At 46.5% G+C, this 132175-nt stretch overlaps 1 protein-coding gene across 1 annotated transcript; it reads left to right on the forward strand.

Moving 5' to 3' along the window:
- Positions 1-9063: 9063 nt before the first annotated feature.
- Positions 9064-81396, forward strand: B4GALT5 (beta-1,4-galactosyltransferase 5). The gene is made up of 9 exons (XM_032879001.1): positions 9064-9178; positions 63987-64121; positions 73768-73881; positions 74795-74919; positions 75889-76005; positions 76624-76811; positions 77514-77636; positions 79769-79870; positions 80769-81396. Exons 1-9 carry the CDS (start codon positions 9064-9066, stop codon positions 80914-80916), a joined length of 1167 nt encoding a protein of 388 aa, XP_032734892.1. The 3' UTR covers positions 80917-81396.
- The last annotated feature ends 50779 nt before the right edge of the window (positions 81397-132175 follow it).

Consider the following 132175-nt stretch of genomic DNA (forward strand, 5'->3'; position numbering starts at 1 on the left):
GATAAATAGATAAAATCTTAAAAAAAAAAAAAAAGGAATAATTTTTTAAACCAGAGGTGCCTGGGTGGCTGCCTTTGGCTTGGGTCATGATCTCAGGGCCTGGGATGGAGCCCCACATCCAGATCCCTGCTAGGCGGGGTGTCCACTCGCCCTCTGCCCCTCCCCTACTTTATGCGCATGGCCTTTTCTCTTCTCTCCCTCTCTCAAATAAACAAATAATAGTCTTTAAAACAAAGCAAAAATTAAGGTACTGATTGATTTTACTAACTGCAATTATCTGTAGTAAATACTCTGATAAAAATAAAGACTCATTCTCTACTGCAGGAATTAGCAAACTACAGCCCAGAGGCCAAATCTGGCCCGTTACCTGTCTTTGAAAATGAACTTTAATTGGAATACAGCCACATGAGCTGTTGTACAATCGCAGAGTTAAGTGGTTGTGACAGAGCCTGCAAAACCAAAAACATCTGGCCCTTTACAAAAGAAGTTTGTTTTTCTGTGCTTTAGTGGGAGGAGAAACACCCTGACTTTTTTTTTTTTTTTAATATTTGGATTTTTGAGGTTTTTAAAAATTTTCTCACAGCCAACTCGTTGAATTCATAAAGTTTCATTTACTCATCCTTTCAAAGATCTACATTGTGCCAGGCCTTAATTTAGGCACTGGGCAGCGGGGGTGAGGGGGGCAAAGGTAGAAAAGAGACAACCCTTCCTTGCCCTCAAAGAAATGTATAATCTAGCCAGAGCTGTCACATAATTTATAAGATGCCAGCTGTGTGACCTTGGACCTTTTAAGATTTCAGTTTCCTCATCTGCAGTTGAGGACGATGATAGTACCTGCCTGGAGATGTTTTTGTAAGGGTTGAGTGAGTTACTGTGCATTAAGTGCTTAGAACAGTGCCTGACACTGAGTAAGTACTATTTAAGTGCTTCCTCAAATACGTGCACGCCCTTGAACAGATGTCCTTGTGTATACATACATGTAAAACAGTGTGACTAGTGCTGTGATAGAGCTGTGTAGAGTCACTCTACACAGGAGAGCTGTTCACTTGTGATATGTGTATGTCTGTATTTATGTTATACTTCAGTTCTAAACAAAACACAACAGGGGTGCCAGGTACTCAGTGAGTTAAGCATCTGACTCTTGACTTTGGCTCAGATCATGATCTCAGGGTCATGCACTGGTGTGGAGCCTGTTTAGGAGTCTCTCCCTTCTCCCACTACCCCTCTCCCCTGCTCATGCATTCTCTCTCTAAAACAAAACAAAAAAGGAAAATCTCAGCAAGTACAAAACCTGGGGGGTAAAATGATGGCCACCAGGGCTAACTGGATTCAGGATTCAAATTATGTCATCAGGATTCAATTTCTTGTTGTTTGCATCAGTCTCTTTCCATATGCCAGCTTCATTGCCAGGTTCCACATGTTGATAAAATGGCTGCCATTGCTCTAGCCTCACAACCTTTCATATTTAAGTCTAGCATGAAAGAGAAAGTTGGTTTCTCCAAATGCACACGTTTAAATATCTGGGAGTTGAATCTCATTGGCTCTGACCAGTCTGTCCAACCCCCAACTGATCACTATTACCAGAGGAATACAATGTTCTGACTGACCTAGCTGGCTCGTTATCATAACAAGTCTGAAGGTGGAAATGGAGTCAGCAACCCCAGAGAACCACAAGCAAAAGAAGGTTGTTCTTTTGTGGATAACAAAAGCTGTTGTGGAAGGTGAATGAACATTAAGTAGCTAAAAACGTTTAACAAATGCCTGGTACCTAGCCCTCGTCCTCATCATTTCTGGTAGCATTAATAAAAATGCCTGGCACATAGTTTGGTACTTGATAAACATTTGCTGAATGGGAAAATTACTTTTTGGCACACCTGGGTGGCTCAGTATGTTGAACATTTGAGTCTTCATCTTGGCTCAGGTCTTGTTCTCAGGGTTGTAAGTTCAAGCCCCTCACTGGGCTCCACACTGGGCATGGAGCCTACTTCAAAACAAAACAAAACAAAGCAAAGCAAAACAAAACAAAAAAAGAAAATTAGTTCTATCAGCTAATACTTCCCAGGAGCAACCTTATGCCTTAGGCCTTCCTGTCCAGGACAGAAAAGACAGTGGCAGAATTTTTAAAAGGGGTATAAATCAGTCTTTGATGGCAAAGACATAGCCCTTTCTAGAATCAGCATTCTTGGAAGACTTTTGCTGACTCTTTTATACCAGTTCCTCATATCTTTCTCTCTACAGAGGAGTTTCACGGCAGAAGAACAGAGCCTTGGAAAAGTCAGATCATAGCAACTGTGGGTGAGGCAGGAAGTCACAGGAACCGACATTCACTGCTGCGAGGAGTGTAAATTGGTACACCCATTTTGAAAACCAATTTGGAAATAGTTTAGCAGAAGATGTGCAAACCCTATTGCTCAGCAAATCCACTCTCATATGTACGTGCTCTGGAGAAACTCTTGTCCACATGCACAGGATATGTATAGAAGGATAATATCACTGTAGAGCAAACCACTCTAAGCTTAGTGTGTAAACAAGAACTATTTTATTATGCTCATGGATGTGGAAAGGGCACAGTGGGGACAGCATGTCTGAGGCTTCAGCTGGGAAGACGGGTCTAGGGTGACTTCACAGCTAGGGCCTGGAATATCTAAAGAGTCGTTCTCTCTCGTGTCTTGGGATTGATGCTGACTATTGATCAGAGCACCCATCTGTGGCCATTCCATGTGGCTTCCTCATAGCGTGGTGGCTAAAGGTTCCAAAGGTGTGTGTCCCAACCAACAAGTCAGAAGCTGTGTAGTATCATTTCCACGTCTTTTTATTGGCTTGTAAGTGATTCATAATCCCACCCAGATTCAAAGAAAGGGGAATTAAAGAAAGTTCTAGAAGCGCATGGAGATGGGAAATACTGCTGAGACCATCTTTGGAAAACACACCCCACCACAGAGGCCCATAGCAGCAGTGTTTGCATTAGGCCACAGGCCCTTATCCAAACCCCAGGGGGCCAGATGTGCTTTGAAATTGTGAAGGTCACAGAATTTTGAAAGGTTATACAGTACATACACTGAATATTTATATAACACCCCTTGAGAGGGATAGGTCAGTCTGTAAACAAAAAATCTACGTATTTCCTCAGTGGAATGTATGAATATTCACAGTGAGATAAAGATTATAGATAACTTTCTGTCTATTGAGGTCAAGTTTCACCACTGAAGATGTTTAAGCTGGGTCAGGTCTGGCTGCCGAATAAATTATGAAAAGTCTTTTAGGTCTTAGGTTTTTTTGGATTTTGAATTTTAGCAAAGGACTGATGGGCCCATAATAGTAAAAAAGGAAACAACCTGAACAGATATCATCATGGAAGAAGACTTGAAAAGTGTGGCCTTGTTATGCAGTGAAACGCCACATACTAGTGCAAATGAGTAAAGTCAAGCTACCTGCTTCACTGTGGTTATAGCTCATAAAAATAATGTTGAGAGAATGCATGTTGCAGAGAAGTATATTCATGATCAGTTAGGGTAAGCCACGATAAGCCGCAGTAGTAAACAGCCCCTGTATCTCAGAGGCTTAAAACAAAGCTTTATGTCTTGATCATGATGGGGTTGGGGTGTTTCCTCCTCACCCTGGAACTCAGCTGGTGGGGCATCAGCTCTGCAGATCATTGGTGGTTACTGTGGTAGAGGGAAAAGAGTGGCAAAGGAAGTACTGCCTGGCTGAAGCTTACCAGGGTGAGCCCCCCAGTCAACGCTCAGTCAACGGGCATTCCTGGTGCAGGAAGCGTTCAGTGCCAGGGTTCTCGGACACAGAGAGCAGTTACACACATGTCAATGATCTTTATCTGCTCATGCCTCTGGGAGTTTGAACTGAGATAGTCATTGCTCTATGATGTTATCCTACTACTGGTGATTAGTGTCAGTGGATTGAGCAATGGCTTCCTCAGGGTGGATTCCTGGGACCTCCAGTAGAGTCAGAGAGGGTAGGAAGGGCATGGATTCACTTGTGACCTTACTTTATGCTGTGGGTCCTTTTCTTCATGTGTTTGATTTGGGCAAGCCTGTTTACTGGGTGCTGACAAGCACACATGAGACCCAACTTGTACTCTCTGGGGTTTCTCCAGGGATCTCCCCTTTCTTTAGGTTACTCCCCTCCTCCAGAACCTTCAAGGGCTCCCTATGGCCCACAGGAAAGAGTGTGAGAACAGCAACAGTGACTGAGTACCTGTTGTGTGCCAGACGCTTTATAGATACTATTGCAAATCTTCCTCGTAGAAACCTCTGGAGGAAGGAATGTGGAAACGGAGGCTCAGAGAGGTGGAATGACTTGTCCAGATCACAGGGTGAGAACAAGGAAGGGGCAGGACTGGCTGGTCTCCAGATCTTTCTGACTCAGGGCCCCCTGCTGAGCCACAGGGGTCAAGTCACCTCCAGCCTCACCCCTTTTCTTTCCCTTGTCCTGGGGCTGACAGGCTGCTCCAACCAGGCACGCCTCCTCTCACTGCCCCTTGAGCCAGCCTGTCTCAACTCCCCTTCAAAGACCATCTGGAATCTCACGGAACGCCTCCCCCTGACTGTTGGCATGAGTCCTGTCCCTACCACCTTGTACCACAGTTACCCACTCTCCTGTCGGTCCTGAATTCTGAGAACCTCCTCTTGGGTCCCTATGGACCCACCAAGGCCAACATGCTCAGAGCACACCCGTGATTTCTTCATTCCTCCAGCAATTATTGAGCACCTACTAAGTGCCTGGCACTAGGTGCTAGATGCAAGGATATAGCACAAAAGGAAACAAAATCCCTCACATCATGGAGCTTATATTCTGATACAGGACACAGAAAACAAATAAATAAACAGATACATGTATAATATCATGTCAGGGATGAAAAGTACTATGAAGATTAAAAAAAAAAAAAAAAGCTAGGTAAGGGGAGAGAGAGTTCCGGCGTGGAAAGGTATTTTAGAAGAAAGGTCTCTTAGGGGGCTACCACCTGAGCAGAGACCTGAATGCAGTGAACTTGTTTGACCGATGGCTGAATGGTAGAGGAGGGATGAAGGAATGGACGCATGTTTGAACAAGCTGGAAACCTAACATGAGATGAAAAGGTAGAAAAAAAATCCCAATCTTTTTCAGTACCGTGTTATTTCTGATAGGACAGGAGTGGAGATTGGTCATCATCAGTACCTAGTCCAGATGTAGGAAGGCTTCTCTGTCTCTTTTTATAGGGGAACAGCAGAATTCCATGCCCGCCTAGGCTAGGCTGGAGGCCAATGGTGAGGACATTTGCTTTGAGTCGGCTGCATCTCCACAACCCCCCTTCCTAACTGGAGCCCATTTTGTGAACTCCAGAGGGGCCAGACCCTCTTTTTCCTTGTGGGGTCAGAAGTGTAGAAGTCTCTGAAATATTTCCAGACCCCACCCCCCAGCCCCCATGCACCGAAGAAGGCGATCCTAGGAGTGCCATTATTTTATAGATGGGGAAAGATGGAGTGCTGGATTCCAACAGAGCCATTCGGAGTCAGGTCAGCCTGCTCTCAAGGACGGAAGTACCTCTTCCCTTGGCTTCCACAGCACTCAGTCTCCCAGCTTTGCCTCCTGCCTCTCCACCTGCTTGGCAGAGTCACACTTTCCTACTACTGTGCCGTTCAAAGAGGGACTTCCTTAAACCTTGGGGGCAGCTCTCCCTCTCTTCCTCAGAAACATGTTCCACAGATGGTATCAAGGTGTGCTTTTCCTTTGCATTTTCAGAAGATTGAAGCAGCTTTTCATTGGCTTATTGGCCATTTAGATACCTTTTATGAAATGCCTGGTCAAGTCTTTTTTTTTTTTTTTAACTTATTTGGTTGTCAGTCTTGTTGTCTCTGTAAGTCGGTGGGTTTTTAAAAAAAATTCTGTATGAGTTCTTATAAGCTATGTATTTCTATTTCTTTTTACAGTGCTGCCTGTCATTTTCCTTACTGGTGCCTTTTGATGATGAGAAATTCTTATTTTAAACAGCCCTTTTTATCAAAATTTCCCCTCTGTTTGGTGTTTGTTCCTCTGACAAATCTCTGCCCACCCCAAAGACATGAAGATATTCTTCATCTAAAAGCTTTTTTGTGATCTTTCACATTCAGATTTACAATCCATCTTGAATTGATTTTGTGGATAGTATAAGGTAGGAGTGAACAGTCTCTTTTTTTTCCCCCCACGTGGAAATCTAATTGATCCAGCACTGGTTCAGTTAAACAAAACATTGCATGGTGGTGTACAGCTGTTCATTGTATCATTTGTTCAACTTCTCCATAGGTTAAAAAAATGTTTTAAATAAAATGTTGGGAGAAATTATTTAAAAAAGGTACAGACACTGTTGTAGGTAAATAAATACTATGGAAATAAGTCCAAATGCAATGGATAAGTCTTAATTTGATATTGTTGAGAAAACAGCTATAAAAGACATCCTTAAGGCAATTGGGGAAATTTGGGAATGCACTGGCTATTATGGCATATTATAGTGTGATTGTTCATTCTCGTAGGTGTGATATTATTATTGTGGTTATGTAGGAGAACGTAATTTTTCTTAGGATTTTTGCTGAAGGATTTCTTCATGAAATACCACCAGTAAGGCATCAACTTACTTTTTAAAGGATTTTTTTTTTAAGATTTTATTTATTTATTTGACAGAGATCACAAGTAGGCAGAGAGGCAGGCAGAGAGAGAGGAGGAAGCAGGCTCCCTGCTGAGCAGAGAACCCAGCACCCTGGGATCATGACCTGAGCCGAAGGCAGAGGCTTTAACCCACTGAGCCACCCAGCGCCCCTTGGCAGCAACTTACTTTTAAATAATTTGGGGGTGGGGTGGGATCTGGACTTAGGAATATAGAAAGATAAATCTGGAAAAATGATAACACTTGTTGAATCCAGGTGGAGAGTGTACAGGTGCTCCTTGTACCGTTCTTTGAACTTTTCTGTATGTTTGAAAATGATTACTACAGACATGGCGGGGTGGGGGGCGTGCCATGGTGTGGGTCCAACAAGAAGTAGTTGCTGGTCAGATTATTCCAGCTACTTCGACACTTCTGGTCGAGGGCCTCAGCTCAGCTATCTCATTTACTCTAAATCATATGCCTGCGGCTGTGGGCAGCACTGGGTCCATTTTACAACTAATGAATAGGATCTGAGGGGTAAGTGACTTAGCCTAAGGTCACACAGCCAGCTGAGACCAAGCAAAGATTTGAACCCCAATTTGAGTCAAAATTCTCTGCTTTTATTTTTTGTTGTTTATGCTTCTTCTGGCCCATCCCACTTCCTAAGGGTGTTGGTCAGGTGAGAGCCATGTGCATTTACCATGTGCTTGACTCTGTGTGTATTACGCAAATCCTCACAACGACCCCATGCAGTTATTACTAATAATAACCCCCACCTTACTGAGAGGCACAGAGAGGTTAAGTAACTTGTCTAAAGTCACTCAGCTAAAAATGGAAGAGCTAGGAGTCGGGGAACCTAGAAGGCTTGGTTCTAGAGACCTTGCTTGAAGGGTCAAATACCGTAAAAAGTAGAAATCACTTAGGAATAGAAAGCAGGATTATTGTTGGTTCTCAGAGAATGCTGCAAAGTCCTCTCTCCTCCTGACAGCTTCTGCCATTCCAAGGCAGCCTCTCCAGGTTTGAGATGTGCCTACACAGGGAATACTTTCCTCCCCAATTCAGCTGGGAGCTTCCTGAAGCTGGGGCTAGTTTTTCTGGCCCTGTGAGTTTGTAGTGACTGCCTACTGTCTCTGGAGGTCTTATGGCCTGGGGCTGATGTTAAAGCATTGTTTTGATTGTGCTCGAACACTATTCTATGGAGTAGGATGCCAATTTACCTGCAGGATGAGAATTAGGAGGCCCAGGGAATGCTGAACTAAGTTACCACCTAGTGGTCGCAGGTCGGGCAGCCTTGGGAGACAGCTCAGTTTGGATGTGAGCCCTTACTGCTTCTCTAGAACAGGAATAAGAAGAGCACACATTTTAGGGCTGCTGGGGCAGTTTAATGAGATAACAAGACCCGCGCCTTTCAACCCAAGCCTTCACGTTGATAACTGTTATCATTACACTTCTTACGGTTCTGCGGGGTGGACCTTGCCTTGCCTAGAGGTCTAATCTCATTCGCGCTGCTCTACTTTGCCTCACTAGATTTTATCTGTGCTGGCCTTGGATAAACTGGGGACAGAGGAAGCTCTTTAACCTCAGGGTCTTTGTGCCCACCGTTCGCCCTTTTGCGTCTCACCTGCTCATCGAGGACTTCCTTGACCACGCTAGCCTGCCTCCAAGACATTCTCCTGTTTTATTGTGTTCATATCATTTATCAGTTCCCGATACTATGATTTGTCTCCTTTTCTCCTCCCATTTGAGTGTAAGTTCACGAGGACAGATTTTGTCTGTTTTTTCTTTGTAGCATCCCCAGCACCAAGAACAGTGTCTAGTCTATGTCTGGCCTTCAATAAATGGTGAAATGAATGAATGAATGAATGAATGAATGAGTGAAGATGCATGCCGAGCCCCTATGCCTACAATCTCCGCTCCACTGTCGCAGCTGGCTACCAGCCGCGTCCGACAATGCAGACGGCCCCTTGGCTCTGGGGCTGGGGGCGCCCACGAGCGGAGCCGATTGGCATTTGAGCGACGCTCCCCGAAAGCCTGGGCGGTGGCTGCGCCAGAAGAGGGGCTGTCGCCATTTAGCGACGTTCCCTGAGGGCCGCCGCTCCGCCGCGGGAGCCGGACCGGGGGGTCGGGCCGGCAGCGCGCGCGCGCCGGTCTTTTGCGACGGTGCCCGGCGGCGCTGGTCCCGCCCCCGCCCCGCCTCCCGCGCCGTGCGCCCCGCCCCGTCTCTGCCGCTGTGCTCGCTCCGGGCCGCTCAGGCCCCCCGCCCGCTTCATGTGGCCCGGCCCGCGGCGGCCGGCGGCAGGGAGCGGTGAGGCGGCGGCTGGGAGCGGCGGCCGAAGAGGCCCGGGAGGTGGTGGCCGAGGCCCAGGCAGCGGCGGCCGCCCAGGAGGCGGCGGACGGGGAGCGGCGGGAGCAGGCCCGGCCCGGCTCGCCAGCGGCTGCCCGGCTGCAGCATGCGCGTCCGCCGGGGGCTGCTGCGGCTGCCGCGCCGCTCGCTGCTCGCCGCGCTCTTCTTCTTCTCGCTGTCGTCCTCGCTGCTCTACTTCGTTTATGTGGCGCCCGGCATAGGTAGGAAGGGGGCCTGGAGTCCTGGGAGGGGGCTGCCACTCCGGCCTCGGGGGGGATTCCGGGAGCCCCCCCGCCCAACCCTGACGGAACTCCCGCCCGAGCCTGGCCTTCAGAATACTGCGGGGACCCCGGCCCGACCCTCGGGAGACCCCACGCCCGACCCTCGGGGGACGCCGGGACATTCCCGCTCTCTGCACCCCGACCGGCCCTGGAACCCACACCCGCCCCCGGCTAGCCTCCCACGCACCCCCGGTCCTCCTAACCCCATCCCCTGGCGAACCCGACTGTACCTCCACCCCCGCCCCCCGAGCCGGGACGCCCCCTTTCCCGCCCTTGCCTCGCTCGAGCCCCCCTTCCCGCTGCTAGGCTCGAGAACTCCCGTTCATCCTCCCTCGGGGTCTCCCGACGCCCCGGTTCCCGGCATTCGGCTGACCCTGAACCCCCTCGGCCCGCCTGCTAATCCTGGCCGAGCCCAGGGGCTCGGGTCTCGAGGTGCCCCACCTCCCCGGTTCCCATCCATCCTTCCCCTCTTTCCTCCCGGTTGAGTTCACCGTTTCCTGCTCCCCCTCCCTATCCTTTCTTCCCTCCACTTTCCTGTTACATCCACCTCCAGGTCCTCCTCCCCAGCATACACATTCCTCTCTTCTTGGCGGCCCCTTTCCTCACTGGGTGACACCCCCCCACCTTATGGAGGTCCACCCCATTCAATCTAACCCTTGAGCGACCCAGGCCGTCTCCCCTGCTCTGTCTCCTCCCCCCTCCCCCAAGGGCACACCCTTGTTGTTACCTCCGCCCCTGTACCTCTTTTCCTTCCCCAAATTCTCTGCGCCCCTATCCCCCCCCCCCCCCCCCCCCCCCCACCCCCCCCCCCCCCCCCCGTTCCAGTCCTCCGTCACAGTTTCCTCCTTGAACGAAGACTTGGGGAAAGGTTTGTCTGGATGTTTCCACGCTTTTGCTGCTGCCCTCCCCTAGTCTCAAGGTAGAAGGTGGCCCTTTAGTATCCTAAGGCTCCTGCTCAGGGACCGAAAGGACATGTAAATTGGCCCTAGAGGAGAATTTGTGATAAGAGCCTTGGGGAAATGGTGCCAGGTGGGAGGGAGGAGCATGGAGAAAAAATGGAATGGGAACTCATTCTTCTCGAAGGCATGTCCTTTAAAGGCGAGGCAGTCTCTGGGGAAACTGAACACTGCCCACAGATTTTGTAAGACCACCGAGCGGACATTTAGGACATGAAGAAAGAGATTGGAAGGAAATACAGCATGAGGGTTAAGGTCAGAGGACAGTGAGGTCAGACTAGGATTCAAATCCCTGTCCTTTATGACCTTGGGCAAGTTAACAGGCCTCAGCTTTTCTCCTCTATAAAATGGGAGTATTAATCTTAACCTTATGGGGTTTTAAGGAAGGAAATAAATTCCCTTTTAAAGCACTTACAGTGCATAGGGAGTGTTTGTGTGTGTGTGTGTGTGTGTGTGTGTGTGTGTTTTAAAGCAGTTATATGTAACTTTTCAGAAAGACAGGAGTAGATGGAAGGTTTAAAGAAGGTATTTGTCTGACATGGTGTCACCACTGGCTCTAGAGAAAACTTCAGTTCAGGGTGAGGAATGACCAGAAGATGCTGTTGGAGCTGGGGCAAGGAGAGTGAATTCTGCTCTAAAAGGTCTGGGTCGTTTGGATGTTAGGAAAGGGTTGATGGTTTAACTATAGGGGAATGCCCTTTAGGATTGTAGTAATGCCCAGTGCCATTCTCTGTTGACCTGTCAACACTGAACTAGCTGAATAGAGAAATTTCCAGATAGAGCAGGAGATTGTCTCCTGATTTTTTTTTTTTTTAAGAGCATATTTCACCTAATGGTGAATATTGATGATCTGTACTGTAAACTAGATCTGGGAAGGTAGAAAAGGCAACATCAGATTGTCCTAACAGTTCATGAAGTATCTAAGGAAAAAGCATCCCTCTGGGAGAGTACAGTATGTGGTCTGACGGATCAGATGAGGAGATAGGAATTTTGGCAGAACAATAACAGGTGCATAATTAGTGGAACTAATTGAGAAAAGAGGTCATTAACATATTGGATCTCAGACTCAATAACAATGGGTGTGAAATGATAGATTTGGACCTCGATGCAGTCAGTCTTGCAGCCATAACCACTTCCAGTGATGGGGGTTATTTCTGTTGTTTGTACATAAATCAGCCATATCTACATGCAGCATAATCCCACTGGGATGGTGGTCACTTTAGATTAGAGAGGTTAGAAGCCAGATTCTCCAGCAGAAACGGAACTTACCAATTTACTTAAAATTCCTCAAGGATAGATTTTTAGGTCAGTGGAACCCCAGTGTAAAGTAATGGGCACCTACTGTGCTTAGATTCTTGTATCACTGATAAGTGAAAAAGTTGCAAAGTACTTAAATTTTCACTAGTTTCTACTTAAACGGAAGTCTTCCAAAGGGCAGATCTACTTAAGATTCAAATTTTGTTAGTGGGAAAGGCAAGCCATAAAAAAGATGTGGAATGGCTTTAGGGCTCCTGCAAGCACAGTTACATTCAATGGTTTGGTGTTTTTTTTTGTGTGTGTTTTTTTTTTTTTTTTAAATCTTGGCTTCTTGCTAATAGGCTTAATTTTTCAAACGACCAGCTTTGGACAGTGGGGTGGCAAATCTTTCCAAAGGTTAAGGCAATCTAGAGAAATACAAGGTTTTATGTGCCTTGGGTTGTGAAGACCTTAATTTGAGACAATTATTAAAATAAGCTTAGAAAATAGTATTAGGTTTAACCATATGAAATTTCCGTTTTTGCAGGTCAAAAATGGTTTGTATAGTGGCAGCGTGATAGTAGTTCAACCTAATTCATTTCAAGAGTATGACAGTTCTGACTTCTGGCATAATGGAAAGTGTTAGACTTACATTTCCTTCTGGGTTTAATTTTTTCCAGTCCTGCTTCTGATTTACTTTATATACCTTTTGACCGTGTTTTTTGCTCAAGGGTCTAAAGAGAAATAGTCCAAAGAGCGTGTTACAGTTGTGTTCGGAAATAGGTAGACTTGAATTGAATTTGAGATAAGAGAAAAATCATGTCAGTTATAAATGTGTTTTTTTTTTTTAAAGATTTTATTTATTTATTTGACAGACAGAGATCAAAAGTAGGCAGAGAGGCAGGCAGAGAGAGGAGGAAGCAGGCTCCCTGCTGAGCAGAGAGCCTGATGCGGGACTCGATCCTAGGACCCTGGGATCGTGACCTGAGCCGAAGGCAGAGGCTTTAACCCACTGAGCCACCCAGGCGCCCAGTTATAAATGTTTTAAAGTTGTTCATATATGATACAATCCAGTCCCAATGTCAGCCTACTCATTAACTTAGTATTTTTCGGATCTAATGCCAGCTTTTAATATTGGTGACCTATAGTCTGAGAGCAAAGGGAAATTTTCCTGGATTTGAGGGTCATCTGAAATGGGGCTAATGGTGCCATTTGACTTAGAAAATTGGATGTGAGGAGTGTTAACTAAATCTAACTGTAGTGTGTTCGTAACAGAGTGCTCTCAATTAACTTTAATATCCCTATCCAAATCCAGTTAGGGATTTCAAAGTACAGCTTCACTGGACATTACATTTTTGTTATGAATTCAGAAGTAGTGTCTTACATCAGTAGTTTGAAAGTAGGAATGAAAAGGATGGGACAGAAATGTGGTGTGGGGTGCCTGGGTGGCTCCGTCAGTTAAGCACCTGACTCTCCATCTCAGTTCAGGAATTGATCTCGGTGGTGAGTGCAAGCCCCAGATTGGGCTCCGTGCCCACTTTAAAGAAGAAAAAGAAAAAGAAGGAAAGAAAGAGAGATGGAGATGGTGGATAAGAGGAAGCTGAGGTGGTGATGAAGATGCGTTCACGCCTCCTCTCTTGCTCTCTCCCAGCCACACAGCCTGATTGATTCTCATTTACTGAGTCACTGTTTCACCTGTCCTGGTGAAATATCCCTATGCATTTCAGAGTTCTGAAGAAAACTTTGAACATACTTATATGATGCTTTAACTTAAAAAAAAAAGAGAGAAAAAGAGATCTAACAGCTCAGAGTATACCCATATTCCCATCTGACCAGGTCTTTTAGAAGATAAGTGAACTATTTATAGACATACATATGAAGTGCTGATTGGAAAACATCTAATAAGTTTATGGTGCCCTCAGATGGGAAGGCTGTAGAGAGGTTATTGACCTTCGCGAGTAGAGAGGTTATTGACCTTCGCGAGTTGGTAAAATAGTTAACCAGTTTTGGGAGAGGTGCCTGTTCCTGGTTAGAGGTACTAGTCTATTGATGAAATTTCATTAATTGAAGTTCTGCTACTTAAACTGATTTTCCTTTGCCCTTTGATTATTGAGGAAAGGAAATAGGGAATGATTTTTCCCTTTTGGTCTGCTTGGTTCCAAGAAAAGTTTGATTTATAGCTGGCTTTTGTAGAGCAGGAACCAGTAATTCTAATTCTACCTGATTTGGCCAAATGACCTTGAGCAGGTCACTTGATTCTCCGATCTTACAATTGGGAAAAGCCCAAAACTGTTTGAAAAACTAGAAGTGCATCTTAGCCAAACTTTTTTTTGAAAGACTTACTTGAGATGGCGGGAGAGAGAGGGAGAGAGCATGTGAGTGCACAAGGTCAGGGGGAGGGGATGGAGGGAGAGGAAGAAGCCGGCACTCTGCTGAGCAGGGAGCCTGACGGGGGGCTCAGTCCCAGAGCAGATGCTTAACTGACTGAGCCACCTAGGCACCCCTTAACCAAACTTTTATTTTTACTTATTTATTTATTTATTTTTTATTTTTTTAATTTATTTTATTTTTTAAAGATTTTATTTATTATTTATTTGACAGAGAGATCACAAGCAGGCAGAGAGGCAGGCAGAGAGAGAGGAGGAAGCAGGCTCCCCGCCGAGCAGAGAGCCCGATGCGGGGCTCGATCCCAGGACTCCGAGATCATGACCTGAGCCGAAGGCAGCGGCTTAACCCACTGAGCCACCCAGGCGCCCCCATTTATTTTATTTTTTTTTAAGATTTTATTTATTTATTTGAGAGAGAGAGCATGAGAGGAGAGAGGTCAGCGAGAGAAGCAGACTCCCCGCAGAGCAGGGAGCCCGATGTAGGACTCGATCCCGGACTCTATCCCGGGACTCCAGGATCATGACCTGAGTGGAAGACAGTCGCTCAACCAACTGAGCCACACAGGCGCCCCTTAACTAAACTTTTAATGAGATGTTTTTATATACAGAAAGTTGATAATTCATTCATATTCTGTATAAATATTAGACCTAAGATTTTAGATAAGATACACGTTTTATGCGGTGCCTGGGTGGCTCAGTGCTTTAAGCCACTGTCTTGGGCTTAAGTCATGATCTCAGGGTCCTGGGATCGGGCCCCCGCATCGGGCTCTCTGCTCAGCCGGTGGGAGCCTGCTTCCCTCTCTCTCTCTGCCTGCCTCTCTGCCTGCTTGTGATCTCTCTCTGTCAAATAAATAAAATCTTAAAAAAAAGATACATGTTTTATGTAATCAAATGCAACCTTTTCTTTTTTTTAGGATTTTATTTATTTACTTGAGAAAGACAGAGATGGCTAGAAAGCGGGGAGGAGAGGGAGAAGCAGGCTCCCCACCATGCAGGGCTCAGTCCCAGAACCCTGGGACCATGACCCCGACTGAAGGGACCAGCTGAGCTACCTGGGTGCCCTCGAATGCAACTTTCTCTAATAACCACAGGAAAATTTCAGATTCCCCACAGTTTAGTATGAGAACGGCCTTTTTTCTTTTTTCTTCTCACATGAAAATGTCCTCTAAATGCTAGTGCACATAGTTCTTGAGCTTTTGTGGAAGGATATACATGTGGTGGAATGTGTGTTATGGTAAAAAAGTAAGAAACCTCGTCCTGTTAAAGAACCCCACCTCCCACATGCCCATGAGCACTCACTCTCTCAAATATTTTTTGAGTTGTGTCATTCTAGAAGGAAACCATATTTAGGGAACAGGTTGAAGTTTTAAAACCTAACCGCACACTTTTGACCAGGACTTTGGTGATGTTTTACGGCTTCCTTGCAGAATTTTGTTACATTGGAAACAAGGTCTGAGTTTGGAGTCGAAATTTCTTTAGCAGTGAAAGTATGCTAATCTTGGACAGTCTTTAGAAGCAGTATCAGTTCCAGTTCCAGACTGTCAGTGGTGTAGCCAGTAGATGATTCTGCTCTAATTCTGACATTTCTCCCCACCCCCAACAGCTTGGCAGGCCAGTGGGAGCAGCATATATTAAATTACCAGGAAGAAGGGTCTCTGTGTTGCTATGATTCTTTAGAACTCTTCAGGAGAGAAGAAATTCCAAAGCTGTAAAAACCAAAATGCTCTCGACTTGCCCAGTTTTGCAACTTTTTTGATCATGGAAGATCTGTCGGACACATCTAGCCACGTAAAGCAAGCAGAACTTGCAGAAGCAAGAAATAAGGGATGTGATGCTGCTGAGACCTGTCAAAGAAATAGAGAAAACGGGGGGTTAACACTGGCCAAGATAAAGGATAATCAGAAGCAAACAGATTGGGTGTGGCTTGGAAGAGGTTAATGGAGAGGTTTCGAGAGGAGAGGCAGGCCAGCATACGACTAGCATAAGGCCCTTACTCTTTAAGTTTCTAATAACACTAGCTGAGTAAGTGTGTGCCTGCCCTTGCACAATAGGTGCATTTTTGTAGAAAATTGTGAGAAAATGAATGTGAGATCTATGGGTCAATAATTAGTATTTGAATGTCTGCCTATTATGTTACCAGCTATGGGAGGGAAATGCATGAATTCTAGACTTCTGACTGCTTCTTTTGTTTATAGATGATCACATAAGCCCACGTGGAGTCATTAACTCACCCAAAATGGAGAATGATAAGATATCCCTGAGGTATACAAAAAAATATGGTTGAAAAGACAAAATTAATCACAAGAACAACTAGGGAAAAATAGGAGATAGTTTGTAGTTAGTTGCTAAATTATATGACACTCGTTCTTAATGAGGTGGGAGTTCAGGCAGGCATTCATTCCTTTATTCAACCCGTCGTTCTTTTGAGTGTCTCCTCTTGTCTAATACGCTTTTGTGTATGGAGCAGTCTAGAAATGAATAAAGCAGAATGTTTCTGCAATCATGGTGGCTTTTACATCAGCGAGAGGGTTTTGCCCTTATAGTGCTTTTATTCTAATGTGAGGCGCAGCCAGTGCAGAGGACAGTTTCGGATAGTGGTGGGAGTGACTGAGTGTGTTTTAGATTGAGTGGTTAGGGAAAGCCTTGTTGAAGAGGTGATACTTGCCTTGACTGTCGCTGACACGTCTTGGGGTGGTGGGCAAGGTAGGGGTGGGGGGTACCCCACACATGTAAAAGATGGACAAGGATGAGTTTGAGTGAAGGTTGACTGGATATTTTCAATGATGGGAAGAGTGGTAAAAGATGAATTTGGAAAGGTGGGAGGGCTCAGGTCATGTAGGACTCTGGAGCCATGGGAAGGACTTGTAGGAGAGGGATAAACATTAGCTTTGAAATCAGCCATACCTAGGTTTAAATCAACCCACTGAATGGGCAGATTTTTTAAAAAAATATTTTACTTCTTTTTAAGTAGGCTCTACACCCAGAGTGGGGCTAGAACTCACCACGCTGAGATTAAGAATCACCTGCTCTACTGCCTACCGCCAGGTCCCTCAGGCAAATTATTTTCAGTTTTCTTACCTACCAGGTAGAAGATACTATCTTCCACAAGGGCTGTTGTGAGAAACGAGTATACATGTAAAGGGGTTTACGCAGAGCTTGAAGCCCCACATTACAGTGATTATTTGTAAATGGGAGAAATCCTCTCTGGCCTCATGCTAGTGTGACACAGAGCTGGAAGGACCCGGGCTCCAGTCCGGCTAACTAGATGGGAAGTGTTACCTCAGTGTTTTCTCCTCTGTAAACGGAGGACTTGGGTGACAGGACAGATTCTAGGGTCCCTTTCAGGTCTGAGGTTACATGAGTCTAAGCAAGTGTGGGTTGAATCTTCAAGTAGAAGAAGGTGTGACAACTTAGGTCAAGTTAAAGCACCCCATTTTTAAAAATGCAGGTTCCCCCTCACTTGGTTTCCCATCTTTGATGAAGTGCTGAGCCGTGGCTTCTGTGGCACTGCTGGAGTGATGAGGTGTTTGTGTGAGTCTGCACATGGCCCGGTTTCACCCTTTAGGGTGATGGAAAAGTTTACACCCTGCAGTCTCTTGTTTTCGGACACTTGGCCCTACAAAGAATTTTTGCACTGAAGCCTATATGTTTGAAATCACTATGACAAAAATTTGCATTGTCTTGGTCAAGGGAAAAACTAAAAAGAATTTTATGGCAATATCTTCAGGATGTTAAGACCGTTTTTCCCTTTTTTCTTTTCTTTCCTTTCCTTTCCTTTCCTTTCTTCTTCTTTTTTTTTTTCCCCCTTTCTTTTTTTTTTTCTTTGTCCTTGGGGAAATCCTTTTAAGTTTTCATCTGCTAAATCTGTCCTTTCCCTAGTTTCACACTTTTGCTTTTAAGCATGAGAGAGAGCCCTGGACTCGTTAGCTCCTGGCCCATCCTCCCTCTCCTAGGTAATTGATGTTAAGTGAAAATGAATATTACATTTTGACCCAGTAAATTCTTTTTTATATTGTGGCTTCATACAAAGAACACTCATGCCTCCCGCTGATCCCCTGAATGCAGCGTTTTCCCAGGCACAGGAGTCCCACGGAATCTTTTAGAGTCCTGTCCCCCCTCCTTTGCTGGTTTGAGTAAGCAGTTACTAGACTCAGGTGTTGTTCTTCCTCCTCCCCAGATTACAGATACCAGGTATTCTGCAGCGACTAGAAGGGAAGCTGGTCATTGTTTCTGAGTTGCCTTAGTTACTGTCATCAATTATGAACAGTTCTCGGAGGTGATTCCTGGCCTAATTATGGTGATGAAAATGCTGTGGGGTGTCAGGTACAGGCAGGCGTGGATTGTAGGGAAGCTCAGTGTTGTGTTTTAAAACTTAAATTAATCTAGGCTGTGCTAGTGAGCATGACTGTTTATTATTTTTATTAAAGAGCTGTAAAACACATAGATATAAAGAGGGAACTGTGTTCTTCACCCTCCACATGGTGCTAAAAGTATGATTAATAGACATTTAAACCTTTAGCTCAGTTCTCATTGTTGAACAACTGTGCGCTCAGAAAGATGGGAAAACAGGAATTTTTTTTTTCCTCGTAAAACTGCTCATTATCCCATTTTGAGGAGTTCTCCTTCTAGGCACCGTGTCTAAATTGTACTCAGGCTTGTGATGTTTATATTTTCTTTTCTCTCTTTTTAATATTTTATGTATTTATCTGAGAGTGAAAGCGTGTGCGGGAGGAAGGGCAGAAGGGGAGGGAGAGTGAGAATCCAAAGCTGAGTCCCCGCAGAGCATCAGGCCTTATGCAGGGGCTTGATCCCACCACCCTGAGATCATGACCTGAACCTAAACCAACCAGCCCAACTACAACTAAGCCCAACCAGCTGAGCTACCCAGACACCACTATGTTTTCTGATTGGTAGACCATTGTCCTCTGAAGCCAGAAAATAGTATTTTCCTAATTGCTGAGATGTGGTCACATTTGTGTATTTAAAAAAAAAAAAATCCTTTATTCCAGTTTAGAAAATGACAAATTGGCAACTTAAGTAAGTTAAACCATGTGGACCAAAGATGGTAGTAGACTGGCGTTAGGATTTTTCATGTACTTTACATAAAAGCATTTAATCTTTTAACTTAAGATTAACACTCACTTTATCTGTATCCTCATAACCTATAGAGAGAGTAGTGATAGGAAAGTTTTCTGGGTTGTGATTGTGATTGTGATTTTTCTTGTGCCAGGATAGCGCCTAGCACATTGTACGCACTTAAAATATTTAATGAAATGAATGAGGATAACTGTTGTCTGGTCAGCCAGCCTCTTCATTGTTGGGATTATATTTACTCTGGGGGAAGGATCACTGCTTCTGTTAATCCTGATTTTGAAGTGACTTTGATTCCGTTTTGCCCCATGCTACTTTGGACTTGTTTTCCTTGCTGTTTCTTTGGGGTGAATACATATAATATGATGTTTGTTATATATTTTGGTAATTTAAATGTGTAATTCTGTGGCTTTAATTATATTCACAGTGTTATGCAACCATTGCTGATGTTCCCCAAAATTTCATCACCCCAAGCAGAAACTCTGTTCCCACTAAGCAATAATTCCTCATTCCCCTTTCCTCAGCCCCTGTTACCATCTGATCTAATGTCTGTCAATATGAATTTGCCTTTTTCTAGGTGCTTCACATAAGTGGAATCATCATACAGTCCTTTTGTATCTAGCTTATTTCACTTTGCGTCATGTTTTCAAGTCTCATCCATGTGAAAGCATGTATCAGAACTTCGTTCTTTTTATGGCTGTGTAATACTCCCGTGTATGTGTCTGCCACCACACTTTGTTTATTCATCTGTTGATGAGCACATGAATGGTTTTCACCTTTTGGGTATGTGAGTAAGTTCTGCTCTGAACTTTGGTGTTCAAATGTCTATTTGAGTCCCTGTTTTTAATTCTTTTGGGTATATATTTAGGATTGCAATTGCTAGGTAACATAATTCTAGTTAATTTTTTGAGGAACTGCCCAACTTTTCTACAGGGACTGCACACCATTTTACATTCCCACCAGCAGAGGATGAGGGTTCCAGTTTCCCACATCCTGGGCACACTTGTTATTTTCCTTTTTTTTTTTGGTTTTGTGTCTTTGTTTTGTTTTTGTTTTTAAAAGCATAGGCATCTTAGTAGGTGTGAAGTGATTGCTCATTGTGGTTTTGCTTTGCATTTCCTTAATGACAGATGATCAGCATCTTTTCATGTGTTTATTGGCCATTTGTGTATCTTATTTGGAGAAATGTCTGTTCTGGTCCTTTGCCCATTTTTTAAATTCGATTGTCTGTTGTTGAATTGTGAGAAGCTCTCTATATTTTCTGAATATTAAACCGTTACCACATGTATGGTTTGCAGATAACTCCTCCCATTCTGTGGGTTGTCTCTTCATTCTCTCCACAGTGTCCTTTGATGTGCAAAAATTTTTAATTTTAATGAGGTTCAGTTTATCTCTCTTTTTCTTTTGTTTGTACTTTTAAAAATGTACTAGTCTCTAAATATCACTTAACTTTTGCTCCCTACAGCTTCTGCCTGTGAAGGTCTTACAGACACTTCTAAATGCTTTAAGTTACCAAAAGGCATTTCCTGCACAAGCTACTACTGATCTGATTTATTGAGGAAGCAGGTGTCAAGGTTTTGGGGTTTATCTTGCTCTTAACCTCTTTAAGTTGGATGCTGGTTGCTTGATTTCTCTTTGTCTTTAAAATGGTCACTCTTCGGGGCACCTGGGGTGGCTCAGTCAGTTAAGTTGGGTTTCAGCTCAGGTCATGATCTCAGGGCTGTGAGGGCTCTTTCTCAGGCCTCTCTCTGCCTGCCTCTCTGCCTACTTGTGATCTCTGCCTGTCAGATAAATAAATAAAATCTTAAAAAAATAAAAAATAAATAAACATACCCTGTAGAAGAGAAATTTGGAAAATATTATAGATTGGTGAACATAGTTAGTGAAACACTGGACTCATCATACAGAAATGAAAGGGGCTGCTGACTTTTAAGATAGGGAAAAGTAAGTTTTTCTTGGCTTTTTTTAAAACCCAAATCTCCATTAACCAGCCAGCACCTTTGTATTTTGTTATTTAGGAATGATGACATGTAGGTATGACTTCCTATTTGGTATCAAGCATGGGGTTTTGTTTGTTTGTTTTCTGTCTTCTGATTTGGTGAAAATCAGTTAATTCCTTATTCACCAGAATAAGGATGGGCATTGTTTCCCCATGCCTCCCAGTCATCGGCACAGGCACAGGGTGGCAGGTGGAGGTGAGGAACGGGCTGCCGGGACAGGCCCTGCATGACTGGGAGGTGTGTGATGCAAACCACAGGATTCCCCGCCGACCCCCCGTTTCCTTCATAAACATCAGAAAATGAACAGAGTGCTAAAGAATGAGGAGTATGGAAGAAACTAATTTGTAAAACCTGCTGAACTCCTATAACTCAAGGTAAAATACAGCAATTTTATTTTATTTTTTTATTTTTTTAAGATTTTATTTATTTATTTGACAGAGAGAGATCACAAGTAGACAGAGAGGCAGGCAGAGAGAGAGAGAGAAGCAGGCCCCCTGCCGAGCAGAGAGCCCGATGCGGGACTCAATCCCAAGAGCCTGAGATCATGACCTGAGCCAAAGGCAGCGGCTTAACCCACTGAGCCACCCAGGCGCCCCGCAATTTTATTTTTTTGTCCTGGGTACCAGCTGAATTGCAAATGTATTTACCTAAATGTGAATGATAATGGTAGCGATTAAAGACAGGTGGGTACTCAGAAAGGTTTATGCTGTGAGGCCTGTAATGAAAGAAAAAATATATAAACTTGGCTTTTCATTTGCCTGATTTGGCTATTAGAGCTAACTTCATTAGCTTAATCTTTATGATGTACTACATCGCTACAGTGTGCTGGGGTTGGGGGTTCAGTGAGGAATGAAGCAGACACCATAGCTGTGTTACATTTTAAGTATTCAGCTAGGGAGTACAGCTTCCCCATAGTAAGAAATACTCAGTTTTGAGTGGTTTTCTACTAGATGGGTGTGTTTAATTGAAGGTCGGTTCAGTCCAGTTCAACTACTGTTCAGTTGGTGTTAACATTCCTTAATTGCTAGACATACTAGTCAGTATGATTTAACTATAGGTATTTAAGACAGCAAAAAAGCTTTTAAGAAATTCTTTTTTCTTTTTAAGGTTTTATTTATTTATTTATTTATTTACTTATTTCACAGAGATCACAAGTAGGCAGAGAGGCAGGCAGAGAGAGCAGGGGAAGCAGGCTTCCCACTCTGCAGAGAGCCTGATTCGGGGCTCAATCCCAGGACCCTGGGATCTTGACCTGAGCTGAAGGCAGAGGCTTTAACCCACTGAGCCACCCAGGCATCCCGCTTTTAAGAAATTCTTGAAAACACATTTAATTTCCTACCCCATTGGCTCATTGGTTGTGCCAGTTTTTGGTGGTGGTCGTATTTACAAGGAATGTGTCTGCTGTTTATCTCTTGAGTGACCTGAAGTTTCTTTATAACACTAGTGCGCTCTGGACCAGTGGAGGACGCATGAATTTACATGCCAAGGCCTCTTCCCTTCTTCCTTGAAGAGTGTCGGTTTTAGAATACAAGTCTGGCACTGAGTAGGTGCTCAGGAGGGATTTGTCAGACATGATGAATTTGTCTCCTACCCTTCAGTGACTTTCATTACTCTTGGGATAGAGTTCAGACTCCTTGTTGTAACTTATAAGGCCTTTCATGATGTAGCTTCAGCCTACCTCTCCAGCTTCATTTATGCCACTCCTCTCCTATCCCTCCAGCATGGACGAGGTAGCTCTTTTCCTTTATCTTTTCAGTGGCCAACTCGTGTACTCCTGCCCATCCTCAGACCTCTAAGTCAGTGTTCAATGAGCAGGACTTAGCTTTCTCGATCACTGTTGTATTCCTGTCTAGAACACTGTTTTGGCACACAGTAGGTGTTTAATCAACGTTTATTTGTTAAGTCAGGGAAGTGAAGTAGAGGTGGACAGATCTGAGGTGCTGAAAAGTACAGTTAGCCAGTTCTCTCATTGTTCGGGTATGTTAACCAGGGCTGTGCTAACCGCTGAGATTTCAGGGTGAGGAACTAAAAGGATCAAATAAAAACACAATGATTTGTAGATATGTTCATTATAATTGAAAATGTGATTCATAGCATACTTGTAGATTAATTATGCCCCAGTGCAGTCAGATGTTTGGTGATGGGGAGGCCTGGTTTGTGGGCAGATGACAAGTAGAAGTTTCAAGTTTTGCCGGTTTTGTATTCAGCAAGGATTTGAACCCTTCCAAGTGCTTTGTGTCCTACATACTGTGTGTATGGTAATGCTTTGCAATTGGAAGTCACAGATAAATTTATCAATGGTTTATCTTGTACCTAAACTTGACATTTAGATGAAAAAAAGGATAAACATAGGAAAACAGTGAGTCCAAATTTAGGATGAGACAGCTAAAGTAATTTTCTTACATTGCTGGGGACATTGTTTCTAATTTTTAATGAGAAAGATATTTAGGTTAATGGCTTTGGTATTTTCAAATTTATAAAAGTATACGTTTATGCTGTGAATATGCTTGCCAGTCTTTAATTTGAGAGGTAGTTTTTGCCTAGGACACGAGAAATTGTTTTATATTTTACTTCATCCAGGGAGAGATGAAGATAAAACACTTTTCTGAAATTGGAAGTCCATGTGAATGGCTTGGAAAGTAAGACCGTTGTTCATAAGTAGTCTCTTGTGCTTCATGCTGCTGGATGGAAGATGGAAATGACCTTGCCTCGGTCACTAAGATTATATTTTCAATAAAAGCTTGAGCTGATTAGTGCTAGACCAACACCCATCAGTTTCTCTGTCTGGAAGGCACAACGAGAACCCTCCGTTGTGCTCTGTGTGTGTGTGTGTGTGTGTGTGTGTGAGAGAGAGAGAGAGAGAGAGAGAGGAAAGCGAATGTATATGAGAGGGGAAGTGAAATGTTTTGCTTTTGGTTTAATTGCCTATTTCATCATTGACTTGGTTTGTCTGGCTTTTTCATTCTGGTTTTAAATATTGAGAAATCTTAAGATTTGCGTGAGTTAGAAAATTTGGATTTATTTGAACTCCATTGAGAATTAACCTTAAGTAAGAGAGCTACTTTTTTGGTTGGCTTTATGTTTGAGATAACTTTTTTCCTTAATTATTTTATTTTACTACAGAAAATTTCAAACTTATGCAAAAGCAGAGTGAATAGTGAATACGAACAAAGGTAATTTTTTGATGTGGCCTTTGTATTTATGAAAGATATAAAGGTAAAAGGGCCCAAAGATTCCCCCTTCTAAAACAAAACAAAACAAAACAAAACATAAAGATAGGCTTACACTAATTAGTAACTGGATTTTTAAAGTTTTTAGGTAATTTGATAATTTGATTTCATTTTTGTTCAGAAAATAAGCAGTATATAAATGCAAGATTATTGCAACCATAAAGGAGAGAAATTATCACATGTTTGCACGTCTTGATACTAGTTAGGTATTCAGCAGTCCCCGTCCCCTCTCCCTTCCCCAGCCCCTTGATCACAGTGCTCAGTTGGAGGAGGGACAGGAAGGGAAAGTGGGAAATTTCCTGCTGGGAATACCAGCTCCCCTGAACGGGTGCATAGTAGACCAGAGCTGAAGCAGTTGATTGCAGCGAAGTTTCTGGAGGATTTAATTTTTTCTGTTACCCTGTTCTTCATTTGAAACCTCAGAATTCAGTGCAAGAACAAAGGTCAGCATGTTTGCAAAGGATAAGTCTTTCCATGCTGTGGTGTTACCTGGAAGGTTCTGCTGAGCTTGAGGAGCAGATGCTGGGGCTAAGGATGCTGAAGCCTCAGGGGCCCTTGGGAGCAGACCATTACTGCTACTGTGTCTACACAGGTGGTAACCTGTGTTCTTTTGGTTTCCATGACCTTTTTTTCTGAGACTGTATTGCTAATTTCTATAGCTGTTGATGTCAGCCTTGACCAAAGCCAAGTACAAAGTTTGCAAAGGAAAGTGGAAAAAATACCTCTTTTAGGAATCGTTTTGGCATAGATTTTGTGGTGTGTGTTTAGTAACATCCCCCGAGATCCACAAATTAAACATTACCACCGATTTGATTTTAGTATTATTTGGTTAAGAGTTCTAAAATTAAAATAGTTAAACAGCATAGATTGAGGCTATAGTTTTAAATTGTATTGTATGTGTGAAAAATTGACTCTCTTCATTGTGCTATCCAAACAAACTTACCAGTAGATTATTTATGTAAGTTGGTGTCACCAGAAACATTTCGGAATGAATCATGTTTAATTATAATCTCACAAATGTTACCACCCTTGTTCTGTTGAACAATATTGCTAAACTATTAAATCAGCTTCAACAATGATAAAATTACAATAATTATTCATAATCATGTTTTCCTCAAGTGTTTTCATTTCTTGGTTTCCTTCTGATCTTTATACACACTCAGATACTTGAAAATTTTGCACCTTAGGAATTGTTAGTCTGAGAGAGTTGATTTTGCAAGAGTGGTAGCGAGTTTTGTGCTGGAATAACCTTTTGGAGTTTCTCTGCTGTAACATCTTTTCCTGGTTGGTTCTGTGTTTCCCTTACTATAACTAACCATAATGTCTTGCTAGAAGATTATTTCTGGCACAGGAATTCTTGAAAGCTGTAAAGAAAACATACTTGTTCTGTTTACTGATATGCAAAAAACCTAATAGGAAATTGTAGTCCCTTTGGTGTCAAGTTGGTTTAATCTCATTTCTAAAGATGATTAGTAAAATTAAGTGTAAGAATTTAAAATTTCATGAAATCCTATACCAGTGTGACTAATTTAATGCGAAAGTATAATATTTGACCTAGTTCCTCCTTTGATTGGATTCAGCAAAGTAGAAATAAACACTTTCTCAGAAATCTTGTTGTACTTCATGATTATTTTTCTCTAGTCTGGTATTTTTTCTCTAGTTTGTCGGAAGTAACTAAACTTTGACAGAGGAGTTTCTCAAAGGTAAGTCAGAGCAGATAAAACAAAGAGGGTCAGTTGGGCTGCTCTGGCCACTGCTGTTATTTCCCTGGTGTTTTCAAATGTAGCTGTGCGATACAGTGTGCCTTCTAAATCTGTAATTAAAGGAATTAAATACGTAGTTAATTTGTGTGGCCTGCTCTAGGTTTTCTGGGCTTTTCTAGACTGTTGGAAGATATCTGGAACTATGAGACAGGATGAGAATTCAGGATATTCCCTTTGCTTCTGAGTTGCTGGAAATTTAGGTTGCAACTAAATGTTGTATTTTCTTTTTCCACCTCTTTTCTATAGCTAATACATACAGAATAGGGACATCATTGATAGCACGCAGGTTATTCTTTGTAAAGGTGGTTATACTAAATACAATTAGTTCTGCTATAACATGACTGGAGCATTCCTAAAAATCCGCATGCTCCACACAGTTGTTGAACAAAAGCCATAGAGCTTATGGGAAAAATGAGTTTAGGTACACGACACTTAAGAACTTTATTAGTGACTCATTTTTTAAAAAGAGACCTAATGAAAAAGGAAACTAATTAAAACAGAGCACAGGTTTACACCTATTAAATGGTTGAGAAATACCATAAAATAGAACAGCTGACTTTGAAAAGACCAGAAGTTTGCTCACGGATGTGGGCATCAGGCCAACCAATCCGTGAGTTATTACCTGGTGGTGGAAGGATTATCTGATGCAGAACCAAATGTCACGTCGGACGTGTATAGGACACCTGCTTGGTGAAGTCAGGTAGCTGGTAGATATTTGGGGTGTGTGAGTGCTATTCAGCTGGGGATAGTTAGCTGGGTGTTCCTTATGGGTGAGATTACACATAAGCAAATGTGAAGTATTTAGTTTTGCTCATTGTTGTCAAATATATCAGTTACCGTGGAACAAATGTGCACTCTCAAAATAAGCATCCTAGGGGAACTGTCTATAAGACAAAATGTGATGTAATTTGGATAAATGTGTGAGACTATTTAAAAATGATTTTTAAAAAAATATTTTATTTATTTATTTGACAGAGAGAGATCACAAGAAGGCAGAGAGAGAGGCGGGGGGGGGGGTGCGGGTGGGGAGCAGGCTCCCTGCTGAGCAGAGCGCCAGATGCGGTGCTCAGTCCCAAGAAACTGAGATCATGACCTGAGCTGAAGGCAGAGGCTTAACCCACTGAGCCATCCAGGAGCCCGTAAAAATAATTTTTTTTTTTAAAGTTTGAAATCAGGATTCTTGGGTGGCTCAGTTGTTAAGCATCTGCCTTTGGCTCAGCTCATGGATCCCAGGGTCCTGGGATCAAGCCCAGCATGGGGCTCCCTACTCTGCAGGGAACCTGCTTCTCCCTCTCCCACTCCCCCTGCTCTGTTCTCTCTCTCCCTGTGTCTCTCTCTGTCAAATAAAATCTTAAAAAAAAAGTTTGAAATCACAAACTGAACAGAAAAGGTGCAATTACAGTACATCAACTTTTTCTTGAACCATTTGGTGACGTGATTTCCTATCACCCCCAAATACTAGACTGTTTGTTTGTTTTTTTTTTTTCCAACAAACAAGGATATTCCAGCAAAGGACCATCCAACCATTGAAGTTAAGAAATTGACATTGATACGTTATGGTCTTCTAATCATTCAACCCCCATGAGAGTGCTGCCAGTTGCCCCAGTAATGTCTTCTATATCAAAAATAATTCGGGTCAGCATCACTGTTTTACTTTCTGCCGTAACAACATGTTCTAGGCACTTTGTGCCTTCCTTATCCCAAACCTGGAATCAGTTATTTCTCCAAAGAACTCTTGAGTCTTTCTAGTGGAGAATGGATATTTAGAAGCCAAGATCCAGGTGTTGGGGGCACTCATTGCTGTTGGAGTGTTAAGGCTTCTTGCCTCTATGTATAAAGCTATGGGATACATATATGTATGTGTACATACATACGCACATTGACATCTATATTTTAACATGCGTGTGAATGGAAAATTGTGGAGTTCACATTAGTACCTGCAGTTTAAATCTAGCGCTTCAGGGTTCATGCTAGTTTTCTCCCTTTCCATATTTATAACTCCGTTCTCTGATGGTGGAATCCTAGCTCCCATTTTTGTTAATATATTCCCTTAGTTGATGAATCCTTTGTATGTATCATGCTGCTTCATCCCCAATCCCTGTTTATATATCCTTTTCACCTGGAACAGTTCAGTTCCCTTTTATGGGCTTTCCTCCCTCTTCACCACCCCCCCCGCCCCGCCCTTAAGCTCCCATACCCTGCACCAGCCCATCTGCCAGCATGGGTGTCCTCTGCACCCCACTTGGGCTCTGACACACTGGACCAGGCTGCCCTATCTCCCGCGGTAGACACTCCTCTCACCCCTGCTCGGCCTGTGGCACCCCACCCTGGCATTCCGCTCTTCCCTGGTGGGTGCCCTCCTCACCCTTCCAGGCTCTGACACTGCAGGGAGGGCAGCCCGCTCCTGCTGTGCTCAGGCCTCCCTCTGTGGCCCTTTGTGTCTTCTCTTGACCCCTCAGCACAGACACCTCCCTAGGTGCGGCCCCATCTAATGGCTTTAGGACTGAATTGTTTTAGAAAAGAGGAAAGAGCCCATATAAAACTTTCTGATAAGTAAATTCACATTTTGGGGGGAAGAATTGCCTGGGCCACGTCACCTAGTTTTGCATTCTGAAAATATAGTCCCCATACCTTTCTGAAATTATTTTTAGGTTATTTTCTATGTCTCTCAATACACAGGATATTCTTGATTACTTCCTGTAAGGCTGTACATCTTTAGCTAACCAGAGTAGGTGACAAAGTGAAACATTTAACCCACATAATCCTTATGAGTCTTTTCCCCCCTTCTTCCATCTTTCCTGTGGCATGGATAGGGGCTGTAATGTCTGAGATAGCCTCCTTCCCAGAAGTGACTGTCTTGGTCAGTAGATGGCATTTCTGTCTCTCCCCTTCTAGCTCGGTGGGTGCCATTGTCCTGTGACCCAGCATGGCAGTGGCAGCAGACACGGTTTCCATTAGCTCAGTCTTTTCTGTAGGTGTTTTGCATGTATTATCCTATTAAAACACCCTACCTCTGTGAGACGTTGGTCTTTTACGTCGGTCTTTTACGGATGAGGAAACCAAGGCTGGGAGGGGTTAAAAATTTGTTCAAGGTCACATAACTTGTAGGAGGTTTGGAGATGTAATTTTAATCCAAGCTACTCCCTCCTACCCCCGGCCGAGAGCCTATCCTCTTGACTATGTCTATGCTGCCTCTGTATGATTAGGATAAATTTGATGATACTGAGTTTTTTAGTTAACAGTTTTTGTTTCCTTTTGATTTAGGAAAAGGAAACATAAGCTGTAGCATTGGGAGAAGAATAGATGCTATTAGCTGTCTGGAAACAGGGCCACTTAGGCATTCCTGGAATGGGCCCACAGGAGTGGTCGGCAGAGAGGCTGAATAAGCCCGTTTCTCCCTGTGATCTGAGCACAATTCCACTTCATACAGAAAGGGCACTTTGAAGTACAAGGATCAAAACTTCTGCCTGGAAGCTAATGTGAATCCGGAGGTCTTCCATGAACTACATTTAAGCTGTCTGATGTTCCTCAAGGAAGAGCAGTTTTGCAGTTTTGAGTTGACTCAGTTTATCAGCCCATCTCAGTCTTGTTTTTTCTCAGAATGGAATGATGTGGCTAATTGCTGTGTTGAAAGTGGGTACCCGTCATGTGGTTTTGAGTTATTTTCGAGGTGCAGAGATGAATTGTTTTGTGCCTCTGCCCCCCTTCACGACAGCTCTCCCTAGTGACTAGTGTCTGGCTTCTGCGAGGTGGCGGAGGGGCACTAGGGAGCTTCCCCCAGGCGACTCCTGATGCCAAAAGCATCTTTATGCAGAGCTGCAGGCCTGCCCTGGAGTGGAGCTGGCACCGTGACCTCATTTGCGCAGCTCTCTGACCATGGAGCTGAGCTAATCATATCTGAGAAGAAGCGTACTGTCAGCCAGGCTTTTGGAAAGTGGCTGAGGAAAGCAAGCTTGTTTCTTAATGATGTATAACCGTGAGAATAGTAAGGATATTTGTACTCAGGCCCTAGACTCCTCAAAACAGGTGTAGCAAGCTAGCTAGCTTGCTTTCTCTCTCTTCACTCTTCCAGTCTGTCTGTCACTCATCTGCCTTACAGACCTTTAGAAATACCCAAGTTAGACGTGTACCGCATTTGCTTTTTTGTTCGGGACAGAGGAAGTGTGCCTGCCCAGAGGAGGGAAAATACCGCATTGGGCTATGGAGCCACACCTTCTGAGCTCATGTCCCAGCACTCCAGTTTGTTGGTTTTGTGACTTGGGGCAAATTACTGAACCATTCCGTTCCTGCTTCAGCTTTCTCATGGGGTGATAAAGTTCCTGCTTCCTAGTGAAGTGCTTAGCGAGCCTCCTGGCAACGGTAAGCATGCTCAGTGAATGCTAGCTGCCCCTGTGACTGATACTCTGCCCTCTGGGAGATTATAATCTTGGATGTGTTTTCAGGACCTGGTTATGTAGACAGAATAGAACAGGCTCGAAGAATTACAGCATAAAAGAGTGGGAGAGGATATTCAAGAGTACTGGAACAACCTCTGTATTTCACAGGTGGGGAAATGGAATTTTAGAGATGGTGAAGGATTTACTCCGTCTTCGGGGCAGTGCCAAGAGCAGAGCTTACGCTCAGTCTAGTTGTTAAATCAAGGGTTTTCATAAACTTACCTTTGGATGATGATGATGATATGATGATACTAGGATTTTTTGTGGGAGGTGGTGAGGCGGAGAGAGGCTTGTGTATAAATAGAAAAAGCACACTCAACATACCTATTGTTTTTATAATGCAGACTACAGTGAATAAGTTAAAAAAAAAACTTGGCAGATGGGAGTATATTGAAGGTAGTGAGAAAGCATGATTGTGGGGGCGTAGGTTTGAAACAGTTCAAGTACAGTCTCCTGTCCTTACAGGCGTGCGCTGAGTGGGAAAACCAGGTTATATGCATCTTTTGGGTGAGCAGCAAGGATAAAACAGGTACAAAGGGCATTGTAGCTCCATAATCATAGTGGGATAAGGATCATTACAAGTCAGTCACTGCTGGGGTTTTGGTTTTTTCCCCCAGTAGTTAATATTTATTTTGGATTATAAAAGTAATACATTAAAAGTATAAAATTTGGAAAATAACCAATAATGACCAATAAGCTAAGCATAAAGAAAATAAAGGCAGCATATAATCTCATAACCCAAAGATCATTTACTGTTAACATTTTGGTTTTTTTGTTTGTTTGTATTTTAGTATGTGTGTAATTTTTCAGAAACATAATTAAGCCCATTTTGTATGTGTGGTTTTATATAGTAACTTAAAATGTACAGTCTAGAGCCAGTGTCAGGTTTTCAGTCCTCTGTGAAAGTGTGGACTTTATCATAGGCCATAGAAGCACATTCTTTGGAATGTGTTTTATATAGTACAAATGTCTAAATCAGGCTGATAGTGCTGTCCCTTTGTTTTTATCAGGATGACTCATATTTCCCTGTCTGTAGGCCATCTCAGAAATTAAAATAATAAATTAATCCTCGAGGAAGTTTTGCCTGACTCAACAAGCGCTGTTTTGATCATTTACAGCTCTTATCTGTTGTTAAGTAATATTCTAGGAGCACAGCTCAGGCAGTCTGCTAATCTAACATTAAACCAGTTGCCCGATAAAGTGAGGTAACTATAGTTCACAGCAGACAGAACAATCCATTCTTGCCAAGAAAGATTCGGTTTGGTCATACGCAGAAAGGAAATGTAAGTATTCAAGGAATTTAAATTATGGATAAAATGGAAATCCGTGGCTGAGGATTCGTCCTTCCCTAGAGTGTTTTATGCTTCCATGAATTAATAAAAATAGAATTTCAGCAAACAAGAATAGTTGTTAAATATAGGATTCATATGTTGGGCATACCAATCAGTGTGCCTTCTGTGGGGCTGAATATTATGACATTAAAAGGTACTGGTAGCAAATTAACTGTTAGATTAATATCACTTAAAGGGGAATTTAAAGGAATTGTAGGAATTTAAAGGAATTGTAGGAATTTAGAGGTGTCACTTTTTCCCAACTTCACATATATAAGTATATAAATTTAACTTCAGGAATGTGCTTTCATTTGATATATTATAATTAAAATGATCTCTTTAAACATTGCTTTTCTAAGATTGATTCCTCACACCGTAGACTCGAATATTATTCAAAATGCGTTTCTGAAAAAGAGTGGGTTGGAAATGACACTTGTTCTGGGAGGGAGAAATGAGTGTTGGGATTGACCAGAAAGAGGCTGAGGAAACGTTAATATGGTAATGTTTCATGTCTTCATAGGGATTTGGGTCATGCAGGTGTGTAGTCATCAAAACTCAGCAAACGCATACTTTCATTTTATGAAACTTTATATCCGAAGGGGAAGAATTATGCAAATATTGAACTCTTACTAATGATACGCTGAAGTATTTAGAGAGCAGTTTACTGATCTCTACAATTTACTTGGAAATGCATGAAAAAAATGAGATGAATGGGTGGATGGCTAGATGGATTATTTGTGATAGGAAAGTTAAGAATAGAATCAAGATAGTGAGTATATGGGTTTTCACTGCAAATTTCCTTTTTTTTTTTTTTTTTTTAAAGATTTTATTTATTTGACACAGATCACAAGTAGGCAGAGAGTCAGGCCGGGCAGGGCTGGGGGTGGGGGGGAGATGGGGGGATAGGCAGGCTCCCTGCTGAGCAGAGAGCCAGATGCGGGACTCAATCCCAGGACCCTGAGACCCTGACCTGAGTCGAAGGCAGAGGCTTAACCCACTGAGCCACTCAGGTCCCCCTTCACTGCAAAATTCTTCCAACTTTGCTGTATGTTTGCAATTTTTCATAATTTTAACTTTAAATTGATAGAAAACTAAGAATTGTTGGATTCTTGATCTTTACTATGTTAAGACTCTCGGGGCACGTGGGTGGTGCAGTCAGTTAAGCATCCAACTCTTGGTTTCAGCTCGGATCTGCTCTCAGGGTCATGAGATCGAGCCCCATGTTGGGCTTCATGCTCAGCAGCTCAGAGCAGAGTCTGCTTGAGTTTCTCTCTCCCTTTGTCTCTGCCCCTGCCCCAAACTCTGCGCATATGCCTCCTCTCTCTCTCTCAAATAAATAAATCTTTTTTAAAAAGAGAAGAATCTCTCAGTGTCTTTCTCACTGAGTCCTAGGATTATTCTGATTATTTTACTTTTCCAGAAATGACCAAGTAACATAAACCCTGTATAATGGTCAAAGAGGTAGCACCTGTGTTCATTTCCACATACGATATCCAGTGGACACACAAACACTCTTTGCCAAGACACTTTCTAAGGCTGATGCTCATCAGCCTTACAAATACAAATCTGTATTTTTCTGTTCTTCTCTCTGGACTTCAATGTGGATATTTTTTTATTGCCCTGACATCAAGTTCCACTAATTCTCCTTTTTTGCTGTATCTAACCAGTGTTAAACCCATCAATTAACTTCTTAATTTCAGTTACTGTATTTCTTGGTTCTACAGTGTTTACTTGGTACTTTTCTATAGTTTCCACTTTTATGATGAAATTCTCCATTTTTTCCTCATCTTTACTCTTTTTTTTAAATCAGTAAACACAGATTTTAAAAGGCACACTTTCATAGAGTTTCTTCACAGTGCATCTTAGGAGTGAAGCAAATTTTGACTCACTAGTACACAGTGATATTAATGTATTACAGTATGAATGTATTAAATGAATGTATTAATTTTATTAAATATATTAATACATTAATGTATCACTGTGGGTCTTTTCCTGTTGTCTGGTTTTTCTTTTTGATATTCAGTCCTTTGGACCAGTCTCTTGGCATGCTTGGCAGTTTTGACTGAAAACTGAATGTTGTGTAAAAAAAGAAAAAATTACAGCGATCCTGTAGGATTTCATCCTCATCTGGAGTGGGCTTACTCCCTTTGCCAGGCAAATAGGGTGGGGACCTATCTATTCATCCTATCAGGGAGGGAGCCACCGAAGGAAGGGTGTGGCTATGGTGAGGCTCCTTTGACCTCTGGTGGCCTGTACTCTTAGGGAGTAGCCCTGTGGGAGTTCTGAGAACCTGGGGTGTTCAGCAGGATGTGTCCTGGACTTCAGTCCTTGTCTCCTTAGCAAATGGAATGGATGAACTCTTCTCTGTACTTCAGAGGCTTTCTGTTTGGTGTCTTGGCCTCCTAACCTGTGCGGCTGTGGGGTTCTGCAGATCTCCTGGGGGGAAAACTGACTCAATTCTTTTCACTAGGATTCTGGTCCATTAAGTCTCTATTTTTGTTTCTCCAGACAAGGAGGTGTTGCCAAAGTTCTGCTGGTTTCTCTGCCTCTTAGTAGTGGCTCCAGTCCTGTGCCCGGACTGCCTGCTCCCTCAGCCTTATTCTTGGTACCCGTAATTGGCAAGTGCCCTGAATGATAAAACCCACTGCAGTAAGCTGGCTCACTTCTGAGGGCTTCGCCCTACTCCAGGATCTGGTGCCCTAAAGTCCTGGTTGCCTCAGCAGCTCTCCTCAGTCGTCATACCCTTTTTTTTTTTTTTTTTAAAATCTGGCTTTTCTAGTTGTTCTCTGCGGGATCCCTGGTTTATAGCAAGCTACTCAGTCATAGTAAGAAGCAGAAGTTACTTTATATAATTCTTGTTCATGTGTTTTGTTTCTTATGTTGCAGAAAAGATTAGTCTGTGTTCCATTTATTTTTTATTTTTTAAAGATTTTTTTATTTATTCATTTGACAGACAGAGATCACAAGTAGGCAGAGAGGCAGGCAGAGAGAGAGGGGGGAAGCAGGCTTCCAGCTGAGCAGAGAGCCCTATGTGGGGTTCGATCCCAGGACCCTGAGATCACGACCTGAGCTGAAGACAGAGGCTTAACCCACTGAGCCACACAGGCACCCCCTGTGTTCCATTTATTAAAGAAGGCACATTTAGTTCAAAGGGAATTGAAAGAAATATGTTTATTAATTTAAAATGAACCACCATTATAAACTTATTTATACATTACTACTCTGGTTTTTGTGTAACAGTTTAACAGCTAACTTAAAAGTAAGTTTTAACACAAAGTAAATGCAGAGTTTCTCAGTAACGGCACTAGTGACTTTTTGGGCTGGATAATGCTTTGCTCTTGGAGGCACACTGCAGAATTCTAACGGCGTCCCTGGCCTTTTACCCACTAGATCCAGTAGCACCCTTCTCTCTGAGCTACAACAACCCACAACATCTCCAGGTGTTGCAGCATGTCTCCTGGGAAGCAAAATCACCTCTGGTTGAGAACCACTAGTCTAGGAGTAGGCTTAGTTTTCCTAATCTGGCCTGGTGCCAGAGACGTGGAATGAAGTCTGTGTTAATGAGCAGGTCCTTGTCTTCCATCATTGAGTGGCTTTCCAGCTTCATTCTTGCCTGATCTTTTGATGGTAGATACCGTTAAGAGTACATGGATTCGTTCACCGTTCACTTGCCTGCTGTGAATGGGCAGTTGAAGTCACCTGTTCACTTGCCCTAGAGTTGAGAGGACAGATTTGATTTCTAGGTGATGGGAACTGTTGCCACCTGTGGGGTATCCCCTTGGGCAGAGCAGTGTTGTGCCAGTCTGTTCTCACTGTGATCTGACTCATGTACAGCCCTTAAGCTGACGGGAGCAAATGAACACAGAGAAATCCTCTCGGAGAATGTAAATAATAACCATTTGGAATTTCAGGTAGGAAGGACATAAAGAGACCCAAATTAGGCCCAAAACTAAGGGCTAAAAGAGAAAAAGACTGCTTAAGAAGAGAAATGACTTCAAGTGGACGTTTCTGAATGGTGTGACACTGCCAAAAGTGATTTAAGCTGCTTGTTCCTCTTTTTCTTACTCTGCAGAGATTTTCCTGTTTTCCAAATCATTCTGCTTTGATGCCAAGGCTCTTATTACTAATGCATGGCTTTTTTATGGTCCTCCCTTTTCCCATCGTGCCTTTTGGGTGCTGAGTCAGAGTAGATTGCAGAACAGGATCCCAGCACTGGCGAAGAGGAGAGCTCCCTCTGTGGTGCCCAGATGCTGCTGGTTTTCTTGCACAGGCATCTTGTAACAAGCGTTCCACATGAGTTACTCTGATGCCTCGATTCACATGATGCTTTCTTCCTACTCTTAAAAAGTAAGGCTTTATAGGTAACCTGGCTAGCTCAGTCTGTTGAGCCTCCGACTCTTGATTTCAGCTTAGGTCATGATCTCAGGGTTGTGAGATCAAGCCCCACATTGGGCTCTGTGCTCAGCCAGGAGTTTGCTTAAGATTCTCTCTCACCCTCTGCCCCTCCCCTTGCTTGCCCTCTCGTCTTCTCTGTCTCCCAGATAAATTAATTAAAAAAAAAAAAAAAAAAAACTTAAAAAGAATGAGGCTTTAAAAACTTCCCAGAAATGTCGATGACAGGAGGTTTTTAGAGTTCTTCAAAATGAGCCTGAAATAAGAAAAATGTTGGTCCAAATGTTAATGTGAATCATACTTAATTTCTGGAACGGTAACTTATTTTCCTGCTTTTCTAGCTGTTGTCTGGACATGTGTCTTCTGAGTCTCTAATTTCTATTTTGTAAAATGTAAAATGATATTTTTACATTGCCTTTATGATGGGCAGCTGCTAGGAGTAAAACAGATACTAAGGAATGGGACTAATTGTTCAGTGTGTGCTCAGATACCGGCTCACATCCCCCATTTCCCCCCCATACTTTTGCCAGCCCACAGTGTTCTGGGGGACCACTCATACATAGCCTGACCTTTGAGAGCCCAGCAGCTGTTATCCCTGCTGCTTTCAAATGCAGGCCTGTCTGGGCCACAGACTGTTTCATTTTCTGGTAGGTTAGGAAATACTGTGTTGTGATGGGCCCTGCGGGGCGTACGCGGTGTTTTTGAAGCCTGGAGGAGTTGCCTGCTGAAGCTTGTGTCAGAGATGGTAATGTGGAGAGGATGTTGCTACGTCTGTGATGAGCATTGTAGCCTCCTCCTCACATCTGCCTTTAAACATACTGTACGAGACATCTAAACAGATCTGTTAAATTGCTTCTGCTGATGTGGTCTGGTGTGTTTCAGTGCTTCAAGTAGGATTTTCCCAGAGTGACTGTCTTTACCATTGTCCTGGGTTTTAAAAGTAGCTTAGAAAAAAGAAAGGAAAAAAAATAGCTTAGAAATCATTCCTCTGTCTTCACGACCTGAATAACGATGTGGGTAAAAGTCATAATGGTATGAGAACTCTTTGTAATATAGCCACCATTTTTCTGTAAATCTAAAATTATTCTAAAATCAAAGGCACATACGAAGAGTAGAGTATAACTGTGACTTGCTAAAGGCCCACTCTATTCTAATCACTAACTCAGGGGTTTGACATTTGTTATTTCTAAGCCACACAGGACTGAGAAGTTTAGTCATGAGCTCAGGACCACAGGATCCTGACTCAGACCTTCATCTGAGCCGAAGGAAAGACAAATCGCACCCCATTCGGCTCCCTCTGTGCTTGCTGGGGAGTGGGGGTAGAAGTCTTGGCTCTTCAGCGTGTGATTTAAGCTTGCATGTATGCCTCGGTTTCTTTCTATTATAGCACCAGTAACAGCGCGTGGCACTTAAGGGTGTGTACACTCCGGTCCCTGCCTTGTGGCCTCCGTCAGCTCAGGGACCAACTTTTTCTCTCTCTTTCTTTTTCCATTAATTTTTAAAAGAGTGTTTATTTAAATTCCAGTTAGTTAAAATACAGTGTAATGCTAGTTCAGGTGTACAATTTTAGTGATTTCTTTCAATAAATTTTGAACTAACACATGAGTGTCAGCCACATACAAGGCCCTGATCTTTGAACTTTGCATGTGTTGCTTATCTTCCGAACCCGCTGAGATAGGTGTTGTTATTTGCTTCATGTTCTAGGTGAGGAAAGTGAGGTTCAGAGAGGCTAAGTAACATGGCCAAGTCTACGCAGTCAGTGTATGGCAAAGCTTATGTTCAGGCCCAGGGCCTGCTCTTAACCACTAAGCTGTAGTCCCATTTTAGTGTCTCTGGGTCATCATTGTTTCATAGTAGACACTTCCAGGTTGAAGGATGGTTAGTGGGGTGCCTCTCTGATTGGATGGGGGCCTGCAAATGCAGGGTGACTCGATCGGGGATCCCAGTGGCACAGGGGGTGAAAGGATTCGCCTGAGGCAGACTGAATTTTATCGAATACATAGCAAGGAAGCAGCTGTCTGGCCATATTTAAAGGGGGCAGGTGAGGAAGTATGGGGACATAGGGACTTTTCCCTTTTTTGGGAACTTGTGCCGAGGTGTAAGTAGCCCATTGGTCAGTTAGGGCCTGTGGCTTTTTGGAGGTGGGTCACGTAACGAGCTGGTTTGTACTCAGCCCAGTGGTCAATGTGGGGCCCTTCTGGTTTGATGATATTTCCATTGCTCAAACACGTTGTCTAAAAGAGGCCTCTCTAGTTAGATTGATAATATAAAAGTAACTCCTTAGAGTGTAGAAAACAATGAAATTCTGATTTTATAAAAATATTTTCCTTCTTCAGCTTAGATCAGAGGGCATAAATGAGGGTTTAGGGTCAACTAAAAAGATTGTATTCTGTTAAAAGGAGATGGCCACTGGGCTACTCAACACCTGATGATTCCATCAAGGTGGCAAGGTGGAAATCTTAGGCTCGTTTTTGCTGGATCTTCCAATACTTTGAGAGACTCTAGAACCTGAATTTTTATATGAATGATGATAACAAGCATTTAAATAAATGTCCTTATTATGTTCTAGGCTTTCTTCTTGATGTTTTACAAATATTAACTCATTTAATCCTAAAGGAAGTACAAATATTGTTGTTCCTATTTTATGGATGAAGAAACTGAGGCACAGAATGGTTAAGTACTTTGCCTAAGATCATTCAGCCAACTATGATTTAACCTCAGGTAGTTTACCTCCGAAGTTGATAATTTTTTAAAAAAATATTTTTTTACTTTTCTTTATTTGAGAGAGAGAGAGCATGGAGCATGAGTGAGGGGAGAGGGAGATAAAGAAGCAGACTCCCCCCACCCCCCAACCCCACCCCAAGCAGGGAGCCTGACGTGGCTCGATTCCAGAACTCTGGGATGATGACCTGAGACGAAGGCAGGTGCTTAACCACTTAACTGACCAAGCCACCTAGATGCCCCCAAAATTGATGCTTTTAACTACCAAACTATTTACCTGGTAGTTAAGTCACAGTTTAAAGATAAAAGGGCCACCTGGGTGGCTCAGATGGTTAAGCATCTGCCTTCAGCTCAGGTCATGATCTCTAGGTGCTGGGATCGAGTCCCATGTTCAGGCTTCTGGCTCAGCGAGGAGTCTGCTTCTTCCTCTCCCTCTGCTTCTCCCCCTCCTTCTGCTTCTCCCTCTGCTTCTCTGCATTCCTCTGCTTCTCCCCCTGCTATTCTCTCTGTTTCAAATGAATAAATAAAATATTAAAAAAATAAAGATAGAAGGAAACCAGAAGACACCTACTAGGCCAAACAAAACAACCTTTGTGACTAGATACTTGGCAAATTCTCATCTGAGCATTAACTATTTGTGAGATCAAAACAGTTTATTTCTAACATAACTGCTTCATTAATCATTAGTTGGGAATTTTTATCTGCTGTATCTAAGCTTATTTCACTCTTCTGTATCATTTCTGTATTTTTCCTTTACAAAGGAATATGGAGTTATAGAAGATGAAAATGTTACGGAAATGTATAATCATAGAAGGTTAATAAAAGCCCTGCATAACCCCACCATTCCTCCAAGTAACTGCTGTTTAAGCAGCCTGGTACATATGTCTCTAAGCTTTTTTCTAAACATTAATAATAGTTTTTGAGTTCATTTCAGGTATATTATTCTTGTTAAATGTCAAAGTTGTATTTATTAAGCTGTCCCCCCTTAAGGCCAGTTTGTTACAAATTTCCTTGATGTTCTTGATTGTGGGGCAAAGAATTTACTACCATTTGTCCATCTTTGACTTTCTTGCATAATACATTTTTCTTCTTTTAAATATTGCTTATAGAAACTAGAGTTACTGGGTGCCTGGGTGGCTCAGAGTCAGTTAAGTGTCTGCATTTGGCTCACGTCATGATCATGGGGTCCTGGGATTGAGCCCAGAGCAGGCTCCCTGCTTAGTGGGGTCTCCTTCTCCCTCTGCCCCTCCCCCTTCTTGTGCTTGTGCGCTCTCTCTCTCTCTCTCTCTTTCAAAGATAAATAAAATCTTGAAAACAAACTAGAGTTATCCATTTTCTCAGCTCCGGGTTGGTGTGGTTTTTTTTGCTAACAAACCTTTTCTTTAGCCTTCTTCGAAGCAAGAAGGGTTTTTCCCCCTAGTTCTGGTCCTTTCGGCTAAGAAGGTGGAATGAAAAGCTGTATTAATGGAAAACTGGAATGGAATGATAGGTTATATATAAATTAAGATGTTGACTTTGAAGATTAAAAATAAATTCAGTAGAATATGAATAAATTGGAAAGCTAGAGCTTGAAACAGGTTTCAGATTATAAGCACAGATGGTATTTATTACTTAATTACAACTCTAGACCCGTGTTTGATTTTTTTAATTGAAAAATTTATCTTTAATTTTAGAGGTATTTGTCTATACTTGGAATGTGCCATAAGCCAAAATTGTATTTTCAGATCTTTTTAAGTATGGATCCTAATTTTTTCCATCTCTTCTGTTAATCATTTAACCCTTCCCCCCATTAGAATAGAAATCTTGAATTTTTGCCTTAGGCTCGCTAGCCATACCACACATTCTCTTTCAGCTCTAGGTAACATTTATTTATTGGGCTGCTACTGTATGCTAGCTACTGTACACTGGGCACTGGGATCAATGAATAGAAATCACGACAGTCTGTCCTCTGGAGCTAATTTTCTATTAAGTGATTAGCACTTTGGAGAAGGATAAACAGGAGAATGGAAGGTGTGGGTATGTGTTTCTTTTGCTGGGCTAGGCTTGTAATGTTAAATACAGTGTGGTTAGGGAAGGTCTCACTGAAGGGACAACTGAATACTTTTCAGGAGTTGAGCTGCCTTGCAGGCGCGAGGAGGAGGGAGCCCCTTGGGCGGTGGCTGTGAGGTGGGAACTTGCTTAGGGTGTCCCGGAACAGCAGGAAGGCCATTGTGGCTGCTGCTGAGAGAGTGAGACTGAGAGAAGTTGTTGCTGCCATTAGAGGGGGTGAGGACAAAGCACAGATCTTTCGGAGCTGCGGCAGACTGTGTGTGCAAAGGGCCAGCTGCACCTGTTGCCAGCGGTGCAGTCTCTGCCAGCAGCCCGTAGCCCCGAGCTGGAAGCAGCCATAGACAACACATGGGGCTGTGGCAGGGTTCCAATAATATTTTGTTTACAAAAACGGGGTGGGCAGGATTTGCGCCCCCCCCCCCAGGTTTGCTGACTCCTGATTTAGGCGACAGCCATGGTCCAGAGTTTGACTTTTACTCCGAGGGAAATGAGAATTCGTTGGAAGTTTTTGAAAAGAGTGGACTGAGATCATCTGACTTCTGTTTTAAAGAATGCCTCGCAGTTCCTGGTTGAGAATTGCTGTTAAGGGGTGAGGTGACAGGGTAGGGTTGCACTTAAACCAATACAGGAAGGCTGTAGGCGGGGCAGGTGGTGGGTGAGGACAGTGTTTTGGTTTAGACAAGGTGGCTGTGAAGAGAGTGTTAGACGTCCAAGTGGGGATGTCAAGGATGCAGTTGGCCTGCAGACCAGTGCATAGGCGAAGTTAAGGCAGGACTCAGTCGGGAGCCTTCAGTGTGCTGGTGACATTCAAGGTCATGAGACAGGATGAAGAAGAGTGGGAGCGACTGTAGCTTTGTCTGGACTGATTCTATACTTTGGGAGTGTCGATTCTTTTCATTCTTTTTTTTTTTTTAAGTGGGGGAGAGGCAGAGAGAGAGAGAATCTTAGGCAGGCTCCATGCCCAGCATGGAGCAGGACTCAGGGCCTCGATCTCATGACCCTGAGATCATGACCTGAGCTGAAATCAAGAGTCAGACACTTAACTGACTGAATCATCCAGCTGCCCTGATTCTTTTCACTCTTAAATGGATTTGAAGTACAAGAACCTTCACGCCCCTTGGGTTAGGCTTATTATTTATCACCTCTAATTTTACTGATTCTAACTCTTACATACAGCCTTTTTAAAATTGTGGTAAAACTTTGGAAAACTGTGTGGAGGTTCCTTAAGAAATTAAAAATAGGGGCACCTGAGTGGCTCAGTGGGTTAAAGCCTCTGCCTTCAGCTCAGGTCATGATCTCAGGGTCCTGGGATCGAGCCCCGCGTTGGGCTCTCTGCTCTGCAGGAAGCCTGCTTCCTCCTCTCTCTCTGCCTGCCTCTCTGCCTACTTGTGGTCTCTGTCTGTCAAAGAAAGAAAGAAAGAAATTAAAAATAGAGCTACCCTTTGACCCTGCAATTGCACTGCTGGGTATTTACCCCAAAGACACAGATGTAGTGAAAAGAAGGGCCACCTGTACCCCAGTGTTCATAGCAGCAATGACCACAGTCGCCAAACTGGAAAGAGCCAAGATGCCCTTCAGCAGATGAATGGATAAAGAAGATGTGGTCCATATACACAATGGAATGTTATTCCTCCATGAGAAAGGACGAACACCCAACTTCTGTATCAACATGGATGGGGCCGGAGGAGATTATGCTGAGTGAAATAAATCAGGCAGAGAGAGTCAGTTATCATATGATTTCACTTACTTGAGCATAAGGAGAAGGAAAGGAAAAGTGAATTGGGGGAAATCGAAGGGGGAGACAAACCAGGAGAGACTGGATTCTGAGAAACAAAGTGAGGGTTTGGGAGGGGAGGGGGTGGGGGAGGGGTGAGCCTGTGGTGGGTATTAAGGAGGGCACGGATTACATGGAGCACGGGGTGTGATGCATAAACAGTGAATCTTGGAACACCGAAAAAATAAAGTTTAAAAAAATTGTGGTAAAATACACATAACACATAACATGAAAATGATCATTGTACACATAAGTGTGCAGTGAAGCGGCATTAAGTTCACTGAGAATACTGTGCCGCCGTCACATCACTCCTGAGCATTCCTGCAACTTCTGCTCATGCCAGACACAAACTCTGCACCTGTTAAACCACAACTCCCCAGTCCTGCTTTTTCCTGCTCCTTGGTAATCACACTTCTACTTTGTCTATATGGATGTCTGTATGAATGTGCCTGTTACAGGTCATGTGGGATCATGTGGTATTTGTAGGTCTGTTTCTGGCTTATTTCACTTAGCATAACATCCTCAAGGTTCGTCCATGTTGTAGCCTGTCAGTGCTTTCATTATTCTTTTTTAAACCTCTTTGAATAATTAATACAAACCGCTTATATTGAGGCCTGTTTCGAAGAGGAGGTCCTTGCTTCTGAGAGGTGTCAATGACTCAGCCTTGTGTTCCAGAACGTTCCTGGTCTGTGGATCTGAGAAGCTGTAAGAGCTTGAGGAACTGCTCCTTCAGCCCATGCAGCCCCCTTCTTTTTGTGTGACTAGTAAAATAGTGACAGTGATAATAAGTAGCCGGACGATTGCTTCTCTGACGTGATCTGATGGATTTTCTGCTGTTACATGGCATTTTTAAATCAGGACAAGGTGGTCTCATTTGAAATCAATAGAAAACCTGAAACAGGGACAGCTTATAGGTGGCAGGTGTGTCAGAATAGATCCTTCTGGAAATGGGATGAGAGGTATTTCTGGAGAGCATAATGTTACAGCTTGCTCGTTTGACAAATTGCTAAGGTTGGGAACAAGTCCTACAATGTTTGCCTGTTGCTTCAAGGCATTTATTCGCCCTATCTCCTTGACTCTGTGCTAGATATCAGCAGTATTTATGGCAGGGAGTGCATTGAGGGAGAACCTGGCCCTCCTTTCGAGTTCAGGAGTTAAGTTCACTGAAAGCTCAGTTGACATGTGAACAAGGCGTTGTTTGTTTAACCAACATTCAGCCTCCTAGGCAAGGCTCAGTAATGTTCTTTACTGTGGTGGCAGAGAATGGTGGAGAGTAGAACAAAAACGAATTTTTAGTTTCACTTGAAGACTGGCACTTGCAAAAAAAAAGTAGTTAAAAAAATTTCATTATTTTTTGAGAAGAAAATTAGAGGCAAGAAGTTGTTTTCAGGACGCAGCCCTGGGGTGGTGGCTTCCGGTGGAGCTTTCAGGTCACTTCCCAGAGCTCATTGAGTCGTCCCAGCAGTGCTAAAAACCGTCCACCGCAAAGAGTTGACAAGAAGGATCAAAGTATCCATTGTTTTCTCCTTTTCAACTGTGGTTAGTTTGGGGTCTGGCTCTAGGTTTTAAAATTTTTCTTTTTTTCTCTTTTTACGTAACCACCTAGTGGGCAAGGGATGGAATGCACATATCTGGGAGATTGGAGGGGACTTTGCTTCGGGCTCCACGAACGCTGAGAACTTTTCCCTTTTGTGCATTAGCTGTAAGAGCAGTGGCAGCCTGTACTGAGTGAGGTACTTCCGCAGGCCAAGGCTCGCCAAGGTCTTAGTAGCAAGCTTGGTGAGAGCTTGTAGGCCACATCAAAGCAAGTGTTTGACTCTCCACTTGTTTTTCTATAAAATGGAAATAATGATACTTCATTGAAATTAAATGAAGCCCCTTAATCTTCTTCTTGATTAAGGTTTGTGCAAGGAGGAAGTTTGAAAAGAATGTGGCCTTGTTATCTGTCAGCGTCACTTTGTCCCCCCAAAGGCCCTGTGAGCCCCTGGATGGCTTCCAGGGCTCGTGGCTGGTGCCTGGCCCATGGCTAAATAGGAAGGCATCTACATTCTTTGAACAGTAGGGAAATCAGCTCAGGAAAGGGCCTAAACTCTTGTCCAGCCAAATTACTATCTACTTGTCGGGACTATAAATAATGCTGTGACATGCATTTTATCCTATTTGAATTCCAGGGTTGGTTCTGCTTTTCTATCTTGATTCCCTTGGGCTGTCTCTGGGAAATTAGTAACCAAGTTGACCTTCATCTTTTAATTTGGCTCAGGAGCCTTAGGCTGTATCTGATTGGTGTATCAGGAGGGGTGAGATCTAGGCTCCCTTCCAATGTCCTCTGATTCTCTACCTTGCCATTTTCCTGTGCTCTGAAGAAATAAAATTTATTTACTCTGTGTCTTAAGGTGGAAAAAGCTCTTTTTAAAAAACTTATGTTTTAAAATTGTGTTTTTTTTTAAAGTGCTCTACGTCCAGTGTGTGGCTTGAATTCACAACCCCAGCAGTAAGAATCGCATGCTCTTCCAACTGAGCCAACCAGGTGCCCCAAGATGGAAAATATCTTCTAGAACATGTGCTAACATATGACTTAAAAGATATTTCACCTATCACGTTAGCCAAATCTTTGTGTAATTTTGTAGGACATGACTCTAATTTTGTATTGCATTCTGGTTACATTTAAATTTTGTCGTATCCATTCAGCTGGGTAATAAAGAAGCAGTTTCTCCCATTTCCCTACAGAGACAGTTTACTTCAGAAATCAGAAATGGATCAAGTGAGAATCAAGGAAGCCTTACTTTAACATCATTGCCAAGAAGTGTTAGGGGTCATATTAGGGGTCAGAGATCGGTGTTCACAGTCTCAGTGGTGCGAAAGCGGATTAAAAAATAGGAATACTGGGGGCGCCTGGGTGGCTCAGTTGGTTAAGCTTCTGCCTTCGGCTCAGGTCATGATCCCAGGGTCCTGGGGTCGAGCCCCCGCATCGGGCTCCCTGCTCAGCAGGGAGAACACTTCTCCCTCTCCCATTCCCTCTGCTTGTGCTCTCTCTCTGTGAAATAAATAAATAAAATATTTTTAAAAAAATTAAAAAAAATAGGAACACTAGTACAGATTAGCCCGAGTTGTCATAGATTAAAGAGCAGTGCGGTCCTGGAAGTGCTGCCTTGGGAAACTGCTTTTGGGTGCCATGCTGGGGTGGGGTGGGGTGGGGTGGGGTGGGGGGATGGTGCATGTTTTACCAGGCTCAGTGTCTGTGGTGTTATCTTAGGGCCTGGCTCTGGGGAGGAAGATTCGGACTCTCCTCCTCAGGAGGAACTTGTATTTTAGTTGAGCGTGGGTCATCTCTGCACAACGGCTCATGTAGTTATGACCACCTTTGAAGTCCTGTGGTTCCTTTCTAACCCATGCTCACCACATGACATCCGAAAGTTGTAGTGCTCTCTGGCTAGCACTCTAAGGTTCCGAGAAGGCTGCACGCAGACAAGGAAGTCAGCAAAACTGTAGCGCCTCTTAGAAGATAGGCACACACACCTCCTGGGGTGGTATTCGAATGCCCCGGTCTCGTAATCTGGGGATGATTATGCCTTTATGTAGGTAGAAGAATACAGAAGTTCCTCTCCGCTTCTCAGAATGACTCCCCTTCATTATTACTCACCAGAAAGCAGCAGGCACTAGTCCTCTAAACATAGAGGATGAATGCCATTTAACCGTGTTCTTCTCAAGAGTGAGAACACTCACTGTGTAGGGCTTTCTCTTCCTCCCCCAGTATGGACAGCTGCTCACTGTCTTGTATCCGGTTGTGCCTCTCCTCCCTTCAGCCAGCTTCTTAGTAGTTTTGCTGTGTCCTGCTGTAGTCCTGGCACCACGTGGCCTTGACACACTTTGCAGTCATTGAGCATCTGCCAAGTGCAAACAGTGGTGCCCGGAAGAGCAAGGGGACTTCTTCCAGAAGGAGGAGATCATTTGGCAGGTACATCTCCACTGGGTCTGGAAGGTACCCATTCATCCTTCTCTCGTCTCTGTTTGACAAGGTTAGCATCTTTAGTCAATAGCTTAACTTCATCTCTGCTTTTATTACCACCCCCAAGCATAAATTATTTAGCACAAATGCAGACGTAATCTCATAAAATTACTTGGTGTTAGTGACCTGCTGTGAGCATCATTTTCTTGAGTGTGTTGTGCTGTAGCTGCAAATTAGCAAAGACACTTAAAATCTTACTGTGGATCCACTTAGAGGGGTTATTGTAGTTGGTGTTACCTGATCTTTTTTTTTTTTTTTAAGTAGGCTGCGCGCCCATTGTGGAGCCCAATGTAGTGTTTGAACTTAAAACCTTGAGATCAAGAGTCAGATGCCTAACCAACTGAGCCATCCAGGCACTCCTACTTTTATTCTTATATAGTTCATAGCTTTCCTAGAACAATTTTTTTTTTAAAGATTTTATTTATTTGACAGAGACATAGCAAGAGAGGGAACAGAAGCAGGGGGGAGTGGGAGAGGGAGAAGCAGGCTCCCCATGGAGCAGGGAGCCCCATGCGGGGCTCAATCCTAGGACCCTAGGTCGTGACCTGAGCCGAAGGCAGACGCTTAACAACTGAGCCACCCAGTCGCCCGCCCTTTTTTTTGTTTCACTTTTTACCCCTCAGAAATTTCTCAGTTACCCATCCATGGCCTGGTCATTTTATGAGTAGGGATCCAGAAAGTGCCAAGCTTTGGGGGGCTGAATTTGGAGGAGAGGGGAGGGAGTCTTTAACCAGAAAACTCTGGGCCTGTAGTCATTTAAGAATTGGGGTTGTTTTTTAGGGTGGCCTTAAAGATAAAATCACTCATCCCCTTAATGATTTGCCAGATTGTTGAAGTAAAGTCTAGAGCTAAAAATTTTGCTCCCTTTTAACAGTGATCTAATTGTGAAAATCACAGATGGCTACTGATGGTTTATGAACATGAGAGGCATTTGCTGATTTTCAAAATAACTGTGGGAAAGGAAAAACCAAGGTGAGACGAGAAACTGAAAATCATATAGCCACGTTATTGGGCGTCGGGGTCTTCAGACAGCAGAAGAAGTGAAACAATACAGGCATAGGAAATTGGCTCGTGATTGTACTAAATTAAAGTCTGGCCTCCCTGTGCGTGGAGCCCTTAGAGCATTGCTTACAGCAGCTCATTGGTCAGGGGCCTCCGCCAACAAACCCACAGAGTCCTCCGGCAGCTCGGAAGCCGGGTGAGTCTAGGTGTTGGGCGTGGTGGGAAATGTTAATTGGCCTCTGGGCGAACTAGCTAAACTGTTAGGATTCTTATCCCTTGATAAACTTACTCCCTCCGGCAATCTTGTTAATATTTAAAAATAAAATTCTAAATCTATTACAAAGCACCGTAATTTAATTTTTGTGGCATTTCTGTGTTCTGTGGTTGTCAGCAGAGGGTCGTTTTCATAAAGTTTTTAGGCATACTGAGTTTTAACTCTTAACCTACCCAAGGTTGTTTTTGTTCTTGTTTTTCTGATTGTCAGGTGTGCAGTCCTAGGAATTTTTGTCTAAGAATAAGGTCGACCCGGGAATTTTTAGTCACTTTTCTTTCGGTAAACCTGCAAAGGTAATTGTGAAAGGGAGTGACAAAACAAGCCAAGCTGGGAATGTACTTTGAAAGAGAGAGGGAAGCACAGCTGGGTTTGGCCGTCACTGGCATGTCTCCATTGCCCCTCCCTTTTCATCCTTAGCACGTGCTTTTCCTTGTGATCGTTGATTTTTCCTGGAACTTTTTCCTTGACTTTGTCTCAGGATTTTTCTCTTTAAGTTCCGGGCGGGAGAAGCAGTGTTGTCTGAGATCTTGGCTGGTGGCGTGGAGTTGCTGCTGTTCAGGAAGGGTGGAACTGGGGAGTGGCAAGATAAGAAATTGCAGAGACAGACCAGGTTTTATGGAGGCTGGTGAGTCATGCTATGCAAGAGGAGTTTGATCTTGACCTTGACGGCAGTGGAAAGCCATTTAAATATAAACTGAGGGAGCAACAGGAAAATTTATTTGTAATTTCTCTACAGTTCGCCTGTAAAATTATATGAAAAGAGTATAGGCAGTTCATGGTTTCAGAAACAAAAAAAAGTTTTGTTGGCATAGGATAGCCACCAAATGCTTTAGCTTCTTATGCGAACATTACTTATGTATTTACTCCCCATATTATAATTTTTGATCCATTTACAGGATTCTTAATACAGTATTAATATACTTTAATTTAGATTTAGTTAGTAATTTAGATAGCATCCAAAATCAAACTTTTCCCCTTCATTTTTATTATGAAAAAATTTAAGCCTGAGAAAAATTTAGAAGAGTAAACACAGTGTACATATTACCCTTTATCTGGGGTCAACAATTATTACCATTGGTTTATTTTTTAAAATAAACTGGAAAGAGTACCCCCCCCAGCCATGTGAAATTAAACTGTAGATATAGCAGACATTTAACGTCTAAATGCATCAGCACACATCTCTTAAAAATGATAAGGATTGGGACGCCTGGTTGGCTCAATTGGTGGAATATGCAACTCTCGATTTTGAAGTTATGGGTTCAAGCCCCACCGTGGGTACAGAGATTGCTTAAAAATAAAATCTTTTAAAAAAATGATAAAGATGTTTTCCTGCATAACCACAATACTGTTAGTAAAATTAAGAAAATTAACAGTACTTTGAAAATACCTTCTGATGTCCAGACTATACCCATATTTCCCAAAGGGTGCCCAAAGGGTTATTTATAGCCACCCTCCTCTCAGATCACACACATACTGTATTTGATTGTGTCTCTTCAGTCTCAGTCTGTAGCCGCCTTCCCGCCCCTCCCCATACTCCTCATTATAGTAACTTTTCTAAGAGAATGTTCTACATTCTGGAATTGCTTGCTGTCATTTTGATGTGTTTTTAAAAAATTCCCCTGAATTTTTGTAAACTGGGGGACAGTTCTGAAAGCTTGATTGAGGTTACAAGTTACTGGTAGAAATATTCTGAAGGTAATAGTAGCTTGTTCCAGTGTTCACGTGATCCCTTGGCCAACGGGTGTCCGTCTGAACTCTCCACTGTAAATGTGCGTTTTCCCCTTTGCAATCAAGTAATCTGGGGGAAGAATTTTTTTTTTTTTTAATGTTTCAGGATAGTCTTAACCAGTTTTGACCATGCATTACGCTTTCCAGCATTCTCTTGCTTGGCCCCTCTGTTTCTGTGGACTAGGTAGATCTTGCATTGCTTAAACAGGTGAACATCACTTAATAAAGAAATGCTAGTGTCTGATCATTTTGGGCCAAGTGAAAGACAAAGCAATACAATAGATGGGAGAAAATGAGTCCAGCGTTTTGCATGGCTCGGAGGACCCCTTTCTAGGACTATAGTTTCATGTCTGCCAAGCACAAACCATCTTGTCTAGAGGAAGGGTTCATACCTCTAGGGTGTCAAGGGAAGATCTTTCTTTGCTAAGTGTGTATGCCAAGAGTCAAGATGTTTTCAAGTGCTTTCTCTGGTAATTGTTGCCTTTCTCTGGAAATGATGGCTCTGATTTCATGTGTCTAACAGTGTAAGTGTTAATGTCAGCTAGAATGATGCTTTTTGGAAACACTTGAATTCCTAAAGAGTAGATAACCCTATTAGTCTGTTATAGTCTTCTGGGCTAACGGTAATATGATTATAATATATTATCCCCATAGGACATGGAGAATAATCTCCTTTCCAAAAGAGGATCAGGAGGGCAGCCAAAGAACTGTCCGTGGATGGATACTTGGGGATCGTGGGCTAGGTGGAGGAAGCGTGAGGTTTTAACTAGAAGGATCGGAAGTGCTAAGGTAATTATGAATCATTAGGGTGTAGGTGAAGGTGAAATAATGGTTTAGGATTGGGGAAATTATTTCGGACTGGAGCAGTAAAGAGTGAAGAGCTACTGAGGCAGAAGCTTGGTTGTGTTTGTGTACTGCCTGCGACCCCCGCCGTTAAAATCATTAAAATGATTGTTTAAAAAATGAAGAGAAAGAGGGGTGCCTGGGTGGTTCAGTTGGTTAAGCATCTGACTCTTGGTTTTGGTTCAGGTCATGAGCTCAGGGTCAGAGATGGAGCCCTGCTTCAGCTCGAGTTCAGCACAGAGCTTGCTTGATAGTCCCTCCCCCTCTCTGCCTCTCACCCCTCGAGCACGTGTTCGCTCGCTCACTCCTTCTCTATCTCATAAAAATAATCTTCTAAAAAAAAGAAATGAAAGAAGAAGACCATGTTTGAAGGCAGCATTCCTAGAGTGTGTTCATAGATACTCAGTGGGTGCTCTGTGAAAAAGGGATTCTCAGTAACTCTGGAAACTTCAGAATTTGGGGTCAGTTCAAACAGATTTGGTTACTGCAAGAACTTTCGCTGTTGGAACAGAGAACTTCTTCATTATACAAGGATTTTTCTGATGGCCATGGAAATGCTGCATTGTAACAAAGAAAAGAAAGTACAGAAACCCCATAATTCTAAGCAGAGATGCCACTGAACATTTGATGTACAAATTTTAAAACTTTTATGTGTGTATTTTCCTCTGTGTCTTTTTCTTTAATTCAGATATGCTATACTATATATATTCTTCTGCAGGATGATTTTTTTAGATGAAGTAATGATTGCTTAGATTTCCATGGTGTGACTTTGCCTTAATTTTTATCCCTAGTCCCTTTTTTTGCACATGGAGGTGGGTTTGTGGTTTTGTCTTTATAAATAGTACTGCAATAAACATCCTTGAACATACAAATTTATCCAGTTACTTCTTTAGGATGAAAAGCTGAAGTGGTAGCTGTTGGGTTAGAGTGTGAGCATTTCATTTTTACACGCATCTCCAGGTTGCCCTCTAAGGGTTGGTTATCCCAGTTTATGTTCCTTCCCTCAGGCATGAGATACCTATGTCCCCACATCCTCACCAGCATTTATTATTATCAGTCCCTTTCTATTTTTTTATTTTTTATTAAGTAGGCTCCATGCCCAGTCTGGAGCCCAACTCGGCGCCTGTCCTCTCCACCTTGAGATCAAGACCTGAGCTGAAAGGGAGAGTCGGAAGCCTGTCTGAACCCCCCCAGACACCCCCATTATTATCAGTCTTTTGAAAATGGAAGCAACTTCTCTAGCTTCATCCTGAAATCTTGGGTTTCACATTTGCAAAAGGATAGAAGAAAGTTAGCTGTAGGCACATAGCATTTCATAGGTAAAGAGATTCAGCTCTTTGCTGTAGAATTGCATTCTTTTCAATCATCACTAAATCATAGTTTTTCACTATGATAAGAGGAAGGAAATACAGAGAATTAGAAGCCCTTTTATGACTCTTGTTACTGTAGGTAGCTTCAGTGTAATGTCCTGACGGGCTTGTTTGGAGAAGGAGGTGGCTCTGAGAATGTGCTTTCCCATCCATTCGGAGGCCCTCCAGTTTTATCAGGGGGCTGAGGCACCATTGTTACAAAAGTGAAGGCCAACAGTGTAGGACAGTCAAACCCTAACCAGCTGTGGAAATGAAGAGGAGAGAAGGCAGATGAGTGTTCCAAAGTAAAGAAAGGAGAAAATAGCCTTAGAATTGTGAGATTTTGAATGTAAGGAGCCTTGGCAGTTCAGTGATCCTCAACGACCCTAGGGAAGGGAGAAGAATCAGAATGTTTCCGTATTCTCTACTCTTACATTTTGAATGCATGCAGTGTAGTTCTATCTGCAGATCTCCTTTGTCTCAGTGATGGAGGTTGAGGCTTGGTTGGAAAGATTGAGAAAGCTGCACGCAGTTCAACGTGAATGTTGTATAGATGGGGTGGCTGAGACCCAGAAACCACAGAGCCAGCCAGGGATGGAACTCAACACTGGTATTGTTGACTTCCCCAATCGAGGAGTTTCTTCTCCACCATCTTCCTTAGAAGGAAGATTTTTATGAGGAGTTTCTTACTCTTCCCATCATCCCTATCATTTGTGCTGTATACATAATAATCCACTCCCTGAGAGACAGAAAACTAGAATTCCTTGTCAGTACGTAAATTCCTGGGTCTTGTTGACATTTCTGGTTCTAAGAAGCTCTCCTGGGCTTCAAGGCGGGGAGGACTTGAGGAGTGGCTGTTTATCGACAGCCTTTCTAGAACAGAGTGTTGATGTGGAAATAATTCAAGTATGACAGCTGCATAAACCTTACCTACTTGCTGCTCCCCACACCCCCAGCCTAACAGCTAAAGAATGAAATCACGAATGTTCTGTTTATTAATGTCTATTGTCAGATAAATTCAGTCTGGTTGGAGGAATACTTCATATATATATATATATATATATATATACACATACATACATGTATATATACACATACATACATATATATGTATGTGTATATATTAATATATACATATGTATACATATATACGTATGTATGTATATATATATATATAAATTTTTTTTTAACTGTTGTGAAGTTGTAGAAACAGGAGAAGGTCAACTCACATACTGTTAACAAGTAAGCCCATGGGTAACCTTGCCTCTAGCCTTCTTTTGCCTCATGCATATGCTCATTCTTTAGCACTAGTTACCGTAATCTAACAGAACTTTGTTCATGTTAAGTATGGTAGTCTGTGCTAGGTATTCTACATTTGTTGTGTCTCTGAGGTTTCATAGCTTTTTAAAGCTGCATAAGATTCTGCGAATTGTATGTATCACAGTTAACGTACCTGTTACCTTATTGTTGCTTTTGAGTTGTTTTCCAAGTTTTTGCTTTTAGAAATCATTTAATAAAAGACTTTGTGCAAAGAATGTCTGCATATTTGGAATAGTTTCCTTGAAATTGCTTGGTCAGAGGATCTGAGCATCTTTATGGCTCTTTGTTGAATTTGCAAACAGTTTTTCCAAAGGGTTATACCAATTTACGCCTAACACCTGCAAAGTTAGTCAAGTGTAAGTTTCACCCTGTTTGCCCTTTTCTGGCTGAATCTTTGTGGTGTGGTTGCAGGAAAGCCAGTACTTGAGCTCTCAAAAACAGGTCACCTCCACCAAACGGCCATAACAGCATGCTGTGTGCTGAGCCATAGTTCATTAATTTAATAAATAGCTAAGTGTCTACTATTTATCAGACATTATAGATGAAAAAAATAAGGAAGACAGTCCGTATTCTTACATCCTGCTGGAAGAGCCGTGCTCAGATGTATGGGGTCATGGATAAGACTTTGTGTGTCAGTGGGAAAAGAGCCAAAGTCATTCTAATCCTGAGGGGTGGGGTGATACCAGGAAAAGCTCTGAAAGGGACCAGGACAGTTTAGAACGAACCAGGTTTCAGCGGAGCGCATTCACACTGGAGGCGTGGTAGCCTGGCCATGGGGAGGTGCGGCCCAAGGGCTGGGCTGAGCCTTTGTTTGGAGCCGGCAGCAGCAGTGTTATCACGCCCCTCCCTGAGACTTCACTCCCGAGGGCAGGGCCAGGGGGGCTGTAGGCGTTCACTGTGAGCAGCACCGGGAAGGTAATTTCTAGTTTTTTCTGACCCAGGGTTCCATGCAGGTTGCACAGTACAGGATTGGGGCATCCGTATTGGCTGAGCCCCTCTTGTGGCTATGTACTTGATTGAGGAGGTTGGGAATCATGCTGTTAAGAATTTGGGTGGAAACAGCGAAAGCTGAAGTGACCGCCTTAGGCTGCTTGGCTAGTTAATACTTGTTCAGGCAGAATTTTCATTTTGAATCTCATGTACAGTTTAATAATTTAACAGATAATAGACTAACAGGTCAGTGGAAATGTTTACAGAGGATTTCGTAGTGTTAATTTTTACCACTTGGGTTTTTTTTTTTTTTTTAATAGCTGGGAATAATAACTTGGGAGGGTGGAAATCAAAACCTGTGATTGACTTGGTGGTTTTTCTGCTTCAGATGGGAAGAACCAGGAAAGAAAAAGACTTGGCGAGTGAAATTTTTTCCCCCAAAATAGTTTTGGGGGTTCCTTACTCTCTTGATGTCTCCCCTGCCAACACCCAGTTTTCTTTAAATACTTCTTGTGTGAAAATTGCCACACATTTGCTCCTGAACATTAAAATAGATGCGCCAAAGGCTGTAAATTTGTTGTCAAAAAATTCCTTGCATCTTTTTTTTTTTTTTTTAAGAGAGCATGCACAAGTGTGGAGAAGGGGGGGAGCAGAGGGAGAGAGAGAGAATCTTAATTAAGCAGGCTCCACACCCAGTGTAGAGGCCCAGACCAGGCTCCCATCTCACAATCCTGAGATCATGACCTGAGCCGAAATCAGGAGTTGGAGGCTTATTACCAGGTGCCCTGAAAAAATTCCTCGCATCTTAAAAACAAAAACAGAACAGGTTTATTTTCTTAAATATGTGTCACTGTGCACCCACAACCTTGGATCTTAATATCTCTCAGTGTGTAGTATAAGCCTCCAACATTTAAGTAGATCTGAAATGCAAAAATTCGGGATTCACATTAGAGCTTCAAACTTACTACATTTTTGTAAAACTTAAAGTTTTAGGGACTCACCATACTATATAGCATGAGCACTGGCATGGACTACTGAAATATGATATTGGGAGCCAATCGGGGATACGATATTGACAGTGAAGATCCTGATAAAAGGAATCCGTAAGCAAAGTGCAGGAACACGAGCTGTGTGTTTAAGGGATTTCTAGGCATTTGAGAACCTAAGAAGATCATGGAACATAGTATTCATTAAAAACTTGGACTCTGTAAATAAAAAAAAAATTAAATATGGAACATAGTATTCATTAAAAACTTGGATTCTGTAAATAAAAATTTTAAATAAAATTTTAAATAAAAATTTTAAATAAATACTTGGACTCTGGAGACAAATCTTGGCTACAAACAGTCAAGTTACTTTTCCAGTCCTGAGGCCCCTCATCTATAAAATGAGGGTGGTAACCTACCCTGATTTAATGTAAAGAGGGAATGAGATGACACAGGTATTTGGGAAAGTGCTGGCACAGAGGGGCTCAGGAAATGTATTCCTTCTCCCAGGAATCCTCTTTATAAGCAGAATACTAGTGAATGCATTCTTTATACAACACCTCTGTACAGAGCAGTGAACATCGATGATCTCTGTTTTCGGTGGTGAGATAAGTTATTTTTTCTGGTTCTTATTTTTCTCAGAAAATATTGGTCAGAAAAGGTAGTGAAGGTTTTGCAGTACTCTCCCACGGCAAAATTCAAGTCCAAAACTCCTATGACACATCTCTGTTCTTTGTTTCCCCTACATTTGCATCTTATGTTTTGTCTCTTATATGTGGGGGAAGGGGGAGAAAGTGAGCAGCCTTCCCTTTTCCTCTTCTTTTTCTTTTTCTGCTTCTGTTCTCTTTACATTCTCTCTTTCCCGGTTCTTTATTTTGAGAGCGTGGACATCCGAATGGGGTATAATCCTGGTTCGTAAGATTTGTTGCAGGCATGTTTTCCTGCGTTGTATTTGACACTGTTATAAATCACACATTGCATGGTCTGTGGGGGTGGACAGAACAGAGATGCCTGGTGTGAGTGAACCCAGCGAAAGAACATGGAGTCTGGCAGCCCACTCAAATGCGAAGCGGCCCCTTGCCCACTCCAGAAGCCTGCCCCTCCCCCCCAGCCCTCCCCCACTGTAGTTAGTATGAGTAGTCCCCAGGTTTCTATTTTTCACTCCATCTGCTGGCTCCAAGATTTGGCAGACAGAATGTTTCCTCCTGCTGCTTCACGTCGAGTGAAAATATGGCCTTTGGTAAGACTTGGACACCCAACTTTTAATAACCAAGTGGGATTCTGCACACACAGGCTCAGTCAGCTCATCCAAACTTTCTTCCTTTGATTAAGGAACTTAGGTCTAGATACTAAAAATATCGGTCACTTATCTGCAGCCTATCTGAGTAGTGGTGAATTCACTTGTTTTTTGATTAATACCTGCTAGTCGGCCCGCTGGAAATCTGATCCTGGACTATTTCTTCAATGTCAAGCCCCTAAATATAGCACATAAAGCCCTCTGTGATCTCACTGCCTCTGTCTTTCTAGCTTCCCTTCTCGTTTTTGCAGTATATACCCTTCAGTCCAGCCCTACTGAACTGCTTTTTGATTCTCAAACATGTTTTCTCCCTTGATGTCCGTTCGTCCTCCTGGGTGCTCTTCTCCAGCCTATGCTGCACTCTTCTTTCCAGACCTGACCCTAGACTCAACCTCTTCTTTTTTTTCTTTCAATATTTTATTTATTTATTTGTCAGAGAGAGTGCGCACAAGCAGGGGGAGCAACAGGCAGAGGGAGAGGGAGAAGCCTCCCTGCTGAGCAGGGAACCCAATGCGGGGCTCGATCCCAGAACCCTGGGATCATGACCTGAGCCAAAGGCAGATGCTTAACTGACTGAGCCACCGAGGTGCCCCTAGCCTCCACCTCCTTAAGAGTATTTTCCCGACCCCGCCTCACAGTATGATTAAGAGCCACTCTCCTGTCCCTTGGACACATTACCAGTTACAGGTTTCCTTGTCTGGGTGATGTGCTACAGATAATCACAAGGACTGCTCTATCTTATTTATAGTTAACTTTTTACCACAGAGCAGAGGGCAGTTCTTGGAACATAATAGGTGTGTAAGGAGTGTTTTACCTGGTTTGCCTTTTGTATGTTTCTTTTTATAAAAATGTATGAGTGTATAAATTTCACCTCATTGCTGAAACAGCACACGTGCGTGTGTGTGCACGCAGTTAAGGCTTTTTGCTTTTTTTTTCATTTAACAAGATACCCTGGAATTCAGTTTACAGGTTTTCTTTACTCTTTTGGGGGAGGGGCATAAATTTTATGGAAATATACTTACTATTCACAAATAAATGAACAGCTTGATGAATTTTTACAAAATGAACACACCTTTGTGTGCCCAAGAAATAATAAAATTACCAGAAGCTCCCTTCAACCCCACCACCCATCCCAAGGATACGTATTTTCCTGACTTCTTAGGCTATACACTGGTTGTGCCTGTTTTCAGCTTTATTTACACGGAGTGACACCACGTGCTCCTTGGTGTCTTTGTTCCACGTGATGTGTGAGAGATCGGTCAGTATGGTTGCCTATAGTTACGGTTGTTCATTCTGGTCGCTGTCTAGTATTCCCAGATCCAGATAAGCTACACATTTTTCATTTGTTCTACTGTAGAAGGACTTACGGGATCTTTCCAGTTTGGGACTATTTTTAATGGTTCCTCTCTTTTCTTTATGGCCTCGTAGTACTTCCTCCATTCATGTGAATGTACGAGAATTTATTCAACCAGTCTTGTTTGGATAGACATTCAGGTTTTTCCTCAGTGTTTTTCTGTTACAGATATGTTGTACAAGGTTTCATTTTGTTTTGTTTTTTATGATGATTCATTTATTTAAAAGAGAGAGTATGCATGAGAGGAGGGAAAGGGACAGAGGGAGAGGAAGAATCTTCAACCAGAATCTTCCCCGCTGAGTGGGGAGCCCAATGTGGGGCTTGACCTCATGACCCATGAGATCATGACCTGAGCTGAAAGCAAGAGTTGGATGATTAACTGACTGTGCCACCCAGGTGCCCCTTTTGTATAAGGTTTTGAATAAACTTGTGCATTATATTAAGAACATGGGGGGGGGGGGGAACAGACAACTTTGGGAGGAGGGGAATACCCGAGAACATTTTTGGGGGGAAAACCTAATCTATTTGGCAGTTTCGCTCAATCGGTAAAAAGTAATTGCTGAATTTTTCTTAGGAACAGGTTAGTTCATGGAACAACATTTGGGGTTTCTCTTAAAGGAGATGTAGCTAATAGAAGAGAAGGGCTTGGAATCCCATATCTCTGCCTCCTTGGGCGCAGCCAAGTTCAGAAGACTCCATTGTTTAGTGTCCTGACTGGCTTATTCACATATTGGTTGTGCATCTTCTGGGTTCCAGACACACTGTTCTCGCCACCAGGGGTATAGCTCCTTGCCCTCATGGAGCTCACATTCCAGTGAGGGAGGTAGCAGTAGACAAGACAAATAAGAAAATGTGTAGTATATCAAATGGGAAGATAAAGCAGGGAAGGCAGATTGGGCTGTGTGTGTACGTGCATGTGTTCGTGTTGGGGTGTTTGCTTATTGGGGATAAGACACAGATCTTTAAGAGTAGTCAGGAAAAGAATGGCTTTCTTTTCCTCCTTGTAGATTACCAAGCCAGATGTAACAAACACGAAGAATTACACATGTTTAGGATAACAAATTACGAGCTCTTTAAGTATATAGGATCTTGTAATGTTGTCTTTTCCTTGGATTATTTTGCTCCTCATCTGGAATGTCAGATCTCATTATCTTGTGAGGAATTTTTATTAGTCAGAGTCATTTATTAATGTGTGTGTTCAAGTGAAAATCATTTACCTGATTTCATATGGATATGGAGGCTGACCAGAATTCTAATGGGAGGGAGAGAGTGTGTCTTCCCATTAGGAGACCCAGTGCTTTGCTCCCCGAAACGCTCCAGTTAAAGCCATGGCCCAAGGCTACTTACGTTGGCACCTGGATGGAAATTTCCAATTATGCAAACCTGAATGGGGCTTACTTTTCTCCATTGGATTATGGTCATAAGAGATCCTTCAACCTAGGTACTGGGCCTCGATAATAATAATGGTTTCTCGTGAAAGCATAAAAAAGTTACTAGTAAGCCTGAATTTGTAGTAAATGTTATTTTAGCATTTATCACCCTGCATGATAATTTCTTGTATGTGTCTGTACCTTACCCTGTGCTGTCCTACTCATCCTTGGCTCCCTGTGGCCTAGTACTGCCTGTAAAAAGTACCCAGGAAAGCAGGTACTCCATAGATAATTTGTTGACACCATGGAGGCTATACTGTGTGGGGGTTTAAATTGGGCTTTTTAGCTGTGATTCAGTCACTATTGATCGAGACCATATTATTGGAAACTACTGTTTTCCCAAAAGCTCATCAAAATCTTAGGGAACACCTGATTTCACCTCTCGGGTTTTTGACTTTGCTGACCTTGTGACCTAGGATAAATGACTTCTGGAGGACTTGACTTCCTTATTTAAAATTAAAAAATCGTGATGATATCTACCTCACAAAGATGTGAATTTTAAATGAGATAATTTAGATTGAAAGCAATGTGTGTGTGCCTGTGTACTTTCTAGCTCAGGCCAGAGCCACACACAAATTTAGGAACAGGACTTTAATGGGAACATTTGTAAGGTCCTCTAGTTTGATCTGTATAACCACCTGCATGAGCACAGAAGAGGCAAGGGGCAGCGGTAGCCCGTATCTAAAAAGATTGAGGATTTTTGACTCCAGCAAGCTTCATATGAATCAGTAATGTGGTGTGGCTGCTGTTATCAGTGACAATCAGCAATTATCAGTTGATTACCTACAGGTAATGGGAAATTCTATAAAACAGAATTTCCCAAAGTTCTGCAGAGAATCACTTGATGTTGCTAGTTGTCATGCGGAGGAAGTGGGGCTGATTTGGGAAGTGACCAGTTTTAAATAATTGAACATCTCTGTTGCAGAATTTCTTTGGCCTTGTGTTATCCTACATTGTGAATTCCAAGAGGGGCTCAAGTAGACACTTTGTAACAGATGGAACAGGGTTGCTGGTGGTCCTGCTTGTTTCTGGGCCCATCAGACTGCTCCCGGACTGCTCCGTCAGCATGGCACCACCCTTTGTCAAGTGCAGACTGCTGGGCCTCTACCCAGGGGCCAGCAGCCAGGATGCAGAGGGGCGCACAAAGGAAGTGGGGCCACCTAGCCTTGCGGGGCAGGAGAAGTTAGGTGGGTTGAGGTGAGGGTGGAGGGAAATAGAAAGTACTGCCCTCGGCTATCCCAGGTGGGGGAAAGGGATTTGACTGTGCAATGAGAACCAGTGGGTAAAGTGATGGGGAAACGTTTTGGACTAAACCCAAAGTAGGATTTTCTTCGAAGATAGCTGTGGCTTACATACTGACTCAGTCTTCCTGGAAGGCACAGTTTTGGGTTTGGTGTGAAAGAATTAAATGGTGACCAGTGTTCTTCAAAATCCCATCCAGTCCTGAGACTGTGATTTTGTGATTATTTTCTTTTGTTTGGCAGAATTTATTTCTTCGGCCTTTTATTTTTTTCAGTGTTGTGCTAATTCCTGTAGATAATCAGAAAAAGCATTAATAGGTGGTTTGTGTACATTTGTTAGTTGAATGGCAAGACCAACATGTGAGACAGTTGCTAGCCAACTAGGACAAAGTATAAACAAGGGGCCCAATTTTGATCATCTGTTAACAGTAGCACAGAAATTTCAGAAGAAGACTGACAAAGTATGTAAACTGGGGGTTGAAGGATTAATGAGATTTGCATGGCAGACAGGAGAGCAGAAGCCCCCGGATGGAAGGCTTTTGAGCAGGAGCAGTGTGGATAAATCTGTAATTACGGAAAATCCATCTGGCAGCTTTGTGGAGGGGATAAAGGTTGGAGAGGCTGGCTCCTTAATAATCCATGTGGGTTCCTGAAATCTTTGAGGGAGAGGCTGTGGCTAGAGCATGGATGAGCAGGGTCTTAAAGCTCAGTCCTTTGAGCATAGGTACACCTGGTGTGGGTCCGTTGGTGAAGCTTCGTGGAGAAGCTGGAGCCTAGACATGGACTGTAAATTGAATAGTATTACTTGCCTCTTAGGATAATTAGGGGAATTAAATGAGATAAAGAATTATGTAATTAAGTGCTCAGCAAATGTTACTCATGGTTTCTTCCGTAGCTGAAGTTCTCTAGAGCGATGGTTCTGGAAATGTCCGCAGACCCCCCACTTTGGTATCACTTGTGAGCTTGCTACAAGTGCAAGTTCATGGGCCCACGTGGGATTCCAGATCAAAGAAAGGGAGAAGGGCGCCTGTGTGGCTCAGTTGGTTGAGCATCTGGCCCTTGGGATCCTGGGATTGCACCCCCCATTGCTGTCTGTGCTCAGTGGGGCATCTGCTTTTCTCCCTCTCTGTCTGCCCCTCCCCCCTGCTCTCAAAAAAAAACAAATCTTTTTAAAAAGGGGGGAGAATTTAAAAGAGGGGCCAACAACAGTGTCCTTTGTGGTACAGAAGATAAAAGTACCCCGGAAGACTGAAATTTAGGGGAAGGGAAGTAGTATGTTTCTACAGTGCCCAGCTAACAGCCTTACGTGCAATGTTTAATAAATACCTGTATTCATATTTTTTTTAAAAGACTATTTATTTATTTGAAAGAAAGAGTACATGAGCAGAGGGAGAAGAAGGCACCCCTGCTGATCAGGGAACCCGATGTGGTGACTCTGGGATCATGACGTGAGCTGAAGGCAGCCGCTTAACTGACTGAGCCACCCAGGTGCCCCACTGTTTTCCTATTATTGAAGCAGCTTGCTTAGTATTATGTTGGGGATGGAAGGAAGGTTTCAGGGCAGTTATATATAATATGTATAATGTACATATTTTGTAGCCCAAATGATTAAAAAAAAATACCTTGAAGCCACATTAGAAATTTGATATTGTATGGAGTTTAAATCTTCTGTTTAGGGATATTTCTAGAATCCTGTCTCCTGTGACCTGTGCTGTCTGCTGTAGATTAAAACTGGGATGTGACTCTTGCTTTCAGAGGCTTCGCAGAATTACACTTTTTTAAAGATTTGAAGCTGGTCCTTTCCAGTAACTTCTCCGGCTGTAGAGAATAAAAATTCTATCTGATCTCTCCTCTGCCCCTGTCAGAAGTGAATGTGTGGTTGTCTTCCCGTTGGTGCAAGGCCGACTTTGAAACCACCTCATTTCTGAAAGCATTACAAACATTGACTTTTTTTCATTATTTTATGGCTCAGGATATATACCTTAGAGATCATTTAAATCCTTTGCAAGATTTTACGTCTCTGTTTAATGTGGGCCACCTTGGGTTTTCATGGACAAGTGTGCCAGTTGGTCTGTCCCCATCCCCACCCCTGTCTCCAGTCCAAGCACCAAACAGAGTAGCTTGAAATAAAGTAAATTGACGTCTACACTTCATTCACTTAGCCGTTATTTACTGCCCATTGTGTGCAGGACACTGTGGATAATAATGAAGTGGTGTCCATAAAACATGCCTAATGGAAGAGCCAGGACAGCCCGAGGCCTCATGGATGAGTCTGGCGGAGTGGCCTAGGCGCTTGGTACCATCCCTGCCTGGGGCCTGGTTGGAGGGCAGTTAGGTGCTCAGATGATCTCTCCAGCACACACCGGAGTTTGGATTTGTAAATGTGACCACCCCTGTAGGACACCCCCCTTGTACTATGAAGAGAAAAGTGGGCAGGTTAGAATGGCTGGTTAAGAAGTTGTGTTTTGAGGGGTGCCTGGGTGGTTCAGTCGTTAAGCATCTGCCTCCGACTCAGGTCATGATCCCAGCATCCTGGGATCCAGCCGGCATCAGGCTCTCTGCTGGCTGGGAAGCCTGCTTCTCCCTCTCCCTTTCCCCTTGCTTGTGTTCCTGTTCTCGCATGCGCTCTGTCTTTCTCTCTGCCAAGTAAATAAATAAAATCCTCAAAAAAAGATTGTGTTTTGAAACCTTGTATTTCTTGAAAATGGATGACATGGTGTTTGAGATTGCAAGGGGGCAAACAGGAACCATACTCAGCTTATCTTTGTGACTCCCTGGTTTCACATCTCAGAGACACTTCAGAAAAGCACAAGTGGAGATCATTCCCCAGGAATGACCGTGGGATAGTTAATCTGAATAATTGTTAAGAATAACTTTCTTGTTTTGTTTTGCTTTTATTGAAGTATAATTGACAGATGGGTCACAGGTGTGCAGTGTGATAGTTCAGTATTTGTAGTACGAAGGGAATATGTTTCACTTGACACTTGGATCAAGTTGCGGGTTCTTTGCCCATTGCTTTGGGCTTTCGGGCTGGGGCGGGTGGGTGGTCGGACTGATGATGGTCTTTCATTATCTTCTTGTCTCTCCAGATCCCCCAAAGAAAAGTCGCTGGAGCCTTAGTCCACCACTTTTCAGAGATTGCCAGGACCATATCTAGACCTAAATGTTTCTAGAAGGCATAGTGGTTTCCTTTCTCGGAGTATAGCTGTTGAGTGTTAAGAAGGTCAAGTTAAAGGGAGATGAGATCTTTTTTAAATGTTTTAATCCAATCCATAAAGGTTTCGGGTCATCACAGTGCCAGAATACAGATTGGATATTTGAAGAAGAAATTTGGTGGAATATACTTTTTAAATTTATGGGTTTGTGTTTTTTTTTTTCTCCTGAAACTGCTGAATATTGACAGAAATTCCCTTTAGTCCTGCTGAGCTACCCAGGAAATGTTGGTATCCTGGAAACGTAGACCCCAGTATGGAAAATAGAGTTAAGGCATTTGGGGAGTTTTAGAGCTGAAAGAAGTTTAAAGAAGAAAGAAAGAAACCCCAAGTATTTGTGTTTGTTTTGTTTTGTTTTATTGATTATTTTTGAATTCACCTCTTTTCCCCTTCCCTTCCATTCTCTGCAGTGAACACCTACCTCTTCATGATGCAAGCTCAAGGCATTCTGATCCGGGACAACATGAGAACAATTGGCGCGCAGGTCTATGAGCAGGTGGTTCGGACTGCTTACGCCAGGAGGAACAGCAGCATGAACGACTCAGGTATATTTTCGGTAAAGCAGTGGTTTGATGAGAAGGTCTTCTCCCGGGGCGCCTGGGGGGCGCAGTGGGTTAAAGCCTCTGCCTTCGGCTCAGGTCATGATCCCAGGGTCCTGGGATGGAGCCCCGCATCGGGCTCTCTGCTGGGGAGCCTGCTTCCTCCTCTCTCTCTCTCTGCCTGCCTCTCTGCCTACTTGTGATCTCTGTCTGTCAAATAAATAAATAAAATCTTAAAAAAAAAAAAAAAAAAAAAAGAATGTCTTCTCCCCACAGAGGTGAATTTGGTTCAAATAATTATTTTTGATGGGGAAAAGTGCATTGTAAAAGAAGGTTTGGCTGCGTCTTCCCTGATTACAAAAAAAAAAAGAGACTCTTGCAAAATGAATCCTTGTTCATTTTGCTAACAGTGTATCAAGGGTGGCCGAAAGGAGGCATGTGTTTAGGACGCAAGCAAAAGAGGAGGACCAAAAGCTGTTTCTGGAAATACTTTTGATTACAAAAAATGTTCCACACGCCAGAGTTCCTTCACTTAATGATTGTATGGTGTAACACCTTGGGGTTGGTGGGTGTGTTTTGTTCTGTTTAGTTGCATGTGGACGTGGTACTGGGGGTCCACAGTGTATTCAAAGCAGATCCGGCCGGGGCTGCCGCACCAGAAGACGTGGTTCAGCTCTGTTCTTCCTGTTGCACTCCACTCGAATTTGGTCAGTCCAGCAGGACTAGTTCACCTCATTGTTTACCAGTGCTTTGAGACTCCACAAATTCCCATTTCACAGTGCTCATGTAATCTGGGACAGTCTCCACGAATCAAAAAAGCGATTTCTGGAAGAAAAGTTTAATCGTTTACCTGATTTACCTTTGTGGTCAGCCGTGGTTTTCATCTGTGGTTTAGTTCCGGCTACGTGACGGAGTTTCTCGTTGGTAATCTCAGCATCATTCAGCTTTGCAGAAAGCTTTGCAGACTATTTAGCTAAAGATAGCAATGACAGGCACAAGAGTGAACATTTCTGCCTTCTCAGTCTTTTACCTGTGGCTTTTATTATCTTATAAGCACTAATTATATAAAGAGGAAAAAAGAACACAGAGGTTAGATGGCTTGCCTAACATTATATTAAAAGAACTTGTTTCTGAATCATGATTTTGATTCTAACTATTTTTATAGAGGCTAAACATGGTAAGTTCCTCACCTTTGAAAGCTGTCTTTTTTGTCTCTCTTTTTAACTCTTCCAAAAATTGAACATAGAAAAGTATTTCCAGACAGTTAAATGGGACGGTCGTGCAGCTTCTCCTGTCTGGCCAGGGATAATTTTTATTTAAAAAATAGATTCTGAGATATTATTTTGCTAAGCATTGATGATTTGCCTTTTATGTCTTTAACTGAGAACTAGTGTGCTTTCCTGTGGCTCCTTAACTGATTTCACTCAAACTTAGTGCAGTATTATAAAATGAGTACAGTTTAAGAAATATTCTTTCCTTCAAATCAGCCCTCTTTTCTTCCATAGTAATAAGTTCTTCAGTTGTCCAGAGCTCACTGTGGAATGTGAAATCGCTTTGCAAACATTGCAGATGAGAATTCTGTGGTGCTTGGGGTCTCAGGAGAAAGCATTGCCTCTCAGAGGGAAATGAAATCCTTAAAAGAATTGACCACATCCTCATTTATCTTCACTCTGCCCTGCTGGCCAGCTTAGCAACAAAGGAGTATAGTTAACAAACTGAAGCTTTTAACACTTCCTTTCTTGATGTTTGCAAAGAGCAAGTGATTGACTTCCCAGGGCTTTTCTGCCAAATTGTGTTTTCAGGGGACAGTTACCTGAGCTCTGACCTAGACCTGGAAGAGGAACCTGTAGAGCGCCTCAAGCCATGGGAGAAGGCTGAGCGCACGTTTGTTTCGTAATTCATTGTGTGTGGCATTAGGTTTTGCAGATAATCCCCTCACACATTGTCTCCCTCAACTCCAGCATGGCCCTGTGGGTAGGCAGGATTTTAGGTGACTTCCATTTCTTCCGTAGTACAAATAATCTTGGTTTTGGAGTGGCTGGGTCATGTGACTTTCCCTGAACCCTGCCTCAAACCTGCTTGTCGTCGTGTGACGAAAGTTGGGAGTCCTAAAAAAATCCAAACAGAGGGGCGCCTGGGTGGCTCAGTGGGTTAAGCCTCTGCCTTCAGCTCGGGTCATGATCTCAGGATCCTGGGATCGAGCCCGGCATCAGGCTCTCTGCTCAGTGGGGAGTCTGCTTTCTCCTCTCTCTCTGTCTGCCTCTCTGCCTACTTGTGATCTCTGTCTGTCAAATAAATAAATAAATAATCTTAAAAAGAAAGTAGGGAGTCCTTTGACTGCTTCTCCAGAGCTCTTTCTCCTGAGGAATCAGGAAAAAGGAACGTTTATGCCACTGGGACATTTATCCTGTCCGAGTGAGTGTTCATGCCTCTCCGAGGTCACATGACCGGTAGGACTTCCATCTGGGCCTTTGGCGAAGTAGTCTGCTCTCTCTCAGAAGTTAGAGGGGCACAAGCAGGGCACAAAGTCTCACTAACTCCTCCGGGGTGGCTGTCCTTGAAAACTAAGCACCAACTGAGTTGTGCCTTGGAAGGCTTATCCAGGGACCTGGTATTATTTGACGTGGCATGTGTTTATTCTCAAACTATCATACACTGAAATAATTTTTCTCAGCATCCCTATGATTGAAATAATCATTCATTTTGTGTTCATGGTGTCTGTTTCCCTTATAGATTGGAAGTCTTTGCTCTCAGGGGCCCTCTTACTGTGTGCTAGACACTTGACTTGCATTGCCTCATGGACCCGTGAGGAACTCAGTAGGGTATCTGCCATGTCCCCACTTTAGGGATGAGAGGCTGGAAGCAGCCAGGAGTTAAGGACTTCATGTGGCTGCCGGGTTGGGCCTGCTGACCTCTGGGTCCCCGCGGTGCCTTCATAGCCTCTCCTGTCTGTGTAGCCCCAGCACGCTGTATACTGCCTAGCACATAGGCCCTCAGGATGCGGTTTTTGAATGCGTGAGTGAATAGATTTAACAAGAAAACATTTAAGTGTTGTAACCTAATTTCAAGATTATCATCCTAATTGGCTTCTGTGTTATTGGCACATCCAGGGAAGGGAGTGGGTATTAAAGAGGAAATACTACTTCATGGGAAGTGTATCTAGTGAAAATGCACCATTTTTATTCATTTCAAAGCAGTTCTCTGCCTGGCACCGTTGGAGAGGGCACCCTGGACTTGAAGCTTCCAAGACAGTTGGGGGGACTGTCGTTTCTGACCCGACCACTCTGGCCAGGAGCCACCAGGAGCTTGACAAGGGTAGCAGCAGGACTGAGGTGGTCCCTGACCTCTGCTGCCCAACCCTGGACATGGTGCTGGGGACTCACACCCACATTCAGTAGCCTTCGTGAGGTCGAGGGTAGCTGAAAAGTTTCATGCGACATTTAGGTAATGCTAGCTTTCTTTTCCCTTGAAAGCTAAAGTGGTGATCGTCTAATAAGAATGCACTTTAAGGGGCGCCTGGGTGGCTCAGTGGGTTAAGCCGCTGCCTTCGGCTCAGGTCATGATCTCAGGGTCCTGGGATCGAGTCCCGCATCAGGCTCTCTGCTCAGCAGGGAGCCTGCTTCCCTTCCTCTCTCTCTGCCTGCCTCTCTGCCTACTTGTGATCTCTGTCTGTCAAATAAACAAATAAAATCTTAAAAAAAAAAAATTAAATAATGTTATTAAAAAAAAAAAAAAGAATGCACTTTAAGGGATGATGACTGTGAGCCAGGAAATACACTTGATGTGATAACCTGGAGAAGTTTCTTGCTGTCGCTGAAAGCCATGTGTGTATGAGATCAGGAATCCTACAGAACTTCCTGTGAGCAGAGGGGGAGATACTCAAAAGAACATTGGCATCAGAAGAAAATTCCCACTTAGGGCTTTTTTTGTTTGTTCATTTAAAGTTCATTTATGTTTTTTAGTAATCTCTACCCCTGCCCTGGGACTCAAACCCACCACCCCGAGATCAAGAGTCACACACTTCTCTGACTGAGCCAGCCAGGCACCACCACCACCTCTGCCACTTAGTTTTATAGATAAGGCGAGTCGTTGGGTGACCTGTCCTTTCTTGTCCTTAAATAGGAGTTGGCAGGTGCCCTTCTACCTGTGACTTCCATCCAGAGGGAGATTTCTTACCTCTCTACACACGTGCGTACACACATGCACGCAAACCTTCCCACACCTCTGGCCCCAAGCCCCTTGTAGTCACATACTCAGAAAAATGTTTTCTTGCCCACATTCTTGGGAACAGGACTGTTGCCAGAGGCGAATAAAGTCAATGAAGTCATTGCTGGGGAGCTTTGTAATCTGTGAGCTACATATTCTTCCCTCCTTCTCCGTGGCTTTTAGGCATTTAGTTCATAGTCTTCCCTATGTGTACTCACCCAGCAGGTGCAGGGGTCATCCTTAGGCATGTGAAAAATGCTGATTCTTTCATTTTACAGATACTGGTTCTGATGGCCTGATTCTAGTATATACAAGTGTCCACATTTTTCAAGCAGAGGGGCAAGTGTTTGGTCTTTTCTCAGAAGGAAGGGGAAGTTGGTGGTTCTTCTGAAATCTGTTGGTCAGCATTTCCCAGTCCCTGCTCAACTGGGTATGATAAGATAAAGGAAAAGGCAGATTTTAGCCACCCTTGTGTATTGGGGTAGCCCTGCCGACCCCAGTGCACATGGAAACCCCCCCCAACAAGGTGGGGCTTTAAAAAATACCAATGTCTGCACCCCACCCCCAGAGGTTCTTATTTCATTAGTCTGGGAAATAGCCTGGGCATCATTAGGATTTTTAAAAGCCTCGTAGATGATCTAATGTGCAGGCGTGGCTGCCGAACCACCAGTGTGAAGCAGAGTTGAATCATGATGCCATCTGAATTTGTAGGTAGGAAGGATGTCTGTTGTTTTTCCATTTTATAAATGTAGAAGCAGTGCCTTCTTTGCCCTTCTACCTCCCTTGCTGGGAGAACATGTCCTGATTTAAAATAGATTACAGTTAAATTAAAAAAGAAAGCCATGGCCAGAGAGGTTCAGCAGGCTTGCTCTATCCTCGAAGCCGCTCCCTCACGCAGTAGGGACTCGCAGTGGAAGAGGAAGGGGCACCTGGCTGGTTCAGTGGGAGGAGCCTGCGACTCTTGATCTCCAGGTTGTGAGTTTGAGCCCCACACTGGGTGTAGGATTACTTTAAAAATAAAATCTTAAAAAAAAAAAAAAAAAGAAGAAGAAGAAGAGGAAGGAGCTGTCATTTGGACATACCCATTTCTGGGCAAGCTGGCACCCCACAGTAACCAAGCAGCTTTATCAGGTCACAAGCAGTTAATTTCCTCTACCTCTTCCACTTCTTTAGAAGGTTTCTACTGGTGAGGGGCACCTGGGTGACTCAGTTGATGAAGCAGCTGCCTTCAGCCCAGGCCATGATCCTATGGTCCTGGGATCGAGCCCTACATCAGGCTCCCTCCTCAGCGGGGAGCCTGTTTCACCCTCTCCCACTCCCCCTGCTTGTGTTCCCTCTCTCGCTGTCTTTCTCTGTCAAATAAATAAAATCTTAAAAAAAAAAAATTCTACTAGTGAGAAAGATTTCGATTACATTTTTATGTAAAAAATTTTAAATTAGAAATGAGGAAATGGAGGTTTTTGTGGGGGGTTTTCCTCCTCAGGGTGTAGGGCAAGGCTACTGCCACTTAGAAGTTGTATATTTGTGGGGTCTTTAAAAAAATGACTTCATTAATTTGGCAATCAGAAGAAAAAAAATAAGTGGTGCTGATTTTGTCTTGTTTTGTTTCATGCTGGTTGCTACTAGGCTTATTAGTGTTTGACGGGAGTAGAAGGGCTTTATCTGTGTCTTCACGCAAACCCCCAAAGGTAGGATCATTAAGGCTAGAAAGTGTCTTAGCCCTTCTGCACGCTAGTTTTTTGTTTTTGTTTTTACATCTTATTTCCTGTTTAGGTTGTAGTTCTAAGGCTTGGTTCTGTCATTGCCCAGAATTATTATTCTCTACTTCTGTGTTTTGTATTTTTAATTTGCTTATGAAAATGCTATTATAATGCCTCTGGGAATTTCTTCTCCTTCAGAGGCAAATATAATTACTGTGGTACTGTTTGCAACAGCTGCTCCCTCTGCACGTGTGCATATTACAAAATACACCTTTTCTAGCACCCATGAAAACTTTTCTTAAAGAGAATCATTTATATATTTAAACACACACACACACACATACACGTAATTAAGAAGCAAAATCACAATTATCCAGAGTAATGATTAGTACTGGAGATTGTTGACATAGGTCTTTGAAGTATCAGTACTTTCAGAAAGGATCGATTTAGGACACTCTTGCATGTACAAACTGAGGACTTTGGGGCTGATTTCTGTAATTTCTGTGTAAAAAAACAAAAATGTAATCTTGCTGTTAGGGTTCATGCCGGCGCTGTTCATGTCTGTAAATGCAGGCTCGGTGTTTTTGTCAGGAAAGCTCCTACTGAAAAGGACAGAAAGCATTGTGTTCCTCTCTTTCCCTCTTAAGAGACTTCGTTCTCTTGCAGTGGACTCTCAGAGTTGTGTCCAGTGGACACTTGCACAGTGGACAGCCTGTGCCCCTGTGAAAGGATTCCCTGTATTTATTAGCCGTAGATTCTTAGAAACCCTCTCAGTGTTGCTTGAAAAATATCTAAGTTGAAGGTTGTAGAATTCTCCAGTGCAAAAACGAATTTGAATAGGAAGTTTTAATTTTCATAGAATCTGCACGAATCCCAAAGGGGGTTGGCGAGAGGGATTTTCATACTCTGAAAAAAACATTGCAGCGCACTGGAGAGATCACTAACCCAGACCTTAGTCGGGTCTCTGTTGTAGTTGTACCAGTGGTGTATGTGATGCCTTGGTTTCCTTATCTGAAAAAAAAAAAAAAGTTGGAGGGCCCCTTCATACAGACTCCCTAGGAAAAAGGCACCCACTTCACCCTCTCAAGGCCCCACTAACATGACAGTAAAGAGGGGGTGTGCGTGTGCACGTGTGTGGTTCAGTGGCACAAATCCCCAAAGAATGAAGAGAACAAGGAGTTGGAAGTCGGAAAGTAGGCAGACCAGTGTTACAGGGCCCAGCAGACCCAGGAAAACGGGACTGCTGATGTGGCCGCGGGGATAGCCGCTACCCCCTAGAACCCTCCAGAAGCTCGGGAAGTAGCAGTATCAGGTACTTCTGCAGATGAGAATGAAAGTGACAGCTAAGATAAAAATTGGTTGAAGGGTACTTAAAAAGCAGTCAGATACCCAGGTTCTTTCCCCATCCTGGCAGAGGACTAGAGACCTGATCGCCCTCAGGGATGGTGAAACAGGGGCCCCTCAGCTTGGGGGCTCCTGGCTGGGCCTGAGTGCTTCCAACCCTTTCTCTTCTCCTGTCGCAGTGTGCTTGTATTGTAGCGAGGACTGCAGCCTTCTGGCAGGAGGTTAAGACTAGAGTGCTCTGGGGACACCTGGCTGGCTCAGTCAGAGAGTGTGTGACTTGATCTAAGGGTTGTGAGTTCAAGCCCCATACTGGGGGTAGGGATTACTTTAAAAAAAAAAAAAGGAAAGAAAAAAATAGCGTTCTCTGGGGAATCTGATTGGACCAAGAAGAAGGAGCCTAAGATACTGGTGCTGGAGGCTCCCAAACCAGACTTCTGGCCAGAACACTCTGCAATGGAAAACCTCAGGCCAAGCCCTTGCAGTTAGTGCCCCGCTCTTAAATGTGAGCAGTGAAAGGAGCACTGTGCAGGGATCAGACCAAACAAGGTGCAGCAGATGGAGAGACACAGGCAATGCTGGGAGAAGAAGAATGCAAAACAGCTGTCACACGTTCTCAAGGGTGAGGGGAAAAGGATTGCAAACATGGAAAAAAAAAGAGTATATTGTAAGAAATGAACACTCAGGAAATAAAAATGACTTTTTAAAATAAAAAAATAGCAGAAATGAAAATTAAGAAGGGCTGGGGGGCCTGGGTGGCTCCGTTGGTTAAGTGCCTGCCTTCCGTTCAGGTCGTGATCCTGGGGTCCTGGGATGGAGCCCCGAGTTCAGCTCCCTGCTCAGTAAAGAGTCCATGTCTCCTTCTCCCTCTGCCCCTCCCTCCACTCGTGCGCGTGCTCACTCTCAAATAAATAAAATCTTTAAAAAAAATAAATAAATAAAAGGATTGAGGAAGCAGGCTCCCCCGTGAGCAGAGAGCCCTATGCGGGGCTCAATCCCAGGACCCTGGGATCACAACCTGAGTCGAAGGCAGGGGCCTTAACCCACTGAGCCACCCAGGCACCCCCCCAAAAAAGACTGAGAAGATGAGAAAATCAGAGGACCAGGAGGTCCGACATCTAACTCATGTTTTCTGTTCTCCAGAAAGAGAATGTGGAATACAGAAGGGAGGGAATCATCACCACAGTGATAACCTCTAGTCTTGCCCCCAAATTCTAGAACAGGAGCATACGAGTTTTTAGACTGTAAAGGTCAAACGGTCAACACAGTGGGCGAGCATAGAACTCGGAATAGAAATGTGACATTTCCTGAACCAAGACAAAGTTCCTCACACTTCCAGAAAGAAATTCCCAGTCACCTTCACAAAGAGCCAGATTGGAATGGCTTCCAATTTAACAGGTGTAGGTGGATTCTAGAAGGCAGTGGGGAGCACTCGCAGAATCCTCAGGGAGAATTGTTTCCAGCCGAGCAGAGCATTCTGTAAACCCCGGCACCCTGTGAATCAAGTGAGAACAAAAACAGTCAGATGTGGAAGGTTTCAAATACTTTACATCCCCCCTGCTTAGGAAGCTACTTGCAAGAAGTTTTCCAGCGAGAAAAAGGGAGAAATTGAAGCCAAGCAGAGTGAGGTCTCACGCTGGTGAGAATTGAAGGGAGTCTCTAGGACGCCAAGGAGGGGAGACCTCAGGACGGCATCTGTGCAGCGGGCACGGGGAGAGCCAGTCAGGATTGGAAGGCGCAGGACCGTCTCTGGGAAGACAGTGGAGAGAATGTCTCATGCTGGTGGACATCCTAAGAGGGGCCGTGGGTGGCAGAGGGCATGGCGTTAGTCATGATGCCATATAAAACTAAGCAAACAGAAACAAAACAGTCACTCTAGGAAAAAAAAAAAAAATTATGCAGGAAAAGAAATCATAACTTGGCACATTTCTCAGCTATGAATAGTATCTACGGAGTGAAGACTTCAGGGTAAATACTGAAGATGGGCCCCACAGTGGAAGTTCATGGGTAAGGCGACAGAAGCATCTGGAACAGCTGTATGGGAAGTACGTACTAAAGTAATTGGCTGGAAAGAATGAAATTAGTTCCCGTAGAGAGTAAGACATGGGGGGAGGCGGGTGCTGGTTGTTTTTTGTTTGTTTTTAACTACTTAGTTGAGTTCTGCAGCTGGACAGTGAGTACATATAAAGCTGTAAGACCAGTAAGAACAGAGACACTGGTTTAAACAGTATCATCTGGTTAACCTTTTTATTGATGGGTTCGAATTTTTAGCTGCAGCAAAGAGCTAGTCCAGAATCCTGATTCTGCAGAAGATGATAGCTAAGAAAAATGCTTTGATAGGCCTCTGAGAATTGCAGGATTGATGACCTGTGCTGGTCTGAGCTGCCTTTCTCTTCCCTGTCTAGATTATCCTCTTGACTTGAACCACAGTGAAACCTTCCTACAAACCACAACGTTTCTTCCTGAAGACTTCACCTACTTTGCAAACCATACCTGCCCCGAGAGGCTCCCTTCCATGAGTGAGTACAGTGCCCCCTGCTTTTCAGACTGAAGTGTCTGGTTTTGTTTTGTTTTGTTTTGTTTTATTAAAATGAAAGAGAGAGTGTTCTCGATCTCTCAGGATGCCTCCCCTATGTGGAGAATAGAATGTCTTCCTGCCATTGGAAATAGGGATTACAGAAGCTACTTGTGTCCTGACCCTTCTTCAGCCCTTCTGCAAGGTTGCCTGTGTTCCTGGTGTCATTTTCTACCATATTTCTCAGTCTTCCCTTTGCATGTACCCCCTCCTTGATGACTTGGGGCCTGTTAGGATGTCCTAGAGAAAGTACAGGCAACCAGCTTTATCTTTTAGTATAAATCCCATGCTGATTATACCTTGTTTGGTAATGTGGATGAACGTGACTTTCTCCAAGCATTGGTTCAGGATTCTGTGGTCTTGTCCTTTCATTCTTGCCGTCTCCTGTAAAATCTCGAGCAATGGCAGTAAGTCCTTCTATATTTTCCGTGCCTTTGGGCTTTTCACACAGGCCCCCTTCGCTTAAGTCAGTGATGACGAGTGTTTGGGGTCGGGGCCGCATCACTCGGGATCATTGAGTGAATCCGGGCCCTGTGTCTGTTTTTGCCTCTGGAGCACACAGAGAGGCTCCAAGTTCAGCTGCACTCTTTCCTCCTTCCTCTTTGAGAAGTTCAGCTGCCGTTCTACAGAGTCTTAATTTCTCAACTTGCCGCTTTACGCAGCACTAGTGATGAGCTGAAATGCAGGGTGTTGCAAGCAGGGGAAGGGCTTCCCATCGCTGTGAAGAACACAGTCAGCTGAAAAAAAGCACTGACCCTCCCTAGAGTATGAAACCTTGGTCATACAGGGAAAACGTGCTGTCACTTTCTGGCCTCTTAATTCTTTTTCTCCACTCCCCCCCACCACTCTCTGTTTAGAGGGCCCAATAGACATAAACATGAGCGAAATCACAATGGATGACATCCATGAAATCTTCTCTAAAGACCCAGCCATCAAGCTTGGAGGTCACTGGAAGCCTTCAGATTGCATGCCTCGATGGAAGGTAGGGTGTGGGGCCGTGCCCGAGGTGCTGGGAGGCCCGCCCGGCCTTGCCGTCCTTCCAAGCCACCGTGGGATTCACAGACTGTGATAATTCCTAATTTGCGCCCTATGACCTGTTGCAAAGTATCTGCATTTGATGGCAACACTTCGGAGGCATGGGTTTCCCTAAGGACACTGTAGCCCCAGAAACGTGCATTGTTCCTATGACTGTGCAGGACCCTTTTGTCTTTATAGGAATACTGGCTAAGCGAGGGGGAGGGTTGGTAGGTCTCTTGGGCCACATTGGTAAAAGTCGTCTTCACAAACTCACTGCTTCGTGCCTCGTCCGGCATTGTTGCTGTGAGTTCAGTGCAGCAGAGAGCGGAGCTCCCCAGCCCAGCATTGACAGTTGCTTAGTGGTTTTCTGCATGACGGTGGTCAGGAGGCCTCAGTGTGGACCTGGCCCCTGACACTGGCCTGCGCCCGTCCATTCTTGTAACAACTATTTGTTCAAGTGCGGCTTCTGTGCCCGTCGCGCAGTGAGCAAGGCAGATCTGGACTAGATGGGCATTTCCAGCCCATCACTGGGATGTATTATCTACTTAATGACCAGCATTTTGAAAAAAAAACGTATATATATAAAAGATATATGTCAAAGTGTACTGCATATTGTAAGGGGAGTACTGTCTTGTGGAGTCCGTTTTAGTTGTGTGCTCATATCTGTGGGCACGTGTGTGCGGGTCGTGGTGTAGAATGAGTGTGTGCGTCGGGGTTCTGGTCAGAGTGACTCCTTCAGCGGGCCGACAGCGCGTGCTTATGCCCAAGGGTCCGCCTGCCGGCATAGCTCTCCATGTAGTGGAGGTCGTGGATAAGGCAGCCTTCCAGAACGCCCCGGGAGCTAGTTGGTCACCGATTCTATGGCAAGGTCCTGCTGCAAAGCCGATGTTGTGGGCATTAACGGGACGGCCTGTTGTGCGGTGACCCTCCCCAGGTGGCGATCCTCATCCCTTTCCGCAACCGCCACGAGCACCTCCCGGTCCTGCTCAGGCACCTGATCCCCATGCTTCAGCGGCAGCGCCTGCGGTTTGCCTTCTACGTGATCGAGCAGGTGAGTGGCGCGTCCCGCTCTGCTGGGACAGCGGTTCCGGGTGGTTTCGGCCAATCCGCCTCGGCGGACAGAGCGGTGAAGCTGAACTCTTGGGACTGAGCCCCCAGGGGTGACAGGGGAGCAGAGAGCAGCTCCGGGCTTCTGGCTGGGGCGTTACTCAGTACCCGCAGACGAGTGAATCCAGGGTGGAACTTTATTTACCCTCGAACAAAGGCCCCTTGTAAGGTGGTTTAGCCAGAGGTGCTTGGGTGGTGTCTCGGGTCTCCAGACCCAGGAAATTTCCCTTAAGATAAGGAGCTGTGGGGAGAAATGGACATATTGTTCTTTCTTCCCTTTATGGGGCCGGATACTCCTCCAAAGGCCCGAGAGGTCGAACGCCTGCTCTTACCACAGCCGTGGGAGAGAGGGGCCGGGCCCGTTACCCTTCTTATTTCTAAGGAAATCGAGGCCAGATGTCAAGTGGCTTACAAGAGGCAGTGATGAGCCTGTGGGCCAGGCCCCGCTCTGGCCGGGTGATCTGTCCCATTCGGGGTCACGAAGCTCTCCTTTAGGCTGCGCTGAGCCAGTGAAGATGTTGCTCCACGAGTCCTTTTGAAAAGACAGTTCTGCTTCTTTTAGGTTGGCACCCAGCCCTTTAATCGAGCCATGCTTTTCAATGTTGGTTTTCAAGAAGCAATGAAGGATCTGGACTGGGACTGTCTTATTTTTCATGACGTGGATCATATACCAGAAAGCGATCGGAACTACTATGGGTGCGGGCAGATGCCCAGGCACTTTGCAACGAAGTTGGACAAGTATATGTATCTGTGAGTATCATTTCCTCCGGAAGAGGTTGACTCTAAAGGTGCTGCGAGACGCAAAGATGGCAAAATCCTGTTAGCTCTGCCCCAGCGTGCGGCGGCTGGCGGGTGGACGAAGGAGATGGAACACAGCCCTGGCGCGGGGCACTGTCAGGCAGGTAAAAGGGATGGAGCCCCGCTCCGTGTGGCCAGAGAGATGAACCTTGAAAACATCGCTGTGTGAAAGAAGCCAGTTACCAGAAGCCACATGTCACATGATTGTGCTCCCGTGACTTGCCCAGAATAGGCAAATCCGTAGAAACAGAAAGAACAGTGGATGCATCGGGTTGTGGGGAGGAGGGGGAATGAGGAGTGACCGCTAATGGGTACAAGGCTTCTTTTGAAGGTGATGAAAGGTATTAAAATGGATTGGTGTTCTTGGTTGCACAACTCTACAAATATCCTAAAAACAATGGAATTGCATGCTTTTTCAATGGGTGAATCGTTTGGAACGTACGGTTACGTTTCAGTAAAGCTGTTAGGAAACAAATCAGTTAGAGAAAGATGCAGTTAGCCATAAAGGTCGATGTGTTTCAGCGCGAGGGAGCGTGGCAGGTGGTTGAGGGGGGTAGGCTCTGTGTCATATAGGAAGCAGTTGTCTGGTGCGGTGGTGGCCCCTGAAACCATCCTTCAATTCCCAGATGATTCAGGCTGTATGTCTCCTTTTAGGCTTCCTTACACCGAGTTCTTTGGTGGAGTGAGCGGCTTAACAGTGGAACAGTTTCGGAAGATCAATGGCTTTCCGAACGCTTTCTGGGGTTGGGGTGGAGAAGATGACGACCTGTGGAACAGGTACTCCCCTCCTCCAGTTTCCAGGGCCTTCTAGAAATGCTGCCTTAGGCTCCCCAGACAGCACCACCCAGATAGGATAGGGCGCAAGCCATGTAGGTAATGTGAAATGTTCCGGTAGCCACGTTTAAAAAGGTTAAAAAAAGAACTTTGAGATGAAATTCATTTTAACGTATTAATAAGACATGCCAATAGTATATTTATCACACTATATCAAAAATAATATCCACCCAACATATAATCAGTATGAAATATTAATGAGATATACTTCACATTTATTTTTTCTCTTACTATACCTTTGAAATCTGGTCTATATTTTACAGTCAAAGCACATTTCAGTGAAACCTCCCCAAACCAGAGATCACGTATTAGTGACAGGAATATGCAGATTTATCTGTTCTGTTGGACAAGGTTTATATTATATAAGTTTGTGAGAATGATGCTGTATTTGAGTAGTATAAACTAATCTTTTTACAGAATAAGTAAATAGTAACCTAATAAGGAACAAGTAAGCAAAACAATATCCATCTTGTCCCTGTTGACTTTCTCGGTGGGCTTTAAAAACGAAGTTACTTGTTGCTTTAATTACAAAGTAATACTTGCTGGTAAAAATTCAGATAATAAAGGTGCATAAACCAAAGGGTATAATTCTTAATCCCTATGGCTGTGCTGTCTCGTTCCCAGGAAGCAGCTGTTTTAACGGGGCTGTTCTTTCTCTACTTCTTTGTATTCAAACACAAACAACCCAGACCCATCCCTTCTCCTCTTCCAACCCTGTTAACACGGAGAGAACAGCTTCGTTATCTTTAACAATTGCACGGCATTCCCTTATGGAGATGCACAATATTTTATTTTAACCCTTTCCTGTTAATGAACATTGTTCATAGTTTCGAACGTCCTTGTTCATGTGTGCAAATATTTCTTCAGAATCAATTCCTAGCTGTGGAACTACAAAGTCAAGTAAATGCTCTTTTACATTAAAATAGTTGCCAGAATTTCCCTCCAGAAGTGATCACAGAAAGATTCCAAGCAGCCGTGCGTCAACATTCCCGCTTTCTCACATCACCGCCCACGTTGGTTATAGGCAAGCTTTTATGTTTTGCCACATTTTCAGCCCTTGGCTGCTGTACTGGACAAAAGAGCTCCAGATAATTCTTTCTCAATCTGAGAGGTAAAAATGGCATCTCATCCTCTTAATTTGGGTTTCTTAGGAACCTAGTAAAGATGGACAGCTTTTCCATAAACGTAACTGGTTTGACCGGTTGAACTCCCCCAGGACATCTGTCATAATTCTCCGCTCGTGCTCTCCCCAGCTCAGCAGGAGCCCCCAGGCGCAGGAACGGGGGAGCTGGTTCTCCCCAGTGCCCTGCACCCTTCCCAGGCAACTGCAGACCTCTATGTATTTACCAAACCAGAGAGAGAACACATTTCCCAAAACAAAAGGAGAGTATAATTTGGAGTCGAGGAGAATGTTGAAATGATACTCTGCCAAGTTTTAAAATAGTGATGACGACCATGGATTCCGTGTTGATATCCAGAGTCTGCCTCCATGTGCTACTTCTTACAGCCCTGTCAAAGTGTCCAGCAAATCCAGCTTGTGAAATCCTGTCTTTATCACATGAAGGATAAATAACCGGACACCTCCTTAAGTTCTGCTTTCCTCCTAGTGTTGTGAAGTTTTACATGGAGATCAGAGGATGTCATACAAATTAGTCCGTCTCCCTGACGATGGGGGAGTAGACAATCATTAAAGTTCATAAGCAGGGACAACACAGTGCAACTCGGACTTCACTGACTTGCTTTGTGGAAAGCACTTTTGCTAGGACCCAGACAAGCCGGCAGAGGGAGCGTACGTGTGTACTCACCTGCGGGGGAATGCTCACTGTTGCCCCGTCCCTGAGAGCCTGCGTCACACTTACTCCCAAGAATTTTGAATTCCTTTTGCCTTTCAAAACGTTTTGGTATCGTAGACCTCTTTTCTCAAACTGTGAACTTACCCAGGGGGATGGGCGATTGAACATTCAGATGGAGAAGAAGTTCTGTTCAGCCTGGGGTTTCTCAACCTTGGCGTGGGTGTGGTGGTCTCGGGTACTTGAACATGGAATCTGAAAGCCCAATGTCTTTGTCTGGGACAGAGTACAGAATGCAGGCTACTCTGTGAGCCGGCCAGAAGGTGACACCGGGAAGTACAAGTCTATTCCTCATCACCACCGAGGAGAAGTCCAGTTTCTTGGAAGGTTGGTGCAGTTTGTTTGTTGTTCTTACACATAATCCTCTATACTTCGCATTTGCAGATGTCCCAGAGCATATCATACTCAACCCTCGTTTTACTCCCCACCTTCTCTCCATGGTCCTGGTCTGGCTGCGTTGCAGTTTCTAGATAGGTTTTCATGTACCTATGAGGCGGGCATTTGTGTGAAAGCAGATTATCGGTGAACAATTAGATCACAGATCTTGGAAGGAAATCACTCATTTGGCCTCTTAAGCTTCATGGTCTCCTCTGTAGCCTTCAGGGAGTCGGAGAAAGATCCACTCAGTTAAAGGTGCCATGTAGCTTACACTGACAGGGCAAAGCAGAGTTGGCTCCCCTTTCTGTGAGCTCCAGTTCGGGAAGGGTACCCCTGAGCTTCTGTTCATGTGAGCGCACTTGATCAGGAAGTTCCATTCTGGACTCATTGGGGCATGTGTATGGAGAGACAGCTCTGCGTTGAGTGAGTGCCTTTGTGTCTTGCTCACGGGGAGGAGGACTGCTCTCCGGACCACCAGTTCTGATTGCATGAACTCTGTTGTCAGGGGAGTGAGAGGGCACTGAATGCAGACCTGACCTTGCTCACCTGGTGTATTTTTAATATCTTACCTCCCGCTTCCCCGTTCATGACCTTAACCTTGGGCCAACCATTGAACAACAGAAGCCTTGGTTTCCTTGTTTGCTTAAGGAGCGGTGCATTAAGTGAAATGAGGTCATAAATAAAGACCCTGGCATGAAATAGGAGGGGTCTCTAATAATAGCCTTCAGCAGGGAGCAGCTGGGCAGGGTGGGCTTGTACCCCCGGCCGTGTGATGCCGGAGAGTGTCCTCCACCATGAGGGCGTTGGGCCCTCACTCGGAGCCGCCCTCTCTTCTCTGCTCAAACAGGTACGCTCTGCTGCGCAAGTCCAAAGAACGGCAAGGGCTGGACGGCCTCAACAACTTGAACTACTTTGCAAACATCACATACGACGCCTTGTATAAAAACATTACTGTCAACTTGACACCCGAGCTGGCTCAGGTGACCGAGTACTGAGATGAGGAGAGAACCTATGTTTGCTTTACCCACCGCCACCAAGAAAGCAGCCTGGGGAGAGGTCTTGGGGCTCTACACAGGAAGAGAATAGAAATACGGCGTCTGGTGAAGGGTCACAGGGTTCGAGGAGAAAATGTGAACAGAGTACACGCACACAACGCCTTCACTGTGGCTGGGAACATCCTTCATCAGGACTGGCTTTCTGTTTTCACAAGGCGGACGTCGGTCCCGCTGCTCTTCTCCCCCGGTCTAGAACCCCAGCGTCCCGTCCCTGCCGGGATCTCCAGGATAGGAACCGACATCCGCCGGGGTCCCCGCGCCAAGCCTGTTGCTACGAATGGCCTTTGGAGCTTCTCGGCCTTCAGAGCAAAGAGGCAACCCCACCACAGGGCAGCTGTGTTTTAGGAAGAGCAAGTGAAACGCCACACACCATTCTTCTCCATCTCTGGTGTTCTCTTTGGTTTCAATTTTCTTGTTTTTTTTTTTAATTACCTGCTTTGGGTGGGGATTGAGGGTGGGGGGAGGGAGTGGGGAAGATAAATAGACCTATAACAATCACTTCTTGAAGAAGTATAATTGTAAATAAGCCATGTAAAATGCCTTTTTTAAATTTAATTTTATAGCTGGCTCCAATTCAAACAGGATTTATATATTAGATCACTCACTTGGTTGGCACATGCAGGGACTCAGTTAAAATGCAGTAGAAGGCTGTCACCTCCCAGATTTCTATCACTTTGGAGGGGAGTGGGTATAGGTCATGTCACAAACAGATGGGGACAGTCCAGTCTGTCACTGGTCACTGACTCCTGTCCCCTCCCTCCCTCTTCCAGAAGTCTTGCTCTTGACTTTGCTGTGGACTCTGTCTTCCCTGTTGGGCACATATGCTCTCATCCCAGTCTTCTGCTAAACAGGACCTCTCCCTGCTCAAAGCAGACCCCTTCAGGGGGCCTCCTGTGCACACGCCCCTGGATCTCTGGACTTAAGTTTTTGTCCTTTCATCACCGAGAGTGGTGGGGTCAGGTGGGTGGGTTTTCTGCCTCTTCTTCCCCCCCCCCTTTTTTTTTTTTGCTCTTGTGGAACTTGGCCACAATTCCTGAAATCTGTGCCTAAATTATCAACTAGCTTCAGTGATTCCTCTGAATTTTTCCCTTTTTGGTTTCTCGGAAGATTCTTCGTCAACATTGTGAACTAGTTCATAGAACTAATGAGTGATGGACTGAAGAAGTCAGCCAGGGAGCAGGTGACACTTGTGTGCTGTGGCTCAGCTGGGGGCCAGGGGGAGCCCAGTCAGAGCTGTGTGGGTAGACAGACAGAGCTCCCGGATGCCAGGACCCAAGCCTGAGTGCTGGGTTCACACCTCATGCACTTCTTGAAGTTAGATTCTAAATTGCCCTTGAAGTTGTGCCTCTCTGTTTTTCCCTGAGCCACATCCCTCCATCCATAGTCCCTCTTGGTTTCTGTAGGATTCTGAAAAATGCCAGTCTTTTCCTCTCCTTTTCCATAAAGCATATTTATATATTGTGATTAGGAGTACTTTCTGAAAAGTACTTCATATTTTTTTTAATTGCCTTGTTTGCCTTCAACTTCCTTAATTTTCATGGTTTACATGGATGTGTGTGTAGGGATATATTTGTGTATATACGTGTGGGTTGGGGTTTTCTCCGTTGCATGTGTTGGTTCCGTGGACATATGATCCCCACAGGCTGTGGGAGTGATTGGCCAGGCCTTGTTTTTTGTTCATGCTTTTGTTCTTTTGAAGAATAGAGCGGTGTTGTAGAAAACCAGCTGCATTACAAAGCTCTTACCGGCTCATATGAGAGAGCAGGCTGCTGCCCTTGAAGATGCTGGTAAGTCGTATCACGTGTTTTAAAAGAACGTTGAGTATCTCATGCTATAAAAGACCTTCATGAGGGAACAGTACACACAGGAGCTCACTTGGTTTTCCTTTGAAGTCTGATGCCCAGAGCAATAAAGATTTCTTTCCCCTTTTCTCCCACCTCCCCTCAGGCCTGTGTGCTGGCCTCAACTCTGCCCCTCCTCCTGTCCTCTCTCAGCCCCGAAGGCCCTGAGCGGCTTTCAGTGGGGCACAGCCATGATGTCATTTGGAAGAATTTGCCAGAACAGAGCGATCCTTGGTTAAGGATGCCGTGTGTGTACACGGCCGTGTAGTAAAATGGTCTTGTTGGAAGCTTTTCACGAACATACCTGCCACCAAGAACAAAACGTTGGCAAAAGGCTACCCAGCTGATTTTAAAAAGAAAACGCCGATTTGAGGCCAAAGGGAAGGTGTCTTTTCACTCCTTGAGGTAGGGTCACTGAAATTACTTTGCGATCAAGTGTGAGTTTGTCTTATTAGTGGAGACACCCTCCTGCGCACCGCCCCGTCGTTCACCCGCCAAGTTATCATGTGGGAAACGAAGTTACAGACAGCCAGGCCCGTGAGCTGTTAGTGGTGTGAGATTCTCATGTTTAACAAAAAAAGAAAAGAAAAGGATAATAAGAACCAAATGTGACCTTGTGCGTATTTTGGCAGCTGAAATTCTTTCAAGGCTACTGATGGGTGACCTGTTCCGTCAGTCCCGTCTCAGCTGCGTGCAGGGAAACGTTTGTCCTTTCACGCTGTTTTTCTAAGCGAGGAGTTAACTGCAAAAATACTCCTTTTGACGTGACAGGGGCTCCTGTTGGAGCTCCTCTGTCTACCACAGTCACGAGTAGCTGAGCGACAGCCACCTGTCCCGATTGTGCCCGCTCTCCGTGGACGATGGCATTGAGCGTAGCTAGCTTCCTTCCATCACGATGTTCTTTTTGAGCTTGCTCTTATGTTTTAAGAGGTGCCAGGGGTACATTTTTGCACTGAAATCTAAAGATGTTTTAAAAACACTTTTCACAGAAATAGTCCTTTGTCATTACATTATTTACTCATGTGTTTGTACATTTTTGTATGTTAATTTATGAATGATTTTTTCAGTAAAAAATACATATTCAAGAACCAAACTTTGGTGGTCGTCTTTCTTTGCCTAGAACAGTCTGGCTTCTAGGAGGCCTTTCCCCTCTTTTTCTCATGGAGTTCAGCGTCTGTGTGGTCCTTCAAGCAGCTTGCGGCTTCCACGTGGCTCGGCTGGCCCCAGGGTGCTCCTGAGAAAGACTTCCCGCCCGAGCCCGGCCACCAGACCAGCTGACGGACAGCCTCAGCCGATGGAGCAAAAGCACTAAACCTCACCGTGCGACCCAGGCGTCCTCCCACACTTGGATTTTCTTTCCAGAATGGGCCCAGGAGATGCCCATCGAGTCAAACAAGACACCTGGGCAGGGAGAGGATGAGAGGAGTTGGGAGTTTGGATCCAGAAGTTCCTCTGGGGTCCGTCCAGGGTTTGCTGTTGCCTGGTTCCACTTGGAGACTGTGATCAAAGCTTCTGTTCGTTGAATGTTTACCACTCACTGGTATTTACTGAATGTAAAGTTTTGTGTCCAGGTGCTAGGAATATAATGATTAGCAAAAAGGACAGGGTCAGTGGCCTCATAGAACTTACTGTCCTCTTTCCCCACAGCCCCAGTGAAGGGAATGATTAAAATTACAACTGGGGCGCCTGGGTGGCACAGTTGGTTAAGCGTCCGACTCTTAATTTTGGCTTGCGTCACGGTCTCAGGGTTCTGGGATCAAGCCCTCCATCTTGGGCTCCCCAATGTCCCTCCCCACTCCCCAGAAAAGAAAAATACAATCTTTTTTTAAAAAAATGAACAACCACAAAGAGTGCTGCAAAGGACATGGCTGCTGACCACAGGCATATGGCGTGGAAGGGGTTCCTGGCGGGAGGTCGGTGAACGGTGGGGTTGCGGGACCAGCAGGTAACCGGGCGAGCTGCAGGACAGAACACTGCTGGGCCAGTGCAAGGGATGAAGGGCTGCCCCGGCCGCAAGGTGGATGAGGCCGAATGCCTGGTTGGAGCCTGTGTGCCAGGGTAAGGAGGTTGGGTTTTATCCTTAGAACAGTGTGACCTCGAGAGTTGCCACCAGCAGGGGCTGTGTGATGTCATTAAACGTAATCTTACTAGATGGCTCGGGCTGCAGAGAAGCAAAGGAGAAGGAGGGGGACCAGGTTAAAGGCACACAGTCACGTGGGCACAGTATGGAGTTGGGGCTGGGGGGATGCTGAGGGAACAGGTTGCTGTTGGGATGGAGCAACCCACCTAGCTTCTGGCTTCCCCACTTGGGTTCATGGCAAGGCCATTCTGGGATGAGGGCCCTGGAATCGGACCAGGTTCCTGCGGGAGACCACAGATCGGTTGTGAGCGTGTTGAGTTTGGGGGTTCTGAGGCCACCAAGCAGAGAGGGCAAACAGTTGGGACGTACTCCAGTTGGGGACTCCAAACAATGGGGACCGGGGTGGGTGGTGTCTGATGGCCTGGGAGACAAGCCCAGATTCAGGAGTGGATGCTGACGCCCAGGAGCGGAGTAGAGCAGCTCCCTCCAGAGAGAAGGTGGCCTTGGCCCCAGGCTGGAAGAGCTCCACTGGTAACAGCTGAGCAGCAGAGGGGGCAGGAGCAGGGCACACAGAGGGGTAGGAGGAAGCAGCAGTGGGCAGGACAGGAAAGGGAAGGGAAGGGTTGGAGGGGAGGGAGGGGTCCACAGTGCTGAGTGCAGGGAAAACATGAGGAAGGTGAGGCTCGAAGCCATGGGGCATGGGGAGGAGGGCATGGGGAGGAGGGCATGGGAGAGGGCTCCACGTGGTGGGGCAGGCCACAGGGGAGGGGGCTGAGCAGGGAGGCAGTGAAGCCGTGGTGAGGGCAGCCACCTCTCCAATCCCATGTGAAGGGGCCAGGAGAGAAGGCTGGGAGCTCAGGGAGGGTTTGGATCCCGATTTTCCTACAAGAGAAACCTGAGTGGCTTGAGCCATAGGGAGTTGGGGACCAGAGAGGGAGAGCTGAATACCCAAGAGACAGGCTAATTTAGCAGGAATGTTCCTGAACCACTGGCAGTGGATGAGACTAAACAAAACCCGGGAGGAATTAGGAGCCCTTCCTACGTCAGTTCTTTTTTTTTTTTTTTTTTTTTTTAAAGATTTTATTTGTTTGTCAGAGAGAGAGCACGAGTGCACCAGCAGGCAGAGTGGCAGGCAGAGGCAGAGAGAGAAGCAGGCTCCCTGCCAAGCAGAGAGCCCAATGTGGGGCTTGATCCCAGGACCCTGAGATCATGACCTGAGCCGAAGGCAGAGGCTTAACCCACTAAGCCACCCAGGCGCGCCCCCACGTCAGTTCTGATCGGCAGACACAAATAGCCCGCGAAGACCTGTGTGGCTGTTTAAAGAATCAAGGATCCCTTTCAGTAAGAAGTCACCAGAATTGATTCCTGGCATTACCACTTCCTCCCCACTCAAAAAAAAAAAAAACAAAAACAAAAAATTAATTTGGGGGAAGTACAGTCCTAAAAATAGTAGTTCCCATTTGTTGGGGTTTGTGCCACAGGCTGTGCCGATTAGTCCTCAGCCCTGTGAGGAAGACATTGCCCAGCTTTCTAGAACAAGGGTGCTTAACCCTCGGCTCTTAACATCTGGGGCCGGATCATTCTCTGTACAGGGAATGCGGGGTGGATAGCTGGACCCTTGGCATCCACCCTCTACAGACCAGGAGCAGCGCCCCTCCCTCCCCAGTCGTGACAACCAAAATTGTCACCAGACAATTGCCAAATGACCCTGGGGAGAGCAAAATCCCCTGGTGACAGCCGCGGCTCGAGAGCTGGGGAGCGAAAGCCACCAAAGCCGCTGTCCGCTGGAGGTCCCAAGATCAGCGCACAGAGACAGCCGGGGTCTGCCCCGATGTGAATGCTCGGAACCCTAAGCTCGTGTGTGTGTGTGTGTGTGTGTGTGTGTGTGTGTGCGCGCGCTCTTAAATTGCCTTCTGTTTACAGACAGTTGATAAGTATTTTTATGGATTAAAAAAACACATGAGAACAGCCTCACTGAGAAAGTTCGAGATCCCTCACCCTCGAATTGTGGGATTGGGCTCGTCTTGATGCCCGTCTACCTGCACACACGTATGGGGAGACGAAGACACGTTTACGTTAAAGAACAACAGAAATCGTCTTGTAATTACTTGTGGTTTTTTATCCTAATATTCCGCGGAGATGGCTTCCCTGTGATGGAAAGGCTTCTCAAAGCAAGCTCGGGGTCCCCTCGGAGAGGCATCGCGGGAGCGGCACGCTAACATGCGGCATCCCCGGGCCTCCTTTACTTTGTTCCACAAGATTTCCGACTCTGAATCCTGTATTTTTACGGGTTCTTTGTTCGTCGGCTGTCGACCCCACTTAAATGTCGTCTCCATGAAGGCAGAGACCGCTTTGTCCTTGCTCTCTCCCTGGTGCCAAGAACTGGCCCCAGCACGTAGTAGGTCCCCAGGAATCTCTGTTGAACGAAAACTGCCTTCTTGCTCTGAACGGTCACGTTTATTTAACGCCTTCCCTCCTGATGGACGTGGAAGTTTTCTCGGTTTTCCCCTTTTTCCACGGTCCCATCACATGCCCCACAGTGAACACAACTGTGTGTAAATCCGCAGGCCCGGATGTCACTAGGTCAACTTGAGTCTCAGAAGGGACAGGGAGTGGAGTGGTGCTGGCCAACGATAGTGCAGTTCCATTTTTGCAGGACGAAGAAGTTTTGGGGATGGGTTGCAAAATTCTGTGACTATACCCAGAGATCCGGGGCTGGGCATGTAAGAATGGTTACGATTCCACTTTCACGTGATGCATATTTTTACCACAATCTTAAAAACAATAAAATTCTGCTTATGAAGGGCATGTGGGTGGCTTGGTCAGTTGAGCATCTGGCTCTTGATTTCAGCTCAGGTCATGATCTCAGGGTCATGAGATCGAGCCCCATGTGGGGCCCTGCACTCAACGGGGAGTCTGCTTGAGATTCTCTGCCCCTCTCGCCCATGTGCCCATGTGCACTCAATCTAAAACAAAAAATCTTTTAAATAAGTAAGAATTCTACTTATTAACCTCATCCAGTAGGAACGCCCATGCTCTCCACTTGAAGCCTTGGTACCCCCCACATAGCAGGCCCTTATCAAATATCTGTTGAATTAATCTGTAAATTTTTTAAGAATCTGTTTTGCCTGTATGCTGTCTTTGGTCACCCATTCGGGCAGAATGACAGACGCAAAAACCTCAGGTCCCGCGTTGCCCTCCGTCGCCAGGAACTCTCTCTGCAGCCTCGACAAGGATCCAAGAAAACAGGGTTCAGTGTTGTGTCCTTCCTGCACTTGTCAGCCCGGCTCGTCTGTGTTTCCGTGTAATCTGTCACTCCTCACTGTAATGTCACCTTTGAGCCGACAGAGCCTCAATTGTCTTTTCTTCCATCGCTGGCCCGTTCAGTTTCCTTCCACGTCACTGCTAGTCCGCGTTCCGTGGTGATGAACCAGCCGGTACACCTTGTTGGTTTCATTTTCCTGGACTCCTTCCTTGTTCTGTGGTTCCTCCTTCTCCATTCATAATTCTCTTATATTTTAGCCTAACGCCAGGCTTAGCAAGCTGTGGCCAGCCAGCTGCCCATCTCTGCAAATAAAATTTCACTGAAACACGGCCATGCCATCTGTTTACGTGTGGCCCACGGCAGAGCTGAGCAGTCATGACAGACTCCGTGTGGCTACCCAGATTGAAACTGTTTACTCTCCGGCCCTTGATGGGAAATGTTTGCCAGCCTCTGGCTCCCTAATTCATTTCCTGTACCGAAGGTTACATTTTGTCTTTGGGCCTGGGCACTTCGCGTAGTAAGTGAATAATTGGAATCTATTTAAAGCTGACGCTGGGGACATTAACCTCGGGGGGCGGTTTTCCCTTGCTTCTCCCTGTGCCGGGGACACTTTGGTTTCAGAGGGTACATGTCTTCCCTGAACACCCAGTCGGAAGCAGCCGACTGTCCCAGTCCCGTGTGATTTTTCTTCACAGCGGATCACTAGGTGATCTCCTTGTTCATTTAGTTGTTCCCTGGTGTGTGAGCTGTCTGCCTTTCCCCCAGCACTGGAAACTTCCGAAGGCAAAGAATCTCAACTCTCCACCGTCCACAGTGGCCCATGGCAGGAGACGGTGTTAAGATATTTGTTGAAAGTAAGAGAGACAGAGAGAGACAGGAGGGGTGTGTGCGTGTGTGGAGGGGGGAAGGTGTATCTACCCAGACTCCTAGGCTTCTCGATTTGTCCTTCTATGGGTCACCCCTGGTTTCATCTAATTTCTCTTTATCTGACAGCGAAGGAAGTGGAGTCCGGAGAAGGGAAGTGACTTCCCCAGGCGGCCGAGCCCTGGTTGCAGAAGTGGGATCCGGCCATCGGGCATCTTCCCACATCCCCGCTCTTTCTAGAATTAAGAGTAGGTTTACTCCCTGACTTCCTCTCCTCCTTACCCCTAGGCTCCCCACAAAGCAGGGACCTCTTTCCTATTTGGCTCCTTTAGCCACCCACTATTGTTCTGGAAATAAATCACACCGTTTCTGTGGTGCGCGCCCTCGTGAGAAGTCGTGAGGCGCGGAGGGACCTGGGCGGGTGGCAGAGAGGACAGAGAGGAAAGGTCTGCCTTTGGGGGTGACAGAGAAGGCTGGAGAGCTGTGCTCACAAGGGAGCTGCTTGGCTCATACCCTCCTGGGCAAGTTTTCTGCCAGGAACAAGCAGAAATCATTGCGTAAGTGGTAGCTGTTTGTCCTCACAGCGAATTCGCATGTGATGGTGAGTATGAATCATTATTCAGCGATCATGGTTATTAGGGGGACAGCGCAGCCCCACGCTACTGTAGCATTATGGGTGCCAGGTTTGGAGTGAGCAATTGTGTCTGCCACATAGCAGGAGCCTCATAGCAGGCCTGGGGGCCCTCCTTCTCCTGATGATCGGTGGTAGCATCAAGGGTGGCTCAGGGCTGTAGGGAGGGGACATTTCAGATGAGACGTAAAGGACAGAGAATCAGCCATGGGCGATTTGAAGGAAGGAGTGTTAGGAAGAGGGAACAGCAAGTGCAAAGGTCCTGGGGTAGAACAGCTTCCTTCAGAAAAAGGAAGGCTGTGGGTTGGCACAACATGGAGGAGGGAGACAGGGGTTACAGGCAGAGGTGGGGCTCAAGAGGCAGGGTCTTGTGGACTGTGGCGAAGAATTGGGATTTTAGTTTGAGTGTCTCCAGAGGCCGCTGGAGGGCTTTAAGTACCAGAGTGAGGAGGTCTGATGGATGCATTGGGAGAGCTCCTCTGGCTTCAGGTCACTGGTGATGGAGTTGGTGTTGGGGGAGGGAAAAGAGCGGGAGCTGTGACACCAGTGGGGAGCCTATGACAGCTGTCCAGAAGATGGTGGTTGGCTCCAGGTGGTGAAGGTGCAGAGAAGCGGACCACAGTCCACATCCACACTGTGGAATGCCACCCAGCTCCCCGTGGAGGACCAAGTCAGCCCTCTCCAGGACTCGCTCAGCCTGCAGCCATGTCCCCTCCACAGGGGCACCTGTAACCAATGTCTGGTTGACACAAAGATCCAAAGACCCCGTCCTCTTGCCCTAATGGGGGCAGAAGAGCCGTCCCAGCTTCGGAGCTCGGCTACAGCCTCTGTTGTGGCCACATCACAGCCCAGTGTCTCCCTGGGCCCCTTGTCACTGCCCTCACTCCCTCGCCGGTAAGGCCCCAACTAAGTGGCCTGTGTGACAACCCGTCTGAGTCTGCTTTCCAGTGACCCCAGCCAGGGGTAGGGACTGATCTGAAGAGCCGTAGAAACAGGCCGTACTGCTCTGCGGGGGCAGGTCCCTTCTCCAGAGCCGGTGACTCAGGAGTGGGCCCCACCCATGGTCACACAGCCACCTCACCTCCATCACCGAGCGGCTCCCATCCCACCTGTGGAACAAGAGAGTCCAGTTTGAAAGGCTTAGACTGGAAGTGGGCCGGCAAGACCTTCTAGAAGCCCCGAGAACCTTCGCTCCTGATGCTGTGGGTCTTTGAGGCTTTCGCTGAGATTGCACAGGAGCATGTTTTTACTAACTTGCCGCCACAGGGCTCTTCTAATCCTAGAACCGAGTCGTTATTCAAATCATCCCCTCCTCAGAGACACTGCCCGCCTCATTTCTGGCAGACTTCAAAGTTTCCCCGTCGCCACACTTTCCAGCTTGATGCACTTGGAAACTCTGACCAGGAGCAGTCACCTGAAACAGCAGAATGACTCCCATCTTCTAAATTTGAAAAGGTCCGCGGTTCTGGTGTGACGCGTTTGCTGCTAAGCCTTCCTGCCTCCTGGCTGCTCAGGCCACAGTGGGCTGCTTTCCCTCGCTCGCTCAGCGCCTCACGAATCCTTGTATTTATTCGCCCAGCCTCCCTGCTGCTGCTGACCAGTCAGACAGCTAACTGGCCAGCCCACTTCCTAATGGCTTAGCACGAATGATGTGTGTATCTGCCGGGAGTGCTGTCACCATCCTATCTGGAACCAGTTCAGAACGCTCTGAAGGCCCAAAGAGCTTGCTGTCTATTCTACAGGCAGTGGGGAGCCAAGGAAGGTTCTGGAGTGGGAGAGTGGCATGATGGAAGTCATAGTTTGAGTTCGTTTATCTGGTTGCCCAGCCATCCATCCATGCAGCCGTCCTGTCAGCCCACAGATATTTACTGAGCATCTACTATGTGCCAGACACTGCATTCCCGGTTTCCATCTCTGGCGGCAAACAAGACAGACCCAAATCCCTGCCTTCACGGAACCAACATCCCCGGGAGGCTAGCAGGATAGAGAGAGGATATAGAGAGGTAGAGACATAATACAAAATAAGTAAGTGGGTTCCAGACGTGCTAAGAGCAATAAAGGAATTGAACAGGGTAATGGCACTGAGAGTCACCAGGGACAGGGTCAGGCTCTTTTGGTTGTCGGATGGCCAGGGAGGAGACCGCTAGGGAGGTCATGATTTAGCTGATGGTTAAAAGAAACAAGGCAGTTATGAAGAGAACAGGGATAAGAGTTACAGAACAAGGAAGGGCAAAATGCAAAGGCCCGGAGGCAGCAAAGAATTTAGCTTGCTGGAGCAAGTGAAAGGAAGCCAGTCTGGCTGAAAGGGAGGGGAGGAGGCCAGAGTAGGGTCCCGGAGGCCCTGGGGAGAGCTTTGGAACTTGGGGGAGAGCAGTCAGATGCCAGTGCAAAGTTTCAACAGGGGAGTGACCTGTTTTGGCTGCCCTTGGGAGCAAATGTGGCAGCAGAGAAACCAGCAAGAAAGCCACAGGCGAGCATGGAGGTGGCTCGGACGAGGGTGGTGGCAGTGGAGCTGGACAGAAGTAAAAGAAAAGCCAAGACTGGGGGTTCTGGGTGGGCTTGGAGGGGGTACGTGTTTGGGGAAATGAAGATGTCTTTTTAGGGTTTCAAGTCCAGAGCCCAGGAGAGAGATCAGGTGCTGATGGGAATACGAGGTTATTCACCAGGCGCGTGCACACACACACACGTTTATTTAAAGCAGCAGGATGGGGGAGGTCACCGAGGACAGGGACCTGCCAGGATGGGGGGCCGGTGGTAGCAGCACCCAAAGACAGAGCTCCACAAGAACGTTGCTGAGAGGCGACCATGAGCAGGGGGAGCCACCACTGGACTTGGCAACAAGAATTGTGACGTCAAGAGCCATTTGGTGGCACAGAGGGTGGAAACCTGCTTGCAGGGCACTGAGGAGGGGGTAGAGTGAGAGGTGGGTCAGGCCGTGTGGACACCGCTCCCCAGAAACCTGATGCGAGAAGGACGGGAGGGATGGGGCAGCCAGATTCTGGCACAGAAGACTCCTTCCTCTGGGGTCTTGTTATCAGGGGGGGCTGAGCCTCTGCTGCTCCCACAGGCATCTGGGCTGCCTTTATCTGCCCGCCTTTCTGCCCTGAGCCTGTACCAGTAGCCGCAGTGGGCCAGACTCCTAGGACAAAGGGACAGGCCCTGTGCTCTGGGGTCGGACCAGGCAACCGATATCCGGTAGCAGGCCCAGAGGAGGCGCCCAGTGGGGCACTTCCTCAAGGCCACAGAGCAAAAGCAGGAGGCCACATCAGGTGGCAGCTTGTACTCTGTCTCCCACAAGGCAGCCAGCCCAGGTGCCGGTGACCAGAACTGCCCAGAGACTAAAAGGTGTGGATGCGTTCTGCCGCAGCCCCCGGAGACATGGTGAGGGGCACCTCCCCAGGGCACTTGCTGGCTGCAAGAGGTGACCTCCAGGCCCAGCCTGCTGGCTCAGGAGACCCGTGTTGGGTCCAGCAGGCAGTCTCAATCCTTTCCAGCCCGGCAGACCCCAGAGACGGACAGGCTGGGGCTGGACCCCAGCTTTGCTTCTTAGTAGCTGTGGCGCCTAAGGTAAATCATTAAAACTCTGTAGCCTCGGCTTTTTTCATCTGTAAAATGGGGATAACAGTGATTAAGCCCTTTGAAAGGAGGACTTAAGACGCAAATAAGACCAAGCCATTCTCAAAACCTTCCAGAAGTGCCCTCCTATCTTTTCACCCCTTGCAGGGCCTGGGCCCCTCTCCCCTGGTTTTCTCTGCACCGGCCTCCCTAGCTTCCCGGCTGCTCCTGCGTCTCACTGAGCCCATTCCCACCTCAGGACCTTGGCCTGTGCGAGGCCCTCTGCCTGGTATGTCCTTCCCTCAGCTATTTCTCCAGCTGTTCCTTCCACGGTCTCCTCAGATCTCCCTCCTTGCTCCCTCACACTCCCATCCCGCTTCCTCCCTAGCACCGACAGCTGAAAGAATCCTGTTTGTTGGTTTCCCTGGCCCTCACCTGTCACTGAAATGTGAGCTGGGACTAGATCTGCTTCTTTCCTGGCTCAAGCCCTTACCTAAGACATCACAGATGCACAATGAACAAGGCTTCACAAATCGTAGCTATTTCTGAGTCCCCGGGGCTTTTGGGTGAAGAAGGGCCAGCAAAGGCCCAGCTTTCTTTCTTTATTTATTTATTTGACAGACAGAGTTCACAAGCAGGCAGAGAGTCAGGCAGAGGAATAGGGAGAAGCAGGCTCTCTGCTGAGCAGAGAGCCCGATGCAGGGCTTGATCCCAGGACCCTGGGCTCATGACCTGAGCCAAAGGCAGAGGCTTTAACCCACTGAGCTACCCCGGCACCCCAAGGCCCAGCTTTCTGTGGCTGGTTTGTCACTCCCCCATTCATTCACAGATTCATTCAAAACCGACTCTCACCAGCTGTGTGGCCGCCCTGAGCTGGGTGCTGGGGGCAAAGCCACAGAGCATGGTGTCCTCGCTGTGCCAATGCTTGAGGGCGCGATGGCGTTGGCCCTCAATTCCCAAACCTTGCGAACCTCCCCGTTGCCCCAGGCCTAAGTGCACCACCCAGGTCTGCCATCCCCAGTCTGGGGCCAGCCAGCTTTTCTAGCAGGATCTCTCAAGACGCGGCCACGGTGGCTGCTGTGTGGCTTTCCATTCCCAGGGTCTCTTCTCTAGCTGTTCCCCTGAGTCTGCAATGTGCCCAACCACCCTAACGTGTGGTCGAGCTTGTAAATGTGTTCACACGAATGTACAGGGGTCACCCACCTGCCTCGAGCCCCTGCTCACATCCTCCTTCCCCTCCTGGCTCCAGTGTGCCTTGACGCCTTCTCTGTTCTCAGTCATTAGACTGAGCCCTCAGCCTGTCAGCCATGCTGGCTCCTTCACAGTCCTCTCCCCCTGGAAGGCTCTTGTTAGCCCTGCCTTACAGTTGGGGAAACTGAGGCCTGGCCTGGGGAGATCCCACCTGCCTCCAGCCAGAAAGCAGGAAACCTAAGCCAAACCCAGGTTTGTCTGAACCAGAAACCCCAGCCGTTCTCCTCTGCGGGTCTTCATGCTTTGTACCAGCAGACACCACGGCCGACCACCTGCTGTCACCACTTGCCGGGTCACGTCTGGTCCCCCTTGCTCTCAGATATGGCCTCCACCATCCTTGTAGTGTTGGTCCTGTTTTTCATCCCGTTTAGGGGTGAGCTGAAACTCAGTGAGTTGATGTGGCCAAGGACAATTCAGCCAGCCAGGGCGGGGCTAGATTTAGAAGGAGGCTGTGGGACCTTGGAGCCCTCACACCCCTGCCCTGCGTGCCCAGGTGCCTGCATTTCTCTCCCCTACCCTGGGAAACAGGAGTCTCTGAGAAGCTCCAGGCTTTCAATTGTTCCTGCCAGAGCTTCCTGGGAGCTGGCAAGAGGGAGCCACTGCTTGGGCCACCTCGGCCCTTCCTGTCTGGCTGTCAATGGGCCTTTGTGTGGCCAGGTCTGGCCCAGCCCCCGGCCACACTCTACTGTTTCCTGATGACTTCAGGGCACTCAGCCAGCAGCTGGGCATGGCCTGGGAAAACCACCACCCAAATCACCAGGGCCTGCCTACACAGGCAGGATAGAACAGCCCCTGGGCCTTTGCACTTTCTATTCCGTCTGTCAGAAAAAACCTTTGCTCGGTTTTTCCCACGACCAGTCCCTTCTCATCCTTGAAGTCACAACTCAAATGTCACCATTTTAAAGAGGCTCCTCCTGACCTTGAGCTCCAAGAGGGAAGGGGTTTGTCTTGTGTGTGTGTGTGGTGGGGGAAGACTAATGATAAAGAAGTTATCAGTCCAATAAAATCCTTTCTGCTCATGATCTGTATGGTAAAAATAATCAGATGATGGATAGAAAGCATCTGGGCAGGGGGCTGCTCCGAGGCAGTGACATTTGAGCAGAGACTTTGATGAAAGGAAGAAGCCACCTGAATATCTGGGGGGAAGAAAGTTCCAGACAGAAGGAACAGCAAGTACAAAGGTCCTGAGGCAGGAGTATGCTGATGTGTGTGAGGTTCAGCAAGGAGGCCAGTGTGTCTGGCACAGAGTGACTGAGAGGAGAATGGTGGGAGATGAGGTCAGGGAGATGAGCTTGGTGGGAGAGGGGGTAGATCCCGCGGGGCCATACAGGTCACAGGGAGAAATTGCCTTTATCTCTGAGAAGAGTTCCAAGGGACATGACCTGAGGTGGGTTTCCGCAGGCTCCCCTAAGCTGCCTTGTTGAGAATGGACTGGATGGGGCAAAAATGGAAGAAGGGAACTCATTCGTCCAACCAGCTGGAGCCCCATACTGTGTGCCAGGCCTGGCCCCAGAGATACAGCAGCCAACCTCTGCCCTCAGGGAGCTCGCATGCGACAGGGAAGCCTGATGATAAACCAGAGAAGTGAGTATAATGATTAGTATGTCAGGTGATGGAGTGGAGAAAGGGGAGGCAGGGAAGCGTCCCGGAGTGTCGGGGAGCGTGCTGGCACGTGCAGATTCCACACTGCATCCAAGTCTGTGAGCTCACGCAGGGGGACCGTGGTCTCCCCGTGGCCAGATCCCAGACTCCAGCAAGGGGCGTGGCTCTGAAATGGACTCCCACTTCATTCTATCTGTGGGGAAATTCAGAGAGCCACCGGGACTTGCCCAAAATCACCGAGCTAATAACTGGTGAAACCTGGATGGAACCCAGGGCTCCTCTAGCCCATGGAGGGGGCCAGAGATGAACGTGACCCTTGGTGTTCCACTGTCTTGAATGCTTAACCGGCCCCTGGAGGCCAGCCGTGTCTGGGCATCAGCTCTGCTAGCAGTAGGGCTTCTGGGCTCCAAGCCCCAGCTGAGCCCAGGCTCCAGCACACAGAGGACACGCAGTAAATGAACACAGGGGAGCAGGGACCAAGGCAGGGGCTCTGACTGCTTCCGAGCAATTTTTCCCTGCAGGGGATACTTGGCAGTGTCTGAAGATGGTTTAGGTTGTCACCCTGGGGAAGAGGGCTCATGCTGCCGACCTCGAGTGAGTGAAGGCCAGAGATGCTGCTATAGGACCCACAGCGCACAGGACAGCCGCCACCACAGAGGGACCCTCCAAACCGAGCTAGCTGGGAGGGACGGGCCCGCCCGCTGTGCGCTGGCGCCACCTGGTGGCCCCATGGGACAATGCAGCAGCCCGGAGAAGAGTCAAGACGGAGAAGCCATCCCTCCAGGGTTCCGGTAATATTAATACCCACGGCAGGGGTGGGAGCGATCCCGGCTCGCCCTTGGCTCACGGTGCGCCTGCCAGGTTCATGCGAAGTGTTTTCTTCGGATTAGCCCCAACCACATGCACACTAACCGGCCGAATGGACACGTGTGTCTGAAACGGAACCCTCCACCTTCGCCCGCTCAAAGGCAGCTCCTTTGAGCTAATGCTCCGGGAGTCGTCCCAGTCCTCTCTGTCATCCCCGTGTCCCCCTGCTCAGAACCACCCCCCCTCCCACCGTGGCTTCCACCTCATTCATGGGGAGAGCCAAAATCCCGAAGAACCCACAAGGCCCCGCTCCACTATTTAAAATGGAAACACACTCCAGCCTGCCTCCTCCCCGCCCCTCTCTATTTTTTATGTACAGCGGGAATCGCCAATGACATATTTTACTTATTTATCTCCCTTCCTGCCAATCTCTTCCAGGGAGAACAACTCCCTGGGGGGTGTGTCCGCGGGGTCACTGCGCTCTCCGCAGCATCCAGCACTGGCTTTGGGAGCAGCAGGTGCTCAACGAACATGTCCTGAATTGGATGGGCAGATGGGTCCTTGTACCCCCCACCCCAGCCTGGCACAGAGCTTTGTGGGTTCTAGTCTTGCTTCCACCACCGAGGCTGTGCCACCTGGGACAAGCTAGGTGGCGCCTCTGGCCCTCAGCTCCCTAACAGCACTAAAAATAATCCCACCTCATTGTTTTCTGACAGTATCTGCAAGTGTTTAGGACCCCGTGTGGCACTGAGTGCCTGCTCAACACCGACCGTGCCTTACTTCAGTCACCGCTCCTGGACCTCTTCCTTCTTCTCTTCCACGCCCTAAGCCCCCAAAGGGGAAGGCTTATGTCTCAGTCGTGTTCTTTACTCCAGGGCACAGAGTAGGTGCTCATTAAATACTGGCGTTGTGGGAAGGGAAGGACATAAATGTTTGAGGCGTGCCTTGTATTTGTCAATCACCTGAAGCAGGCTCTCCTAGTTTATAGGGGAAGAAACCGAGGCTCCCACAGGACAGAGGCAGGACCTGTCCCTCCAAGCTGGTGGGGTTTGAGGGTCAGAGACCCACCGGAGCAGAAGGAAGAGCTGTCATTCTACAGAGAGGCCAGCAGGGGGCGAGAGACGACCTGGAACAAATGTGGCTCTCGCGACCAGCGCTGCCTCCGGAGGGAGCACCTCCCTTAACCTTTGCACCTTTGCCGGGTCACTTGCCTCTCGCTAGCCCGGACCCTGGTCTCAGAGGCTTTGTCCTACCAGGAGATGCATTTCTCCTGCTCTGCGTCGAGCGCTTGTGCTCTCCAAGGGGCTGTGGTCAGGGATTCCTGCATATATTAACCCATGCAGCCTTCAGGACAACCAGAACGAGGGGGGGCATGGTTATTGCCCCATTAGTCAGAGGGGCCAACTGAGGCTGGGCTTGTGAGGTCACTAGCCGAAGGTAATGCTCTTCCACACTGCACGTGGGGTGTACGGAGGCAGATCTCCCGCCTCTGGTTGGATAAACGCCATGACTGCCTTAGACGTTTGCATGGTGTTCTCCTGGCTGAGTGAGTTGGCTTGCTGACGAAGGGGAGGGAGGCAGACAGCTGTGCCCAGGAGGGAGAATAGCAGAGCCTAACCTTTTGTTTAAAACATTTGTTGGACCCTCCCTATCAGGGAATCAGGAAAGTCAGAGATGGGGATGCTTCAGGGAAAGGGGAGGGAGCCCACTGGACTTTTCAGGGAGGAACAGTAGTTCCCCATGTGGAAGTGGTAGGACATTCCAGGCTGAGGGGACAGTGAGTACAAAAGCCCTGGGGCAATTCAAGGAACCTTAATAACTGAGTCTGTAAAAATGACAAAAAAAGATGGAGAAAGACAAGATGAAGGCAGAGGGGTGTGGGGCTCAGTTCTCTGACACCGAGAGGCAGGGGCACATCCCTGGGACAGACCCAGGATGCACAGTGAGCCGGGGAGGGGGGCAGAAAATCGCCCTCCCCCTCAAAGGGCTAGCAGCACCCTCCCTTTTACATATGGGGAAGCTGGGGCTCAGCGAGGTGGGAGCAGCTTGCCCAGATGAGCAGAATTTAAGCCCAGGCACTCAGGCTCTGGAGTGTTAACCACGGCACCGGAGCCTTCCAATCTCCAGTCCCCTGAGTTTTGTGCTAACTGTGCTCTGCCTTCCCAATGTAGATTTTTTTTTTTTTAAGATTTTATTTATTTATGTATTTGACAGAGATCACAAGTAGGCAGAGAGGCAGGCGGGGGTTGGGGGGCGGGGAGCAGGCTCTCCACAGAGGAAGGAGCCCGACGTGGGGCTCCATCCCAGGACCCCAGAACCACGACCCAAGCCGAAGGCAGAGGCTTTAACCCACTGAGCCACCCAGGCGCCCCATCCAATGTAGATTTTAAATGGACTCCCCACCCACATTTTTGTTTTAGCTGAATCTGTTTCTGTACAAAGGAAACTGTATACCATTAGCAGAAATGGAAAACCCACGTCATTTATCACCAATCAAAGATGATGGTGCAAATAAATAGAAAAAGAACTAAACAATGTCGTTCCATTCTTGCCAGATCCTCTTGCTGGCCAGGCCGGGAGGCAGAGCCCAGTTGGGGCTTCTGTAAAACGGACACAAGAGAGAGTCAGCCAGGTGCTGAGGGACATGCTGGCAGCAAGGGAGCCTTTGAGATGCTCAGAGCAGCTTCAAGAGAATCCCTGTAGGGAAAACTGCCTCTCTGGGACCTGATGCTGGAGCGATCCAGAACAATCCGGAATAATCCGAGTCTCCTAGTGGAGCTGGACCGAGCCACCCCACCCCAGGCCAGATGCTTCTCCTCAGCTCCTTCTGGCCCTCCCAGGCCTCGCTCCCACAGACCCTGAGTCCGGGCCCAGGTCGGGGTTGGAGGGATCCTGGCGGCAGAGCCCTGACCGCCCCTCTCACCTCCTGCTTCTCCCTGGCAGAGCCCGTAGGGCAGGTTATACAGCCGGCGCTCCGCCAGACCTCTCCAGGGTCTGAGCTGCAGAGACCCAGCATTTGGTTGTTGGGCTTATTTTTTGTTTTTAATAGAAAAAATGTTCCCTGTACCACTAAGTCTTTCCTGGGAGGGGTTTGGAAACCATTTCCAGATGAGAAATAATTTTAGGGGAGACGAAAAGCCAAAATTACGGGCCATTCTGCCACCAGCTCCCCCTGGGATGGGCCAGCCGGGGGGGTGGGGGCAGGACTGTGGGGGGGGGCTCCTGAGACTGGATGCCTCCCCTGGCCGAGCTGTGGCCAGCCAGGCGGGCACCCCAGATGGTCTCGGAGGCGTCTGTGTCTGGGGGCTGCCCTCCCAAGCCAGTCACTCCCCACACATCCTCATTCCTTGCCAATACCCGGCTCAGGCCTCTGGAGGCAGCTGCCATTTTGCAGGAAAGACCGAAGTTAGGCACGTAGAACAGACCCCCCAACCCGCTGCAGCCCCCCCACCCCCGCACCCCCAGGGAGTCTGCAGGTCAGAGCTCACAGTGTCTGCGGCAGACAGACTGAGAGGAAGAGCACAGATCTAGCAGGAAACAGAAAGGGAAAGAGACTTAAATGAAATGGAGATTAAAAAACAATGGGCAGGGGCGCCTGGGTGGCTCAGTGGGTTAAAGCCTCTGCCTTCGGCTCAGGTCATGATCCCAGGGTCCTGGGATGGAGCCCCACATCAGGCTCTCTGCTCAGTGGGGAGTCGGCTTCCTCCTCTCTCTCTGCCTGCCTATCTGCCTACTTGTGATCTCTGTCTGTCAAACAAATAAATTTAAAAAAAAATCTTTAAAAAAAAATAAAATAAATGAAAACAATGGGCAAGCATCCAGTCTAGGGATCCCCGTGGAGGTGATAAAATGAGAAAAAAAACAGCAGCGATAACCCATGACCCTGGCAATCAGGGCAGCTGGGGAGCTGGCTGAGCTCTACTGGGCACCTGGAGGGGGTCACAAGAGAGTGTGTGTGTGTGTGTGTGTGTGTGTGTGTGTGTACCATAGTTATTAAGATATCTCTTTGTGCCACGTGGTTTTCTGTACCTGGGTTTTATTTTTAAAAAGAAAAAAGATTTAAAAAAAAAACAAAAACAGATGTATCATCCATGCCGCTGGAGAAGGGGAGGCTCGGCTGAGAAAAGAGGCTTTCCTATGGGTGAGCACAGAACTACAATTTGAAGGGCGCCTGGGTGGCTTAGTGGGTTAAAGCCTCTGCTTTCTGCTCAGGTCATGATCTCAGGGTCCTGGGATCGAACCCCACGTCGGGCTCTCTGCTCAGTGGGGAGCCTGCTTCCTCCTTTCTCTCTGCTGCTCTGCCTACTTGTGATCTCTGTCTGTCAAATAAATAAATGAAATCTTTAAAAAAAAAAAAAAAAAAAAAAGAACTACAATTTGAACCCAGCCTGTAACCCCCGTGGCTTGTTTACTCATTCATCAAATATTTCCAGACTCATTCATCAAATATTTCCAGAGCCCGGGGTCTGCCACCCCACCCCCAGGGCTACAGCAGCGCAAGGGAGACCCATTCCTGCCCTCAGAGAGCCCAGAGGCTGGGCTTTGGGACCGGACAGAGAACTGGGAAACCTTCCTGCCTCAGTCTCAGTTAAAGGGGAATTAGAAAAAAAAAAAAAAAAAAAAAGAATCTAACTTCTGAGTAAGAAGTTGAGCTCTAGATTAGAAAAAGTATCCCTTGATACTATGTAGCCTCAGGCCTGCTTTCCCTTGCTTTGAATTTTAATTTATAACGAGGTAAGGAAAAGGGGATCCAGGTTGATGGTGGTGCCCAGCCCTAGGTCCAGGCCTGGCCTGGTCTGGCCAATCAGAACTCAGTATCTTGTAGCCCTAGCAATTGGCAACACCTGGAAAATGACCCAAGCCAAGCCAATGAGTCTCTTTCCTGGGACTTCTTTAGGTGAATAGGAAGAGCCTGCCTTAGTTTAGGAGAGCTGCTAGCCTCGTGCCTGGGTCAAGAGACAACAGGGACTTGCTGTGGGACACGGGGGCGTGTTCCTCACTGGTGAGTCCAGTGAATACAGGGGGAGGTCCAGAGAGCCACCTCCACCTCCTCTCTACCCCATCCCCTACCCAGCACAGCACAGGTTCTCAGGGAGCCTGGGGGAGGGGTGACAGCAGCAGAAGACATGCAGGTTTCCCCAGCCCAACCTTGGAAGCCTGCTCTTTCCTTCCTGATGCTTCTGTCAGAAGGGGACAGAGAGAACCCAGGGCTAAGTGATGGAGAGGAGAGGGCTGAGGCAGGCAGGTTGGGTGGTGGTGGGGAGGACGGAAGAGACAAAGAAGCCTCTCCTGACTTTATCCTGACCTCCATCCCCCGATGAATTGAAGACTCTGCCCCCAGAAGCCCTTTCTATGCTGGGAGAGAAAGTCACCTGTGGGTCTCTCCTGCCGTGGTGACTGAGCCTGCTGTGAGCAGACCCCGTGCAGGACCCAGGGAGGCAGACAGAGTTCAGAGGGCTTTGGGACTCGTGCTCTGCAAGGTCCCCAGGGAACAGATCCCATGCACCTGAGAGGTGCATGAGATTAATGATATTAATTAATGAGAGGTGCATGAGATTAATCCTGAGATTAATTCTGGCTGGGAAAGCCAGTGGGGCTTCAAGGGGGAGGTGTCCAGTGAGGAACACTTGGTCACTGAACGGCATTTTGTCAGGGGAAAGGTGGACTGGTGCGGGGGACAGCCTGAACGAAGGCCCTGAGGTGGGAAGAATGTGGGAGATTCAGGGTACAGTGGCCGGAGGAGAGGAGGGGCAGGGGAGCGGAGGTTAAGGCCAGCAGGTTTGGATCAGGAATTCCAAGACCTGCTCAGGACTTTGGACATTTCTAGAAGGCCATGGGGAGCCACCGCAGGCCGACGAGGTCAAGGCCCAGGGCCTGTGAGAGGCCTCAGATGAGAACTGTACTTGCCGTCAGGGCTGGGCAGGCTCAGGGTCTCACCTGGGAACGAGGGTCTCCCAACATTATGTGCCCTGAACTTTACCTCACCTGAGTCCCTGGCCCTGCCAGGTGCCAGGGACGGTGCGATGTGAACTTTAGAACCATCTTTCTGGTTGCTGAGTTGAGATGGGGCTGTTGGGGGGTGAGCACAGAAGCAGGGCAGCTGAGACCGAGGCCCAGGCTGTTGCAATTGTCCATGTGTGGTGGTCAGGGGAGGGAGAGGGAGTGAGGAAGGTTGGATGTGGGACTCTGGGGTGAAGGGACCTCCTTTTCACTCAGCGGTGTGCCCTGAGTGGAGTCCACGTCACCCAAGCTGTGTGACCTTAGACAAGTTGCTTTACCTCTCTGTGCCTCTGTGTTCTCATCTGTGAAATGGGATGACAGCACCTATCTAGGGAATGGTTTTGGGGGTTAAAGCACTTGGCTTCTAGTTGGCACTACAAAGTGTGGGCCACCGTTATTGTTATTGGTGATATTAATGTCAGCACTGTCTCCCTCCAGACTTCAAGGCAGTCTGGAGTAACTGAGTACATTAACCACTAATCTTGCTCTGAACTTGAGGGTCCCAGACTCTGATATCCAGAACTCTAGTACCTCTTCCTGGTGCCCCCAGGGCCCCCAACACAGAGTTTCTGGCCCAGACTCCAATCTCCCCTGTCTGGGCCCCTATCAGGGCTCCCTGCACTCATCCCTCTCCTGACCATGACAGAGACACATGCCCAGTGCAGACCTGGACCTGGGAGCTGTGGTACACCTTCCCTTCTGCCTCCACCTGCCTGTCCCTGATGCTCGTCTCCCAAAACCCACCCTTTCTTGGTCCAGACCACCATCTCTGCTCACCTTTGCAGCTACAACAACCTTCTTGCTCGTTCTGACTTAACCAGAAAAGGTTTTATGTGTAATTTTAGATCATGCATCCTGTCCAAGTTCAAACAGCACAGATGCATGCCAACATTTCAGATCATTTATGCAATCTGGAAAGCTGTTGATAGTAGTGGTTTCAGGGGAGGGGAGAGAGACTGTTGGTTTCCTGTTATTTGCATTTCATTAAATTTGGGGGAGAAATGAGTTTGCTTTTTTATTTTTTAAAATTCTGCTCAAAATCTTGGCAAGACATGTAAGTGGCAAAAAAAAAATTCAGATGGCACAAAAAGGTATGCAGTGAGGATGAAATCTTTCCCCCACCCCTGACCCCCAGCTTTGCTGGCCCCCCTTCCCACAGCAACGCCATGACTGGTGTCCCGTGGGCTCTCACAGAGAAAGTGTACGTGACCACAGACGCTCTTTAGTTACACAGAGAGAGGCACGACATATGCAATGTCTTATATCTTGCTTGTTCTTTCTTGACATATCTTGTTGATCTTCATTTGGCTCGTGAGTGCTGCCATCATCCCTTTTCATAGCTGTGTAATATTCTACCATGGGGCTGGCCCGTGTTCCCCTTAGTCATTCCCTGGCTGTTGGACCATTAGGTTATTTCCAGCTTTTCGTCATTTGCAAGCAATGTTAGAGTCATCGTCATTCTTAATACCGTCGTGCTGTGTGTGTGAGTAGATCTGTGCAAAAATCCCTGCGATCAGATCTTACGAAGGACTTGTGCGTTTTACCTTTGGATCCATAGGACCGAACTGCACTTTGGAGACGTTGTAGCAATTTCTTCCCCCACCGACACAAACGTGTGAGCATGCTTGTTTGCCCAGAAGCCTGGCGACACTGTGTGCAATGAACTTCTGGATTTTTGTTGCTCTATAGGTGGAAGCAGGGATCTCAGGCTAAACTTTGGTTCTTTAATTGAGAGCCAAGCAGAGCGCCTTTTGGTTTTTGTGTCAAATCTGCCATCATTGGTCTGTGTGCCACTGTTTTGTTTGTTTTTTAACGGTTTTATTTATTTACTTCATAGGCAGAGATCACAAGCAGGCAGAGACAGAGGAGGAAGCAGACTCCCTGCTGAGTAGGGAGCCCGATGGGGGGCTCGATCCCAGGACCAGGGGATCATGACCTGAGCCGAACGCAGAGGCTTTAACCCACTGAGCCACCCAGGTGCCCCTGCGCCACTGTTTTTAATTGAAGTTTATTTTATTTTATTTTTCCCTTCATCCTTGATGCCCAGGCCCACAACATATGCCTTGGGTGCATATGTGTTTTTGTAAAACAAGTAGTAGTATTTTTTTTTTTAATTTACCTGAGAGAGAGAGAGAAATAGTGCACAAGCAGGAGGAGCCGCAGAGGGAGAGGGAAAATCTCAAGCAGACTCTGCGCTGAGCACAGAGCCGGACATGGGGCTTGATCTTGTGACCCTGAGATCATGACCTGAGCTGACACCAAGAGTCAGATCTTTTTTTTTTTTTTAAGATTTTATTTATTTATTTGACAGAGAGAGATCACAAGTAGGCAGAGAGGCAGGCAGAGAGAGGGGAGAAGCAGGCTCCCTGCTGAGCAGAGAGCCCGATGCAGGACTCGATCCCAGGACCCTGAGATCATGACCTGAGCCAAAGGCAGAGGCTTAACCCACTGAGCCACCCAGGCGCCCCCAAGAGTCAGATCTTTAACCGGCTGAGCCAGCCAGGTACCCCACAAGCAGTGGTATTTTATGCACGAGTGTTTTTAATTTACAGACAGATTCTCCTTCTCTTTCTTACTTCTTTCACTCAACATTCTGTTTCCACAATGGCCACGTGTGGCCGGATGTGGCTGAGCCGCTCCCACCGCGCTGAGAAGCCGAACGTTTCTGCTGCTTTTCCCGAGGGCCGTTGGTTCATGTCCTTTGGGGCAGAACATTTTTTTGGCATGAGCCAACCTGGGCCCGAGCCCATCTCCTGCGAAGTTAGAAAGACGCAGGGCCGGGAGGGAGAGATTTCCAACAGCTATATGACTGATGCTGGGTCCTGCTGGCCCCACCCTGCCCCAGCCTGCCGCCTTGGCCCCCAGGTGGGCAGGCGGGGCCCCGGCAGCCACCTGCCTTCGAGGCCTGGCATGGCCTTGGGAGGAGAGTGCTTGAGGGTGGCAGGAGCCCTTGGAGGGTAGGCTTAAGGCCAGGGCGCTCCCCTCTTCGGGCTGTCAAGCCTCAGGCTTCTCCCCGGGGCACTCGCACACGGCCTGTGGCCTGTCAGAGGACAAGAAGCTCAGTTCCTCCCTGGAATGGGCAGAGCTACGCACTGAGGGAGTGAAAGACCCCACGTCCACCCTCGACGGGCACAGCACGATGGCCTGGGCGTGCTCTGGCCGGTGTAGCGAGGTTGGGGCTAAGCTGTAGCTCCCCAGCCTTTGGCCTATTGGGTCTTTCTGAGTCAAGGTCCGCATGTGCATCCGATAGGGGTGATTTTGGGGGTGTCCGAATCACCTCTTGCCTCCCTTTCCTTCGGCTGCCACAGTGTATCCACCTACCTGTGCCTCACCAAATATTTATTTATTTTTTATATTTTATTTTTATTTTTTTTAAAGATTTTATTTATTTATTTGACGGAGAGAGACAGAGACAGCAAGAGAGGTAACAGAAGCAAGGGGAGTGGGAGAGGGAGAAGCAGGCTTCCCACCGAGCAGGGAGCCCGATCCAGGGCTCAATGCCAGGACCCTGGAACCATGACCTGAGCCAATGGCAGCCGCCCAACAACTGAGCCCCCCAGGGGCCCCCACACCAAACATTTATTGAGCACCCACGGAGCACCAGGCACTGGGCTTCACAGTAGACCAGATGGATAATATCTGTGCAATCTGTGCAATCTGAGCTGGTTTTGTTGGGGCAGGGGAGGCAGAACAATGTGAATTCCGACCCCACAATGTCCACATCCTAATCCCTAGGATCTGCGAATAGTTTACGTGGCAAGGGGGAATCAAGGATGCTCTTCAACGGGCCTTGAGCTGGGAAGACGATTGTGGACTATCCAGTGGGCCCAGTGGAATCCCAAGGCTCCTACTGAGTGCAAGAGGGAGGCAGGAGGGGCAGAGCCAGAGGGACGTAGCACAAGAGAGACCAGATTCGCCTCTGGAGGCTGGAGGCTGGAGCCGAGGAAGGCGGGTGGCTTGTAGGCGCTGACAAGGAAAAGAAACAGATTCTGTCTTTGAATCTCTAGAAGAAATTCAGCCCGGCCCCTGGAGTTTCCCCTAATGAGACCCAGCTTGAACTTCTGATCTCCACAACCAGGAGATAAACTTGCATTGCTGTAAGCTACCAATCTGTAGGGATTTGTTACAACAGCAACAGGAAACTAACATACAAATCAACAAGCATAATGTATTAATAGGTGAGGTGGTGAGAGGTGTTGTGGGGAACATAAAGCCAGATGGGGGATGGGGAAATTAGCTTGGTTTGTTATTTCAAACAGGGTGAACAGGCTGGGAGGGCCTCACTGAGATGGTCACATTTAACAGAAGCCTGAAGGTGGTGAGGACATGAGCCATATGGATAATGGTGGGAAGTGTACCAGGTGGCGGGAACAGCAAGTGTAAAGGCCCTAAGGTGGGGGCATATCTGGACAGTCACTGTGACTGGGGCAGAGGTGGGGGAGATGAGAGAAGGAGGTCAGGGTGGTTATGGGGGTCAAATGAGCTCCGGTGAGAGGGGCCTGGCACACAGACACTCAATAAGATCTGGAAGGTGGTGCTGGGCCCGGGGTCCAGGTCTCAGAAGCAGAGCATGCTTCTCCAAGCAGGCACTGAACCAAGATCCATCCCTTTCCCAGCTCTGCCCAGGCCTGGCGAAGTGAGGAAGGAATGTGCCCACCTCTCACCCCACCCCACCTCTGGTTTCTTAGGCCAGCCTGTTGCTTAGCATTATTCTCTGGATCTCTGGTGCCTGATACCGCCTGGTCTAGGTGGGGTGGGCAGAGATTTTTAACTTCTCTCTTGTCCTGGAACTGCCAGGCCTGGGTGCAGGGAGAAAGATGGCCATTTTCCCTCCAGTTCCTGCATTCCATGACCTGGGCCAGGTGGCTCCCCCATCCCTGGGCCTCAGTCTCCAAATCTGTGCCGCAGTGGTTAGATTCTTGAGGGTCTCAGACCCACAGACCTACATGCTGCTCACAGATGTGTTTAAATGTTTTACATCAGCGGCTGCCAGTGAAAAGTTGGGAAACTTCCCGTAAAGCTATATTTATAAGGCTACTCTTGAGAATCAGAAGGTTGGGCAGTGGGTGATTGGAGCTGGGTAGTGGCGACCACAGTCCCCACCCAGCCCACTTGACCATTTCTGACTCTTATCCTGCCGTGTCAGGGTGACTGAGTTCTCAGCCCTGGGCTCACATGGCCCCTCTGGCTCTGAGTTCATTCATTCATCCAAAAGCTAGTCTGTGGGGTACCTGGGGGGCTCAGTCAGTTGAGTGTCTTCCTTTGGCTGAGGTTAGGATCTCAGGGGTCCTGGGATCGACCCCTACATTGAGATCCCTGCTTGGCAGGGAATCTGCTTCTCCCTCTCCCTCTGCCTGCCTCTCCCCTCCCCAGCTTGTGCTCTCTCTCTCTAGTAAATAAATAAAATCTTAAAAAAACAAGCTCCCAAAACAAAAACCAAAAACTAGTCTTTGAGTGTTCACACATGTAGGACCTAAGATCTAAACCTTCTAATGAAGGGGGGCTCTGCGAGGGGACGTGGTTTGCCAGGGTCCCGGAGTCCCCAGTGGGGGCTGCCTCTGAGCCACAGTGGACTGACCAATTGACAATTGGCCAAAATTTATTGAATACTGACCATAGGCCCTATACTTCCGAGGTGTGCCTGACCCTAAGGCACAGCAGAGGACAGGATGGTCACCAGGCCCATCCTCTGGAGCAGCTGGTCAGATGAGGAGATGAACAGGGACACAAACAATCCCCACACAGAGAAGCCGGGGCTGGGATGGGGAAGGAAGTCCAGGGGCTTGAGAGGGGATGGCGGGGGGCGGGGACCGGACCTATCCCTGGAGAGGGATTAAAGGTGAGCTTCCTGGGGGAGGAAGAGGAGCCTGGGAGCCTGGGAGGGGACTGAGGGGAGTCCAGGCAGAGGGTACAGACTGGACAAAGCCCTGAAGGCCAGGGAGAGATGGGGGCCTGGTCAGTGAGCTGCCATAGTGGGAGGGAATTGGGGTGAGAGGAGGTCTAGGAGGGGCCAAGTCACAAGCTGGGGTGAGGGGAGGGCAGGCTTGTCCTGAGGGCCGTGGGGTCCTGAGAGGCCTGAGACCAGGAGGGACAGGAGCCAATGCCCCTGCCTCACAATCTACGGAGGCTCACCTCTCCTCCTTCTCCCCTCCTCCGTCCCCCACTCTCCCACTTCTTTTTCTACATCTGTCTGTCCTTTTTTTTTTTTTAAATATATTTATTTATTTATTTGACAGACAGAGATCACAAGTAGGCAGAGAGGCAGGCAGAGAGAGAAGGAGGGGAAACAGGCTCCCTGCTGAGCAGAGAGCCCGATGCGGGGCTCTATCCCAGGACCCTGAGATCACGACCTGAGCTGAAGGCAGAGGCTTAACCCACTGAGCCACCCAGGCACCCTCTGACCATCTTTCTGCCTGTGTGTCTATTACCCTCTATCTCCCCGGCCCCCCAGTCTGGTGACACAAGTGTCCCTGCCTGACTCCCGTCTACCCCGCCCCCCACGTCTCCCTAATCCCACTGGAAAGCTCTCCGGGGAAATGTGTTCACCACCAGCATGGGTGGGTCGGGAATTCTCAGGGGCTCTGCCTCAGCCCCAGGCGGCCTGGCCTCTGTCCCCAGAGGGAAACCACAGCTTTTCACTTTTTCCACATGGTGGGAGGGGCCTGGATCTCTGCAGAGAGATGTCCCTTGAGCTCCTCCTAGTCCCTGATGTCCTAGTCTGTGGATGTCTCAGGAGAAGGATTTTCCCCAGAAGGAGAGGGTGGAAGCAGGAATGAGGGGCGGTTGGGGCCAGGAGAGGCCTGTCTAGTCCCTCTTCAATCCCTCGTCTACACTGTGCAGGCTCGCCGGAGGCCCTCGATGAGCGTCTGATGAACGGGCAGGAGGATGGGGCTGGGCTGGTGGCTGGTTGGCTGCCTGGGTGGGCGGTTAGAACTTAGGCCTGAGAACACGGATCTTGAAGGAAAATTACTCGGTCATGATCCAAACCTCCAAGTCACCCAGGCCAGTTCCACCTCCCTCCCTGCTGGCCTCCGCGAGTGGAAGCCCCTCTAGGGAGAGGCTGTGTATTTGCAGCCACACCGCGTGTGTCTATGTTCAGAGATGGGCCATGGGATGCCCTGGCTTCCAGGAGGGTTATAACCCCTGTCCCTCAATGTCTCACACAACGCGTTTGTGCCTGTGACAGGCGGAGGACACGAATACGTGTGGAGGCCCATAAGGCTTACTCAAGTGTCTGGCGTCCCGGGCGGTACACGGTCAGGGGGGCCTCAAACCGCAGCAAGCCTGTGGGAGGTAAGCTTATTGTCTACAGGTAGAGGGTCTTGAGGCTCAGAGCAGGTCACTGCCAGGAAGGGACGGGGGAGGCGCTGAGCCGGAGCCCATGTCCTAAGACTCCCAGGTCAGTGTCTTTTCAGCTACGTCTGCTTATTTATCCTTTATGAATTGGTCAAGGTTCTGCCAAAGAAGCAGATCCAGCAGAGAGGCGGTGGGGTGGGGGAGAAGGGTGGGATAGAGAGGGAGGGAGAGAGATCGATAGTAAGGACTTGGGGCATATGTGATGGGAGTCTGGTTAGGCAAGTCCACATCTGGGCAGGCCATTAGGAAGGGCAGGCTAGAGATTCAGGAGGAGCAGATACAGACACTCCATCCACAGGGGGAGTTTCTTCTTCCTTAAGGAAACCTTGTTCTGCTTTAAGGCCCTTCAACTGATTAGATCAGGCCCACCCAGATGATCTGGAATAATCTCTTTTACATATAGCCCATGACCTAGTTATTAATCACATCTACAACACACCTTTAGGGCAGCCCCATCTGTGCCCATGTTTCACTGAGGAACTGGGCACGAGTCTAGAACTCACCATCCAACTCCCAAGAAGCCTAGAAGGCAGGTACTGATAATGCTTCCATGTAGGGTAGGAAAGCTGAGGCTTGTGGAGGGGAAGGCATTCTAGGCAATAAGAACCACAAGTGCAAAGCCCCAGAGGCAGGACCAACCTTGAAACTTCAAGGAGCGGGAGAAAGATAGCATGGCTGGAGCCTAGTGAGTCAAGGGGAAAGTGGTCATATTTCCATGTAGGGTGGGAAAGCTGAGGCTTGTGGAGCGGAAGTGACCTGGCTCTTGGCCCCACAGCTGGTAGGGAAAGAACCAGGTTCACAGCAGGGCTGGGCACCCCCAGATCCCAAGTTCTTACCACCTCGCAGTTACTGTTGGCAGCCCTTCTTAGTCCTATACCAGGGAAGCGGGGGGCAGCCCGACTCAAGGGTCAGAAATAGTCTGTTTTAGCTCAGAGGCCATGTTTTCCTTAAGATAGGGAAAGAACTCGGGGTGTGAATCGAGTGGTTCGAACCCTGGATTTACCACCTGCTTGCTGTGCGATGTGCCCACATGAGCGTCAGTTACAGGCGATAACACGGTGTGTCCTGGCGTTTGGATGGCACCATGGTGGTTCACGGGCTGACTTTAGGACAACTATGGGTTTGGCTCTATGTGATGGTGAGATTGTTAGTCTGATTTTGGTTCTCCTTTAATCCCACAGACTGTGGCTGGGAGAACATCTCAGATTGGAGCCACTGTGTCTCCAATGGCTCTCTGATGTCTGCCAATCTCCTTTCTAACAAAACAGAGCCCACCCAGGCTTAGCACCTGTGGCAGCATCAGCGTCTGACATCAGATAGTGTCCTTGTATCTCCACGGAACTTACTTATGTAGTTTTCCTACTATTTATAGAAAGTATCTGGTGAGTCTCCCTATATGGTGTTATTGTCAAGATTCCTGTGTACAGGGGCGTCTGGGCAGTTCAATCAATTAAGGGTCCAACTCTTGATCTCGGTTCAGGTCATGATCTCAGGGTATGAGATCAAGCCCCGAGTTAGGCTCTGTGCTTAGTGGAGGGTCTGCTTGAGATTCTCTCTCTCCGTCCCTCCCCCTGCTCACATGCTCTCTCTCTCTCTCTCAAATAAATAAATCTTTTAAAAAAAGAAAAGCAGGGTGCCTGGGTGGCTCAGTAGGTTAAGCCACCGCCTTTGGCTCAGGTCATGATCTCGGGGTCCTGAGATCAAGCCCCGCATCGGGCTCTCTGCTCAGCGGGGAGCCTGCTTCCTCCTCTCTCTCTCTGCCTGCCTTTCTGCCTACTTGTGATCTCTTTCTGTCAAATAAATAAATAAAATCTTTAACAAAAAATAAAAAAGGAAAACAAAACGAAAAAAGATTCCTTTATATAAGTTTCCTTAAATGAAGAAATTGATCTAAAGAAAAACATTAAGCAATATAGTACAGAGAGTACAGAGATACAGCAAAACAACCCAACAACAACAGAAAGAACCCAGAGTTAATGAAGAAAGGTTTACTCAGCAGCTGATAGTCGGTTGTCATACTCGTGATGACTCTCATTTGTTCATTCATTCATCCCCTCATACGCTCGATGAGTATTTATTAAACACCTACTATGTGCCAGGTCCTTGTTCGTGTACCTTATCAAGAGATAAGATTTTTTTCTTTTCTTTTTTTTTCTTTTAAGATTTTTATTATTTATTTATTTGACGGAGAGAGATCACAAGTAGGCAGAGAGGCAGGCAGAGAGAGAGAGGAGGAAGCAGGCTCCCCGCCAAGCAGAGAGACCAATGTGGGACTTGATCCCAGCCAGGACCCCGAAACCATGACCTGAGCCGAAGACAGAGATTCAACCCACTGAGCCACCCAGGTGCCCAAGATTCTTTTCTTATGGGGCAGACATTCTCATGGGTAACACCAACAATAACAATCCAGCAAATCATCAAACAGAATCGTGTCATCGGGTAACAAGTCCAATGGAGGCAACAGGCCTGGGAAGAGGGGCATGTGCCGAGATTTGGAGAAAGGGTCGCCTCTGGCTGGGGTGGTCGGAGTGGTCTTCTCTCGGGAGGTGATGGCGGAGTCAAGACCTGGTTAACAAGAACCAGCAGGTCATGGGGAGATCACGGGGAAGGCGTTCTAGGCAATAGGAACAGCTAGTGCCAAGGCCCAGGGCAGGACCAAGCTTGAAGATTCAAGGAGCAGAAGGAAAGTTAGCATGACTGGAGCCTACTACTGAGTTGGGGGGAAAGTGGGAGATGAAATCAGAGGGGTAACAGGACCAGATATCCAGGGCTCCAAGAGCCCTTCATATTATTTTTATGGCACCATGAGGTCTCCATGCGCATGGCCAGCCTGCCAGCTCCCATAGGTATACATCTGAAGGTATCCATCAGGTTTCTTGTCTGAAGCGGGGAGGATTTGGGGAAGGACAGACGGCTGGGGCCAGCTGCTTCCCAGACACCAGAGTCCAACCCCTTGAAGGCTGTCACAGCTGCGGGGAGCCAGGCCCACCCAGGCTTTAAAGAATTTAAAACCACTCAAGACATGGAAAGCCTTCCAAGAAATTCAAACATTATCCCGAGACGGTGACGTACCCACCTTGGCCTGAGGCCTCCCCTGCCCCTTCCCTGGCTGATTTGTCTCCCAAGCAGTTGGCTTATTCATTCGTTTCTGGTCTGTTTCTCCTACAAGAATGTCAGACCCACAAAGGCAGGGATTTTTGTTTTCTTCCCGGCTGCATCCCCAGTGTTTCGCACACCGTCTGGCTCGCAGCAGGTGTGGAACAAGTGTGCATGAAACAGGAGGATGAACGGACACTTGGTCCCCAACCCGGTCTTGACCCTCGGTCCCAGGGGTAACTGCTCTTCTCTCTGTGCAATGGTCCCTTCTAGATCTTATTCCACTCGTTCTAAAACAGGGTGATTTTGTCCCCAGGGCACAGGTGGCAACGTCTGGTGACATTTTTGTTGCTGAAACCAGGAGACAGGTACTACCATCAGCTCACGATTGGAGGCCAGGGTTGATGCCCCTAAACATTTTTTTAAAGATTTCTTGATTTGAGAGAGAGCATGGGAGGGCAGGGGGAGAGGGAGAGAGAGAATCTCGTGCAGCCTCCCTGCTGAGTGCAGAGCCCGACGTGGGGTTTGATCCCATGACCCTGAGATGGCAGCCGGAGCTGAAGTCAAAAGTCAGACGCTTCACTGACTGAGCCACGCAGGCGCTCCAGCGTTCTATGAAACACAGAGACTGATTCTGCCCCAAATGTCAGCAGTGCTGAGGACAAGAGACACCGCCTCGGCCTGTGCAGTGGCACAAAGGTGCGCTGGTCGAAAACACAAGGATCTTTCAGGTGTGTGTGTTTGTGTGTGTGTGTGTGTGTGTGTTAAGTGTATTTATTTAAACAATTTTTTTTAAGATTTTTAAAAATTTATTTATTTGACCGACAGAGATCATAAGCAGGCAGAGAGAGAGAGAGAGAGGAAAGCAGGCTCCCTGCTGAGCAGAGAGCCCGATGTGGGGCTCGATCCCAGGACCCTGAGATCATCACCTGAGACAAAGGCAGAGGCTTTAACCCCCTGAGCCACCCAGGTGCCCCTCAGGTGTGTTTTTAAAGGAAGGAATCATACTGTGTATGTCATTCTGGGCTTGCTTTTCTCCTTAGTGATAAATGATGGAGGCTCTTCTGGCTAGCAGAGGCAAACCTCCACATCCTTTCTCATGGCTACAGAACGTTCCAGGCTATGAGGCAGCTATAGTTTTCCTGGCCGTGTCCCTCCTGGTTGGCATATAGACTGCTTGCAGTGTTTGATGATCACAGATGGTACTTCAGCCAATATTTGGGGGTGTTCATTTACACAAAGTAATAATAGTTATCATTTATTAATAATAACTAATAACTATTAGTTAATAATATTAACAGTTAATAGTAATAATAGTAGTAGTTGTTGTTGTTGTTGTTATTTTTGCTTCAGCCAGACTGAGCGGGGATTCAGCTCTTGTCACAAAAGCCCCTGGGAACTCTGAAGGGAGATGAACGAGATTATCCCTGGGATCCTTCTGGCCCAGACATTCCCTCAAACTGCACGTGGAGCCGTCCCCCGCTGAGAAGGCGCCCTGCCTGAGAAGGCAAGTAGCTCACGTAGAGGCCTAGTGGAGGGGGAGGGCATGCCCGGGGGCAGAGACAGAGCCGAGGAGCAAAGGTCTCAAGGCGGGGTCGCGCATGGCGGGCTGGGCCAACAGCCATGACAACAGCCTCCCGCAGTGACACGGTGCTAAGTGACACACAGCCAGTGACATGGCTGCTCTGAACGCAATCTCTAGAGCTGAGGGTGTCTTGGAAAAGCAGAACCTCGGGCCCCACCCCAGGTCTATGGAGTCAGAGTTTGCTTTTCCACAAGAGACCCATGTGTTCTGAATGAACATTGACGATGCACAGGCCTCAGTCTAGAAACATCCAGAGAGACGTGATTCTCCTTCAGGAGGGAAGGCTGGACTGAAGTGCTGTTCTTCTCTGGTTCAGACACGTCTGGCCGCTTTCTTGGTGGTGGAAGAACAAAGAAGGAAAGAGAAGGCCACCCCCGGGGCACGCGTGCATACGTGTGCACGCACACGCTGCTGGTGTCACTGGCCGTTCCGGTGCTAGCCAAGGGCCTGTGCTTCCTCACGGAGGCATTTCCTACCGAAACGGGTCACAGTGCATGCAGTCCTCCCACCGGGCTCTGCGGGTCCTGGGGTCATCCCAGCCTGGATGTCAGAGGTGACCCTGCAACACTTGAGCCACAGTCGGCAGTAAAAGTGACAGCACGACAGCCTTATCGTCGTCCATCGAGGGGAGAAGAACCCGTCGGGGCCTGTCCTCTTGGACGGGAGCGGCACCCCGCGGCTGTCAGGGCCTCATTCTGACGCTTGGCTCACCCAGCGGGTCCCTCGTCCTAAACCACCTTCTTTACCAGCTCAGAGTCAGGCCTTTTCTAGCAGCCATCTGTATAAACAAAGTATTTTTGGGTCTAGAAGAGTGGTTTCTTCTCTGGGCAAGACTTTTTGACTTAATTGTCCCCTCACCTCCGACTCCCATGCTTAAAAAGATCAAGACTGAGCAAAAGAAACATATTATTTTAGTCCACATCTCTTAAGAAAACAAAAACACATTCAAATTCCACTCCTCCCTGAGGGAGGTGACTGTGTTGGCCTCGAGCCCGGCCCTAAAAGGCTCTGGATGTCAAGCTGAGGGGACAGACGTTTATTCCTGGCCTCCAACGACTCTCTCTTGACCTCTGGCCTCTGGCCCCCAGCCTCGACCTTTCCCATTTCTCTGCATTCTGTCTCCCCACGTCGCCTGGACCCATCTGTAAGCCTCCACCTGTCCACACAGGAAGAAAAACGGAGTTTGCAGTATAAATATTTAACTTGAAGATCTTGGGGAGTGTTTTGGGGAGGCTCCTGGCAGTGGGGTTCCGGCACAGCTGACCCCACAATTGCTCCAACGGCCCCGTCTGCCCTCCACGCACACCTCCCTCAGCCCCACTAACCAAGGCAACTGGCAGCACCTGGGGGGAACACTGGGGGGGCCGGTGCTTGAGCCTGGCTCCCCCACAATGTCCATCACCCTTCCCAAAGCCACCCCAATGAACATACAATCTAGGGCAAGGCAGCTCAACCCCTGGCCTCCAGCTCCTCATACAGATAATCCGGGCCCACCGTGGAAAGATCTGACCTCGTTCACAGCAGAAGTTGACATCCGGGGCTTTGAGCCGGACCTGAGTTTGAAATCTGCCACTTCCTAGCAGGGTGACGGTGAGTAAAGTACTTTGGTTCTTTGAGCCTCTCATTTCTTCCTTGTAAAATGAGGGTTAAGGGGGTGCCTGGGTGGCTCCGTGGGTTAAGCCTCTGCCTTCACCTGAGGTCATGATCTCAGGGTCCTGAGATCAAGCCCCGAGTGGGGGTAATCCCTGCTTGGTGGGGGGTCTGCTTCTCCCTCTCTGGAGCTCTGTGCTCTCTCTCACTCTCACTCACCCTCAAGTAAATAAATAAAAATTTAAAAAATATATACAATGAGGGTAAAGTCAGTAACTGGGAGTGATTTTGCCCCCTGGGAAACATTGGGCAAAATCTGGAGACGTTTTTGGTTGTCACAATTTGGCAGGGGGGTGGGGGGTAGGGGAAGCTGTTGGGCTCTAGTGGCCAGAAGCCAGGGATGTTGCTAACTACCCTGGAGGGCACAGCACAGCTGCACACAGCAAAGAATTATCCAGGACAAATGTCCAGAGCGTTGAGGTTGAGAATCCCTTGGATAAGGTGATCTCCACATTGTAGGGTTTTGCTATGAGGATCAAGTTCACCAAGCTGCTGATACGGGGTCCGGCATGTGCTAAACGTCCAATCCATGGCTGGGAGTTTAGTTAATATTTTTCTTCTCTCTGAGGACCTCATCCTTCTCTCTCCAGTCTCAGACCATCTCCTAGCACCACACCTCGGGTGCCTCTCATGTTCCCCCCGACCCCCCCCGTTTCCACATCCCAGCCCAGGCCTCTCACCTGGGCTCTCAGCCTCCACGCCCGCCCCCACTCTGTCACCTCCTCCATACCCCCACCACGGCGAGGCCCTAATAACCAGCGTATTCTGAGTGCCAAAAATGTTCTAGACCTACACTGAGCCTTTATGGGCATTATGTTCCTTAATTCTTAGGACAACTGGCAGGCCAGTACTAAGATTGTCTCCATTTTAGAGGAGGGTAGACTGAGGCTCCCTGTAGTAACCAGGCCAGGCTCACACAAGTAAATGACAGAGGTGGGATTTGAAACCAGTTTTGACTGAGTTCTACTCTTTTCACTGGAATGGTACCCAGCATCTCATATCACTAAAGCACAGTGGGTGGGCTTCAGAGTCACTGCAGGGAGGGGGCTGGTCTGCTGAAATAGAGAACCCACCCAGCATGGACCCAGGGATCTGCACTGTGACTGTCTCCTAAGTCCGTTCTCAGTGATTCTGATGCGGACCATCTACGCACCACACTTGGGAAAAAAGACTCTCTCAGATCCTGTTGTTCCTCCTCTTAAAACCCTCAATGACTCTGTTTTCCCTCAGAATGGAGTCTAAAGTTCTGGGCCCTCCTTTTCTCATTTCTGAGTTCTTGAGTTTGTGTCCTGCCTCACACCCCTGGGCCTTTGCACGTGCGGCAGCCCCGCCTGCTGCCATCCCTCTCCCTCTGGGTGGTTCTAGGTCCTGGGCTGGGAGTGAGGACTTCTGGGTCTTAGCCTCATCCGGCAGCAGTCACACAGTAAAACTTTGGGCATGCCTTCAGTCTTGGGGGGCCTCTGCTTCTCCACTGGAGCCACAAGGATCTGACTAGATAATGGCTGCGGGAACAGTCGGCCAGAGCGGGATCTAACCACCAAAGGCAGGCATCTGGGCTGTTGCACTTGGCTGTGGGTCGGCAGCCTGCTTTCCTGGCAGGTGCTAAGCACTAAGTCATGTTACTGGGAAGTCCGGCCCCAGAGTCTTGGCTAAAGCCGCTTTGGCCAAATCAGTGTTTCCCCACCTTATCTCCAGCCTACTTGCTCATAATATTTAGACATTTGGTCTTAAGTTGAGAAATCTGGTGACTCAGAGGAAAAGCAGCTTTGGCCAGCCCCCGATCCTGGAGCCCTCCGCCCCTAACAAGGACGCACCCTTCCACACAGAGAAATGTACTTTCCTCCTGCTGGCAGCCCTTCATGGTGGAAAGAGCAATCTGAGGCCCAGAGAGGGAAACCAACTTCCCTAAAGCCACACAGCCAGCCAGCAGCATGCATGCAGCATTAAATATTTTCTGAGTACCTACTATGTGCAAATCTCTGTGGCAGGTGCTGGGAAGACAGTGGTGAACAGGACAGAGAAGGAAACGGTCCTTGTGGGAATTTTAGCCATGGCCAAAGGCTCTCGAGTGGATTAGACGCTGACACATACAAAGCTCTTATGGTGTGCTTTATGTGATGACTTGATTTAACCCTCATCTTAGCCTACTGAGGTAGCTGCTGTCATTTGACAGTAAGGAAACTGAGGCACAGTGAAGTTAACACACTTGCCTGAGGTCACACAGCTAGTGTGGTAAATGGTGGGCTTCCAAAATATCAGGTCATAATCCCTGGCACTGGTGAACGTTACCGTATATGGTGAAGTCTTTGCAGATACGACCAAATTAAGGATCCGGGGTTGAGATGAACCTGGATTAGCCACATGGGCTCTCAGTGCCACCAAACGTGTCATCGTAAGGGGGAGAGTAAACAGACACACAGCAGAGGAGAGGTGATGGGGAGTCAGAGACTGTGCTAATGTGTCACCAAGCAAAGGGATGCCAGCAGCCGCCAGAAGTGGGAAGGGCCGGAAGTGGGAAGGGGCCAGAGATGGTACTCCCCACCCGCCCCCGAGCCTCTGGAGGGAGCACCTTGGTTTCCACCTGGTGAAGCTGGTGTTGACCTTCTGCCCCCCAGAACTGAGCCGGAGTAAGTTGGGCTTTATGGTCCTAAGCCACCAAGTTTGTGGTAATTTCTTATTTATTTATTTATTTATTTATTTATTTATTTGACAGAGTGAGAGAGATCACAAGTAGGCAGAGAGAGGGGGAAGCAGACTCCCTGCTGAGCAGAGAGCCCGATGCGGGGCTCAATCCCGGGACCCTGAGATCATGACCTGAGCCTAAGGCAGAGGCTTAACCCACTGAGCCACCCAGTTGTTCCTGTGTGGTAATTTCTTACAGCAGCCACAGGAAACAAATACAACTAGTAAATGGCCAAACCAACATTTCAACCCTTGCAGCCTTCCAACGGTCAACGTCCTAGATGCACTTTATTCTGTTCTACAGGCTGGAGCTAGTCTCACGGTCAGCCCGGATTCAGGGCCTGTGGAGGTAAGTCATGCTGCTGAGGGCTTGGGTCCAAGGAGATCATGAATTAGGGCATCAAGGCTGGAGAGCCAGAAGGGCCAAGAAATAATAATAATAACTATAATAATTATTATTACTATTATTTTGCTTAAGCCAGGATGAGTTGAGTTTCTACCCTCTACAACGAAAAACATGTCGACTATTCTACAGAGACAAATGGTTCTCATACCGAACACTTTGTCAGTAAGGCAGAGAGTTCTTCCCTTAGGGATTACGTGACATGGGCCAGTAAGAGCATAGGAGCTTCTGAATCTGGTCCCATCACTTGGAACCGGAACACAGTTGATGGGAGCAGAGGAAAGCCAGGCTTTGGAGTCCAACATTCTGGAGTCTCTGCCTCCCCCATTACCTGCAAGCTTCTAAACCTGGATAAGGGAGTCTTGAGTCCTGCCATGGGGGAGGGGGCCCCGGGGGTGGGGGAGGTGGCGTTATGAGGATTTGAGGACCTCACGCACCTGGGCCTGCTTCGTGCAGAGGGGACCCACACTAAATGGCACTCAGGAACCTCAACTTTTCTCCTCGGAGCTCTGTTTCGCTGTGAACAAGGCAGGGGGCAGGCAGATGCCATCGTGGAGAGAAGCAGGGGAGGAAAGAAAACGAAACAACCCCACTTGTCCCTGAAACAGCCAAGTGAAACCCGTCTTGCCTGAACAAACAGTTTAAATTATTGTCCTAGCTTAAGATTTTGTATTTGTCCCCGCATGAGGACTCATGACAAGATCAGGCTAGGGACCCAAGCAGAAACTTCTGTGGTACTTACTCTATACCAGGCCCTGGTCACATGGGTCCCAAGGGAAACTGAGGCCCAGAGAGGTTACGTGACTCGCCTGAGGTCACATAGTAAGCAGCTGGGATTTGAACTTGGGTCCTCTGGCTCCATAATATCCCTTAATCACTGCACTCTTAATCATTGCACTAGATGACACCTAAGGAGGGTATAAAAGGCTAGTTTTTCTTTGCATATCCAAATTCAAAGTAAGGAAATTTGTAACTTAGTGCAACCCTGACAGTGTAGGCCCTTGTAGTGGGGCCTTAATCTTTGTGTGCACAAAGGAGCCTTCCAGAACTTACATGGGCCATCCTTAGGCTGCCTCCGACCTGCACAGATTTTGTTTATCCATGAAGTGTTTTGCATCTTGAATAACTAAACCTCCCACCCACCCCGCCCCAACCTTCCTGGCTTCTCTTAAAAAACACAGGGCTGGAGCTGAGGGGCAAGCCTGGATTTGAAGGGGGTGTCTGTTCACTGCAGGAAGAGAAAGCGGAGGAGGCCTAGCTCCCTGAATACAGCTCAGTCTGAGGTGGTTTCCTGTGCCCAGAAGACCTTGTCTGGGTCAGGCACATCCCCACGATCCAGCCATTCATTCCTGCCAGGAGCACAATGCCCCCTTGTTCCCATGACGGCCTGGAGCCCCGCAGGGGAATGAAAGCAAAGGGTCTCTGGTCAGAACCCAGACCCCACCGTCCAGGGCTCTGTGGCCTTGCTGATTCCTGTCCCTCTCTGGGCTTCCCTTTCCTCTTCTGGAAGGTGGGAATGCAGTCATCCCTGCCCAACATCCCACCTCCCCAACCCACTGTTTGGTGCTCCTTGGGGGATCTACTCCTCTCACCTTGTTTGGCTGTCCATCAAGGTCTGTCGGGGGTCACGTGACCCAAACTCAGCCAATCAGAGTCTCTCTCTCGGGAGAAGAGTCCCTAAGGGGAAATTAATGCTAAGAGGGGGAATACTTGGTGCTCCCAAGATCTGGCCCTTTGGTTCCTACTCCCCACAATCCTGGATCCTGCTTCCTGTGTCCCTGGAGCTGACCGGTGACTGTCCCTTCCAAGTCCCAGCTGGTCAACTGCTCCTTCCTTTCTGCTTTTTTTGCTTAAATTGGCCAGGGTTGGCTTCTGCTGCTTGGCACCCAGAAACTCTGCCTGATGCCAGCGTGACAGCTGTCACTTCTACAGTTGGCGTGATGGCCACATCATACGCACTAAAGTAAACTGTAAAGTGCCACAAAAACATGAGGAACTGTCGAGACACTGCATGTAGATCTTATTCACTTGGGCCTTGGAATCAGAATGAGACTCCCAGTTTTACCCCTTTCTTGCTGTGTGACCTTGGGCTACTTAGGACCCCCTGTCTTGAGTACCAAATATGGAACAGAAACTTTTGTGTGCTATTCTTATTTTATTCAGGCCTCAGAATGGACAACTTTTTATGATTACAAGTGACAGAAACCCAACCCAAACCAGCACAAGCAAAAAAGATAATCTAATTGTTCCTGTAGTCAGGAGTGTCCCAGCTTCAGGCATGGCTGGATCCAGAGGTTCAGATTATGCCTAAAGAAATTAGTTTTTCCCCATCTCATGGCTCTGCTTCCCTATGTGTTGGTTTCATGTTCAGACAGGCTCTCACATGGCCCAGTATCCCACCAGCTCAGAAATCCTTCTGATCACCAAGGCAGGAGACATCTTCCTTCACCAAAATGAGGGAAACAGCTATAGATCTCCCTTTATTCCTCGTGTGTGTGTGTGTGTGTGTGTTTAATTAGTAAGGTCAGAAGGCTGTAATAAGTACGCTTACCAGGCTACATTTAACTAATGTTTCCAGTACTTCCAGATACTAACTTTTTCATCCTCCCAGCCGTCCTGTGATATAGGATCTACGACCATCCCCATTTGATACAAGGAGAACTGAAGCACAGAGAGGTTAAGAAATTGCCTGGGGCCACACAGCTTTTATGTGAAGGTACCAGGCTTTGAGTCCACTCAGCCTGGCTCTGGAGCACAAGCTTTTACACTTACAACACCTCTGTGGAAGCAGAACCATAGACATTTGGGCTCCGCGATGACCTGGGCATCAGAATTTGGATCTGTGGACCACACGCATGACTGAACAGCCACCCAAAGACTTCCTAACTCACCACTGATTTGAGATGTTAACTGTTCCCGTTACCTATGGGTGCAGAAAAATTACCTCAGAAGTGGCTAAAAAAAATAATTTCATTAATGGGTCTTCAATCTGAGTAGGGATCGGTAGGGAAGACTGTGTTCCACTTAACATCAGCTGGACAGGGACCACCAAGGGCTAAAGGATCCACTTTCAAGATGACTCGCTGACATGGCTGGCAAGTTGGTGCTGGTTGTTGGCTAAGAGTCCAGCTGGGATGGAGATTTGGGGACCTTGATATGTCTCCACACGGACCTCTTTGGGTGCCCCGGGCTTCCTCCCAACCTGGTGGCTAGCATCTGAAGGCAAGCATCTCCATACAGAGGGAGAGAGCCAGGCAGAGGCTGCATTGTCGTTATGACCTAGCTTCCAGAGCTAAATAGCATCACTCGAACTATACCTTATTAATTAAGGTAGTCACAAAAGCCTGACCAGGTTCAAGGGAGGGTCAAGGTCTGGAAGAGTTTGTGGGACCAGAAATACCATCATGGCTGTTTTTAGAAAACACAACCTGCCACATTAACTTTGTCATATACTAGATTCCTGAGTGGATTTGGATCTATTTCTGGTTTTGTTCCATTAATTCGTCTGTTAATATCCACCAGTACCACAATGTTTTAATTTATCAAGACTTTATAATTTGGCCTAATATCAGAACTCTTCTCCCCTCATTGTTCCTCTCTCCCAGAGATCTCTTGGATATTTTTGCTTGTCTAATTTTTTGTATGATTAATTTTTAAATTAGCTCATCTAGTTAAAAAGCTGTTGGTATTTTACTAGGATAACATTGAACTTAGAAATTCATGTAAGGAAAACAGACACTGCTTTAATGACGAAACTTGCCACCCAAAATCATGGTGTATCTTTGTTCAGGTATTTGAAACATGTAATAAATACATTTGTTCAAGGTTTTTTTGTGTGCCGTTCAGTAGTGAGTTCAAGATTTCTTCGTGGAGGTCTTACTTACCTTTTACGTATTCAATCTTGATTTTGTCACTGTAAGTGGGAAATTATCTTTCGGTAGATTTTCCACTTGATAGTCGTTTGAATATAGGGAAGCTATGGATTGATGTGTGCTAATTTTGTGTCTTGACATCTTAACACATTATCCTGGGTTTCCCACAGACAGGATCATTTTATATATACAATACTGGTAATTTTACCTTCTCCTGTTCAGTTTTCATGTCTCTGTAACCCCTCTCTTTGCCACCTAATTTGGCACTGACTGATGCCATCTTAAATATCCAGTTCTATGTTAAATTATAGTATTGAAAATGGACATTTTTGTCTTCATCCTTTAGTGAACACGCCCCTAGGAATTCTCCAATAAGCACGATGTACTTAGATATATTTTATCATGTTAAAGAGGCAAATACCTAATTATATTTTACTGAGTTATCTGTGGATTCTTATTTATTGAATGCATGAGTGTGTTTTCATCAAGAATGGATGTTGAACTTTCTCTAATGCCTTTTTAGCACCTAAAAAGAATCACATCTATTAATATCATAAATTACATTAACAAGGGTGCTTGGGTGGCTCAGTTGGTTAATTGGCTGACTCTTGATTTTGGCTCAGGTCATCATCTCAGGGTTCTGGGATCTAGCCCTGTGTCCTGCTCCGCTTGAGAATTCTCTCTCTCCCTTTCCCTCTGCCCCTCCCTAGCCCAAAAGCGCACACACACACACACACACACACAATCTCTCTCTCTTTCTCTCATAAATAAATAAATCTTTTAAAAAATTACATTAGCAGATTTCCCATTATTGAACTAGCTTTGCATTCCTAGAATAAAACCCACTTGGTTATGATGTCTTGTGCTTTTTTTTCCCCTAGATTTTACTTTTAAATAAGCTCTGCACCCGACATGGGACTTGAACTCACAACCTTAAGATCAAGAGTCACATGCTCTACTGACCGAGCCAGCCCGGTGCCACTGATGTGTTATTCTTTTATTGTGCTTCCGGTTCTTTTTGCTAACATGTTATTGAGAATTTTTGCATGGACAGTTACAAGTGAAAGTTGTTACTTTCTTTGTGCCAGCCAAAGCTTCAATCTCAACCTCAGGCTTGCTTCTCAAAAATAATGTCAAAGTTTGGGGTTTTTTTTTGTTTTGTTTTGTTTTTGCATATGCTCCAAAAGGACTTAAACACCTTAGAATGGTTTATTCTTTAAAAGTTTCAGAGGATTTCCCTGTGAGGCTACCTAAGTTAGGTATTTTTGGTGTTGGGGGTGCAGATCTCCAACAGCCTCCTCTATTTCTCCCATGACCTTCACCCTCATCCAGACATAGCAGCAGCATCTGGGAGATGCTTTACAAAACTGAGGGTCTCGGGCAAAACCCCAAAACCAGAATCGCAATTTTAACAAGATCTTCATGTGGTCTGTGTGCCTCTAAGAGCAGCATTTCTGTGGGAATCAGTCTGGTTTTTTTCTTCTGTTCTGAAGCCAAATATGGTAAATTATATTTTCCTGGAGAATTCTTCTTTTCATCCAGATTTTCAATTTCCATTACAGAGAGGTGAACAAAGTAGATAGACCCCTGTGATCTTTTGAATTTTCTCTTTTTCTGTGGCTAATTATCCCCTTATTATTTCTTATGATACATGCTTACATAATCTCCGTTTTTTCTGGATTGTGTTAACTAGTGATTGATCTCTGCCATCATCCAAAGAACCAGCTTTGGGGATTTATTTATCAGTCTTCTATTCTTCCCTCCATTTTACATGGCTGCTCATTAAAACAAAAATAGATAGTTACCTCTTTAACATGATAAAGATTGATTTCTGCTGCATTCATATTAATTACTTTTACTTTCCTTCAGTTTGTTTTCTTCTGTAATTACTTTTCATAAAACATTTTATATTTTACCTTTTTTATCATTTCATTTTTATTAACATAAAATGTATTATTTGTTCCAGGGGTACAGGTCTGTGATGCATCAGTCTTGCACAATTCACAGCGCTCACCATAGCACATGCCCTCCCCAATGTCCATCACCCCGCCACCCCATCCCTCCCAACCCTCTCCACTCCAGCAACCCTCAGGTTGTTTCCTGAGATTAAGAGTCTCTTATGGTTTGTCTCCCTCTTTGGTTTCATCTTGTTTCATTTTTTTCCTCTCTTCCCCTATGATCGTCTGCCTTGTTTCTCAAATTCCACATATCAGTGAGATCATATGATAATTGTCTTTCTCTGATTTGACTTATTGCACTTAGTATAATACCCTCTAGTTCCATCCACGTCATTGCAAATGGCAAGATTTCATTTTTGATGGCTGCATAATATCCCATTGTGTGTGTGTGTGTGTGTGTGTGTGTGTGTGTGTGTGTACACCACATCTTCTTTATCCATTCATCTATTGATGGACATCCAGGTTCTTTCCATAGTCTGGCTATTGTGAACATTGCTGCTATAAACATTGGGGTGTGGATGCCCCTTCTGATTATATTTTATTTTTTAAGTAATCTCTATGCCCAGCATGGCTCTTGAACTCACATCCTGGAGATCAAGAGTCACACGCTCTGCTGACTGAGCCAGCCAGGTGCCCCTTAATTCTGTCATTTTGGGATTTTTGTGGTGGGAGAAGGGAGGCAGTTAAAAGTATTTCACTGTGAAGTCTGCTTCTCTAAAATTTGTTTTGTTTTTTTTCAGGCACTTCTTCCAATACTTAGTGAAGTTTGGAGTCTTTTTCTAATGGCTCCTTTTGTGCATATACCATATAATATCCACAGTCCCTTATCTCTTTAGACAGTGTCTATTAGTTCTCTTTTATAAAATTGCATTTTACTTCTATAATCGTTTACTTCTACACTTATACGTGATAGATAAGTTTTAAATTGTATGCTCCAACTCCCAGGTATTGCAAATGACATCTTTTGCCCAGTTGTCCAAAGATTCTTTCTTTATCTTTAATGTACAACGAGTACTGGCATGTGGCTTCGTGTCATTTTCCCTGGCACAGAATGTGACCCCCTATTGTGTAGATTCAAGCCTTCTTTCACTTCAAGTTTTCTTGAATTATATCTTTAAATGTTCTGTTCAATTATTTTGTATTTCTTCTTTGTAGGTTCCAATCATGCACATATTGGCTCTCTGCTGTCTCATCTCCTTTTCTTGTCATTTTCTTTCACCATTCTCCTCCACGTCATTTTCTCCCCCTTTCCTCGTTTCCGTCATCTGTGTTCCTCACTGTATTTTCCACAAGGTCTGTTCTTCATGTTTCTTCCAAGTTGGTCTTACTTTCTGTGCTTTTTTTTTTCCTTCTGTTTCTTTCCTGATCTCTGCTGACTCATCGTCATTATCTCCTTGGACCATCTTCTGAGTTCTTCAGTTATTGTTCTCCTTCATAGAGGTAATTTTTCAGTCAGTTTTTATTCATTCCAAAATTATCTGGGTGCAATTTTCATCCTCTCCGTGTTAACCTTTTCCATCTGTTTGTAGAATTTAATGCTCTTTTCTGCAGGATTTAGTACAATAGCTTTGTATCAAGGCTCCTACATTTATTTAAAAAATTTTTTTTATTTTATTTATTTTTTTCTTAAAGATTTTATTTATATATTTGAGAGAGAGAGAGAGAGAATGAGAGGGGAGGGGTCAGAGGGAGAAGCAGACTCCCTGCCGAGCAGAGAGCCCAATGTGGGACTCGATCCCGGGACTCCAGGATCATGACCTGAGCCGAAGGCAGACGCTTAACCAACTGAGCCACCCAGCTGCCCCTACCTACATTTATTTTTTAATATTGGAAGGGCTTGCTTTTCCTGGGTCCACTATTTGCTGATTGTTCCAGTGGGTGTGGGGAAGAAGGATAGTTGCCTGGCTTCCTAACTGAATGGTTCTCCCCTCTACCGCCAGAGAGACAGACTGTTTCCTGTAAATGTCTTCTCTCTGTACTCCTCTGTTCTACTCTGTTTCTCTGAACGAGACCAGATCCAAGAGGGCTTCTGCTGCCAGCACAACTCTCCCCAGGGTCTACATTCATAGCTTTCTACCCTGGGGCAAGTGCTCATCCCCAGAAAGTATTTTTGCTCCTGCTTTCTGCGATTTGCCACCCCTGAACCCGCTCACTACATCATGTGTGGCTTCTGTCCTATTTTAAAACTGCTTTTGGAAAACGTCTCATACACTATGAAGTTTATGGATTATATCCTTCTCCTGGTTTTGCTAAAAATGGAGTTTGTGAGGCTTCTTTCTTTTCTTTTCTTTTTTTTTTTTTTTTAACTCTCCTTGATGCTTTGGTATCATTTCAGGAAGGAGAACGGGGAAATGTTGCCATATGCGGCCACTTTTCCTACCCCTATTATCTTCCTGGGTTCTCTTCAGCTACTCTGAGACATAACCAAACAATGATGATTGCTGTCCCCACGTTTCTACATGAGGAAATAGGGGTTCTAGAAAGTTCTCAGGGCGCTGCAGGGTGGCACGAGGATCCGCCCTTGCAGATCGGATCCACATGGGTCTGTTCTCTCCTTGCCCTCCCTGTCAGGCTTGTGCTCAGGCATGAGTGGAGGAGACGGAGGTCTGGTGGCATCAGTTTTTCCGCTCCAAAGTGCCAAGGCAGCTGGTTGGGAGCCATGGGACCGCCCATACCCCGTCCAGGGGGCAATCGAAGGAGGGGAGGCTTGCTGGAGCCCCTCTCCTCAAGCACCCTTCCCCTTTGGCAGATAGCCCGGAGACAAGACGAGACCCCTCCTGAGCATCATATCCCACCCTGGGCAGAAGCCTGAGAAAGCTACAGAGAAGCCTGCTGCGCTCAGCCTTCTTGCGTCCATCCGGAGAGCTGCCCCCAGCCTCTGGGCTCTTTAGCGACTACATAATGCATTCCCTGCATAATCCTGGCTCTCCTGGGGGAGGATGCTGGAGGATAGCTTCATGGCAGCTCAAAACCTTGTTCTTTAGAGAACCTCCAGTCTCCTAACCCATGGGTGTGCCCCCATCGTAGAGACAATCAGCAGCAAAGCCTGGATGTCAGAAAATAGGTCATTTCCTGCAGCCTTCCTTTGCCTCCAATCCAGATATGTTTTTTTCTACTCCTGTATGAAAATGACCAAATACGGAATGTTTTCCTTCTTTCCTACTTCTAAAATTCTCGATAAAGAGGCTTACACAGTGCTGGCAAAGAAATACTCAACAAGTGTATACCGAAAGAATCACACTACGTCATTTTTATTAAGCACTTACTGTATGCGCTAGACACACGATCTTCCTGACTCTTTCCATCCATCCTGGGAATGAGGCCCTGTCATTACCCTTGAGAAAACCAAGATTCCAAGCATAAAAAGCAGCTTACTCTGTACATAGCTGATACAAATGGCATCTAGTCAAACTGACACAGAAAAGTTCAGAGATTAAGGCATGCATTAGTCAGTTTTTGCTGGTAACAAAAAACCTCAGAATCTCCGTGATTTAGAATCATAAATCTTCATCTTCTTACTCACAGGTCTGCTGAGAAATCTCCCCTTCAGGCTTCAGGTTGAATTCCAATTTCTCCATGTGTCACGACTAATGACAGAAACCAAAAAGTTCAATGGAAATACATAGTTCCTTTTAAAATCTGTGCTCAGGACTGGCCCGTCCACCATCACTTCTTCACCTCCCACTGGTAAGAGCACATTACACGCCCGAGTCCAGCATCACTGGTGAGGGAGAGATCCTCTGCCCACCGTGGGAGGCCCCGCGGGCATGTGGTAAAGGCTGTGGATGTTTAATTCCAATACAGTGAAAGGGTAAGAACGGGACACCATGGTCTACTCTACCACAGGATCGTTCCAGGGCAGTTAGTTAGCGGTGGGGCTTAGCCATGACTCTCCTCCAGGTCCAAGATGGCTGCCACAGCTCTGAACCAGTCTCCAACTTACCTTCATGTCAACCTGGCCTTCTCTGAAACTCCACTATCCTTCTCTGATTCTACAGAGCAGTTCAGTTCCACATCCCAACTCCAGATCTGTTTTACATGCCCCAAAGGGCTTAGCCACTGGCCTTTGGCACAGCTAAACTCCAGGGCCAAAATCAGGGGGCAGATGGGCCTTGCTGATCTCTGTGGTGTTTTAGAATAAGGTGAGCTATCATTTCTGGCTTCTCTTGAATCAGAAGACCTGGCCACACCGGACACGTAGCTCTACATGGCCATAGTTAATTCAACTGAGTAGAAGTGGCTTCCTTTTGGATGGCACAGGGCTCTCCACTTTCCCCTGTCTCCACCCCTCCCTATCACCTCCCTAGTAGGACAGGCTCACTTCATTCATTTACTGGACTTGCTGGCCGACTTGACTTTGCCGCCCTCTCTTTAGCCGCATGGGAACAATAGAAACTTTGCAGCTTGGGTCTCTCCTTCCCCCCGACCCCCTCACCTCTCAAACTGGCCCAGTGTCTCTAAACGGAAGATTCTATTCTTGCACTGATATGATTCATGCCTATAGAAGCATATATAGTCAGCTGATTATTATTATTTTTCTGGTTCTTGTTTTAGATGTACTTCCTTACTTTGGCAGCCATGACGTGCACCTGTCAGGTCTCCAGTGTGGGGCTTAACAGACAGATGGACCATGGACTCATCCTAACAGTGGAGCCAAGACCACACTTCTGCGTCTCTTGGTTCAACAGTGAGCGAGGCAGGGAGGAAGGCCCAGTCCCAGGAGACACAGGGCTCCTCCAGAAGCACAAGAACTCTTTGTCGCATTATGGAATTTTCTCAGTATGGCACTGCAGTATACAACTGCCCAATCTTCCTTCCCCCCTCCCTTCCGGCCTCCTCTGGCTCCCTCCTCACTACTCCTCCCCCCAACCCTGGCATTCTCCCCCCTAAAAAATCTTTTGGATAGTTCATCCCTTCTTGACTATCTCAGAGGACCTGGACTAACACCACTTCCCATAATAGATTTGGATAAACTAAAAGAAAGAGAGAGGTCTTCCAGGCAGGTAAACAATTTGAATAAAGGTGTGAAGGTAGCAAATCCCAGGGTGTGCTCACACCACATGTGTCCTAAGAGGACATCAAATCCCCATGCTATATATAGCCTAGCAAAAGAAGTGCTGTGTGACCTTGGGTAATTAACTGAGTCTCTCTGGGCCTTGGTTTCACCATTTGCAAACTGGGAATACAAATAGTACCCACTTTGCAGGCTCTTGTGGAGGATTAGACAAGTTAATATGAAAAAAAGTTTTTAAGATTTTATTCATCCATTTGACAGAGAGAGGGAGAAAGCACAAGCAGGGGGAGCAACAGAGGGAGAGGGAGAAACAGACTCCCTACTGAGCAGGGAGCCTGATATGGGGCTCAATCCCAGGACCCCGAGATCATGGCCAGAGCCGAAGATGGACACTCGATGGACTGAGCCACCCAGGTGCTCCTGAAAAAGTATTTTGAATGGTCTAAATTACCAACTAAAGTTAGAGTCATAATTACAAAAATATTTAAAACTCGCCTTGTCTGATGAGGCTGTATTTTAGCTTTGAAGAAGGCAACACACATAATATTTTCCTTTCCAAACATAATTTGTTTGTGGTCTTTGAGCTATAGACATGAACAGGATCTGGTCCCTGGAAAAAGCAGGGATGTGGGAGGAAAGATGTCCTTTCTCAGCCGAGTCTCCCATTTTCTGGAGTTGGGTCTTGACATTGTCCTCATGACCCTATGGCAGCCAGGTAAGAGAGCGAAGGTTAGGAGGGATGAGAGAGTTACCCAGATGTCTTGTCTCTGCTAAACAGCAGACATCTGGACACAAGAAGACTCCTACAGGGAATGTGTGGATGCTTGTCCCTGGGTGACAGCCCCTGGGAGAGGTGGAGGGAAGAAGGAATTTCCTGAGACTCCACCTGACATGTGGGCTTCACCTCCCAGAAGAAGACTTGGATGCCAGGGTGGAACCCTGCTGGGTAACTCTCTGCCATCGCCACTACTGGCAAAGTGCCCATTATACAGATGAAGTAGTTGAGGCACAGTGAGATGAAGTGATTTGCTTAGGGTTGTGTAGCGAGCGAGCTTGGGATTTGAATTTAGCTCTTAAACCTCGTATGTCCCAGCCCTTCCACCACAGGCTGAAGGGATGGCCCTTGAGTCTTGAGGCCATACCATCTTCAGTCTTGAGGCCATACCAGCCCTCAGCAGGGCCCTGTCAGGCCTCCTGGGTCAGGGGAGTTTGGAATCTCTGCTTCTTGCCCTAGCCTGCCTGTTGGGCAAGACACCATAGCTGGATAGTTGGGCCATCTGTGAAGAAGATACCCTATTAGCTTAATCAAGTTAGCAAGCCTGGCCTGTAGTAAAAGTGAGGCTAATTAGATGAAGGGACACCCTTGAAAGCTCACATGGGCCGGTACTGTGAGAGGTGCTTTGGATGCATTTATCTCACGGGGTCCTCACACAGCCATGCCCCGAAGGTCGTCTTAGCTAGAAATGTTTTTGGCTGCACGTAAGAGAAAAATCTGACTCATGGTGTCTTTGGCAACACAGACAAATTCTTAAACAAAAGCCTGGAGATAGGTGGTTCCTGGGATAGCTATTCTTTAGCTCGGGTTTGGGGTTCTGCAATTTTCCTGGCCTCCCCTCAGGACACCCCACCATCACATCCTCACACTACAGCCTCCAGAGAAGAGGAGGCAAAGAGGAAGGGAAAAAAT

Source organism: Lontra canadensis, unplaced genomic scaffold (assembly GCF_010015895.1).
Source record: "Lontra canadensis isolate GAN:19392208 unplaced genomic scaffold, GSC_riverotter_1.0 scaffold65, whole genome shotgun sequence".
NCBI lineage: Eukaryota > Metazoa > Chordata > Mammalia > Carnivora > Mustelidae > Lontra > Lontra canadensis.

Bases quoted from the DNA above. Each gene is read 5' to 3' on its own strand.
- B4GALT5 (XM_032879001.1), top strand. From the start codon at position 9,064: ATGCGCGTCCGCCGGGGGCTGCTGCGGCTGCCGCGCCGCTCGCTGCTC. The intron at 64,122-73,767 runs GTATATTTTCGG...TTCCCTGTCTAG, and splicing joins CAGCAGCATGAACGACTCAG to ATTATCCTCTTGACTTGAAC. The intron at 74,920-75,888 runs GTAGGGTGTGGG...GACCCTCCCCAG, and splicing joins ATTGCATGCCTCGATGGAAG to GTGGCGATCCTCATCCCTTT.